General features: G+C 31.5%; 14 protein-coding genes across 16 annotated transcripts in view; 6 read left to right on the top strand and 8 right to left on the bottom strand.

Moving 5' to 3' along the window:
- The window catches only part of LOC11439989 (mitochondrial adenine nucleotide transporter ADNT1), a 3,494-nt gene extending 223 nt beyond the window's left edge, over nucleotides 1-3,271 (bottom strand). Inside the window, exons 1-7 of the mRNA XM_003610965.4 lie at nucleotides 2,925-3,271; nucleotides 2,030-2,078; nucleotides 1,581-1,744; nucleotides 1,444-1,481; nucleotides 1,021-1,133; nucleotides 790-903; nucleotides 358-696 (exon numbers count right to left, since the gene is read on the bottom strand). Of these exons, the coding sequence (XP_003611013.2) occupies nucleotides 358-696; nucleotides 790-903; nucleotides 1,021-1,133; nucleotides 1,444-1,481; nucleotides 1,581-1,744; nucleotides 2,030-2,078; nucleotides 2,925-3,064 (957 nt within the window). The 5' untranslated portion in view covers nucleotides 3,065-3,271. The remainder of the gene's footprint in view (nucleotides 1-357; nucleotides 697-789; nucleotides 904-1,020; nucleotides 1,134-1,443; nucleotides 1,482-1,580; nucleotides 1,745-2,029; nucleotides 2,079-2,924) is intronic.
- Nucleotides 3,272-6,599: 3,328 nt separating this feature from the next.
- LOC11435577 (uncharacterized) lies at nucleotides 6,600-7,698 on the top strand. The gene has a single exon (XM_003610964.4). It carries the CDS (start codon nucleotides 6,865-6,867, stop codon nucleotides 7,438-7,440), a length of 576 nt encoding a protein of 191 aa, XP_003611012.1. The 5' UTR covers nucleotides 6,600-6,864; the 3' UTR covers nucleotides 7,441-7,698.
- A 6,872-nt stretch (nucleotides 7,699-14,570) lies between these two features.
- LOC11432217 (transcription factor TRY) lies at nucleotides 14,571-15,893 on the top strand. Its single transcript, XM_003610961.4, has 3 exons — nucleotides 14,571-14,728; nucleotides 14,920-15,016; nucleotides 15,564-15,893. Exons 1-3 carry the CDS (start codon nucleotides 14,656-14,658, stop codon nucleotides 15,667-15,669), a joined length of 276 nt encoding a protein of 91 aa, XP_003611009.1. The 5' UTR covers nucleotides 14,571-14,655; the 3' UTR covers nucleotides 15,670-15,893.
- Nucleotides 15,894-27,198: 11,305 nt separating this feature from the next.
- Nucleotides 27,199-28,328, top strand: LOC11439988 (exosome complex component RRP40). Its single transcript, XM_039834906.1, has 5 exons — nucleotides 27,199-27,275; nucleotides 27,428-27,503; nucleotides 27,584-27,674; nucleotides 27,818-27,948; nucleotides 28,069-28,328. Exons 1-4 carry the CDS (start codon nucleotides 27,248-27,250, stop codon nucleotides 27,935-27,937), a joined length of 315 nt encoding a protein of 104 aa, XP_039690840.1. The 5' UTR covers nucleotides 27,199-27,247; the 3' UTR covers nucleotides 27,938-27,948; nucleotides 28,069-28,328.
- A 5,771-nt stretch (nucleotides 28,329-34,099) lies between these two features.
- On the bottom strand, nucleotides 34,100-35,499 carry LOC11439987 (ethylene-responsive transcription factor ERF061). Its single transcript, XM_003610956.4, has one exon. The coding sequence runs from the start codon at nucleotides 35,362-35,364 to the stop codon at nucleotides 34,402-34,404; it is 963 nt and encodes a 320-aa protein (XP_003611004.1). The 5' UTR covers nucleotides 35,365-35,499; the 3' UTR covers nucleotides 34,100-34,401.
- Nucleotides 35,500-56,287: 20,788 nt separating this feature from the next.
- LOC11436220 (probable protein phosphatase 2C 8) lies at nucleotides 56,288-58,082 on the bottom strand. Its single transcript, XM_003610952.4, has 3 exons — nucleotides 57,291-58,082; nucleotides 56,895-57,000; nucleotides 56,288-56,790 (listed from the first exon to the last, which is right to left on the bottom strand). Exons 1-3 carry the CDS (start codon nucleotides 57,936-57,938, stop codon nucleotides 56,480-56,482), a joined length of 1,065 nt encoding a protein of 354 aa, XP_003611000.3. The 5' UTR covers nucleotides 57,939-58,082; the 3' UTR covers nucleotides 56,288-56,479.
- A 2,253-nt stretch (nucleotides 58,083-60,335) lies between these two features.
- Nucleotides 60,336-82,670, bottom strand: LOC11437197 (long chain acyl-CoA synthetase 4). The gene is made up of 20 exons (XM_003610950.4): nucleotides 82,534-82,670; nucleotides 70,106-70,320; nucleotides 68,924-68,987; nucleotides 68,711-68,800; nucleotides 68,195-68,251; nucleotides 67,004-67,052; nucleotides 66,149-66,225; nucleotides 65,989-66,028; nucleotides 65,812-65,906; nucleotides 65,198-65,365; nucleotides 64,863-64,973; nucleotides 64,631-64,718; nucleotides 64,418-64,484; nucleotides 64,147-64,222; nucleotides 63,934-64,051; nucleotides 63,337-63,582; nucleotides 62,721-62,860; nucleotides 61,863-62,045; nucleotides 61,335-61,454; nucleotides 60,336-60,625 (listed from the first exon to the last, which is right to left on the bottom strand). Exons 2-20 carry the CDS (start codon nucleotides 70,255-70,257, stop codon nucleotides 60,578-60,580), a joined length of 1,989 nt encoding a protein of 662 aa, XP_003610998.1. The 5' UTR covers nucleotides 70,258-70,320; nucleotides 82,534-82,670; the 3' UTR covers nucleotides 60,336-60,577.
- On the bottom strand, nucleotides 73,286-82,572 carry LOC11426097 (long chain acyl-CoA synthetase 4). 2 transcript variants are annotated; one of them, XR_003012037.2, is made up of 20 exons: nucleotides 82,319-82,527; nucleotides 81,585-81,648; nucleotides 81,377-81,466; nucleotides 80,854-80,910; nucleotides 79,678-79,726; nucleotides 78,742-78,818; nucleotides 78,582-78,621; nucleotides 78,405-78,499; nucleotides 77,793-77,960; nucleotides 77,478-77,588; nucleotides 77,239-77,326; nucleotides 77,009-77,075; nucleotides 76,739-76,814; nucleotides 76,527-76,644; nucleotides 75,980-76,225; nucleotides 75,734-75,873; nucleotides 74,908-75,090; nucleotides 74,350-74,469; nucleotides 73,856-73,921; nucleotides 73,286-73,667 (listed from the first exon to the last, which is right to left on the bottom strand). XR_003012037.2 is itself a non-coding variant. In XM_003610949.4 (19 exons), the coding sequence occupies exons 1-19, from the start codon at nucleotides 82,468-82,470 to the stop codon at nucleotides 73,620-73,622; spliced, it is 1,989 nt and encodes a 662-aa protein (XP_003610997.1). In that variant the 5' UTR covers nucleotides 82,471-82,572; the 3' UTR covers nucleotides 73,328-73,619. The 2 variants fall into 2 exon arrangements, 1 of the variants encoding a protein (XP_003610997.1); XM_003610949.4 differs by lacking the exon at nucleotides 73,856-73,921 and having other exon boundaries at nucleotides 73,328-73,667; nucleotides 82,319-82,572.
- Nucleotides 82,671-94,064: 11,394 nt separating the features above from the next.
- On the bottom strand, nucleotides 94,065-97,293 carry LOC11432215 (uncharacterized). 2 transcript variants are annotated; one of them, XM_024784488.2, is made up of 7 exons: nucleotides 97,158-97,293; nucleotides 96,201-96,491; nucleotides 96,030-96,112; nucleotides 95,622-95,685; nucleotides 95,404-95,521; nucleotides 94,523-94,677; nucleotides 94,065-94,367 (listed from the first exon to the last, which is right to left on the bottom strand). In XM_024784488.2, exons 2-7 carry the CDS (start codon nucleotides 96,261-96,263, stop codon nucleotides 94,290-94,292), a joined length of 561 nt encoding a protein of 186 aa, XP_024640256.1. In that variant the 5' UTR covers nucleotides 96,264-96,491; nucleotides 97,158-97,293; the 3' UTR covers nucleotides 94,065-94,289. The 2 variants fall into 2 exon arrangements, with proteins under 2 accessions (XP_024640256.1, XP_003610993.2); XM_003610945.4 differs by having other exon boundaries at nucleotides 96,201-96,537; nucleotides 97,158-97,287.
- Nucleotides 97,294-103,416: 6,123 nt separating this feature from the next.
- LOC11432213 (uncharacterized) lies at nucleotides 103,417-104,227 on the top strand. Its single transcript, XM_003610943.4, has one exon. It carries the CDS (start codon nucleotides 103,580-103,582, stop codon nucleotides 104,006-104,008), a length of 429 nt encoding a protein of 142 aa, XP_003610991.1. The 5' UTR covers nucleotides 103,417-103,579; the 3' UTR covers nucleotides 104,009-104,227.
- A 4,227-nt stretch (nucleotides 104,228-108,454) lies between these two features.
- On the bottom strand, nucleotides 108,455-108,745 carry LOC11427484 (uncharacterized). Its single transcript, XM_024784120.1, has one exon. It carries the CDS (start codon nucleotides 108,743-108,745, stop codon nucleotides 108,455-108,457), a length of 291 nt encoding a protein of 96 aa, XP_024639888.1.
- A 6,265-nt stretch (nucleotides 108,746-115,010) lies between these two features.
- LOC11427483 (putative E3 ubiquitin-protein ligase UBR7) lies at nucleotides 115,011-119,872 on the bottom strand. The gene is made up of 6 exons (XM_003610938.4): nucleotides 119,718-119,872; nucleotides 119,372-119,498; nucleotides 117,782-117,940; nucleotides 117,022-117,282; nucleotides 115,477-116,136; nucleotides 115,011-115,286 (listed from the first exon to the last, which is right to left on the bottom strand). Exons 2-6 carry the CDS (start codon nucleotides 119,453-119,455, stop codon nucleotides 115,197-115,199), a joined length of 1,254 nt encoding a protein of 417 aa, XP_003610986.1. The 5' UTR covers nucleotides 119,456-119,498; nucleotides 119,718-119,872; the 3' UTR covers nucleotides 115,011-115,196.
- An 8,975-nt stretch (nucleotides 119,873-128,847) lies between these two features.
- On the top strand, nucleotides 128,848-130,961 carry LOC11436219 (putative RING-H2 finger protein ATL21A). Its single transcript, XM_003610937.3, has 2 exons — nucleotides 128,848-129,514; nucleotides 130,543-130,961. Exons 1-2 carry the CDS (start codon nucleotides 128,848-128,850, stop codon nucleotides 130,959-130,961), a joined length of 1,086 nt encoding a protein of 361 aa, XP_003610985.3.
- A 3,511-nt stretch (nucleotides 130,962-134,472) lies between these two features.
- On the top strand, nucleotides 134,473-135,435 carry LOC11436218 (putative RING-H2 finger protein ATL21A). The gene is made up of 2 exons (XM_003610936.3): nucleotides 134,473-134,923; nucleotides 135,017-135,435. The coding sequence occupies exons 1-2, from the start codon at nucleotides 134,473-134,475 to the stop codon at nucleotides 135,433-135,435; spliced, it is 870 nt and encodes a 289-aa protein (XP_003610984.2).
- The last annotated feature ends 8,744 nt before the right edge of the window (nucleotides 135,436-144,179 follow it).

The raw sequence follows: 144,179 nt of genomic DNA, 5'->3' as shown, positions 1-144,179 counted from the left end.
GAGAAGAATTGCAATTGAAACGCTGATCTTACATTTAAACCACTTATTAATTATTACTATTTGATCCTATAAATTGAATTTTGTGTTCAATGACTAAGACAATGATCCTATAAATTGAATTTTGTGTTCAATGACTAAGACAAAATTGGTGCTAAAGTTGTACTCCCCGTGTTTTTGTTTCCTTGCAGTTTCATATTCCATGGTGCAACTAAAATTCTAAATTCCTCTTGAAAAGATAAAACTGTCCAACTGAGAAGTTTACTCCTACCCACCCAGATAAATGATTTAAATCATTAAACATTAAAACATGACAAGCAATTAATTTATGCAAATGGGCTAAAAGTTTAATCAGCTAACCTTGACTGAATTGGGTACTAAGCCCTTGTATAAAGCTCCAAATCCCTCATACTTAACAGTTTTACGGAATGCATCAACCATGCCAGTATACTCAAGATTACCCTTCCCATCACCAGTGACAACGGAAGCAGCGCCTTTCCAGCCCCCCATCTGCATTCTTCTGCGAATAACATCAAGGGGGTATGCCACTGTCTGGCCAATAGTTCCAGCAGCAGCCCCACATGCAAGCCTTGTGGTCACACTTAGCTCTGAGTCTTGAGCAATTCCAAGTGGTTTTGTTTGAATCAACCAGTCTTTTAGAGATTCATATACAGAAAAATTTAGACCCACGTACGGTATCTGCAGACAACATATATGGTAACAGAAACATGAAATTAAAAGCTTGGTTGGTACTAATCTATCGATTTCAAGAATCAGTAGGTATTTACTTACAACTCCTATGACTGAAGGCAACCATCCTTTATACAATGCTCTAGCGCCCTCTTCCCGGAAGACAGTTGAAAGAGCATTAAAAATTCCTCTGTATTGATGAGGAGATGCTTCTGTCTGCAGAATTAACCATTGAAAATGAATTAAACTTAATGGCCAACAAAGATAACAAGTCAATGAGTAATCCTCAAATTCTACAAACAATAGTTCAGAAAGAATTTTCTTTAACAGTACCTGTACAGTTAGGCGTCCTCGCACCAGGTCCATTGGGTAAGTTGCAGACATTGCAATGATTCCTGCACATGCCCCAGCTCCAAGGCGCAGAAGAGGAGTGAGGTGAGCTTCTTCTGCAAAAAAAGAAAAGAAAGCGTGAACAATGGACATAGCCTTGAAGTTTGAAAGGTTGGTAAAACCCCTCACAATAATATGAGTAAAAATGCAGATTGAAGGATACACCGAGCTAACAACTCGAATATGGATAGAAAACCATATTCAGATAAAAAAAATTGTTGCGAAAATTTAAATGTGTCATCAAATCGACAGAATAAAATAATCAGATCACCACACCATGATAAAGAAAATATTCTATCTGCTTTATTAGATTTGGAGCATCTAGTAGATGTATAAAAGATTATTAAGGGAGAAGGATTTCGGTACCATTTCCAGTTTGCAACCGATAGAGACTTAGAATACCACTGCATTAGTATAAAACAGTTGATCAGAAGGACATGGAAATAAAAAATTTACCAAAGATTAATGGAAAAAAAAAAAAACAGATGTTGTGCAGAGCATACTTAGATGCTTGCTCATAGCTAAAGAACTTCACTGCTGAATTTGGGATAATACGAGCACAATTGGTTCCGTTTCCTTTAAACATTCCCCTAAAACCCTCAGTTTTCCATATATATTTTAATCCCTGAACAGTTCCGTTGTATTTTACATTGTGACGATTTTGAACCTGCAATTTCAAAATGATCTTAGTCACTGAACAACAAGTAATATAAGGAATAAATTGAAATTCATACTCCCTGGCCCCTGCCATCCATCCACACATTTTATTTTCTTAAATGCATTTCTTTATGAATAAAAGATAACATCATATGTGTCTATATAGACATCTGACCACGAGTTGAGTAATAAGCAATAAAGCTTAAACATTGGAGAAAATAATGCTTGCCGCACTCCTATGTTAATACATTAAATAACATCTAACATATTATTATAAACTTAAAGGGAATTCTACCTGCAGCAGAATCTTCAATCTCTCTAGAGGAGCCACAGCTGTCCGTGAACTATAAAAGAAGTATAAGAAAGTAGATATTATTTTAAGTATATAAAAATGCTTGAACCTATCAAAATACAAAAATCAAAAGCCAAAAACACATAGTGCATCTTTGAAAATCAATTGGAAGTACGTTTGAGTCAATCTATCTCCATTGATGAACTGGTTTAGACGTGCTTTTGGAATTTTCAAACGAAACATAATTCACAAAAAAGATATTCATCTCAAGGATACTGATCTAGTAAATCAGTAAATGCCAAAACTACTTATATTGATTGTATTGAATATATCTATGCACATATTGCTTTGGCATTTAATTATTGAAAATAATAATAATTGTATAAAAAAGAGTAAATTGCAACATGCATATATGAAGAAAGTTGACTAGACGACTACATATTTGAGACCAAAGTTGTTATTTGGAAGCCAGCCAGTTTCCCTATACAAATCACTTTTGCTCTTCAACCTTGGTAATCAAGAGTTGTTATTTGGACACAAAAAGTTGACATCATATTCCAGACACCGAACTAGTGTTTTTTTCTCATCAACATCCAAATAGAGAGGAAATATTAACAAAAAAAGTTCAAAACCGTATGTTTATACGGTGTTTAATGTCAACATTTGTGTCCAAGTTAGATAGAGATTTGTTTGGTAATAAAAAAAGATCACAAAATTATTAAACAATAAATTGAGTAGCTTATGAAATCAAAATTTGTTTACATTCACACGTGGAAATACAGAAAACAATCACAATATAGAAGAAGATTAGATTCAATGATTTAGAACGAACGAACGAACGAACAATCAAAATAATGAAACTAAAAGAAAAAAGAAAACACAGTGAAGTGAAACTCACACTCCACCAGCGACTCCACCTGCGACAAGAGATTTGCAGATAGTAAGAAAAGCATGATTAGGAGGTTTGGCACCTTCACCGGAGATTGCGGAGACTTTAGACTGATCATTTGTCTTTCCAGCCGAATCTTGAGACGCCATTGAAGCTTGAATGGAATGGAATGGAACCTCGCAAATTCAACGGTTTATAAGAGAAGAGGGAAGTAAACAATATGATATAACAGAAATTAATAGGAAGGAAAGTATTCCTGTTTCAGGAATAATTCATTTCCTTTCAAACCAAATCAAAAAGGAACTATTATATACGCCCGCCCGCGTATATATGCTTTGTCATAAACGTGTAATCTCTCAATTCCTATTTCCTGCTATTTCTATTCAATATCTATGCTAATTGAGCTAAGTTCACATGGACTCATTCAAACGCATCTTACTGTTATCATTATCATTTTTATTTTCATTATTATTTTTTGTTTGTGTTAATCCGGAATTCAATATAGATGTGAATAAAGTCTTTTCTTTATATTGTTATTTTTATTCCATTAATCAATATAAATAACTCTAAAGTATATGAAACCACTGAATTGATGCGTTTCATTTACTTTAGATCATATTTTAAATACAAAATAATTATTTTATTGAAAATTTGTTATAAATTATTTAAAAAAAATGAGAATATAAAGAAAAAAATCTATAATAGTTTGAAATGCTTATCAAAAAATTATTTCTTATAATTAATTTGTAGTTTTGATATAGTTTTTTTTTAGAGAAATCATAAAAAGTGTTGAACAATTTTGATAGTTAAACTATGACTTATAAACCTTATAAATGAGTTTTTTTTTGTTGAAAAAATTTATTGTAAACAAACAAAAGACTAACTTTTGTGTTCTTTAAAAATTATAAAAATTAATTTGTAAATTATTAAATATGAATTTTATAATTTTTATATTTATAACAAACGATTTTAGAGATTAAATTAAAGAATAGGTTATGAATTAAAATGATTGATAATTTTTTATTTTCATTATTTTTTTGTTTTAGTTGGCGGAGTTGTCAAGCAAAGAACAACCCAGGATTTGCAATTTGCTTTAGGCCGTAGCGCGTTAAGGAGGGTAAATTATCGATTTAATAAAATGGGGTCAATATTCTTGTTTTTAGATTACGTGGTTTGGAATTTGGATAAGTTAACTCAACTATATTGGATTGGTCCCATTTTATAGGACCAACAGGCTACCAGAAATTACTCAAGTGGGACCTACAATATCCTTTTTATTTTAATATTGAAGAAGTATAAAGTAAGAATCAAGTTTAATTTTTGGTATTGGCAAAACTAAAGAAGTTTTCATGTAGGTGATAATCATTTTTAATAAAATTTAAACATGATAATGTAATCGATGTCACACTCAATTGGTTAAACACTTTACCCACCAAATATATATCTATCATTTCTTTGGATTATGATTATTGACTCTAACTTGAATATATTTTTTTTTAGACGAGTAATAAACACTACTTGAAAATTATACACACAAAAATAAACTGTATTGAATTGAGAATTCAAGGGATTTTAAAAGTCTTTTTTATAATAAAAAAATTTAGTGGTATTCAATCAAGACTTTTATAAAATGTAAATAAATCTTGTGGTATTCAATTAAAACAATCATGATTTTTTTTTTAAGGCAACAAAATTCGTTGGTATTCAATTAAAATTTCTCATGACTTATGAATTGTCTATTGATATTCAAAAGTCTATAGATTTTAATGGATTCTTTTGTATAATGGATTTTGTGAGATTTTTTAGTTAAAAATACACATGACATGCTCATTCAACAATCTCACAAAAAAAACCTTGAAACTTTTTTGAGACATCTATATTTTTGTTTTCTCTTTCCACACTCATAGCCTATTCTTATTATTCCTTCATCGTAATTACTTCTTATTCACAATGCAGTTGCTTCTCATTGTTGTTCATTGTTTTCTCTTTCCAGCCCATTAAGTTTTTATATTATTGCTTCTCATTGTTGTTCATCTTCCAGTCAAGAAAATATGTTGTTGTGCATGTTACTTACTAATACTAATTGTATTTCATACTAATTATATTTCATTTCACTATTAATATTACAGATTCATAAGTGTAAAGTTTTTTCAAGTCAATTTGCTATTCTAATTTATTATGATTATTTGAGTTTTTTTAGCATATATTTTTTGTAAAGTTTATTGTTTAAGTATACATTAATAAGGAAGGCAACATTATGTTATTTTGTTGTTAACCATATTACAATTTGATAATTGTTCTCATTCGTACTCTTGTAATATTTAATTTTTCTTAAGAATTATACAATCCTTTCAATTTTAAAATCTCATAAAATCCTTTAAAATCTTAAAAGTTTATATTATAAATTCATTAAAATCCTGATTAAAAATCTTGACTGTAAAAAGTCCTTTGAATAAAGTCTTTTAGAATCCATCAAAATCAATACAATCACACAAAGTCTTTTAAAATCTTTAAGATTCTTTTTTCCAAATAATCTTTTAAAATCCCAATCCAATACACCCCCTTAGATTTGAATCCGAGTTATCACAAAAAAAATATCATGACTAGTAATTTGATATTGCTGGGTGAGCAAGATCTTTTGGATTGAATAATCATTTTTATTCTTGCAAACAAACACATATAGATTAGATACAACATCATAACCAAAAAATTGAAGACATATGTATGAGTTTTCTCACTTTGACACACTAACACTCAAGGCCCGTCCCTGAGAATTCGGAGGCTCGGTTCTGGGAATGAAAAGAGGCCAGTGATAAAATCAAAACGTATTTTTTTTTAAAAGAGCGATGTTCTATTTATATTTTTTAAAAGATAAATACAAGGTATCGTATATATGCAGTACACCCAGAGGTGAAAATGACTACCGTATACACGAGGAACCCCCACCTAACACCAAAATCAATCATCTTGAGGTCCATCCTTGAGGGAGGCCCAACTCATTTGAGCTGTTTGCACCCCCTCAGGAACGCCCCTGCGTAACACTAGCAAATCTTTCTTCCAAAAAAAATGGCAAATCTTCATTTTAGACCTACACATTTGTTGGATTGATTGGAGCAAATATTCATGTCTAATTGAAACTAGCAAGACAAATTACACAGTGAAATGAATTTGAAAGTCAGATAAGGACTAATTGTAACCACTAATGAGATGAATAATCTATTTAATTATTCAAGTGTTATTATAAAGGGAACAATATTGCTATATCTTGCGAAAGAAGTATCACGAATAACAACTAACCAATGAAAAGTAAGTGTTTGACGGAATTCATGGAAGGTTAGGCGGAATTAATACATGTAAAGTCAATAAATAATTGAGCAATGAAAACATGTCATTTGTTTCCTTACCTTACAAGGCATGTACTCCTTCAAATTTTCTTTGCTGCCCCCGCCGCAAGGCATTAGGAATGGTTTATAATGTAATTTTTTAAGCAATTAAGCTAATCTCAACTTTAAATGTCTTAATACACTAGGGCAATCACATCTTATTCCGATCACTTTCATATGTTTTGTATTATATCTTTTTTTTACATTTGTTTTATTGTTTATTTGGATAACCATGGAAGAATACATTAAAACCTAAAGAACTAAAGGTGAAATATAACTAAACTGAAATATCTCTATTTGACCAATGTTGATGTAACAACTATGAGCAACATAGATAGATAGATACAAAAAAAAAGTTATAAATGAAAGGGATTTTACGGTCCATATATGTTAGGACGTGATAATAAAACCTTTCTGGTACAGAAGTCATAACTAACCTGCTTGATTCTTCACCAACCATAAGAAAAAGCATCCATCAAAAATGTCACTCTCTCTATTTAGTATTTTCTACTTATTGCAGAAAACACAGTCCCTTAGTATTCTACTCAAACAAAGCAACATTATATATGGAGAAACAGAAACTCTCACAAGAAGAAAAGGAAAATAAATTTTCAGTGTCGTCAAATTACAGTAACAATACTGTGTGGGATTGTGGAAGTACACTTTATGATTCCTTTGAACTCAACTCCTTCAAAAACCAACTTGACTCAGCCATAGCTAGTTCAAACATTTTAAATAGAACACTTTCCATGTCTCATTTACCGGAGCGTCAAGTCACAGTACTTCAGAAATCTTCGTCTTCTTCTTCTTCTTATTCTTCTTCGGTTATGTCAAAGAAGTCGTACAAGATTTCTCGTTCTTTTCAGAATTTTATTCGTTCAGTTTTCAAGTCGGGCAATAAGAAATCCGACCTTTCAAGCAGTATCACTGGCACTAGCAGTAGCAATAGTTTCAAAATGCAAGAAAAATACTCCAAAGAGTGTTTGTATATGGTTTATGATAAGTCTGGACCAGTTCTTTCTACTATACCTGAAGTTCCTGAATTTGAGATTGGTGTTCTTTCACCTGAGGTCTTTTCCTTGGTTAAAAGGTCAGCTTCTGATCGGTTCACGACCACCACAATTGGTATTGCGTGCGTCTAAATTGAGGTTTTACAATGGAATTTACTCATAACTTGTCAACTTCGTAACAACATTCTATGCCAACCTGATGATCGTCCCCTTAATTTTTAAGTTTTAGATCCATGTTGTTATTTAATTAGAGTTGATTAAATTATTATTGTACGTTAGTTAATCTTATTGGGGTCTTGTAAACTCATCAATTGGCATATTATATAAGAATTAGAGTGTGTGTGCAAGATTTCTGTTTTGAATATAATAAATCTAGCTGATCTCATGCCATGGTTCATCTTTGAATTTTTTATTTGTAGTATAGGAATCTGCAACTTCAAGTAATATTTGACATTTAATACAAATCATGTGAAGTTCGTGACTCTAATAATTATGAAGGACCACAATATTTAAGAGCTCCAAAATTGAAAAATCATAGGTGCATGGACCACATTGATCAATTAACACAGTGAAGCAAAATATGGGAAGCAATACATGGAACAAAAAAACAATGTCCATTTGGAGGAAATAAATAATGTTGCAGTGAAGCACACAGAACCAATTGAAAAGCTAGACAATTCAAATTAATAAACTGATATGAACATCAACATATATTCACTTTGTCTTGGACACGAACATTAAGTCTGTCCTTAAGCATTATTCATTCTTCTGCTATTTATGAAAAAGAATGGTAAAATTAGACACCGAGCCAAATCTCGTAAATTATTCTACATTCCTAGAGCGAGGATAAAGATGAATCAATTTCCACCGTCAATTCAATAATTATAAACTAGTCAGATGAATTAAACAGATAGATTCCTCTTGGATTTGTGTGAATCCTTGAGCAAAACTTTCTGATGGATCATGAATCATGATCTGTAAAATAGCCAAACCAGAGAAGTCTCAATTCCAATCCTTTCTGATTATTCACTTGACAATACATATTAAATGCACAAGAAGACTCAAACCATTACAAGAACCATATCCCAATGTAGTACAATTTGATAAACTACAAGCATAGTCAACAGCACCAGCCAAATCAGGATGCAAAATACACCACTGTATTTGAAAACAGTTGACATAAATACAATGTTAGTGTTATAACTGTGAGAATTTAAGAAGCATATATAGTCTACATTTTTAGCCAAATCAGTACAAAGAAACATAGTAATAACAACCTCCTAATACTCAAATATTAATCTCCCCAACCCTCCCCCCACCCCCAGAATTGCAGGACAATTGGCTTCAGGGAGCAAAAATAAGCCCAAAACTAGTTTGCAAAAAATCATAGACGACCGAGAACACCAGGAAGCAGCCCTCATCCCATAAAATCAAACCAGAAACGCAGGAAGCCAGTAAATACAAAAGCATTACATACCACATTATTTTTGCACCGATTCTAAACTTGAGATAATAAGTCATTACTTACCACATTACACCAACATTGTAACTACTTTAATTATGAACATTTTAGTTGGTGTAAAATCCCCTCTGTAGAAGAACAATATTCATCTTAAATTTCAGCATTGAATTCATTTCACGTACTCATGAAATTTATTAACATCAAACTTGAGCTTTCCTCTTTACAATACTCGCATCACCATTACTATCCACCAAAATACTAACCAATGGACCACTTCGTCACTGCATATTCATCATCATAATTAATGACTTTCAAAACAAGGATTTAATCAGTACAATACATTTGTTTTATAGCTAAATTTTGATTTTTCTTTTCTATCATCTATCTGATAAAAGTAATAAAATTTTGTTTTCTGTACTAATGAGGTGGTAGGATTTCTTCTGCGATACTTGGAGTTGCTTTCAAGGATTTCAGTTGTTTTTCTTCATCTCCCTTTTGTTAAAGTAAGGGAAGTATTTTTTAAGAGACAACTCATAGTTCCTCTCGTTTCAAAATGACAAGTACAAAAGATTTTTTTTGAAGCACAAGTACAGGAGATATTAATAGGTACAAAGTAGAAAACTCTATACATACTTGTAGAAGCTTCTTAATTAATACACACTTTTATTTAGATAATTTCTACACTTTTCTATTATCATAGCAATTTTAATTTTGTAATAGATAATTTCTATCTTGACTCTAAAATGAAAACCTATTAGGATTAATTTTTTTTAAAAGCTATTTATTTTAAGGCAAATTCTACGGATACACCCAACATAACTTGAGTGTACCGGTACACTAACCCTTTAATTTTATAGGTAAATATGAGTTGTTTTTTGAAGAAAAATATTATTTTTTATAATTTATAATTATAATGATTAAATCTTATCCATCAAAATTGTAAACGAAATATTTTTTTTTAATTTTTATCGCTCATAATAGAGAACTTTGATTATTTTATACGATAATATGTAAAAAAATTACTATGATTCTTATAAACAGTGAATGATGCGTTTTTCTTCTGAAATCATATTTTCTAAAATATAAATGCCGACAAATAATTATTTATTTCATAAAATTGATCGTTAATTTATAGATTTATGAAGCAAGAGTACCGGTACACCTCAATTTAAGACATGAACTAGTTGAAAATCAATTTTTTTTTAAAAGTGATTTTTTTTTATTGTAAACAAATATAAATAGCTTCAAATTTTTTTCCAAACAATATCTAGATTTTCCTAACACAAAATATATTTTCTTTAAAGCTAAAACAAATGCACCCATTATGTCACCTCTAAATACTTCTAGAAGATGATAAATGTCAAATCACTAATAATATAGTTCTCTTAATTTGAAATTTTCATCTTCACACAAGGTCCTGCTCTTATTATGTGCAAAGTTGCCTTCAATGTTAAAATTTTATCTTTTTTTGTCTTTTAACAACATAGTCTAATGGACAGTAAAAATAAAGTCTAATGTTAGCTCAAAATGTAGGCCTCTTCTTTATAATAATCAATAGAAAAATGTTAACGTTTTTTTTTCCCGAGAGACTCTTTAAAACCATAAATGGAAAGTATTTATAAAAATACATGTATTTAATATATTGGAATTTAAAATATATAATTTTTTTTAAAAAAATGATTGTTAATTTTAAAATGTTTAAAGAGTGTCTCAGAACACTCATCTACAAGATCCTAATCAATATGTAGCTTTGGCTTTCACATGTAGTTGATAAATAATCCAATATAAACTTACTATTTTAATTTTTTTGACATGTATACATTTTCACATGATAGAAGAACCATGAATCCAAATAAGCACTTATATTGTATGAGTCATGCTAACCGGTGCATGGGAACTAGTTCAACAACTAAAAATTGAAAGAAAAGACAAAGTTAACATTAGTTTGGATTGATAGGATGAGGTGGAATGGAATGGAATAGTAAATAATTAGATTCTATTGTTTAGATTTGCATAAAATGAATGAAATAGAATGGAACACAAAGAGTAAAATACACAAGTGAGATTGATATCATATCTTCGTCCAAAACCATTAGGCATATTTATAGGGATTAAAAATATATTTAACTCTTAGCTATATCACTTAATACTTTTTAAATATTGTGCAACTTGTGCCCATACGTAGTATATCTATTTTTAGTTAACAAAATCTTTACAAACATGATTGACAACAAGTCTAAGACATGGGCGGGCCCATGGCTTTCTAGAACTTATGAACTTTTAAGAAGGGATTATCGACTATCGAGAAGCAAAGGAGCTCACTTTCTTTTACAGTCATCTATCCTTATTCTATTCCTTTTAAAAAAGCAAGCTCTAGAATTGGATAATGTAACCAACCAGTCAACTAAATTTTAAAAAATGAATCTATCACCACCAAGAAGCAACGTGATTATTTTTTTATGGACGTAGTAATGTGATTGCGTCTAGCGAAATGAATTAAACTTTTATAATATGATAAATAAATATTTAAATTTTAATTAAAATTAAAAGATATGTCTACTTGATTATTATAAGAATAGTTGTCTAATTTCCCAAATTCAACCATTATTTCGTTATGAACTGAAAGCACCATTAGTAATAATATTATATATATCGTAACACGAACCCACTTAGGTTGATTTAGTGGTATTGATTTGGAAGTTGGGATTGGGAGTATGGCAGGATGTTCCTCCTCAAGGTCTCAAATTCGATTATCTCTGATAACAATTTGAGGGGGTTATTTTAGCTTCTTCAAAAAATATATATCGTAATACATTGAAATATCTCAACTGACATAGACTTTACAAAATATAAAGGTCGGAGTTTGAACTCCGGATTTTGGTTCACATTAATAATTGAATTTATAGCCAATAGATTATTAGACAAAAAAATAAAAAATTGTTAATCACATAATCTTATTTTAAAAAACAACAATTAGTTCATCAGAAACAAAATTAAAGTTAAATTAAAGAAAGTCCACTTTGAAAATAATAATATATACGGGTACATGATGTTAACTTTGAAAATAGAATAAAAAAGAACATAAGTTCTATATATATATATATATTTGGGTGGCGGTTATTATTATATAAAGAGAGAGTTGTGTCATTTTTGTTTTTCTGAAATGCATATAATTGCATTCTAAAAAGGTAAAAATATATGGAGAAAACTTAGGTATAATTTCTTAGATGCTTTTTGTATGGTTCTTAACTAAATTCACTGTGATTTCCTCAAAGTTTGTTATATTCAAAAAATATGTATTTTTAATTAGGTTTAAATATGTCTTTAGTCCTTGCACTTTCATCAGATTTTGGTATTGGTCCCTACACTTTTTTTTGTTTGGAATTGATCCTTGCACTTTGTAAAAATATTGATATTGGTCCCTCTATTAACTTTCTGTTAAAAAAAAACACAAAACTATTGTTATTGGTCCCTGCACTTTGTAAAAATATTGGTATTGGTCTCTGCACTTTGTAAAAATATTGATATTGGTGCCACGTGGCGTGAAATGATTGGGCCACGTGGCACTCCGTTGGTTTTGTGTTTTTTTTAACAGAAAGTTAACAAATGGACCAATACCAATATTTTTACAAAGTGCAGGGACCAATGCCAAACAAAAAAAAGTGCAGGGACCAATGCCAAACAAAAAAAAGTGCAGGGACCAATGCCAAAATCTGATGAAAGTGCAGGGACTAATGACACATTTAAACCTTTTAATTAAGAACCATACAAAAAACACTTAAGGAATTGTACCTAATTTTTCTCCAAAATATATAACTAACAATCAAGTTCATTCATATACTTATAGCATTATGAAGTTACATCGATCGGTTTGTACCAGTTCCTTACATGTGATATATACCCATGCACCAAGCAGTTAGCTATATATATAACTACATTATTTTGACAGCAATTTGTTTTTGTTGAACTCACAGCAGAAATTATATATATTACGCTTAAATGTAATTTTAGTTCTTTATGTTGTCAAAACCATAATTTGTTTGGCCCGTTTTAAAAATTACGAGTAATTCATGATTTTGATCATCTAATTTGATGACATGACAATATATTAGGTGACCTGACATGAAAATAATAAATGATCTGATTGTTGATACTCTTAAAAATTAAGGTGTTAAATTGAGTAAAGATCAACTATATAGTGTCAAAAGAAGATCAGCCAAAATGATACAAAAGGTTTAGGAGCAACTAGTTTATTATTATCATGTCATCAAATTAGATGGTTAAAATAATGAATTAGTCAAAAAAATTAAAACAAGGGATCAAAATTGCACAACCAGAGATAGGAAACCCAAAATTGCGGTTTTGGCAAAATAGGAGGTACAAACTCTATTTAAGTCGATATATGTTAATGGAGCGTAGTTTAACATATATATCTTCTCCGATAAAAGAATCAACAAATGATATCAAATTTCGTACTCCACGAGAACAACTTGGAAAGTTCACTCCATTTTTACAATTTACTTTACAATCAATTTTGTTTTTGTTTTATGTGTATGAAATATTATTTTCTAAAGAAATGTGTATGAAACAAATGAAAACTCAAATAACACATATTTAGAACATACTACACATGATGACAAATATTTTGTCCCATAAATAATCAATTAGTCCTTAATTTAGTTGTATCAATTTATGACACCGCTTCTATGTGAAAAAACTTACCGCTTGTAGTCATCTTTTTAATATTGATTTGATGTTCTTGAATGATTATATGATGTGAATCATATGATACTCCTTTCATTCTTTCTTAAGCCTTAACCAATATGCATGCAATGACATTAAGTCTCTTACAATAGTTAAAAGTTCTTAGAGTTAAGTCATATATTGCTCATATCCGAAGACATATATCCATTGAGAAAGTACACAATTCTTTCATGTAGGATTGCAATGGTTTTGTCAATTATTTTATGAATAGTCGTAAGATGTTAAATCATATTTTTTCATGAAGAGTTGAATAGTTCCACCATCATAAATTTATTCAATTATCGACTATTACTCAAACACACTAACCATGTGATATTCTATATTCATTGATTACAATATGAATATTCAAAGACTTGTGAAGATATAATTATTCAACCTTAGTATTTAATAAATCAATGAAATACCAACACATAGAAATAAAATTTATAAAACTATGATGTTATTATTATTCGTCTCTATATCTTTTTTCTTTGAAAGATGTAACTCTATATCTTATATCTTTTTTTTTTTGGTACAACTCTATATCTTATATCTTATTCTTAAGTTTTTATTTATTTACTTGAGATAATTATTATTTGAAGAGTACAAGCTAGAAACATTATTTTTTCAATACTCTATTTACCACTCGCTTATTTATTATGTCAAATTCACAAGAGTTACATCATTTTATATGAGACTCACTTTTTTAAAATGTAGGATTCATATTAATTTCATCTAATAAAAAATGAATGTTAAAAAGAGTGTTAACAAAATAATGACCCTAAACACTTCTCTTATTATTTGAAATTTGGAATTATAAATCTAATTACAAAAAAAATGAGGAATTTAAAAAGTTTTATCTACATATACATATGGTGGAAATGGCGTTGAATATTAAACAACGTTAATTGTTAATTAGAACGTACCCTAGTTGTTGTGCATATTTCATTCATACTACCATGGCATCTAGAAGGTAAAGTAAAGTTATTAATTAACATTAACATTAGTTTGACTGACCGTGGGGGCAGAGCTATATACGTACTATAAATTTCCCCATGTTTCAGCTTCACCTTTATTAAACCGCAGCCTCTGCCCCTTCTTGTTTCTACATCATCCAGTAACCACCAGCAGGTAGATAAAATATGGAAGAAAAACGACGTTCCCATTCCCAAAATAAGGCAAATATCTCCCCAAACACAAGTCAAACCTCTGAAGGTGGTTTCTAATCTACCCCCCCCAATACACACACACACATGCCATTATTTTCTTTATTTCTTTTTCCAATTTGTCTTTTAATTTTCAAGTCTGAGACAATTATGGTTTTAATTATTTATACGTGTAGCAATTAACTGAACACATGCCTTGTATGAATGTATATTGAATGTTTGTTATTTGTTAAATGTTAGCTGGTGGAGAAGTGAGCAGCACTGAGTGGGAGTTCATAGAGATGAGCGAGCAAGAGGAGGATCTCATTCGCAGGATGTACGACCTAGTTGGAGATAGGTAATATTTATTCCTTTAATTTCTCTATATTCCTTTGACGTTTTGAGGTTTTTTTTTTTTTTTTTTTTTTTTATTTTAAGAAGCTTTGACGTTTTAAGGTTAATAGATAAGAACAAATAATTCTGCAAGAACTACAATTATAAAGAAGCCGAGGGTTTCTCAAAATCATGGTCGGTGATCCATTATGATTTCGCAAAAGCTATAGAGTATAGCTTTTATTAAATTATGATGACTCAACGTGATTTCGACAAATCCATCATGCTACCAAACATGCAAACAGTATCATATACTAAAAGATCAAGTTATTAGAACTAATTAGAAACCCGTGAAGGAAAAAGGTGTGTTTGATATACTAAAAAGTAAATACGGAACACAATAATATCATACAAAACAACATATGACAAACCTTTAAAGTATTGAGCAACTTTTTATGTTGTATGATCTATGTTTGGTGGACAAAATATTATTTTGACATTTTAGAGACATGTTATTTTGTCATATAAGCTTTATGAAAAGATTGATTTATAGAAACTATACAATGCAACAGGTGGAATTTGATAGCAGGTCGCATTCCAGGTCGTAAAGCAGAAGAAATAGAGAGATTCTGGATTATGAGACACACTGATGCTTTTTCTGCCAAAAGAAAGAAGTGAACATAAAGCAAATTAAATTAAGACTCTTTATTTTGTTTGTTCAATTATATCTCTCTCCTAGGCATAATTATTCTAGCATATAAAGAATTATTTGTATTGCTTCTCGTTGAAGGTTTGACACTTCCATTCCATGTCTCAAGCAAGCTTTATATGAAAGGAGATTTTGTATTTTGCATAGTTTAAGTTAATTTAATTAATTAGTTTGACTGTTTGATTTTCCTTTAGTTATCTGGTATTACAAAGAAAGATACAACAATTTGACTCTGCACTAATAATATTCTATTGATAAATTGAGTGAGAAACATGTAACTAACTTAGTTATTAGTGGTCAACTGTTTATTGCTACCCCTCGCAAGGCAGAAAAAAAAAACGTATTGGTTTTTTGTTAACTTTATGTGGTTAGAGGCGTAAGTCAACAACTCAATGCCATGTAATAGAGACTAATTTGTCCGGATTTTGAAAGAAATTGGAAATCAAATTTTCATTTCCACATAACTTTTTGTCTCATTTTCTCCTTTCAACAATTGATCTGATCTTCTTCATCACTTCATTTCTGATCGTCCCCCATACAATCAATTTGGATCGGTTTTTCAGAAAAATAAATCCAAACCAACCACTAAAAATGATTTGTTTTGGTTCGGTTTCTAAAATCTTCTTGAGTCTACTTGTTATACTTATATGTAAGCTTTGTGTTCAAGGTATTTGCCTCAAAATTGAATATGAAGGTCTCCATATCCTTCACAGTACTTGATTATTTTACAGAATTTTAATACAAAGGGTCTAATACACCACCTAAAAAGTGGCGTAAGAAACGACCAAAGAGACAATGAGAATAACGATTGGTGCCAATTTGGTTGGATTTATTATCACGGCGGATCTAACATTGTTTTTCACATCGTACGAATTCTTGCCTTTATCAATTTGGTTGGAATTATTATCATGAAGACTCGTCTTCTTCATTTTGGCACCAATCGTTATTTCAAGGGACTTGATTTCGTACATATGAAGACAGTCAAATCAAGTCGTAGAAAAATATTATCAATATATAAAATTTATTTTATACATTTTTTTTCTTCAAATTGGACTAAATAAGTATTTGGTCTCTATAAATATTTTAAATTTTGCTTTTAGTCTTTTTCAAATTCTTCCATTTGCGGTCCTCCTAATATTTTTCAATACCACTTATAACTGTGCTCACGTGGATTCATTCAAAATTTGAATTTTTATCTTGCAATCATGTTTTTTTTTGTCAAGTAGTCTAGTAACTTAAAGTTCACCTCTTATTGTGAATAATTAGGGTGTCAAGGGTTCAAACTCCGATCTCTGTGTATATTATGCAATGTTCTTACCAATTAAGTTAAGCTCACGCATACACAATCATGTTTAACACACTGTAGAATTCTTCTTTGTAAAATTTTAGATTTTTTAACAATGGATGGATTAAATATAAATTTATATTTTATAATCTTAAAAATTTGTATTTAATTAATGTTTTGTTAAAAAAAATAAAATTTGTATTTTAAATATTCATGAAAAAACTCATTAAATATGACTTAAAAATAGGGATCAAAAGCAGCGTCGAAAAATATTTGAAGGACAAAAATTATAAAAAAAATTATAGAGGAATTAAAAATGGAATTTTAAAAATTTATTTATCTTTTTAAAATTGGGTTAATTATGTTTAAGGTCCCTTCAAATAAGCAAACTTCCAACATTGGTCCCTATTTAAATTTTATTAAATTTCTCATCCCCGACGTTTTTATCCGTTAGTAAGTTTGGTCCTTGCCGTCAAACTGTGCTGACTAGGCTAACATAATGCTGACTCAGACATGCCACATGGACATTTCTAGTGACATGGCTGCCATGAGGTAAATGACATCATATGTTTTTGGTCCCTATAAAATTGGGATCTCTTAAGTTTAGTCTTTACTTAATTTTAATAGTGTTTTTAGTCCATATAAAAATTACGCACTCAGTTTTAGTCCCTACTAAATCTAAATTTGTTTAATTATGCTTAAACTTTTAAAATTTTGAACAATTTTTTGCACAAGTGTTAAGAACATTACAAAAAGTTCATCTGCAAAAAATTATCTCAAAATTTTATTTATGCGTACAGATTTTTGTTACTTTTATTTTGAACTTTTGTCTTTTAAAAAAATTTATATTTAATTTATTTCATATTAAAAAATTCTAAATTTTAGTAAACGAAGTTTTTATAATGTTCTAAACTTGTTGATCAAATGAAAATTTCCGTTACAAATTTTGTAGATAAGTTAGTGGTTGTTTGTTGTTATCTGTTAATAATAAAATTCATTCATGACTTCTATCTACCATCACCAACCACACAATTAAGCTTGGAGGCGGTCTGCGACTGCGTCAGGACCATGATGCCATTTCAGTAATGAAGGCTGGCAGGCTTAGGTTCTCTTCTAAGCCCAATAAATACTGGGTCGGGTCGGGTCAGTATTACTGCTTCAATTCCATTCTGTTTTATAACATATGTTTCTCTACTATTTGAATAATTGTTGACTCCAGATAAGTTTATATATCTGTTGTTCATTTTTTCAGTTCATACCAGTCTTTTAGTTCAACTAGTATAGTGACCCGTGCCAGCATGGGGAAATAAAAAATTGATTTGATCAAATGTATAGATTTTATATTATGTTATCTTAAAGTTATAAGTATGGTTATAATTTAAATTTGATATGGAAAAAATATCATCTTAATTTTGTTAATTTTATATATATTTTGAAATATCTAAACATTGCAGATAACGATTAAAGTATTTGAATTTATACTTAACTAAATTATTTGTAGTATAAGATGTACTCATTGTTAAACTTAACATATGTAATATTTTTGCAAAAATACTCCGACGTCGTACTGTATATTATTATTTGTTGACATAATGTATTTTATTAATCATAAAAACTAAAAAAATTGTATTTTTTAATATAATAGTTAGTGTCAGATGTATACACCTAGTCTGTGAATGCAAACGTTAAATTTTTTACGGGTGTGTATAAATATAGTTTGGGCTACAGAAATGCCGATTGTTATTTGTTTTTATTTTTTACAAAATCAATGGTCTAATATAAATATTATATTTTAGGGTAACAACGATGTAAAAAAAAAAAAAAAAGTTCCACGTATTGTTATACCTGAAAAATGCATCAATTAAAAGTCAATGGCAGGACGACATGCTTATATAGAAATTGCATGTCTTGTAATGACCAATACGCCTTACAAAGAAATAAAAAAAACGACTTCCAAACAATACGCAACTTTTGTTTTCTAAATTATAGCAACAACAATTCTAAAACATAACCAATGATCATACTTTTTGAAAAACTTCACGATACACAACATTCGTGGTCTCCTTGCAAACATTATTATCTCCATCCAATATGAGCAACTTCAAACCTTTTCTAGAAGTAACTCGAGAGACAGCGACATAAAGTTGTTCATACGTGAACACGGGCTTAGGAAGATAAACTCCCACTTGAGATAAAGATTGACCCTGACTTTTATTTATTGTCGTTGCAAAACAAAGCATCAATGGAAATTGCATGCGCCTGCATAATAAGATTCATCCTGGGAATGAATACCCTGGTACCAGCCCTTTTTCCCGTAATTACGGTTGCAACTATCGTGCTCTTCCCTAGATGTGTAACTGTCAGCCTCGTACCATTACACAGACCATTGACCTCATCAATGTTTCTCATCAGCCTAACTGGACATCCCACCCTTAGTTTCAACCTGTGATTTGGAATGCCAAAGCTCTTAATACCATTAAGAAATTCCGTACCAAGCACGGGCTAGAATTTTGTCATACTTGATGAAGAAAGTTGGTATTGTTAAAGTTCAACATTGAATAAAAGAGTGTAAGTTGAACGACTTATAAGTAAAATAATAACTCATATACTTAAGGCTTAAAATTTTGGATGAAGATGATATCATTCTAACTTATGTGGTTACTCTTTTTAAAATGTGTGGATCCACACCAGTGTTGCTCCCTTAGAAGGCCCAACAGTGGCAAGATATCCCAGTTCAACATTTTGGGGGGAACGGAGTGGTTCTTGGTGGTCGATCATGGGCACAGAGAGTTTGACACTATCCACACCAGTGTTGGCTCCCTTAGAAGGCCCAACAGTGGCATGATATCCTAGTTCAACATTTTAGGGGGAACGAAGTGATGTTAATGTGTCAAGTGTGAGTTAAAGTTTCAAATTTTATGTAAGAGTATATGTTCAGCAACATATAAGGACATGAAAATGTGATATCAATCTCGCTTGTGTTGTTTCTATTAGCCTAATGTGATTATACAATCCAATGTAGTTTGTAGGTGTCATTTGTTTAATGTTTTTAATATTAAATTTTAGTTTTTAAACATCATTCGCTTTCATGTAAAAACAATTATCCAACATCTATTATTTCAAATTCTTTTCTTCTTGGTCTTTGGTGGGATCCGACAATGGAAAAATATAGATGTGTTCTGGTGAGTTGATAAAATACATGCTTATTAGACATTTTAAATTGATGTGACATTTTTTTTAATGAATCTAATAGTTTGGTGACATAATTACCCAGTAATCTCCAACACCTTCAACAAACGTGTAAATTACCATCAACTAACTTTATTCTCTATAATCTCACTATCAAAAAGCATAAACCCCTTTATTCCTTATCATTTCTCTCATTTCAAATTCTTTTTATCTTCGCATGAAAGGAACACAAAATTTCCTCCATTAAATCAACTCAACACCAACCCTTTTTTTTTACCATGTTACACCTTCCATGGTCTTATTTAGTTATGTTACGATATCATAGATGCAGAGAGTATAAAACTTAAGCGATGAAACATATAAATGAGATGACCCAAATACCTAGTACCTTAACAATTTGGATGTGGTATTAACCTCACTTTTGTGATTGCTCTTAACCTAATGTAATTATCCAACCCTCTTATGCCCCTCTGGAAGTCCCAACGTTACGATGAACTTTTTTTATGTCATTTGCTTAAATTTTTTATCTTAAAATCTAGTTTTTGGATGTCATTCGCTTTGATTCTAGTTTTTAATCCAACCTCCATTATTTCATTTTCCTTCTTATATGGTTTTTAGTGACATATGAAAATATAGATGTGATATGTGGAGTTAACAAAATGCATGCTTATTAGACATTTTAAGTGAAGATGTGGCATCAATCTCACCGTGTGGTTGATTTTAGACTAATTTGATGATCAAACCCAATATATGCTCCTCTCTGAACTATTAACGACCTATTTTGTTACTTTTTGGATGTCATTTTTTATTTATTTATCTTAAAATTTAGTTCAAGTGCTATCCAAGAAACAACAACAAATGTTACGCAAGCATCAATTTGATGGAAAAGCTCTATATAAAACCCGCTCCAAGGGTGGCACTTCACCTCCTGCTCAATGAATATATTCTTCTGGAATGTTCGAGATGTGGTCTTCCTAACTACAGATTTCCTTAGTCTGTGGTAGCTTTTTTTGTTTTTTATTTTTCTTTTGTTTTTTCTTAGAGTTTTGGCCTAATCCCCCTCGTTATATTTTTCCCCCCTTTTTTAATAAAATTTGAGTTTGGCTGCATAGGATGGAGGTTTCCCGGGATGCCAACCTAGTTGGGATGTCGGTGTTTCCTCTTGATGCATGTCCACTCTCCCGATTTATCCAAAAAAAAAAAAAAGTTTTTGGATGCTATTCGCTTTGATGTCCTTTTAAGTCAACCTATATCATTTCAAATTCCTACATATATGGTCATTGGTTGAAATGCAGATGTGTTTTTCTAAGTTGACAAAATATATCCTTATGAGACATTTTAAAAATATTGGTTTTTAATTGAGTCTATTTTTTGGTAAAATAATTACCAAAAAAACTCTATCTCTTTCAACAAAATCATGAAATTACGAACAACTAACTTTATTGTCATGGTAAATTAATTATCCAAAATTTTCTATTCCTTCAACAAACCCATTAAATTACCAACAAATGTGTTTGACTAAGCAATCTCAATCAGTAAGAACAATTAAACCAACCAATAACTGCTTTTAATAAAAAAAAATTAAGATGAAATATGATTTGGGTATAAGAAGTATGTCATTTGTCGTGATTATAATTTGAAATAAAAATTCATTTTCTTGTTCTTTGCAATTCTCTAACTCAAAGGGTTTAGTCTAGTAGTAAAAATACATAATATAGATTTAGAGGTTTCAGATTGTGAGCCATTCAAGTATCCTTGGGGATGGGTAATGAAAATACACCGAGTGTTCTTTTATCTCAAAGATTTTTTCTACGTGGTGCAAAATTAACATTCAATCATCGTAACTTTTTTTTACCAAAAAGAAATTATTGGGACTTTTATTTTTTTTAATATAATGACATTAAATGTCATACCTCAAGAATGATTATGGTTCAATGATCATTAATTTATTTTTGTATTAAAATACATTTAAGTGCATTATTATGTTATTAAAAGACATAATATACATAAAAGACATCTACTTTCATTATGATGTGAAGCGTGTGAGAATTTTCTTCTTTTTAATTATTTTTTATTTGTCTTTTTTAATTATTGAATGAAATGTTTTTTTTTGAAAATAATGCTTGGTAATTTGTGGAGTTGTCATTCAATTTGGTAATCTATGAGAAGAAAAAGACTCATCATGTGATCAGATTAATTATCCATGTATGTTCAATTTTGTTTCACCAAAATAAATGTATTTATGAAGGGAAAAAAGTAAAAATTATAGAGGTGAATGATAATGTTAAAATAACCTTGTGGGGATAGTATGCTTTGATGGAGGATAAAAAAAACAGTTATATTTTCAAAAAAGGGGATGAGTTACGTCGTATAATATGAATTAGAGTACCTGTGGTATCTAATTATATATTATTTTACTTATTAAAATTTAAACATTTAAATAAAAATAATCTAATTTTCATTTCTTTTTGATAAATTATCTTCATTAATTTTGATTTAATGCACATGGTGATTATAGAAATCGATTATTTTTTTAGAAGATTTCCTCAATAAAAAAAAACCCATAATAAAAACACCAAAATAACAATTCTTGTAAATAAAATTATATCATAATCACTTATAATTATACACTGAAAACGGAAATTCTTGTAAATAAAAATATATAATAATCATTTATTATTATAATAGAAATTTCCACATTAATTCCTTGAAAAAAAATCCATGACTAATTAATTAGATTGTCTTTAATTTCTATTTAAAATATGAGGTTGACCATAAATTTTATTTATTTTTCTATTTAATTTTAAATTAGTAACTTGATAACATCAAAGAAGTTATTTGTCCCAAATTTTCTATCAAGATGAAGTCCATACTTTGATTGATTCTTTTGTAAAAGATTTTGGTTGGCATAATTCGTTGCAGCTTTTCTTAATAAATATGAAAAATGCTAAGGGTGCTTACATACACGGACGGAGGGAGTAAATATGACACAAATATTATAGTTGTCAATGTGAGTTTTGTTTTTTAAGACTATTTAAATTTAGAATTGTTTCCTTTTTTAAGAACACATTTATTACAATTTTTGATATTTTTTAATGAGTCATAAATTTTGATTAATGTAGTTTTTTTATGTTATTTTTATATGTAATTTTTTTTGTTGAACTTATAAAGTTAGTACATTTGATGTACGATTAATTTAAAACTATTACAATGAACAAACGAAAATATATAAATTTGATCTATATTTTTTTTAGAGAGATTTTAAATTATATTTATATCAATAATGTTAATAGAATATATATTTTTTTTAACGTTTTTATATATGCTTAAAATTATGTTATTAAAAATTTATTTAATATATACGAACTTCTCAAATAAGATGACTATCTGGAATAATAAAAAATAATTTACATATCATTAATGCATTAAAATCATGTGATTCTCCTTATTTTCTCCATTAAATGTATAAGATAATTTATCAATGGTTTTAAATTATTTTAATCAAAATAGTGTGATACTCGTTACCTTGAAAACTAATAATAGTCCTATGCAATTAATTTTTTTTTCTTTTAATTGCATAAAAAGATGAATAACATTTATAAAATAGAATATATGAGGATCATATGTGTTAATTCTCTCACCTTAGAATTAAAGAAAATAAAAAAAAAGTATATATTCATCCTTAAAAAAAAGTGTATAATCAAATATGTTACGTTAATAAAATCCTTTATATAATTAAGTTTGTTAATATTGAATATGCCAACTAAATAAAAATGTGCTAGAAATGGATGTATATGCCTATTGAATAATTAAGTTTGTTAATATCTCATCAAACCAATATCTGTATAGACCAATTCTCATTTTATATATTTATAATTTATGCAAAGAAAAGAGCAAGATCATTGTGTTAGGAAGGATGAAGACAATAGGAAGAAAGAAAGAAAAAAGTAGATAAGATACATCAATAATTGAAGAAAATAAATCAATAATAATGAGCAATGTCCAACTCGAATTTTCTATTCAACCCTATAAACAAATTTCTATAATATTCAATAACATCTTATCAATATTAGAATCTTAAGAAAAAATCATAATACACATATGACAGTTCTTACGGCCGTTTTTTTGTATATGCACATCAAAGTTTAAAATACAAAAGAAATACCACTATTTAGAATGTGAAATATCATTTACAACACAAATTGTATCTCTAAACTGATTAACTAATTACATGAATAACTAATAAAATACATTTATTATAATTAAAGTGATTAATCCAATTTCTTCAGAGTTCATGCCATGCGCCGATTCTTTCATCATATTCATCGTTTGAGATCCACTTCTGCAACAACTAAAGAGAAGCTGAATATAGATCAAGGTGAATTGAAAGGAAGAAAAACATTTGTTTAATTGTTCTACCAATGGAAAAAAATCAGAAATTGAATCAGTTTAAGAATTAGATCTATACAAAAAACATGAGAATAAGAAGAAAAAATGAATAAAATAAAATAGTGATCTTGAGAAAATTTTCAAAACTTTTATTATGATTCTCAAAATTGTGTAAAAATGTTAAAACTAAAAAGCACAATTTATAGCAAAATTATGAGTTGTAACTCAAATCAAAATGGTGTGAAAAGTGTGAGCCTCAAACACAATATTTATAGCCAACATGTATGAAGCAATCAAAAAACTTGTTCCCTTAATTTATGGATATAGTAATTGAAAATAAAATTGTACATTAATTTTCAAAAATTTATATGATTAAAATTAGAAAGAAAAATAAAACAAATACTCATGATACATAGATATAGAAAGAAAAAATGATACATAGATATAGATTAATCCATTAATTTCGAAAATATTTAGATTTTTTTATTATAATTCTTAACTCGGTTCTTAAAAAAAAGAGGTCTATGTTTTTTTTTAGTTATAATTTTTGAAGAAAACTTAGGTACAATTCTTTAGGTGCTTTTCGTGTGGTTCTTAACTAAAAACACGTAATGTTTAACCCGATTTTTAAATAAAAAAATAAAAAGAGGTCATGTAAAAAAAAATCGTATCATATTAAGATTGTTTCGATGCATATTTCTTTGACCAAATCATATCAATAATATTCTTAATCAATTTGGAATAACTATTACCATTTTCAGTTCCTATCATATTAATAATATTATTATTTTAGAAAATCAATTTAGAATAGTTTCATAAAATAAAAGAATAAACATAAAACAAAAAATCTTCTTTGTTTTAATGAAAAACTCTTTCACCAAATCATATCAATAAATTACTCTTTCACATTTTTTACTTTGTGATAAATTATAAATCTGATAATTTTTTAATAGGTTAAAAATATATGCAATTTACTCTGCATATTTAAATATGTTATAATTGAAATATTATATTATATAAAACAATCTCGTTAAAATTTCATTCTTTACTATCAACTATAAAATATATGATAATAAACCATTACAATACACGATTATCAAATAATATAATAATACAATATAATTGATACACATGGTTATTATGTGTTATTATTAATAAAAAATAAATTTGAATAATTCAATCAATTGTTTTATTTTAATATTTGAATTCAAACTATCTTTTTTGAAAGAATTTTAATTTAAAATATTTGATTATTAAAAAGAAATTATTTGATTCAAATTTATACTTTTTAAATTCAAAATGTTTGATTTCTAATATAAATTCAAATAATAGAATTTGATATTGTAAACGAAAATAAAAAGTAAGAAATGTCTAACATTATTTGATGTTTTTTTTTTGAATAAACATTATTATGTGTTATTATTAATAAAAAAAAATTGAATAACTCAATCAATTGTTTTATTTTAATCTATGAATTCAAATATTTTAATTCAAACTATCTTTTTTGAAATAATTTTAATTTAAACTATTTGATTATTAAAAAAAAAATTATTTGATTCAAATTTGTACTTTTTGAATTCGAAATGTTTGATTTCTAATATAAATTCAAGTAATAGAATTTGATATTGTAAAACTTCATTTTATACATGAACATTAAATACAAATATGTGAGGATGATTGTGGTGAGAGCATTTTGTGAGGATCAATATGGTGAGAGCATTTGTAAAAAAGAAAGGGACATGTGGCAACACCAAAACAATAGTAATTCATTTCCATAAAATCTATGAAATGGATCCTAAATTTATATTATATAGATTAGTACATTCTCCTAGAGGAGTACTCTAGGCTTATAGTTCTACATCAGTATTTATCAACTTTATTAATTAAGTCCTTAATGTTGACTAAGAAAATAGAATTAGTCATTGCATGGTGATATTTCCCTTACTCAAAACTATTGTTTTTGCCTATACAAACACAACCTCATGACTGTCATGTGTAGGATAATACTTTCAACATTAAGTCATGACAACATCTAGTTACTCTGCTTTATGAATTATGACATTAACAATTATCATGACTGTCGAGGGATCTGCGAAAGCATCAGTGAATTTGGAGTCCCTTGAGTTGTTATGCGACTACCTTGTTAGTTGTTAACTGATCTTTAAGTCAAGTCGGTAGCCTGCTTGAAAAATCATCTTGCCTCTTGTCTATGTTAGAGCTTGTAGAACAGAATTAAGAATGCCTCTGAATTATAATTCTCTTATTGATGTATAGCAAAGAACACAAACAGTAAACAGATAAGTGAACACCAGGCAATTTTTTCTGTTTTGATTATGACTCATGCCTTTCCAAGTTTATTGTCTAATTAGTACTTCTCTTCGCAAGTTAAAATCTTTCATTGTATAATTTTTTACTAGGACTGTCAATCATATAAATAAGATTATGACAAGGATGATTGAGAAAATGCTATATCAATCAAGAAAAACAAAATGAAAAGAGTGCATTCAGAATGCAAAAATAATTCACATGTTTCTTTTTCCCTCTTTTGTTCTGTCATGCTAACTAACACTTGACCTGTCAATATCATGTTGCTGTCATATAATGTTCATGTTTCTTTTGTCTAATTCTTCACCTTGCAGGTAGGTGCTTTGCTTTATGTTCGGGTTGCTAAAGCAAACCCTGGAATGAATCCTGAGCTGTCATGCACTGATGGTTGGTGTCTTATTCTTTGACTTCATCTTTAAATTCCTTTTTTGTGGATACCTTTAAATCATGGTGCTTTTCTCCGGTTGATTTTATGTTTTTTTCCATTTTAATTTTGCAAACACAATTCTGTCTTTGATTTTGTTATGGTGTTTGTTTAGCCAGTGGGAAAGCTGGAGAGTTTGGTGCCCTAAAAGAAGGCTATATGTTTGAGTGTTCAACTGGTCTCTCAAGAATGTATGTAATTTAATTTTTTTCTTTCTGTTCATGTATACTTTCAACAGATCATGATATGAGAAATTGTATGTTATTTGTAGGGTTCTCAGCACACCCACATGTCCGGTACTTGATACTTTTGGGAAGAAACTCTCGTTCGAGATAGCAGTTGGCTTAAATGGACGTGTTTCGGTATGCAGACACCTTGTAGTTTCAGCGTGCCATATTTTATTTCTTGTCTCATTTGAAGCATTGGCCATTATTTATGACCTGGAGTTGGAAAATTTTCATTCTATTAATTTCAGTTTTCTGCTTGAAATTGTTGTTTCATCTAGGTCAATGCCTCATCTCCATCTACAACTATCATCATAGCTAATGCACTTATAAACTCAGAGGCATTGAGTGGTGTCCAACAGAAAATAATGGCCGAAAAACTGGTGGAGAGGGTCCAGTGATCAAGTTAGTTGTACGTGTATAACTTCGAATTGCAGTTCCTTGTGATTTTATTTGTAAATGCCATCTTATGCCATTTCCAATTCAAGAAATGCATATCTTATTGTCTTACCAAATACCAATGCGTCTGCAGGGCGATCGCCGATCACTGTCTATGAGACTACAACAACTAGCTAAGTGCACACATAATTTCAACACCTCTATGTTTGATGCAAGTTACATGGAATTTAGATAAAATGATGAGATGTTTTTTGTAACTAGGAGTACAAATTTCTGGTTATATCATTATCTCCAGAAGATAGTTGATAGGAAATCAGTCCTTATCTTTGTTATTTATGTTGTTCATTTATAGAAATACCGTACTTGCAATATTCGTCTAATTTATAAAGCTGATTGCACCAAATTCTGTTAGGGAAACTGTTCCAACTTGTTTTTATGATAAACTGGCTAGCCAGACACAGTATATGTGATTTTTTTTTTTTTTTTTTGACAATACAGTATATGTGAATTTGTGAAGTGAAGAAGCATCAACAATATTTATAGAGTTATGATACATAAACATCCTTAGGTGGCAATACACCCCTTGACACCCACACAAAAATCTGACATGTGGCCATATGGACCCCGCACAAGTACACTTTCTCTTTCTTCTTCTCTTCTCTCTTCCTAATATATGGGGTGTACAAGGGTGTATGCAATTAAAAGGTGTCTATGTAACATTTTCCTATTTATATTAGGTAGCACACTTTTTTTTTTTATCAAATGTGGTATTTTATACCGTATAATTAAATTTAACAGACCCGAAATTATCCTTATAGAGTATATGATTCATCCTTCCAAGTTTATTATCCTTTTCCATATAGACATTTTTAAGGGGCTGCTTTATTTATTTTTGAAATAATTTATTTTAATATCATATGTTTGAACCAAAACAAATCAACCTATTTTTCATTGATTTAATTTAAATCTCATAAGATAATTACAAAAATCGAATCAAAACAATTATTTTTAATTGTTGATGTTTTCTTTTTAAATCAAACCAAACCGAGACGAAGAGTATTTTTAATTTTTTTTGTTTGGTTTAAGCATTTTGAGGGTTGTTTGGTTTATATATGAAAAGTATTTTATTCCTAATTTTGAAGCTTGTGAAACACAATAGAAATAGAAAAGACCAAGTCACATAAAACATTGGTTTTTGGCTCCAATCACGTGGTCAGTTACCCCTTGTTTGATTCTATTTCTCCATCCATCTTTCCGTTCTTTGCTGCTCAACCTCCCAAATAGAACTCTTCTCTATTTAGTACTTCTCTATATCCACATTATAACTCACCACAACTCCTTATATATCAATTCAATTTCTAAATTCGTTACTTGATCAACAATTAATCACACCATGGCCAAAAACATTATAGCTTCCCCCAATATCATTGTAACATTTTTCCTTTTATTTTTATGTACATTTTCATCCTCTACCCGTACTTCCTTCGACTCATCCGAGATTAATAATGTCAATGTCGACGACATTGACCAAACCAACCATGATTCATCATTTCCTATGTCTGTTAAGAATCCTCTTGATCAAAACTCTATTTTCCTCCCTAGTGAGAATCTACCCGAACCTGATTCCAAACATGCAACTCTAGTCCAATATGATGAACCTATTGAAGAAACCATTGAATATCATGAACCAAAAATTGTTGCACCAACAAAAACAATAACAACAGCAGAATCATCAAAAGAATCTAAACCTCTTCCTTTAACAGTTTTCCGTTTTGGTCCCATTGACCGTACACGTATTCCTCGACGTCCATCTCAATTATCCCGTCGTCCCATCCACCACCGCTGCCACCATACTCATCAACATTACAAGCCATGGAACAATCGCCACCTCCCTCGCCGCCCTAACAACGTGGTAATCACGAAAATCAACAATGATGTTGAGGGTAGGGAGTTTGAAACGGTGGCGCGACGTTGGACTCCGGTTGATTGGATGAGATATGACAACAATATTAATGATCCAATAATGTTTTCACGTGAACGTAGCAAAGCAATGGAAAATAGTGAGTTACTGAAGAAGATTTATGAACGTTATAACCAACGCCGTCAAGAGCAAGCTGAAGCTAAGACTAAGGAAAATGGGTCAACGTTTGTTAAAAGGATCCGCAAGTTTTTGAACGGTGTCTAAATTTCATGTGACATATAGTGTTAGACAAGACAAGAGCATATATATACCGGTCTTGAAGCACTTCACTTTGATTTTGTATTTTTGTTTTGTTTTGTTGTTATAATCACGTAGTATGTTACATGCAATACGTGGTATAGTATAGATAATGAGCTATGTTATTTGTATATCTAAAATTGGATAACCAATGCAATAATTTTTAATTTTGTGAGGAGTACGGAAATCAAAATCATGCAAAATATCATTAAAAATAATAAATAAATTGTTGATTGTACAATTTGATTCTTCACATATCATTCCTCATAGATAATAGATCTGTGTATAATAAATAATGCATTTGATGTATAATTTAAACATGAATGCATGTATATGATTAATAACCTTGCAGATTTTAGGGTTGGATAAATATTTATGGGTGTCTACTCTCTGCGGACATTAATGTACATTGTATTATCTTGTTTTCCCTTTGCTGATAAATATTTATTTTTGAGAGATGTAGTTTAAATAGTTGCAGAACTACAATTAACGTCACCATTATTAATAATAATTTTCTTGTTTTCATAGTTTAAATAGTTCCTTTGGTGGCTAAAAGCTAATAATGTTGTTTTTGTTTTTGGTTCCCAATTGTGGTGGTCGAGTCCTCTTACCTGTTTGGGACTGACCTAATTTTGTTTGACTCTGTATATTTGTAAATACTTTGGATTTTCTTGGTACATCTTGTACTTGGAAGAGTTCGTAATTTGTTAATACAAGTTCCATTTTTGTTTGTTCAATTTTTTTTTTTTTATTGTTTTAGGAAATGCATGTCACTCATTTTGTGAGATGGAGATAATATATATTTTTTTTAATAACAAACTACTATTAAGTGCATTTATGTTTTTATAAAATATAAGTAGTGTATTATTAAATTTGACCTTGATGAAATTTTGTTTATGAGAATAAGAATCATTGAAAAATAAAATTTAATTAATCTAGAGTTGTTTTAGAAACAACATTTAAAATCATTGAAAAATAAAATTTAATTAATCTAGTGGTGTTTAGAAACAACTTCAAAGGATATAGTTAAAGTAATTAAATTTAAACATTTTTGAGACTTTTAAGTATAAACAAAAACAATTGTATATTTTTGTATATTTGTAGGACTGTCCTCGTGAGCTTAACTCAGTTAGTAAGGACAATACATAATATATGTAAGGTCCGAGGTTTAAGCACTGACCACTAAAAAAAAAGAATATTGTAGGATCCCTCATTATTGAAAAATGAAGAAATAAAACGTGAAGGGTTATGCTAACAAGTGCCCTTAGGGCATTAGTCAAAGATTCAAAAAGGAAACAATTGCTAAATTTTATGTTGAAGAAGTTACTTTTTAGTATTTCAATAAATCAAATACACAATTTTTAAGATAAAATTTCTACTTTTAGTTTTTAAATAAATATCTCAAGGACATTTGTTAGCATTTCTTTAATGAAAAGGCGAGTTGTATATTAGCAACCTATTTAATAGGCACATTGAATGCCGAAAAGAAACCTGGTCCTGGTGTTATCCCTTATTTGATCCAGTCACAAGGAAGATTGATGCCAATTGCCAACATTCAGTTGTTATATAATGAGCTTATTCCTTTCCAAGAAATATATAATGAGCTAAATTTTTTTTTGTTTGTGAATATACAATGAGCTTAAGGTGACTCAATATTTCACCCCAGTTAAATCCAGTTACAATTAATAGGCAGAAACTGTCCCACAATAACGATAAGATTTGACTATTTTAGAATGATTGAAAAAAAAAAAAAAAGATAGAAAATAACAAGTTTAGTAAATTCTTTAAAAAAAAAAAAAATTAGTAATTTTTGGTTTAGTTTTATTATCATAAATAGATTTGACTATTTTAGAATGATTGAAAAAAAATAAAAGATAGAGAATAACAAGTTTAGTAAATTCTTCAAAAAAAAACAATTTTAGTAAATTATTTTTATTAATTTTTGGTTTAGTTTTATTTCCATAAATATAAATGTAAAGTGAAAATACTAATAATTTGTGAGTGACTCACATATTATCGGTTAAAGTTCAACCGACAATGTTGATATTGTTAGTCTAAAAACATTCACCGAAGTTTGAAATTGGAACTTCGTCGTTGCACATATGAGTTTTATGTGGTATTTATCACTTACGACGATAAACTAAGTGATAATTAAAACTACACTAAAAAATGAAAGTGTAAATAATTTGTTAAGTGTCTTTATTAGATGCTTGAACATGACCAAATGTGTACTAACACTTAAGTTGTGTTTTTTCTTTCTTTAATTCCTTTTTCCTTTTAGAAGTGGAAATCAGACAGGTGCCTTCCCTTATTAAAGATAAGTAAATGTGCAAACAATTTTTTTCTTTCCATTCAATATGCATACAGTAAAGTGTCCTTGTTCTGGGCTGCATCTGTGTCCCAAATGATTCCAATCTATTTAAAGAATTTGATCCTACTACAATGTCAACCCTTTCACACGCAAGTTAGGGTATTCTTAAACCATAAGAGGGAGAGGGACTTCAGTAAGTGACAATTAGAGTAGTTGGCTAATTGTTTCCATAATTAATAGGAGGATGCAATGCAATAGAAGAGGATTGTTATGATTTGTGAAATTTGAGTGCACACAATTGTGGCTTTGTTGTAAAAAAGGGAAAGACTTGTAATAGAAATTTCTATCTTATTCTCAACATTGGGCAAAATTAATTGTTTTTTTTTTTTGCTTTTTTCTATCAATCTTCCATCTCAGTATCTTAGGTAGCTAACAATTATTCCAAACTATAGTATCTACTATTATATGGGAACAAATAGAGAATTTTGGGATTTTCTCAAAGAAAGAACATTATCAGAAGATGTTCATTCTATGAGAAGAGTGTTGACAGAATTATGCACATGTCATGAGAGTTGCTCTAGTAGAAAAATGATATATGAATGAGTAGGAATAGGTTAGACCGTTCGATATGTTCTATGAGTTAATCTATTTAACAAAAAAGTGGGACTAAAACTTTTAAAGGTTGAATTACTTAAAAATGTAAGATTTAGGCTAATAAAAAGACCTATTAGACCTTTTGATCTTGGTGATCTTTCTAATAGCAGGTCTATTAGCCTAATTGAGATTTTTAATGTTAAATAAGCTTTCAAGCTTAGTTAGAACTTAAAAAAACTATTATGTCATACCTTGAATGATAGTTTATGACAGGTAATAGATTCATACGGCCCGACGAGTCATCTATTTAAAAGAACCCTCCCTGCAGTGCGCCCCTCCTTGAATTATTCGGTCAAGCAATACTTTTTTTTGTAGAAAGAACCAAATGCAAACCTATGTTTAGTGGGACAGTGATTCAGTCTCTGATGGTTTGGAACAGGTGTCTATAGGTGCAAGATTCAGTCTTGCACCTAACATAATTTTTTCATTGACTTATCATAATTTTTTCATGGTGGATCACTGTGATCCAGTCTCTGATGGTTTGGAACAGGTGTCTATAGGTGCAAGATTGTCTTGCCTACACAACACAGTAGTAGTACAATTCATCTTAACAAATTGGTATCGTGTAGAGTTGACACACTGTATAGGGACCAGAGTATGACCTGGTGTTGTCTTTGTTCATCTTAACAAGTAAAAAGAACATCTTAACAAGTACCAAAACTTATTTCTAAAACACCCAAAGAAACAAAAGAAAAAAAATAATCTAAAACTTCATGTTGTGATGGTGATTGATTAAGTACTGTTTATTTTATACAAATTATTACTAAATAAGTCATAACGAATACTTCCACTGGCAACTAGAGTACCAAATTAATAGACTAAATTTATTACTAATTAGACCCAAACCAAAATTAAGATTGTACTATAAAAAATATAAGTATCTGCAGTTGTCAATTCCTTAAATTGATCTCATCATTCGAGAGCGATTAATTTCTTCAATTGTGCGCGAAGATACTTCGATTTATCAAAAAAAGATAAAAATTACTGCTCTCAATAGGTAAAATTTTATAACCAAGATAGATAGTATAACATTTTTTTCATCACAACAACTGCCATAGGAAAAATATCCTGAAGCTTTTGAGTAAAAAGACAAAGCCGAAATGACAGCCAAAACAATCCTACATTCAAAATGCTAAAGAACCCCCTCACTTACTAAATCTACACCTAAATAAAATACATAACACAATCACTTAGAAAAATAAAAACCATAGAATAAAAACTAATCTTCATTTACACTACCTAGATAATGCAAGGAAAACGTTATAATTTTGTTATTATTTTCCCTAAACAGCAAGAACTTCCCAAATCAATTCAGGATCAAAAGATGGCATTCTTGCTAAGGAGCAATCTTCAAACTCTGTTTCCTCTGTCACCATTGTCGAAACCGAATTCGGAGAATTCTCCCCTTTCCAAATTCCATCCTCAGAAACAGTTGGTGAAAACAATTCATTCACCCAATCATCACAAAAAACAAGTGGTGAAAGCGGTAACGAAGACGAAGAAGAAGAACAAGAAGATGAGTTAATAATCTTGTCTGAATTTTTATCACTCTTTGTATCATGATTATTACTACCTGAATTCTTCTTCATCTTCTTTGCAGCAATCTTTTTAGCTTTTTCCCTTTTCACTTTTTGACAAATAGCTTGAATTTTAGCATCAACAGAATTCTTCAAAGCATTCAATCTAGTAGAATCTCCAAAACCCAACTTAGTTGGATCTTTCAAATTTGGAAAATTTAAACGCGCGTATTCGCCTCGAAGCTTATAAGCTGCACGATCATAAGCATAAGCTGCAGCTTCAGCAGTTTCATAAGTTCCAAGCCAAACTCTCATTCTATTCTGAGGAAGTCTAATCTCAGCCACCCATTTTCCCCAGTGTCTCTGTCTCACTCCTCTGTATAGCTTCTTCTTACAAGGGTTCACCAAAGAAGTGAACGAACTTGAAATTGAAGTTGAATTTGTTGTGTATAATGAAGGGGTTAGTAGAGATTGATTTGAAAATGAAGAAGGAACGAATGAGCCGTTTAATCGGCTTTCTTCGTAGAATTTTTGTAAAATATCTCTCTGGCGAAGGTAAACAGAGGAACCTAAAGGTTCAAAATTTGAACAGCCCAAGAAGGTTGTGCTGTCTGTGGTGGTGTTTGTTGAAGGAATATCTGAGAAAATAGAGTCAAGTGTGTTTGTTGAACTTGATAATATGAGATTTGATAAACATGATCCAATATCTCTGTTTTGAATTCCATCCATGACTATGGTATTAGGAAGAAGGTTACTGAAAAAAAGTGGTGCCTTCTTTATGAGTTAGTGAAGGTTAGAAGAAGAAGAAGAAGTTGAGAGAGAAAGAGAAAATGTGTGAATGTATGGGTTGCAGCAAGTGATAGGATAGGTGGGGTGCATTTATAGTTAGCAACAAAGAAGAGCATAGTTGCTTATCAGACAACGAATCCCACTCCCTATTCACACGCACAACTGGGAAAACGTCTCGATTGTCTTTGTGGATTGACTTAAATGACTAAAGGGTCCTCGACCACGAGACGGTTAATATACTTAGGGGAAGAAGGTATATGTAAATACTATATTTTTTTGTAACTTGTTTAATTTGTTCGGTTAAACAACTTGATTAGCTTCTCACAATAAATCCTTGATTAAAACTAGAAAGAATATAAGTAGATGATATTATTAGTGAGAAAGAATTAATTTATTAAAATGAAAAAGGCAGCAAGAACCTTTTACTTTGTTTAGGGTTAAGATTTGACTTTTACGCGTAGGCCATAAAGGGTCGACGTCCTTGCAGTGGTACATCATGAAAAAAGGAAAAAGCTACTTTTAATATTTATTGTAGTGATATGGTACAACTGATGGGAAAGCGAGGAGTGGTGTTACGGATCATAACGTATCATGGAAAGTTTTTGTGTGTCCTCTTTTGTCGACGCGTCTTTTACTTGCTAACTTTGTCCTTTTTACTCTTCTTTTATTGTCAGAGAAAAAAATACACCAAAAAAGAATTTTGTCTTTTAAAAAGGACTAAAAACATGTGCAAACATAAGTTATCAAAATTGAGATTTTGCTTTATAATGAAAGGGATAATAAAATGGAATGTCGTAAAATCGTAATTAAGATATTTTAATTAATTACTTTTGTAGGATCGATAGAGGATAGTAAAATCGCAATCGAAATCAAAATATTTTACTCAATTGATTTAGTTAATTAATTCTTATGTATACACACTCACACATACATATACATACACAAAATTGCAACTTCACATATATATATATACACAAACATGAAAATTACAATTCGAGAAAAAAATAACTTCTAAATCATAAATACATTAAACTAAATTAATAAGTCATAATCATCATTCTTCAAATACATAGCAACCAAGTAATTAGTTCATAAAGTGACCCAAAATCCAAAAGACTAAGTTCATAAATATTCAGAAGTTCTAAAAAAAACTACCAAGTTCAAAATAAGTTTCTCATAGCTACTAGCTCCCTCTCTATTAGTTCCAGCCAAGTTTATTGACATCTGGAGGAACCACTCGACATGGCTGGACATCTCTACTAGTTCCATCCAAATCATGCTTCACTACGTAAGCACTTCTTGTAAATGGAAGCTTGCATAATTTACATGTCACCCTTCTTGATTCTGTATCAAGTGAAACAATGTATTGGCATATTAAATCAGTCTTATTTTCAGCTACGTTGAAGCCATTGGAAAAGGGTTATGTGAAAAACAGAGTTGAAGCCAACGACGGCAAACGACTTCGCCAGATGAGGGTCGAGTTAGGGTCACCATTTGGTTATGGTTTGTTTTGGTAAGGCTGGGTGAAAATGAGAAGCACGAGTTTCAATTTTATATAGGAAATCCGATTTTAATTTTAACCAGACCTAGTTCGCAAATGCCCAACCCAAATTAACATGTTCCAAAAATGCACATAATGGCCCAAAATCGTCCACTTTGCTATGATTTTAGGTTCTTGTGTGATTGTATTGCAATCTTACCATGATTTTGCACATTTTCGATTATACAATCGATTTTACGATTTTGAAAACTATGGGGTGGAGGAAATGCATAAGAGAGGCTCTTGAACAACGATTAAAGGCTTCTTCTATATGATGTAAGGTAACATTCATATTTTTTTGCCAAAAAGTTACGAATATCCACCGGTTTTTTCTACATAACCCCTTGATGATTGGGGGTAATGTAGGCCTCACCTATAGAGTTGTTTTTTCTTCTTACAATTAGTTACCATTTTCATCTCAAGAACATCAAACTTCTTCATATCCTTCATTCAACATGTGATCTCCATCTTCTTCGTTCTAGAATCGAATTTTACTTGTCATTAGAGGTAAATTACCCCAATTCATCAAGGGTAATATAAGTCTAACCACGCCAACCATAGGGTTGGCATCAAGTTATAATCATGGTAGTAGTGATATCTTTTGTAAAAGTTGCAAGGTATGGTTGTTTCTTGGATCAATCACACTTGTTACCCTGCAATTGCATGAAGTGTTGTTTACATTGATAACACAAAAACACTTTGAGATAACTTGAAAGAACATTTCACCAAGGGTGATTTTTTTTATTTTCTTTAAGAAATTCATTTCATTAAGCAAGGTGAAAGATCTCTTTCTGACTTTTATACTCCTTTTAAGTCACTATGGGATGCTTTAGAAGATTTACTGCTTATTGAAGCTTTTTCTTGCACCATCAAATGTTCTTGTGACTTCATTTCAAAGGTTAAGAAACTTTGTGAAGAAGAACATGTCATCTATTTTTATTTTTTTTTGAAGGGTTTAACTGATTCTTTTACTACTTCGAAGTCCCAAATCTTATTTATATGGAACCTTTACCATCTATTGGCAAAGTTTATTCTTTAGTTTTGCAACAAGAAAGTTAGGTTCATGGTGTTGCATAAGGTATCTCTAGGATTCTTTTCAACTCATGATTCTTCCAAGAATTATAATCTTCACAATGGTAAAAATTGTTATGGTCCGTGTGATGATGTTAATAGTTGCTGGAGTGGCTATGATAGAGGAAAAGAGTCGTCTCACATTAGATGAGGGAAATTCTGAACATGAGTTTATAAGTAGGTCAATCACAAACCTTATAACTTAGTTTTGCATGGTTGAGTTAAACTCAATCTAAATTCTAAAATCACATTAGAGTTTATTAAAAGATTCATTTGATCGCCTTCTATCATGTCGTCACTATTGCACCACTCGGGGTCACGCTCCATATGCTCGATTTTGGAGATGAATGTGTTAAGAATTTCACATTGAATGAGAGAGCGTTTGAAGATAAGTTTATAAGTGGAGGTAATACTCAACATTGAAGCTGATTCTATAAGGTTGAGTTAGAATTAGCTAAAGCTAACATTTCTTTGTTAAGAGCTAAAATTCCCAATACGCTAATATTGTAACTCTCAACAACGTCTTTTATTTTTTTTAATGATAAAGAGACGTATAGAAGAGAAAACGAAGTACATATGGTATTTTATTTCTAATCAATGTGTATTGTTTTTTATTATTTTGTACTTGAAGTTATCAGCCAAAACCCAAGGAAAAAGAAATTAACTAAAGCTCAATGCTACAATTAAGTTTATAACTAAATTCATGAGGTGATCGATAATTAAAATTATATTTAATTTTTCATTTTGTCATGCTCCCCTTTTATGTGATTAGAAACATTTCATTGGAGGATAAGCATTGATAAAGGATAAATATAAGCTTTTTGTGTTGACTTTCCAAGCTGCCAGCAATGACAACTATACGTGTCTATGCCAACTATCTTGAGATAGAAACATCTATATCATTCAATGTGATTGAGATACTTTTGAACTATTTGCTGTCTTAGACAATTAGAAGTGAGAATTGGTCAATATTCACAAAATATTTTCCCGCAAAAAGAAACAAATCCTATATTTGTGCAGTGATATATAGTGGCACTATGAAGAAAACCACATGGGGGAGCTAGGTATTTACACTAATGGTTGCCAACTATAAAGTAACTTTTCAATTACTCTTTGTACTTGATAGTTGATACAGTAATACATATTTGACTCTTTCAAAATTATATTTTTCAATTGTTAACCATTTTATCAAGAAGAAGTATATTTTACATGCAAGGGCAAAAAGTGTTTTTTTTTTTTTTCTTTTCAAAAATATATATTTGAAGTGCAGGTATAGGGGGTGAGAAAAATAAGCTCTCAAATCATACTATTAAGTTAATTACTATATCATATAGATGCCAGTATGGGAGCACATGCCGAATACCAAACCCTATTTCTCTTCATAGAGTACTTACTGTAAAGGTTTGAATTTTGAATGTTTAGGCGTGGAGCCTGTTTTATTTTATATTTTTCAAAAATTTAGGGGTAGAGCTTATAGACGTGAGACTGAAATTCAGAGTTGTATGTAGGGCATTAGACAGTTTTCCCCTTACTTTGAATGAATTAAAGCCATACATAATTTTAATGATTATTTTATACATAAGTCAACGCATAGGAGTGGCAAAAATAGAGTTTACAAGTTTTTTTTATTAACACCGGTATTTTGAACACATAAATGTGACAAATACTTGACACGAGGGTACTTTCGATATTTCAACTTTAAAAGTGGGGGTAGAAGTGTACAAACCTTTGCCTTCTTCTCTCTCTCTATCCTTACTGTTCTTTCACCCTCTGTCTCCTCCCATTGTTGTCGCTAACCATCATTGCAATTTGTCTCGTCGTCACCAACAACCTTGATTGTCGTTGATGTATCTTGAGTTTGATAGATATACAAGGAGAGTAAGGGTGAGGAGGAGGAGAGAGTGGGTCGATAGTGAGGCGGTCATATCCAAGACGGAGGAGGGAGCAGTGGAGCAAGGGGATGAAAAAATAGGGGACACAAAGCAGAGGGAGAGAGACGAGGATAATGGGTTTGGGTTGAGGCCGACGAAGATGGGGGTAGCAGAGAGTGTGTTGGTGCAGAAGGGGGGAGAGGAGGGAATGAAGAAAAAAAATCGTATAAACACAGTGGTGTCATATTTTTGTTCAAAAGTCTAAGTGCAAATAACATAATTGTTTTGTTCGTAAGGTTTTTTTTTTTTTTTTTTTGTGAAAATGACTTTAGATAGGTATTTTTGAATTGTTGGTCGTGGAGACTCAGGTCATGGTTATCCATGATTCGAATCATGTTAAGAAAATTAGTATGTTTGTTCTTCTTCCTTTATCTTTGTTTATGATTGTGGATTTTTTATACATATATGTTACCAGATTTAATATTGGTTGATTATTGTTGCTTGGACCATTTGATTGTTGTTTATCATTATTATTTACAACAAATTTTGTTTTTGTTGGTTTAAACAAGAAGTTCGAATCCACAACAAGTGGGGGAATGAGTAAATTTATTATAGTGAGCATTGTGTCTACCAAATGGGACATCGAGAAATTATCCAATGACAATGATATCGAGTTATAGACAGTGAAGATATAAGCAATTTTAATTCAACAAAAATGTTTATAAGTTTTGAATGATGAGGCGTTGATGGCGACAATCTAACACAATCATAAAATATCGAGATGAGTGATAAGGCAACGACTGCCACTATCTTGTGCCTCAGAGATAAGGTGTTTAGGAAGGGCCCATAGGAAAAGACCACAACAACTATGTCGACCATATTAAATTCTTTGTATATGAACAAATAATTGGCTCATATACAACTCCTAAAACAACAACTCTGTTTATTTAGGATGCTGGAGTCAAAGAACATTGTGGAGCAAATGAAGAATTTAATAAAACCATAGATGATTTCATGAACATTAAAGTGAACCTTGAGGATAAGGATACAACTTTACTCTTATTATGTGCATTACCTACATATTTGGATCACTTTAAGGATACTATGTTTTATGGAAAGGAATACATTATCACCATGGATGAGGTCCAATTGACTCATAAGATGAAAATGAGATATCCAATGTCAAAACTCTAAGGTGGAGAGTTTTGTAGAAGACTTGGGTGTGTCTAGAGGAAGGGATAAGAGTACACGAGATTGGGCTACATCAAAATCAACTAGCAGTGACAAGTTGAAGTGCTTTTATTTTGTTAGAAGACTAATCACTTTAAGAAGAATTATCCTGAAGTAGGGGCAATGATGATTTCATGGAAGTTGCATTTCATTCAAAGGATGATTATGACAATGCGGGTGCATTAGTGGTACCAAGTTGGGAACTTGGGGAGAATTGAGTCATGGAATCGAGATGCTCCTTTCACGTGTGCTCAAGGAAGGAATACTTGAGACACTAAACCTAGAAGAAAGTGTGATAGTTCATCTTGGAAATGGAAAGGCTTGTAAAGTTCAAGGTATGGGCTTGGTTCGCTTATGATGTATAACAATTGTGAATTCCTATTGCAAGATGTGAGGTGTGTTCTTGAACTTAGGTGGAATTTATTATCAATATGCATATGTTTGATGAGTTAGGCTATAACACTAGTATTGATAATGGAAATTTCGCATGATGCAAATATAATAGGTAGAGGTACTGTGTGTGGATTATATATGTTAGATGATTCTATTATTATCGGTAATGCATTAATATCTAATCAAAACTCACATGGTAATCTTGAGATATGAGACTTTAGTTGGACTAGCTGAACATGGTTTTCCAGGTGATGAAGCTAAATTGGAAATGTTGGAAACTAACATCAGTCTTGAGAGACAGTACTAAGAATACTCAACATCAATCCAAACGGACGTTAAACATTCAATGTTAGCCTGCAGGAGTGGATGGACTAGAGGGGCCTTTAGAGGCCATGGTTCCCCCCACTTATTCAATAATTTATTCAAAAAACAATTAGTTGGGTTCCCCCAACTAACTAATTATATTAAAAAAAAACTAAATTGTAAACTTCTTTACTATGTTGCTACGTTAATCGGTTTTATACTTTATATCATTTTAAATTATCTCATATTTTGTAAAAATATTGATGTGGTCCTCTCCATAACACATTGTAAATGAAATGAATCATAGTGATATAGCTTTGTAAAATAAAAAACATTTTTAAACCCCAAAAAAAAAAATAGAGCAAATTAAGACCTAAAATAAAAATAGGGATACAAATATAATGTAGTCCTTGATGTATTATCCCTTATATTCTCTTGTGAAAAAAATCTCATGTCTTTCCACTCATACCTAAGTTTTTGTATTTAGTCAATTCTCTCTTCTTCTTCTTTTTTTGTTAACCCACCAGTTCTTGGGGTAATGAGACCATTGTGATCCGGGGCTCGACCGGGAGGAAGGTAAAGTCAAAGCTACATAAATAATATAGGGTTACATATGTTTTCAGTCTCTACAAAATCATGAGTCCTAGTTCATTCGGCAAAAAATGTCGAAATTGTTAGATCAGACGTCATTAATGAGGTTTGAACCCCGACACCTCTGCTTATGTGTATAAGTTTATATTGACTTTGTCATTTCGTCTATCTTACAAATAAATAAAATAGTTATAATTTTCTTTGACAAACAAAAAAACTAGTTTCTTCACCAAAAAAAAAAAACAAAAAAACTAGTTTAATGTTCTTATATAACTTTTTTATATAAACAATTATTTTTTTTAACCAAAATATGTTCCTTATATTCGGTCTCCTTAGCTTTAAGTTTCTGGCTCTGCCCTGTTCATTTTACTGACATGGGTGTTTAGTTGAACTAGTTGAACATGGTTTGCCAGATAATAAAACAAAATTCGAAATGTTGAAAACTAACATCAACCTTGAGAGGTGGTACCAAGAATAGTCAACATCGGTCTTGAGAGACGATAAACACTCATTGTCGGCTTGAAAAGGCGGTGGTAATAGCTCTCGGTTCAAATAACTTTAAAAACTCTTTTTTTTCCACCTTAATTTTTTAGTCCATTCTTCTCTCCATATACCAAAGAAACCAAACCTAGACTAGAAGAGAAGAGGTTAGGTCACAATTATCCACCGCAATCAAATCATGAAAAGAGTGATATATAATTGAACGGAGAGGAGGAGTTTAGAGATTATTGTCTTCAAATGTACCATGATATTATGAAGAAGTTAGTGACTAAAACAAGAATGAATGAATAGTTCCTTTACCCATGAAAGTGGGGATAATAGTCATCAATCAATCAGTATGGTATATTAAATGGAAAAAGATAGGTAGACACCCTTTTTCATACACTTCTTATGTACACCCCCAAGTATTAGGGGTATTTGAGTAATTTTACATCATATCATCACCCTTTTTCATCTCTTCTTTCAATGTTTTTGCCACGTGTCACAAATATGTGTGGGTGTAAAAGGGTGTATGTCACCTAAGGTGGTTCATGTATAAAAGCTCATATTAAATACATAAAGGTAGATGTGAAAAGGTATGGGAAAATGGTAGGCCTTTTTTTCTGAAATGTGGAGGACATTACTCGTGTCTTGAAAACAACCCTTCCTCACTCAAGTCTCAGTATTTCCAAGGCTCAAAAGCTTTCTCTTTATTTTCCTTTTCTGTAAACCCATGTGACCCACTCTACCTAATAACACCAAGAGATGAGAATTAGATACATGCACTGTTTACACACTCAGTCAACGGGGTATCCTAATCCTTCTAAGATTTTTTTATGTAAACATATACGTATTATTTTAACTGATATAGAATTTCCGTACACGAGTGGTAGTGCTTATATATAGTTATAGCATTAGGTTTCACAACTTAATTTTGTATGAAGTCGTTAGTTTGAAGCACGGATACAGACGCTGATACAGATACGATACGGACACTGACACGCTAATAATTTAAGAAAATTATATAATTTAATGTAATTTTATGCATCGGTGTCGTGTCCGTGTCGGATAAGACATATATTCAACACCGAAACACGTCTAATCCGAACAACGCATGTGCTTCATAGCTAGTCCGTTATTTTCTAACTAAATTGGGTCTGTTTGGGAAACCCAAAAAAAGAGCTTTTAGCTTTTAGCTTATAGCTTATAAGCTCGTTTGACAAAAAAAACTCTGTTTGGTAACACTTTTTCACCATGAGCTTATAGCTTATTTCACGAGCTTATAAGCTATTTTTCAGAAGCTATTCCAAGTAGCGTTTGAGCTTATAGCTTATAGCTTCTCACTTTTTCTTTCAATTTTACCCTTATTATTTCATTTAAATTGTATTTTTATCCATTATAATTTTTATAATAAGCTACGTAATAAAGACTATTATCCCTTTATTCCAATTTTTGTATATATATCAGCTGGCCTTTTTTTTAAAAAAAATAAATAAATATATACCTTCGTTTTTTTTTACGGAACAAAATACTATTATTCTATTAGTGTTGCTTTTTATTTTTTATTTTTTGAGGTAAGTGTTATTTTCTTTATTCTCTGTTATTAGTATTACTCTATTAGTGCTACCTTTTTTTTGTTTTTGAGGTAAATGTTATTTTCTTTATAAAGTAGAAACACTTAAATGATAATAAATATAAGATAAAATTTTAGTGAATAAAATTTAATTTAATTTATAATACATAGGATATATTAAATTAATAAATTTAAAGTATTTTTTTAAAGAAAAATTAGTTTACAAAATTACAAATACTTAAATTAATGATACAATTTTTATTATGAATTAAGAATACCCTTTATGTCATTTTACATTTATCAGCTAGTTGAACCGCTATTTTTACCAAACATTTCAGTTAACTTATCAGTTAAAAGCTATCAGCTAACTTATCAGGTAAAAGTTATCAGCTAACTTATCAGCTATCCGCTATTTTTATCAAACAGAGCCTATGTCTTATACTTATACCTTAGTAACAAAAATGGAATTATTGACATGGAGTACTCCACGAGAGAAGGACAATTATGTAAAAGTGTGAATAGGTGGAGAAGAAGGGTACATACATAGCAATAATTGAGAGCAAATAAAGTGATAACGCGTGTAGTATCTCTAGAACGTGGTTATAATAATGATGATTCTGAAAAAGGTGTATTTTGGCAGTATATGATAATTACGAACAATATCTTAATGGAGTAATAAATGAATAAATGCCAGATGGCTTATACGGCGGATAGTAAATCGCGGCGGGTCACTACCCTTTATATCCCCACATCTAGGATGTTAGGCTCTCCACCTTTGACGCGTGTCACCTTATCTTTAGCCTACCTTAGAAAAAAAGCTCAATTTCTTGTGAACATTTCACTTTTCCTTATGGGGCTGATAATTTTTTTACTCATGGGCCGGTATTTAAAAAGAAGATACAATTAGATTGGATTTTTGCATAAAAAAGTGTTCAAAAGTTACGACCTAATCAATTAAGGGGAGCGATTCAAAGGATCTATTGAGTAACCATTTGTAACCTATATTCTTTGACTTTGTTTTGATCTGATTAGATTAAGCTAATGTTTAGTTTAGCGTTAAAATTGGCATTCTCGCGTCCTAATGCCCTTTTGACCGCAATTTTGTGAAGTTAAGAAGTCAAGCTTTTCCAAAAACACACGGCAGCGTCAAGTTAGCTGCTATGCCAAACACACACTAAGAAAGTTGGTTGGACCGGTAAACATCCTCCAGTTATAGCAAAAATAAGGGTGTCACATGCAACCATTCCAACATGTATGGGTAGAAAGTGGTGTGCATTTTTGTGTCGTGATTGACATGCATATATGCATTGAGGAGATAGGAGGAGTAATGACGAACCACTACATGCGGTAATTTTCTGATAGGTCTGAGTCGTTAGCTATTATGACCATCGATGGATAAAAAGATGTTATGATAAGGGCATTTCTTGTGCTGGGTTGAATTGTTGTTGGTTACACCAGCACGGGAAACTTTTTTGTTTTTTACACAAATTATTCTTCTCATTTGAACGAAGTAAAGGCATGAGATAAAAGCATATTGACTAGTCAATGTCAGGTCCTAATCTTTGACTGGAGAGGACACCAAAGGCCTCTGCCCTTCCTAGCTATTCAAGGGATGGGGGACAGAGGTTTTGGTTTTTTCATGTTGTCAAAGAGTTGAACAATCAAAATAGATGGCGATTGTCTGATCGAATTGATCAGGTCTCTCATGATATCTTTTATTAACAATTAAATAAGTGGTTGTATTCAAGTGGCTAATAAACATTTGTTTAGCGAACTAGATCAAAAATACTCGAGTTTGATCTATGATTGAAGCACTCATCGATCGAACAACTTGGCATCTTTTTCCTAAAAACCGAAAGGTATAGACCAAAAGTCTTTCATTATCATTTTTTTTTTTACAATCTTAATCAAAACTTCCACACCTATATATCTTCATTAATAAGTGAAACAATAATCAAAATACAATTTTTTTTGAAAGAATCAAAATACAACTTTTTTTGACTCAATCAAAATGCAATCTAACACAATCTTTATTAAATAATTTATTGAATTAAAAAACGAATACTCTAGAAAGACAATAATTTATTAAATAAAATAACCTTATCAATTATTAAGAGATCAATTATTTTTTAATAAAATAATATAATTATTGATAGATTTGATACTGTTTTCAATTGAAGGAGTGATTGTCTCATGAGAACAGAAATGAAAGGTGCATCAATCATCATCGTCCTATTTAGTTGGGGAAAGGAATTTCAAAATGTTGGTGCCGATAGAAGAGTGAAAGCATGGCACGTCGAAATTGAAGGATAAGAAAAAGAAATGGCGTTGTAATGATAAGGGACCTTAGAAAAAGATTAAAAAATAATATAAGAGACGTGAGTGAGCCCCTCACATGGACATTAATTGGATAGATAGGACCCATTTTATAAGACATTTGGGGACAGAGTAGGTGACTTGGTCACAAGCTTTCGACCACAAAAACTTCTGTTGTTGCCACTCTGCTTGATGGGTATTACGTTAGCAAATACATCACTGTTTCAATTATACATGATACATACATGCATGCCTTTCAAAAATCTGTATAACATTGATTTCGTCTCTCAATATTTTGAAATATTTTTCTAAGATTATACACCTACAAAATTTCCATGAGACTGATCTGTGTATATCTGTATTGATTATGTTTGCTGGAATCACATTGTACTACGTTTGTTTTGAGGAAATTCCCATTTTATATTTTCAATATAATCAAGGTGTCACAATTATTTTGTCAAATCCAACTTAATTTTGATGTTTACTAATTAGAGTCTCACATCGGGTAACTAAAAGTGCATGATGTGATACTTAAGTTATGAGGTTCTCTCATTTAATGAATTAGTCTTTTAGGTTGAGTACTCCTCATAAGCTTAAGTTCTAACAATACCTTTTTTTATTATAAAATGTTTAGATGAATTTAATCGAGAGATTCATGAGAATCATAACATAACTTAATTGCAAATTATCTATCAACAAAGTCTTCGGCTGATTGTGGAAGTTGAACTCATTTTTTGGTCAAATAATTTATTGGTTAAAAATTCAACTCTTAAAATGAATAAATGAAGTGTCCAAATTCAAACTTTGATAGCTATTTATATAATGTAATGTCCTGCTAACGGAGATAAACTCAAGGACAAACTCGTTGTTTTTTTACCAACTAAACCGGTATCGGTCGGCATTTCATATACTTTCATGGTTTACTATAATTGAATAGAGTTAATGCAGCTTTATTTTTCCTTCTTTTTGATATGACTCATTACCCAAACCTTAACAAAATAAGAAAACACAGTGTACAATACATGCATTACTATATATTTACGTTGCATTTCACATATTGCTTATTTCTATAAATGTTTAAGTTGAAGGCGTATGCCGTAACATTTGCAAATCAAAATCATCACTTAAGCACACAAATGTACCATTGTTTAATTATTTCAATAATAATAATAAATTGATTATTTTTTCTAAATTTTTCATTTGTGTGTCAAAATAAATTTAAACCCGTCTTTATGATCCAGAAGAATTCCTCATATTTAAAATTAAAACAATTTTAGTTCAACATCCATCTGGTTTGCTTAAACACTATACATTATCACTACAAAAAAAAACTATACATTACGTATACATTTCACATTTTCATTTGAATTCTGATTTGAATGAATACACATATAAATAAGTTTTACATTGTCGGTATAAATTGATGCGTATAAATTATTTAAATATGACATGATATTGTAAAGATCACATCTAAAGATCAACCAAAATCAAATCGTTAACCTTCATATACCACTTTGTTCCTTAACACTCACCCGAACCACGAAGTCATCTTTATACCTTCACTTTGAAAACCACCAAGTAATGACAAATCAACCAAAATTGCATTGTTATCCCTAACTTAAAATTCTCTAATACCTAGTTTGAAATACTACATACTCCCTCGTCTCACAATTATTGTCTCTTTAACATTTTTTCTTTATCTCTAAATAATTGTCATTTTACAATACCAATGTAGCATTTATTATTATTTTTTTCTACTATTATACCCTTATTTATTGAATTTCATCCAACTTAACTACTCCACTAAAATTAATAAGAGTTTTTTAATAAATGCTACTAATTTTACCATTGAAATCAACACAATTATTCATTTTCTTAATAATCGTGCACAAACCTTAAACGACTAGTAAAATTTCATCGTACTTGCTTGATCGCTGACTAAAATCGCATTTAATTTGGTACGTTAGGAAGTAGGGCAAAAACTAAGACTCTTTCAAGATAGCCGATATAATATGTGGGATTAATTAAGTTGACCATGCAAACCATAATGGCTTAATTCTAATCTATTCTCTCAACTAAATACTATAATTTGACTCATTCCTTTGAAACAGAAAATTTAACGATAGTAACATATATCGTCAAAGTTGATATATAACTAACGTGTGGCCCTTGGCGGTTTGACCTATGTCTCACGAGGTTCATCATGAGCTGTGTTTCTACACTTTGGTCTCCTTACCGAATTTCTTTAACATTTTTTCTCAGATGCTATGTTTCTAAATTTAGTCCAAAGTCGGTTTGACAATTTGGGTTGTTTAATTATTCTCATTCTTTCTGTTCATATAACTTATGAATATTATTGCTATCAAATGATCATTTTAATTTGATGAGGTCTAGGCTTACCCCTTAAACAACAATGAACATGACTGGTTCATTTTTATTAGTTGTTTGGTAAATTACTCACAATTTATAATGAGATAACCTAGAAAAAAACCTTTTTATTTTTATCCTATTTATGATTTTGTAAATAACAGAAAATGCTACTATGAAATAATTTTTCAGAAGTATTTATTTTCATTATTTGATGTATAAATTTTGAAAATAAAAATAGAGTATAAAACTCTTAATTTATGTTTGGTATAATTTTAACTTCCGGTTATTATAAAATTATCACATTATTTGTTTTTAATTGTAATTTTTTCATATAAAGATGTTTTCTCTGAACTAATGTAATAAAGGCCAAACTACTCAAGAAATATTTTACCTCGATTTTAAATTTCACAGAGTTCCTTTATATTTATCTCGTGTCAAATTAGTAATTATGGCTTGTCAAATTAGTTCTTTATGTTTAGAACATCAAATGTTGGATCAAACTTCAATTTTTATCTATGTTCTGGTTTTTTTAGGGGTTTTATCTAAGCAATGAAAAATAGTCACAAAAATAAATTTATAAGTGACATCTACAAACTAATTTTAATTTTTACTTCACTTACAAAATTACTCATGTGGTTAAATTTCGTTGGTTAATGGATAAATTATCTATAATTCTTCAAATGCAACCTAAAAAAACCTTGTAACTATATATCCATACCAATTAAATCTATTTAGGAATTATCAAAAGTCTCTATACTAATGTAAAATTTCAAATTATTGATTCCTCTTAATTGTATTATGTGTCTTATTTGAAATATTTAATTACCTTCAATTATTTATTAATTTATAAGATCAATACATCATTCATTATTTTCACCCTTTTCTACCACCATCACGACAACACCAAGTCACAAAACTCCATTAATCCAACCGAGTTAATCAAGTCGTTGTTGTGTGACTCGCCCTCACTTTTTCTTTCTCAAATTTGTTGAAGATGAAAGAGGTTTATATTTTGTTTCTTTTATCCTTTGTTTCTTTTGTTCATTTGTTTCAGATATATGCAGAGTGGAAAGTGAAGGGAATTTTCGGGCTAGAGGATGGCATCGATGAATTTGTACGAGAACCGAGTGAAGAAGGACCAAAAATATGGAGATCAATTTTATTTTTTTTTTTAAAATAGAGAAATCAAGTGTACTTTTGAGCCTATTTTTAATTTTGAGAATACTTTCTAATTGAGAAACAATGATGCCATACCATAAATGACGGTTAGATCTAGAAAATAGTTAGACTCTCACTTCATAACAAACATATATTTGAATTCCAATTACAAATGTTATAAATATTTAATATTTGACATGTCTCAAATTGAATTACTTTCCGTAAAAAAGTTATATAAAAAATCAATAATAAATATACTTTGAAACATTCATTTTTTTTTTTTTAAACATAATGCACGTAAGCATAAGAATAATGATTTGATGGATATCAAATCAACTTTCATTGTTGTCTACTTTTTTTTTTTATCAAGTAGTCAAACATCTTTATGAAAAAATAAATATATAATCTTTCTAGTGGTTAGAGGCAAATCACCTTAATTTTGCGTTTAATACATGGTGGTTTAACTCTCTTTATAGTTAGAATATAACTATCTAGTCTTCTTTTGTGTTTCTTTTCTTCTAAAGAGCCTACTTTTTAAGTTTTATTTATTTTTTTTATTTCGTGCACCGTTAGATCTATTTTTTTATTTCGTGCACCGTTAGATCTTTGATGTGATTGTTTATTTTTCTTCTTAACATTCCTTGCGCGGGTTCGATTAAAAAGTTCAATTAACATATTTTATTTTAGCTTCTTTAAAAATATAATTTTTGTCAAATTTTATACGGTGTTTTGTGCAGTAATAATTATATTTATTTTTTCTTTCAATGAAATGCAATTCAAATTGAAATCATAAATTATTATTTGAGTATAGAATTAAATAATCATTGCTGGAGATATACTAACAACCACAGAAGAATTTATTTGTATATCAAAATTTGGATTTTGCGTTGAAAGATTTTATAAATTATTAACTAATTTAATATTATATGTTGTGACCTTATTGCATCCCCATATGGGGGCAAGCTGACTTTTTAGTATGAACAAGTCATATTGGCCAACGCCGACGTCACGTGGGTTGTTACTTGTTCTTGTGAACGATTACTTCCTAACTGCAGTTTCCGCAAAGATAATATGTTCGTTTTTTAAGGGAAAAAAAAAATATTTTTTTTAGAGCAAAACAAGATAATATGTTGTTTATAAAAATTATCATTTAAAAGCTTTAAATATTATTTCAGAATTTAGTGGTGGAGTCGGAAATTTTATAGAATTTGGTCAAAAAAATTATCACAAATTCACATGTGCATAATATAGATATATATATATATATATAGTCAAAAACCAAAATAAATTAGGTTCGTCATTTTTTCAACAAAAGTATAATTTGAAATAAGAGAGATGAAATATAACCTACCAATAGCGTGCTAAATAAAATTAGGAGGTAAATGCCCTTCCTAGAACCTCTTTGCGATGAATGTTCAAATAATATCAACATCATCAAATGACTTAAATATCTTCCGCTCAGTGTAATGTATCATAAGTCATAAAACCACATTCTATTCTAGTCTTGAAGGTTCTATTCTGGTCTTGAAAGTTAACTCCATTGAACAATGGAGTTGATTGTTAACTCCATTGTTAACAATCTCAATAACATCTTGAAACCTAAAGATTAACTTCATCTGTTTCACCAGTCTGTCCAAATTCTTACTGGTAAGTGCGCAACAATATTTTTATTGGAATTCATGATTGATCTTCTTGTTGGATCAAAGTAATGTTAGGCTCTGAATACCAATTGTTAGGGGAAACAATTGATTCTAGGGTTTATGATTTTATGTGCTTGAAGATTAAGAAACAGTTTAGGAAGAATGATTAAGAGATTATGAAAGAATAAACAAGTGAATGCATTAGCTATTATTCAATGAGGAATCATAATTTATACACAAATGTTCCTCTTATGATTTGCACACCCAAGTAACAGCTATAGATGTAACAGACTTAGCTAAAAACAAAAAAAAAAAGTTAGTTAATTACTTATAAAACAAGTAACTAACTTTAAAACAAACTAACAAAACTAAAGAGATTTGAATTACATTTTAACAACCTCGCATATGCATCCCACCCCAACGAAATGACATTGTTCAAACAACAGATTGATTGTCTAACTCCATAAAGGATGCCTATTACTTATGATCATGTTTTCAATTTTTCAGTCATTTGTTCTTATGAGATTTCAAGCCATATTCTCCTTTTTTTCGATCACACAATTGAATTGTTTGTCTTTTACTTCTTCCTATTCTATTTTGACATATATATCAAAATAAGTTTTTTCCTAATCAGTCGTCAAATATAGTTTTTCTTTGAAGAAACGTCACAAAGACAACATCAAAAAATCAAAACAATTGTTTTCACCCTTACAAGTAATGTCAAATTTTAGCAGCACTCGAGATCAAAACAATTGTTTTCACCTTTAAAAGTAATGTCAAATTTTAGCAGCACTCGATGAGTGTAATATAGTCTTCAAAATATTGCATATCATAGTAATAACTCTTAAAAGTAAATATAGATGATTAAATCTACTTGATGCATATCCTAAATAAAAGTACATAGTCGATATGATAACAATAAAAATGTTGCATATAAGGGTGATGACCTTAGTGACGTTGCAAGGAGCCCGGGCTAGAGGTTCAAATATTTTAAGAAAATTACATTCCAATTTTATAATTGCTCTCTACACGGTTTTATGTTATCAAATTATTGAAAAAATTATTATCAATGAAGTCGTAATTATCTCTTTTAGTATAAGATATATTACAAATTTTTAAATACATTTATTATTATTTTTCTTTCAAAAATATAATTTATTATTAATACTACTAATTTGTTTTCTTAATACGTGTAAAATATGTCGTAAGATCTTATAAATAGAGACGGATGAAGTGTATACATTATAGTTCAAAATTATAAATTATTGCATTATATATTATTATTTGGATTGATTTACCAACAACCCTTTGGTGGTAATGGCATGCTCAAATGGACATCTAAAATATGTTTTTGATATTTGCGTAGTTTTTTTTTTTTTTTTTTTTTTTTTGCATTTTTAGAATTTCTAAGTTCTTCAAGTAATAATAATAGTACTGTATAAAATATAATTTAATAATAAGAAAGTGAAGAAAGAAAAAAATTGAGTTATTTCATCGAAAAGTAAATATAATGATACAAATGCAGTGTCAATAGTTGGTCATCCTTAGTGCAGATCTCTCAAAAACACAAAGGTGCGTAAGTGAGGTGCAATTCTATAAATTCAGGAAGTTCAAATAGTAAGTAAATAAGATTATTAGGGGCAATAGTGTCAATGTTGGTCATCCTTTGTGCAGATCTCTCAAAAACACAGAGGTGCGTAAGTGAGGTGCAATTCTATAAACTCGGGAGGTTTAAATAGTAAGTAAATAAGATTATTAGTAGTGGTGTTCGCGGAGTGGTTTGGTTCGGTTTTGAGCATAAAAAACATCCAAACCGCGAGATAAAAAAGAACGTGGTTTGGTTTGGTTCGGTTGATTTTTAAAAACTCATCCAAACCAAACCAATCTAATGCGGTTTGGATTGGTTCGGTTTGTGCGGTTTATCGCGAGATAAAAAAAATATTACATTAACTCTAATATTGCCAACTTGTTACAAAATAAACATAGGACATTTTATTTTGATGTTTATATGATAAAATATTAGATAAAATTTCTATCAAAATAGGTAAAATTAAGAAGAAACTTAATCATGAAACAAATTATTGGGAAGTAAAGGAAACATATTCATCACAGGAAATGAATTGAAAGAGATGGAAAGGAATTAGAATCGAACCTGATGGTGCAACAATGGAAAAATCGAATCAAAAGAGATTATTCATGAGCTATGTAATTGGGCTAATACATGTTTAAGTAATATTCATTATTCTGGCGGTTTGGTTTGGTTTGGTTCGGTTGCTGAGATGCAAACCGCAAACCGAACTGAACCGCGCGGTTAAGTGCAAAAGTCATCCGAATTCATCCGAACCAAGTGCGGTTTTTTGCGGTTTCGATTTGAATTAATTTGATTTACGATTTTTCTATTGGATTTGTTCGGTTTTGAACACCTCTAATTATTCGGTGTAATTCTTGAAACTCAAGGGTTCATATGTACCCCTCACTCTTTACTGGCTCCGCCCCTAAGAAGACTCCAAATTGAATTGTTAATCTCTACATGCCTCATTGAGGATAATGTTCGAAAGAATAGTAACGATTAACATTTTCTTATAAAATAGAAAGAAAGAATAATGGCGACTTGAATAGTTTTAGATATATGAAATTGAATTGATTTAGCTTTACAATATTCTAAAAAAAATAACTATTATTCAAACCTTATTATTAGTTTTTGTCGACTCTTATAACTTTACATTTTTTTTTTGACGGATTATAACTTTACATTATTTCTAACACTCTCTTTTATCCGATCAAAGTACGTTATATACTAGTTAATATATAGTTCATTAAATCGAGTCACACACTTCTCTCTCAAAAAAAAATTAAAAATCGAGTCATACTATTTAAGCATTTCTACCTTATACAACATGCTAGGAGAGTTGTGCATAGTTGTTAATAATAAATATAGTCCATTAAATCGAGTCACACCATTTAAGCATTTCTACCTGATACCTCCGGTCTTTATTATAAAAAAAAAAACCAAAAAACATCAAAACTAATACAATTATTAATTAGTGTAACTTTTGAAATATTTTTACAAATATACCTTCATAAAAAGTTGTGAAACATTAAATACAACCACTAATATTAAAAACAAAAACATTAAATAAATGGTAGAAAAGTCTTTTAAACAATCATGTCACCTTAAATGTTGTGATGTTTTCTTATGTTTAAGATCAATTCTTTTAATTTTTTTCTTCTTATATTGGACCAGAGGTAGTATACATCATGCTAGGAGAGCTGTGCATAGTAGTTAAATATTCTTTATGATTTGGAATAAAAGCCCAAGAGAGTAATCTTCAATGGGCCAAGCTATGATTACTAGAAAGACTAGGGCCTAGCTACCTAATTACTTGATTCAATCTCCGAAGACTCTAATAAGTGACTTTTAGCAGCATAAGCCGGGGAAGGACTCAAGTACTAAGAGGTTAAAAAACGGATGGGGATTCTCTGTAGTGAAAATTTCATTGGATATAGTTGAGTGCCAATCTTCACCATTTAATGGTTATTTAATAATTTTGACATGGTCGATTGCGCGAAAATGTGTGGTTGTGATTCCACTCCACTCTCCTGTCACCGTAAAGGATCTTCTCTCTCAAAAAATGTTAGTTGACGAACCTAAAATACTCGACTAGTATAATTAAAGGGTATGGGAACCAAAGAGAAAATCGTCAAACAATTTTTAAACCTATAAAAACCATAGACACCTAACCTTAGGTACCACTAATTGTCACTTGAGATCCTAATATTCTATCACGACACAAATATCCAATACATATAAAAAGTGTTATTTGAACAACCAATTTGATGACAACTTATTTGACAACCATAATTTACAAAGAAAAAGTAGTATTGGCACGGAAAACATAGTAATAAAGAGATAAAGTACGAAAAATAATGTAAGTATGAGAGATAAAATTGTCACCAAATAGATGTTCAAATATCATTTCTCTTGTTATATCCAGCAAATCCACTCTATCGCGAACATCCCAAACAAACACATGTTTGGGTTTTTATAGGCTTATCAAACTTTCAAGTGGTTGGATAGCTAAAATCAGGGAGAAAGTGTTGAAATTGGGCCAATTAATATTAGTTTGTTGTGTTTCACAAAGCTATTGATCGAGATAACAAGCATTTCCCAACACATAAATATCACAATTGAAATAAGTTAATTTCTAATAATCACGAATCATGCAAGCAATGATATTATTACGAATGAAAATCATATGGTGTCAGAGATGGAAATCGATTGTATGTTGCAATGGAGACGGTTGATGTTTTGAAGTGCCAAGATCAATTTGTTGAATATATGATGTGAATATTAATTGTAAACAATATTAGTCTACTTAATAACCCACTATAAATATTGAAAGGAAAAAAAGCACCATGACTTTTTTGAGAAATTTCAAAAACGTATATATCGATCCCAACTATCTATCCAATACAAAAACTTTAGCAGAAAAAAACCAAACAATTATATTGGATTGGATCACATGTTAGTGTTGAGCTGGATGACTATAACACTTATGTTGTCTTTGCTTCCCTTAGCCATAGCCAATTCAGCTAAGATTGCAGCAGCCTCTGCTGCATAACTTTTAATAGTGTGATTGTGATCTTCTTTCATATTATGCCTCCTCATATGACCTTGAAGGCAACTTCTAACAACTTCACAAACAAAATTATTTGATACTACATCCCAAAGACCATCACTTGCCACCACTACAAACTCATCTGATTTTGTTCGTCCGTATACATTGATCTCTGGTTGAGATATCACAAATGGCTTCATGCAGTGATCCCCTGCATATGCATATGCATGCAGTTCTCATAGTGAGATAAGAACTATTGATCATGATATCGTAGGATCGTGCATGCATGTATATCATTTTATTATAAGTACGTACCTATTGATCTGGAAGTTGCGAGTACTCCTAAAACACGATTCCCATTCCAATCAATCACTCTTCCACCTGCTGCTTCAATCCTTTCTCTTTCATCCGGAAGATCTGGCTGATCGATCATCATTAAATAATAATAATTAATTGTTGGATATGGTACCAAAAGCAGTTCAAATACCATAAATGTATTTTGCTTCTTAATTAAAAAAAAAACAAACCATTATTCTATTTAATTACTTGTTAGATAAGCAATATGCATATATACATGTATGATATATGACTAACTAAACTAATTAACCAATTCGGTGTACATATTTTCTTTATGAGAATTAAGTGTACATGTTTAGTTGCTTAATTGTAAGTTTCTTTATATCTCATGAGTCACCATTAATTAACCATCACCTTATGATCTCGTGAAAGTGGCACCGCTACACCGCCACTACAAAGCACCGCCCTTGAGTCACCACAATTCGCCACTACAATCTCCTCCTTCCCCACCACCACCACAGCCGCCGTCGAACCCACGGTATTCCCATCAACCTCATCACCACAACTTCCACCGACTCCAATTTCACTATCCATCTTCATAAAACAAGAACACATAGCTTCACACCAATCCAATCCATGATTCCTCCTACCCTCCTTCACTTCCTCCGCCAACAACAAGTGCAACCTATCACGGCAAGCATTCGCCACCGTCATACCACCATGACCGTCATAAACCGCAAAGAAATCATAACCGCACGGTTGCTGCTCCGCCGCCACAAAACGTGGAATCACCTTAATAGCATCTTCCATCACCCTCCTCCGCCCAATCACCGATATAAAACCATGTGACGCGGTGGCGGTTTCTCCGGTGGTTGATTCCATCGTAGGAACCACTGCCACTTTGCATGGACGCTTTCTCTTCCTTCTATAATCATCGTAACGCCGCTCAATTTCTTTAGATTTATTAATATTGTCGGCAACAATATTATTAGGATCATCCATAATATTTGACAACTTCCTCTTATTGTTTTTACTACCAGAATCCGATGTTACATGTGACATATATAGTGTATATATATTGGTGTACTAAAACACATATCTAAGCAAATTTATGAAATGTTTGATTTATCTTCTTGAAGGAGGAAACTATCGATGGCATGGTTGCTTTTTGTATACGTATATGAGACATGAGATTGGGATGACACGAAGCATGTAAATAGTTGAGGCAGCACACGTTTGGAAATGAAAGTGAAATCTTAAGCGTACATATGTCTAAGGATGTTGGGTAATTCGAGGTAAACGTGGATGGTTTGGATTTGTGTTGTTAATACGTGGCGTCCTATTCAGAATATCATGCTTTTGACATGCTGGGAGGGGTAGGGATATTTCTTTATTTTATCAGTGTTTCATTTTCTAATTATTTTTTATTAGTAGTAAATCGGCGTTTTGGTTCTCCAAGTTATATATGAGTCGAGAAATTTATTTATTTTTAGTCACCTTTCGAAAGAAAAAAAAAAAGAAAAAAGTAATCACCCAAATGTACGTAATAGAATTCAATGTTTTAGCTTCTTGTTTTTTTAATGAATACTAGTAGTATTAATCAAATTAGTAGAGGTAAATCTCAATTAATAGAAGGAGTTCATGATATTTGGACCTGAAAACATTTTCTTTATGACACTTATTGGAGTTGGATTTGGCGACTTAAATTCTATACGAATGTTGTTTTTCTGCCAAATGTGCAATGCTTCTATATTCCCTGCTTGAGCTGTGTTGAAAGGGTGAGGAATTTCAGTCTCTTGTATTTGTCTCACTAGTGAGAAACACAATAAAACTCATTGTGTTGAAATGTCCCATGGAATTATGAAATAGTTGAGTCAAATTACGTTTGCGTTTCTTTATGTTTGACTAGTTTTCTAGTTTGGTCCTTCAAGTTTTTTATTTTTCTTTCCAAATTGGTCCTTTGTATTTGTTATATGTCAATTTATTATATCATTCGAAAATTCAAATTGCATAACTTTCTATAAAAAAAACTTTCTATAAACAAATAGTCAATGCAAGGAGTGTGCATAAGAAGTTTTTAAAGAACAATTAAGTGAACTTCAGTGCCAAAAATTCTAGAAGACATGTGACATTCATAAATTTTAGAAGTTAGTTTATTTTCCCTTCTATAAACAATAGAATCAAATTCCATGTAAATAAGTTTATTTCCATTCCTCTTAGTTAAAAACAAAAATAAAAAAATTATTTGCGTTCCTATAACTTGCCTACTAGATAATGCAATGTATGTAACACACTTTTATTTATAATAATACCATTTTTTATCTTTATTATTTCTTGCCATATAGCATTTTTTACGTTTGTATTTTCATTTTCCATTATTTTTACTTAATCACATGTTTCTTTACTTAATAATCACATTGAACACTTGTAGCCTTAAACAATTAAACATATCAATTAAGAACCTCTTAAGAATCTAACTTGAATCTTAGATTGATTTTTCGAGTTCATTTGTTGGAAGGTAAGATTTCCACCCCAACAATTTTTATTCAGTTTGCACCATTAGCCTTTGAGTTATATTAAATTATACGCGCGGTCTTTTAAATTAAATTATTGTCATGAAATATCAATTAATTAATTAGACCAAGTGCAATATTTTTTTGTCATGGCGTGGAGCATTTGGAAGAAGTGAAATCTAAGTTCAAGTAAGGACATATGTGATACATCAGATCGGGTAGTGTCTGTTGGCCGAGTGGAGGGCAGCTCAATCCTATTGGTGACTATGTGAAATGAAACCTTGATGGAGCAGATTTTGATGACGTTGGTTGTGTTTGAATTGATTTCTTCATGCCTATTAATGACAAGTGTTGGTAGCTGCAACTGAGTAGCGAATATAGAATATGAAACACATGGAATGGAAGGAAGGAGAGGCTTAATTGGAGTCTTCTTCGAGCTATAAAGTGGATAGTAGTTGATGTTGACATGCTCAAAATTAAATCTTATACTAATGTGTAACAAGTGTCCTTGATGCATTTGTTTAGAAGTTTAAAGAATGTGTATTCAACACATTGAAACTATAAAAAGAAACTTTTTCTACATATAATTTCCTCTTTGAGATCCTTAACAAGTGCCCTTAGCATACATAGGGAAGGCGGTGGATGTTGAACAAGTGATTCATTAGTGAATTAGCAAATGAAGGTGCTGTAGTTCTCAATTTATTCCTTAATAGATGATTTGTCTAGTACCCTGTTTGATACGTCACCGTGTTAACACAAATGAGTAATGTGAGAAAAATCATCACTGCACTGCCATTATATATGAATGGTGAGATTTAGAACTGCTTTCAAAAGAATTAACTAACAAGAAAGAGTAAGGAGTGTCCAACTAATCAATTATAAACATTAAAACAAACAGATATAATTCATATTCACAGCTTATTGTATAAATCTTTGAAAACATCACTAAGTAAAAAACAAGAACTACACCATTGTTAATTTTGATAATGTTAATATTTATTTTCCTAACAAAAGTTTGCAACGCGGAGGTGATGAAAACAATTTGTTTAAACTTTGTATTATCGTATCTTTCACGGTTGAGGGAGGCAGATCATCTGCCATCTCTTCATAATCATATGTACAGACAGTACAATCACATGCAGAAAATAAATTATCTACATGACATGCCACCAACTCCAAATGCATTTCTCAGGCAAGCGGTTTATTTCCACTTTTGTACATGTCATCGATCACATTCTGAGCACACAAATAGAATTGCAGTCAGTACTTTCAGAATACAGAAATTATTAAGTCCTTAAAACAGGCTTTGAAACGTTAAAAGTGCAATGGAAAATTGCAGTTGAAAGTGAAGTGGAAAAAGAATTGTATGCTCGCAACTATTAATTAGAGGATAATCACTTGATAACATTTTACACTTTTACTTACACATTCACGTTAGGTATTCCAAATTACTTAGGATTCAGCTACGATGTCGAGTGTTCATTTTCAAGTCTGTTTGGCACATAACTAGTTAACTACGCCTATAAATGAAATACAAGAAAATAAACTCTCTTATGGATCATATGAACAGGTACTTCAGTACATGTTAATATACATGCAAGCCAACAGTGTAAGTGAAGTGGCTACTTTAACTGAACTGTAATGTAACTAATTCATAACTAATATGATATTAAAGCAGTGAAACAGGGCGCATCAGTTGCACTATGATTCACATCTAATCTAATAACATGGGTGCAGATGACATCTAAAACCTGACACTTAGTCAACTCAATCAGATGAGATTTCTAAACCTGTGTTCAGTTATATGCTCAGTGGAACGAAAATATCCGGGAAGAAAAAAAAAGGTTGTTATACACAGACAGCTCATTTTATCCATTCCTATAATAAGAAAGCAGAAATAATTTCTGAAGCAGAAATGAAATCCTGAGAATTTGACAACTTTTACCTGATAGTATTTCAGCAACTGAGGCCTCTTCTTCTTATATGTTGGAGTGATAAGGTCACGTTCCATATCAAATGGAACTGGGTCAAGATGGACTGCTTTTATGAACTCAAATCCTTTCAACTGTCAAAAACATATCCATCATCGCATAAAATTTCAGGACATGTACTTATGCATGCAAACACGTGTACATGTAGAATAGAATCAATTGGTGCAAACATAAGACCATACACACACCACTTAAAAAATTCTCTGACCAAAATTATTTTGGGCAATCCAGTCATTGGATCTTAGTTAACTGTGTTAATATTTCGTGTTAAATATTAGTTTTGTTTTTACTAGTATTTGAAACTAAAAGTACATGATTAGATGGTTGGCATTTTATATTACGTTGAAAAGGCTACTTTCTAAAAAAGTATGTTGTGTGGGAATTATTAATAGTCGTGATAATTAATGTGAATATTTATCAGCATGATATAAGCATACACACTCCATAATATCAAATTAGAGCAAAAATAAGAAATTTAGAACCTTCTTTTCCTTTCCAATCTTTGAGAGCTCTTCAAGTATGTAACTTTTTGCCCTAGAATCTCCACAGAGAGAATTAAAGTCCATGGATATACCATTTTCTTCTGCCCAATGTTCAAGTGCTGGTTTGCTGGGGGTAACAACAGTAACAAGGAAGGCCTCAAAACTGTTTCCGTAAACCCATATCTGAGAGAGGAGGAATAAAAGTTCAAATCAGCACAGAACAGAACAATTTTAACTCATGAAATGAAGCTGAAAGTAGAGACTTTTTTTGTGTGTTTATGTGCTGATACATATGGATGTCTCAATGAATAATTGTACAGCTACTACATGCAACAAGAATAGTCCTATTTATTGGACAAATGATCATAATGAACTACAGAATGCGGACACTAATGTAATAGTATACCAATATGGACCAGAATCTGTGCACAGTTGCACATAGGACTATGGGCAACATAGTCTGCTGCTGGTGGAAATTTAAAGCTCAGTACAGTTACAGAACTATATGTCCAGCAAGAAATAAGAATGTAATTTAGATTATGTTAAGGCAAGAGAGAAATATATCCACGCCTAGAGATAGGCGTCTCTGCATTAACTATGCATCAGTCTATAGCCTGCTTATATTTTGAATTCCGTAATTAAAAATTATCAAACTGAGCTAAAAATATTAGCTGCTCAAGATTGGCCCCATTTGTCCCAGGCCCATCAAGGGCACAGTTTCTATAATTCTATAATGAACCAACGGGTTCATCAATTCATATAGTATGAGCAAAAAGATATATTTTTCAACTTTATATGGGGAATAATTTCACTACAAGCTCGGACACTAAAACCATTGGAAGGGCTCTCAAGACATACAGATTCAACAGAAGGAACTTGGCTATAAATATTCTCCAGGTTTTCAACGGCAACATATTCTCCTTGTGAAAGCTTGAATATATTCTTCTTCCGATCAATAATCTTCATACTTCCATTAGGTTGCCACTCTCCAATGTCCCCTGTTGAATAAATCACGCAATTTAAAAGAGGCTAAAATATGGTTTTAGTCCCTGCAAATATGCCTCGTTTTGGTTTTAGTCCCTATAAAAAAAAAATTGTTTTTGGTCCCTGTAAAATTTTGTTTTTGAAAATAGTCCCTGACCCCACTTTTGTGATGATTTGCATACGTGGCACATTATAACTGAACCAATTTTTTAGTTTTTGGTCCCTGCAAAATATTTTGTTTTTAAAAAAGGTCCCTGTAAAATTTTTTGTTTTTGAAAATAGTCCCTCCAGGGACTACTTTCAAAAACAAAAAATTTTGCAGGGACCAAAAACAATTTTTTTTTTTTACAGGGACTAAAACCAAAACGAGGCATATTTGCAGGGACTAAAACCATATTTTAGCCTTTAAAAGAATATAAACTTCAAAATGTGATCCAACAGCCAATTTAAATAGTATTTATATAGTTCAATTTTGGAAAACACCAATAACCTGTATGGAACCATCCTTCAACCAGAACCTCTTTTGTGAGATCTTCGCGTTTGTAGTACCCCGAAAACAAGGTATCTCCCTTTACACAAATTTCTCCTCTTGGCGTGCTTGCAAGGGCATCGTAACCCATTTCAGGAACAGATTCCAGGCATGCATCCACATTTGGTACAGGAGGACCCACTGTTCCAAGCATATCTAGTTCATTTGGTAATGAGACAAAGGTTCCCGCACAGGTTTCAGTCAGACCTGTTTTCATTTCAACAAAGACACATTAGTAACAAAGACACATTAGTGAAGTCCATAGTACATATGCTGATATCAACATTATTACATATGCTGCATTGGAGTGAAGAAACATCAGAATAATTTCCACATAGATTTCAGTTAGACTATTTATATTTCTAAAAACATACATTAAGACTAAAATTAATTTGCTAATTGTCACATCTCATCTCAAATTAATCAACAGTTATATCCATATATTCAGCAATTGAAATACAAAACCAGACTTGGCTAAACACAATTAAAGATTAAACTATATATCTATGTGCTTATTGCACGGGTGAATTTAAATTTTCAAATACAGAAAGAGCATACCATATCCTTGTAGGACATGAGCACAACTCACCACCCGTAAGTAACTTTCCACATGCAAGGATAGAGGTGCTGCTCCAGACAAAATAAGACGCACACTACCCCCTAAACCTTGCTTCACCTAATAAAATTGCAAAACCAAATCAGCCAAATTGAGAAAATACATTGCTGTCAAACTGCGGCTGGTAATTAATTAATATTTGTAGACTTTACTACCTTATCGAACACAATTTTGTCAAGAAGTGGAGATGCTACTGCATGGTTTTGTCCTTTCTTCATGTTATTCAACTTACTGCAATAAATTCTCAGAGCTTAAGTTATTTAGAACAGTGCAATGCTTACTGGGACGACCAATAGTTAAATATAACAACCTAATTAGGAAAATTAACACAAATCTAAAAGATAATTTCTGCAAGATTTGACAAAGGAACACTCATGGTTTCCTAATATCTTATAGAGGATTCATGGAAGTTCAATTAGTACTTACTATGAATAAGCAAAGTTGAATAATGCCTTCTTCAGGAAGCCTCCAGAAATAATTTTCTGTGTCAAACCTGCATACCGAAGTTGAGAATCTTAATATACTTTTTTTTCTAGCTGGGAAAAGGGGTGGCAGCTCAGAAAAATAGGTAAGAAGTGTGTGTGTGTGTGTGTGTGGGGGGGGGGGGGGGATGATTTACATGGTATCAGAAGAGCATACCTGAGTACACTCTATCAAGTACACGAGGTACCGCACAGAAAAAAGTTGGTTTTAGCTCCCCGAGATCTTCAATTAACAACTTAACATCCTGCAGCCATAGTACAAATGATGGACAAGGACATATTCAAATCCAAAAAAATTTCATTTTTTGTCTTCTTGGGGTGATAAAATTAAATCTGAAGTTCAATTATTATCACTATGAATTAACGACAAGTTTAGTACATATACTAACCCCGCACCAGAAGCCTATTGAACCACCATGCCATATAAATGTCTCCTCAATGACCCTATCAAAGGTATGTGCGAGAGGAAGGTATGATAAGTACACATCCTTCTCGGTCAACTGTAAACAAAGAAAAAAGAGGGGAGATTTTGTAAGTCAAAGAAAGGACACTTGAGCGTTTAGTATCTTAAACCTGAAAAGAAAAAGAAAAAAAACTACATCCAGAGCTTTGAAATTAGATATATAATATGCATAAATTAAATGAAAAGAAATTGTGCATACGAAGTGCTCAGTGCATTCAATTTCATGTAGTTACAAATGAAATATAAAAGATAAATATTTACTTTATCATTGACATTCTCCAATAGCCGCTTCACCCCAGCTAAGAGGGTAATAATACTCCTATTGGATATCAATACTCCCTTGGGGTCACCAGTAGTTCCGCTAGTATACATTATTGTACAAATATCGCTTCTTTTCTTTACAGGTAAATCAAAACTCTGACTTTCACCCTGTGGCAAGTATTAAAAGTCAAATTAGGAATGGAAACCACAATATGTTTATAGAAGTAGCAAAAGAGACATTAATTTCTGCTAGCCATACTTGTAATGAGGTTTAGAAAAATAACTTCTAATGCATATGTATCTACAAAAATTGACCCAAGTCAACTATTCAAACAATGCATTAGTTTCCATTGACCTGATATCATCCTTATTTTTCTTACTTGAATTGCGTAACAACTAACAATTATGTTAACTTATTTCTTTCCACACATTCCGCTATTACTTAGACTAACTGCCGGTGGACCAAGATAGTGATACAACTCAACCAACTATTTATGCTGCAAAGGGGCTCAGCAATTGCAGGCAATGCCAATTGATTATACATGGAGCAGCTTTCATGTCCAATTTTCAAGTAAGAGTAGAACGAGTAATAATACATGAAATGAATAACTCACCAATTGTAAAAATTCAGTCCATGAATATATTGCCCGTCCGAACTTTTCAACTTCTTGCTTTTGTTCAGGGGTAACCTTTCCGAAGCTCACAATTGCTGTATAGAAACATAAAAGTCATTGCTTCTCTCTAAAGCACATGTATTTTAGCAAAGAAAGAAGATAATAAAAAACACTTACTCTTGAGATATTTGGTTGCATTTGGAAATGTCTTCAATAGCTGAAAAGTTTTTAAAATAAAGATAGGGATCAGACAGACTGTTCAAAGAAAAGTGTATTCAACTCTCTGATCCTTCCCAAAAATAAACTACTAAGAAATAGATTATTTCAATAGATGAACCTCAGGTATCTTCTTTTCTTCTGCAAATGCAATTGAGACCTCTGCATGGCATATAATAAATTCTATGGCCCCAGAACCTAAGTCATATATGTTTGAGAGTGTCAAAACCAGTGATAATTGGAAATTCAAAATTAGAAAACTGAATTTGAAAATATTAGAATGGCATTTATTTTCGGCGAAGTGGAAAAATAACCTACCAAAATACTGATTAATATCTAGACTATGGGACATTCAACCAGTATTAAATGCTAAAAACACTCTTTTAACACCCACATTTTATCGGGTCAAATCCACATGGGTCCCACCACTTTATTTATAACTCATTTCCAAAGTGTGAGTCCCACTAATTTCCTGCATAGTACTGTAATAAATTTCAAACAAGTTATTATTGCTGTGAGATAGTTTATCACAATTTTAGGCAACTGACAAATTTCGGTGAAGGTTTAGTAATTTTTCAGCAATAAAAAAAAAAAACTTTGCTCATAAAGTAGGTAAGATTTTCAAAGAATTGATCAATGAAATCACTTTTTTTTTTTATAAAATCACAAGGGATAAAAACAAAAATATGCCAGATAGACATCAAAGTTCTTAATAATGTGTGAATTTAGAACTTGCATATTTTTTTTATCAAAATATAAGGAACTTTGTTAATAGTACAGGTAAGTTTTTCGCATAAATTGGTGAGCTTGGGTGAAAGTCAGCAAAAAATGCCATATTGACAAAAACGTTGCAACTTTTCTAATAACATCAAAGTGTAAAATCTCATGTACAACAGGTTTGGAAACCAAAATTCAATTGCTAATTGCGGACAAAGCACCATCACTGTGTACAAACATGCTAAACGTTTACACATACCTAAGGTATCATATAAAGGAACACAATGAAGTCCATGAGCATTGCAAGCCTGCAATTATTTGAATATTTAAAACTTTATAACAATCGAGTGGAAGAAGCTAGTAAAAGGAATACTATAACAAGGCGACCAGGGATGTCCACTAACAGCACTGCGAAAGCACAAGAGCAATAAATAATAGAAGCAGAACACTGTAGAAAGTAGACATTCAAAAGATGAAACAGAGTTTCAATCAAGAAACAACTTATTGCCCTTTATATTCAACAAGGACTACTGACAGACAATAAAAACCAAAAGAAAACATAGGAGACAAAGAAATAAATAAGAACGGGTATAAAACCAAAAAAAAAAAAAACAAATATTACCATAATCTGCAACAGAGTGAATGTATTGTATTAAGGAGAGAGGGCATTAAAAGTGTATTCTAGGAGAGGTAAGGGAAGGACAGTTGAAAAACAGATGTATTGTGTTGGAATGGGTTAATAGGATAGGTAAATGAAAAGGAGGTTAGAAGAGTACAAATCGGATCCGGGAAGGTGTGGACAAAGTTGGAGCCTTGGAGAAGGAAAGTTGATTGCAGAGTTGGAGAAAATCTTTGAGGTGCAAAGTTTGGCAGCGAAACTGCAGTTGCCTTACAAATTAATATCTAGAAAATGGGAAGCGCGACAACAATCAATTTCAGTTTTTGCTCAATTAAAGCCTATAACTGGTTGCAAAGCCTCTACAATGACTTTGATTAGAAGGTTTAGGGAGAAACAAGAGGGAAAAAGTTGGACACATTGGATCGGACGGACTCAGTGGAGGAGCATGTGTAGAACTTCGAAGTGCAAGATGGAGTCGTTCAAGATGAACAACTCTTAGGATACATTTTGGGGGATTTAAATCGGAAATAAGGTTCCAAATGAGAGTGCATAACATGGATGACGTCTCGACTCTTGGGGTCCGTTGAACTGACTCAATATTTGGAAGAAAAAATCACAATGCCTCACAGATGGGCTGGGCTGGATCACACAATAAGGAACTTTTCCCTAATTTCGTGCTGCCATGTAAGGGATTGAAACCACAAAATAAGACCTTCAATGGGAGGCATCAGTCAATCAGGCGGCAAGAGAAAGATTGGGGAAAAAAAACGGTTTAGAATTGGAAAAATTTAAAAGAAAACCAAGACGAAAGAAATTCAAAATAAAATGTACCTCCATGCTCATAATCCACTCTGCAGAATTGGCACCATAAATACCACATTTTACACCCTGCAAACCAGAAATATACGAATTAAGCTCAAAAAAACTAATCAATATAAATAATTAGTATATGCAAAAGTGAAATGTCAAAATCATATTAGGCAAATTTGTCAGCTTAAGTTCATCAGAAAAATCTGTGACAATGAGTTAAGCAATTGAACTCACATGAACATGTTCTTGGTAAGTGAATAACTATTGAACTATTTATGATGCAGATAGTAACATTATCAATAATAAATGTTCAAAGAAATAAAATAAGAGGTATCTGAAGCTACCAATTGCATGAAACCACACAATTTTAACATTGCACGTCAATGCTGATTGTAGATATTAAATAATGAACAACCCAACATGTACAGAGAATCCAAGAATTTGAAAAACATACAAAGAAGAAAATGCTATTAAAATAACCAAAAACAAAACAAGGTTTCATTTTCTGGTAATCAAGAGAAGAGACAGAAGACTTACTTCTCCATAACCACAGCTGCGGATAGAATTTCCGACTTTGATCACCATGTCATATACTTCTTTGTATGTTTGCCACTTGTACTTGCCATGCTGTTAAGTGTAATAATAACATGCGAGCATTTAAATAAGTCAAAATCCATGACCAGTCAAGCTATGGCATGAAAATTTCCAAAAATAAAAAATTAAAGATTTATACAGTAACCAATACTTTACCTTCCCGTCCACAATCTCTCGGCTACCAAGCATAGGATTATTTGGATATTTCTCAACAGACAATCTGTAAAAGCACTGATACAATTAGAACTGAAACGACTAATTTCTTATCAATACAGGTCCAAATTTTTGCTAGTGTTGTTAAAAAGCAAAACTATAGTATAGCAGAATTTGAAGAAATAGGTATTGTTCCATGATAAGCTATTTATTATTACAAAATCTTGTCAAACAGCGGCTATACGACGTTATAACAGAACCTCTATTTGTCGCGATCTGCACATACAACACTTATTTTCTTTTAACATTAACTTAAACTGAAGTAATACATGACTTATACTTAGTCCAAAATCGAGCCAAAATTAAAGGCTGGTTTGTTACGGATTAAAATAAAAGTGATTTTGACATAAAATAATTTAGAGATTATATTTTAGAGATTTTATGAAAAATCAGAATCTATTTTACGTTTGTTTGTTTACCGTATAAACAAATAATTTAGTTTGTTTGGATACAAACTTATAAAAGAGATTTTTTGTTACAAAATTAATTTAATATTTTAAACCATATTTTCTCTCTCCACTAAAAAAAATCTATTTTTTCTAGAAACTGCTCTTAACAGTTTCTTATTAAGAAACTGTTTTTAGATTCTGATTTTATTAAAAAGTGGTAACAAACGATGCAACACCTTAAAAGTGATTTTTTTTTCTTAAAAAAACTATAACAATCGAACTTTAAATCAAATATTCAAGTCCTCTATGCGCGCGCACACACATAAAAGATTAGTAAACACTATTTCTCCAATGTTAGAAAGAAAATTTGAGAAACCAAATATAACAAAATATGATTTACTCACTCTGAATGTTACAACTAGTTATGATATTATGATGATTCAGATCAGAGAGCTATGATTTGCAAATTAGCATAAAAATTCAACGAAAATTAAAATAATTTAAATAAACAGAATATGATCTAGTTCAATTTTCAAAGTGTAGACTCACACAATAGTATTAAAGAGAGAGTGTAGCTAGTCTTACTCAATCTACTAATTATGTACATAGAAAGAAAAATGAAATGAAGATTAAATAAGGAACGAATAACTTCAACTCAAGTCATCACACTATCAAATTCACATAAAATTGATGAAATGAATATAGATTTGCATCGAAATAAAGATGAAAAACTAACCGAAAAACATCCCAGCAACTATCAAGACCAAGAATAGGAGGAGGAAAACCATCTTTAGCGAAGATGCTACGATACGCAGGTCCTCTTGAAGGTTTATCTTCCGTTGCTTCCTTCGCTTTTTCAACCTCAATGATGAATCTTTTCTGCGCCATGGCTCAACGATGATCGCGATGAGAAAAATGGTTAAGTTAAGCGGAGAATGAGAAATTTTAAATGTTATTTCTTAGTGTTCTTAGAATACAAGAACATGTGCTTATGTTGTATGCATTGGAGATCAATAAGGTGGATGACACTGTAGAGAACAGTTCTCCCACTAGAACACGTTTTAGCGGTGGATGCATGCATAGGAAAAAGTAAGAAAAGGAGAGAGAAAGGTATTATTATGGAAAATGAGAGAAGAAATATGAGCGCTCAGCGTAATTGCTGGTTAAAATTGAGTCTTAATCAAAGTTGACATATTGATTTTTTTAAATTGTGTCTATCACAGTCTATGCCATGTATTCTCAACTCTCGATCTAAGTCACTTTGAAAAAAGACTCATGCAAGTGAGTAAAACTAAAATGTTGTCCTCTTCTTTTTGGTAAATTGAAAAATGTTTAATACAACACAAACAAACAAACAAATGTCCTGAGGGATGAAAAAAAAATCCGCACCCGTAAATATTCATGGATAAAATCCGTCACGGATATGGAGTGGATACTTTAACGGATATCCATGGATAAACTACCCACTAATTAATGGATACGGATGCAGATTTAATGGTACCCGCATCCGGGGATATCTATCCCGCTATTAAATCGAGTAAATTTTATAAATAACTTTAATATCATTCAAATTCCTAAGCAACAAACTTCGTTAGTGAGTTGTTATTAGTTATTGCACGACTGTTCAAGTATGTATTACGCTCCTTTAAAATGAAGGGAAAGTGGTCGGGATTGTTGAAGCAAGAAGCTTTGTTTTTGTTGAATATGATAAGCTTTATTTAATTTTTCAGATCAAAGAACTTTATTTTTATTAAATATAAGGAACGTTAATTATGTTTTTGTTGAGTCAATGATCTTTGTGTTATTATGATGTACGGATATTATGTTTTGCTAAAAAGAAAAGAAAATGCATGTGATGAACTTTTGTTTTTAAATTCTAGCTAAAAAAAATTAACAAGTTTTTTTTTTTTAATAAATGTTATCCATGGATATCTGTATAAACCCGCATATACCTCAAAATCCATGGATTACCCGCTAAACGGATATTTGCGTGGGTATGGATAGGGCGCGGATTTTATATTTGTCCAACAGAACGTACACGGATATCACACTATCTACACATCTATGGATATTCATTTACATCCCTAAATATATCTAATGGATTTTTCTTTTCTCTTGAGAGAATATATCTGATTGGTTGTCTTTTTATCCAAATTATTGTGTATTGTCACTGCCTTTTCGATTGGTCGGTCGGTCATAGGTTTTGTTTTGACTTAAAATTGATTGTACTATAAATAACAATGTAGATATTTGTTTTAGTTTAAGTGTACTTTTGGCCTCTTAACATTTTAAATGTTGTAATTTTGACTCTTATTAAAAAAAAAAAAAACTAACAAATTTAGTCCTCTATGAATTAGCATCATTTACCATATTAGCCTTTTTGGTCAATTTGACCAAGTTAACACTTGCATGGCAAGCCATATGTGTAATTATTGAATTAAAATAAAATAAAATAGTCATGTAATTATTTTCTAAATTAAATAAATGAAAAAAATAAAAAATAAACTTTCATTTCTTCATCTTCATCCTTCATATCAATCATTATATCTTCATCTCTTCCGATCCAACCAAAAAAAAAAAAAAAAAAAAACTAAACCTTCATCTATTCATGATTAATTGTTATGGGTTTAAAAAATGATGAATATGTATATGTATTCTTCATTTCTTCTAGTAGATCTATCCTCATTTTACACTTTGACCTTCATTAAGAACTAGACGAAACCATCCCTTCCCGATTCCGCTCATAAGAAACAAAACACAAACCAATTTTGTGAATTTCACACTAATTATACCTTTGTGAAGAATACGAAATTGTTGGAAGCTTGTGTTTATGAAACGAACGGTTCAACAACAAAATCTCACTCGCGCTTCCAAGAAGGTTCTTTTTCTGTTGATTTTCATTCTTCCCCCTTTTCTTTTTTCCAATTTTTGAATTTCAAATTTTGATTTTTGGGTATATGGGGTTGTATTTAAATTCATGTTTTTTTTTTTTTTTTTTTTTTTTGGCTGTCTTGGTAATGTTTAATTTCATGTTTTTTTATGTGTCCTAGCTGTGTAACTGTTGGAGTTCAGAGTCAGGTTGTGTTTTTGGGTTAACTTGTTCCTCGAAACTTTTTTCATCGCATTCATGATTGTATTTACTCCATTGTCACCTTAAGCTTGTCGGGGTAAAAGAAAAATAACAGTTAAAAAATGTAAATTAACTCTTTCTCCATTTGTCTCCAAAATCCAACTCTGGAACATAGCCACACTACCACAGGGTTCACATTTCGTAATAAACGCAAAAACCTTAAATTTTCGATCCTTTATTGGTGTATCCCGATCTTGTTTTCTTATATTCTTCTTAGCAACGTTAAAGTGATACAAAATCTCAATCTAAGCTCGTGTACGATGGATAATGAATGATGATTCCATCAACACAGCTACACGTGAAGGTGCCAGCTTTAAAAATCTGCTTTTTGAGTGTTTGCTTCCAGCTCTCGAGTTGTAGATTTCTTTATTTTCTTATTAACGTCCCTTATTATCTCTTTTTACATCCACCAAACTCTCATGTATCAAAAGAAGCTACAATACCATTTATGTAATTGTAAAATATCAAATGAAGGTGTTGTAGTTCCCAATTTATTCCCTAATAGATGATTTGTCCTGTGCCCTGTTTAATACGTCACCATGGTCCGTGAGGCACTTCGTGTTACCACAAAAGAGAAAATCCCACAAATGAGTAACATGAGAAAAATTATCACTGCACTGAATACAACTCCACAGCCATTATAAGATGATTGAGATACTCTAGCTTTAAAAACACATTCTCCATTATATGAATGGTGGATTCTGGAACTGCTTTCAGAAGAACTAACAAGAAAGAGTAAGGAGTGTCCAACCAATCAATTATAAACATTAAAACAAACAGTTATAATTCACATTCACTGCTTATTGTATAAATCTTTGAAAACATCACTAAGTAAAAAACAAGAACTACACCACTGTTAATTTTGATAAGGAATGGAATAATATTTTATTTTCCTAACAAAAGTTTGCAACGAATATTGCTAGAGGTGAAGAAAACAATTTGTTTAAACTTTGTATTATCGTATCTTTCACGGTTGAGTGAGGCAGATCATCTGCCGTCTCTTCATAATCATATGTACAGACAATAACCAAAAGGAAATAATAAATGAACAAAGGCAAGCACAATCACATGCAGAAAATGAATTATCTACATGGCATGGCACCAACTCCAAAAGCATCTCTCAGGCACGGGGTTTATTTCCACTTTTGTACATGTCATCAATAACATTCTGTGCCACAAATAAAATAGCAGTCAGTGCTTTCAGAATACAGAAATTATTAAGTCCTTAAAACAGGCTTTGAAACGTTAAAAGTGCAATGGAAAATTGCAATTGAAAGTGAAGTGGAAATAGAATTGTATGCTAACAACTATTAATTAGAGGATAATCACTTGTAAACATTTTACTCGTTTACTTACACATTCACGTTAGGTATTCCAAATTACTTAGGATTCAGCTACCATGTCGAGTGTTCAGTTTCAAGTCTGTTTGGCACATAACTAGTTAACTACACCTATACATGAAATACGAGAAGAAACAAACTTTCTTATGTGAACAGGTACTTGTACAAGCCAAGTGTAAGTGAAGTGACTACTTTAACTGAACTGTAATGTAACTGATTCATAACTAATATGATATTAATAGTGAAACAGGGCACATCAGTTGCACTATGATTCACATCTAATCTAATAACATGGGTGCAGATGACATCTAAAAACTGACTCTTGGTCAACTCAATCAGATGAGATTTCTACACCTGTGTTCAGTTATATATGCTCAGTCGAACGAAAATATCCGGAAGAAAAAAAAGGTTATATACACAAAGACAGCTCATTCTATCCATTCCAATAATAATAAAGCAGAAATAATTTTTGAAGCAGAAATGAAATCCTGAGAATTTGACAACTTTTACCTGATAGTATTTAAGCAACTGGGGCCTCTTCTTCTTATATGTTGGAGTGATAAGGTCACGTTCCATATCAAATGGAACTGGGTCAAGATGGACTGCTTTTATGAACTCAAATCCTTTCAACTGTCAAAAACATATCCATCATCGCATAAAATTTCAGGACATGTACTTATGCATGCAAACAGGTATGCATGTAGAATAGAATCAATTGGTGCAAACATAAGACCATACACACACCACTTAAAAAATCCTCTGAAAAAATATTTTGGGCCATCCAATCATTGAATCTTAGTTAACTATGCAAATATTGTGTTAAATATTAGTACAAATTTTTTTACTAGCATTTGAAACTAAAAATATAAGATTAGATGGTTGGCATTTAATATTACGTTGAAAAGGCTACTTTCTAAAAAAGTATGTTGTGTGGAAATTATTAATAGTTCTGATATTTGTAGAAAACCCCCTTTAAAAATGTGAAATTTTATCGTCATGATATATGCATACACACACTCCATACATAACAAATTAGAACAAAAATAAGAAATTTAAATTAGATAGAACCTTCTTTTCCTTTCCAATCTTTGAGAGCTCATCAAGTATGTAACCTTTTGCCCTAGAATCTCCACAGAGAGAATTGAAGTCCACGGATATACCATTTTCTTCTGCCCAATGTTCAAGTGCTGGTTTGCTGGGGTTAACAACAGCAACAAGGAAGGCCTCAAAACTGTTTCCGTAAACCCATATCTGAGACAGGAGGAATAAAAGTTCAAATCAGCATGGAACAGAACGATTTTAACTCATGAAATGAAGCTAATAGTAGACTATTTTTGTGTTTATGAGCTGATACATATGGATGTCACAATGAATAATTGTACAGCTACTAATGCAACAAGAACAGTCCTATCTATTAGACAAACGATCATAATGAACTATAGAATGCGGATACTAATGTAAAGTATACCAATATGGACCAGAATCTGTGCACAACAACGCATAGGACTATGGGCAACGTACACATGCTGCTGGTGAAAATTTAAAGCTCAGTACAGTTATAGAACTATATGTCCAGCAAGAAATAAGAATGCAATTTGGATTATAGGCAAGAGAGATTGGTGTCTCTGCATTAACTGATGATCGGTCTAAAGCTTGCTTATATTTTGAATTCCGTAATTAAAAATTATCAAACTGAGCTAAAAATATTAGCTGCTCAAGATTGGCCCCATTTGTCCCAAGCCCATCAAGGGCACGGTTTCTATAATTCTATAATGAACCAATAAATTTAATTCAAGTAGAAAGAGTAAAAAGATATTTTTTTCAACTTTATATGGGGAATAATTTCACTACAAGCTAGGACACTAAAACCATATGAAGGGCTCTCAAGACATACAGATTCAACAGAAGGAACTTGGCTATAAATATTCTCCAGGTTTTCAACGGCAACATATTCTCCTTGGGAAAGCTTGAATATATTCTTCTTCCGATCAATAATCTTCATACTTCCATTAGGTTGCCACTCTCCAATGTCCCCTGTTGAATAAATCACACAATTTAAAAGAATATAAACTTCAAAATGTGATCCAACAGCCAATTTAAATAGTATCTATATAGTTCAATTTTGGAAAACACCAATAACCTGTATGGAACCATCCATCAACCAGAACCTCTTTTGTGAGATCTTCGCGTTTGTAGTACCCCGAAAACAAGGTATCTCCCTTTACACAAATTTCTCCTCTTGGCGTGCTTGCAAGGGCATCGTAACCCATTTCAGGAACAGATTCCAGGCACGCATCCACATTTGGTACAGGAGGACCCACTGTTCCAAGCATATCTAGTTCATTTGGTAATGAGACAAAGGTTCCCGCACAGGTTTCAGTCAGACCTGTTTTCATTTCAACAAAGACACATTAGTGAAGTCCATGGTACATGTGCTGATACCTACATTATTACATATGCTGCATTGGAGTGAAGAAACATCAGAATAATTTCCACATAGATTTCAGTTAGACTATTTATTTTTCTATAAACATGCATTAAAACTAAAATTAATTCGCTAATTGTCACAGCTCATCTCAAATTAATCAACAGTCTATATCCATATATTTAGCAATTGAAATACGAATCTAGACTTGGCTAAACACATATAAAATATTCAGCTATATATCTATGTGCTTTTTGCATACCATATCCTTGTAGGACATGAGCACAAGTCACCACACGTAGGTAACTTTCCACATGCAAGGATAGAGGTGCTGCTCCAGACAGAATAAGACGTACACTACCCCCTAAACCTTGCTTCACCTAATAAAATTGCAAAACCAGATCAGCCAAAAGAGAAAATACATTGCTGTCAAACTGCGGCTGGTAATTAATTAATATTTGTAAACTTTACTACCTTATCGAACACAATTTTGTCAAGAAGTGGAGATGCTACTGCATGGTTTTGTCCTTTCTTCATGTTATTCAACTTACTGCGATAAATTCTCAGAGCTTATGTTATTTAGAATATTGCAATGCTTACTGGGAAGAACAATAGTTAAATTTAACAACCTAATTAAGAAAATTAACACCAATCTAAAAGATAATTTCTGCGTGATTTGACAAAGGAACGCTCACAGTTTCCTAATATCTTATAGAGGACCCATGACAGTTCATTAGTACTTACTATGAATAAGCAAAGTTGAATAATGTCTTCTTCAGGAAGCCTCCAGAAGAAATTTTCTGTGTCAAACCTGCATATCGAAGTTGAGAATCTTAATATACTTATTTTCTTGCTGGGAAAAGGGGTGGCAGCTCAGAAAAATCGGTAAGAAATGTGGGGGAAAAATCCCACTCCAATTATCAAGAAATGATTTACAAAGGTAAAACAGTCATACAACAATCAGAAGAGCATACCAGAGTACACTCTATCAAGTACACGGGGTACCGCACAGAAAATAGTTGGTTTTAGCTCCCCGAGATCTTCAATTAATAGTTTAACATCCTGCAGCCATTGTGCAAATGATGGACAAGGTCATATTCAAATCCAAAAAAGTTCCAATTTTTGACTTGTTGGGGTGATAAAATTAAATTTAAAGTTCAATTATCACTATGAATTATAATTCAGTAACAAAAAGTTTGGTACATATACTCACCCCGCGCCAGAAGCCTATTGAACCACCATGCCATATAAATGTCTCTTCAATGACCCTATCAAAGATGTGTGCGAGAGGAAGGTATGATAAGTACACATCCTTCTCAGTCAACTGTAAAGAAAGAAAAAAGAGGGGAGATTTTGTAAGTCAAAGAAAGGACACTTAAGCATATAGTATCTTAAACCCCGGAAAAAAAAAACTATATCCAGAGCTTTGAAATTAGAAATATAATATGCAAAAATTAAATGAAAAGAAATTGTGCATAGGGAGTGTTCAGTGCATAAATTAAGTGAAATATAAAAGATAAATACTTACTTTTTCATTGACACTCTCCAATAGTCGCTTCACCCCAGCTAAGAGGGTAATAATACTCTCATTGGATATCAATACCCCCTTGGGGTCACCAGTAGTTCCGCTAGTATACATTATTGTACAGATATCGCTTCTTTTCTTTACAGGTAAATCAAAACTATGACTTTTACCCTGTGGCAAGTATTAAAAATCAAATAAGGAATAGAAACCACAATATGTCTACAGAAGTAGCAAAAGAGACATTAATTTCTGCAAGCCATACTTGTAATGAGGTTTAGAAAAATAACTTTTAATGCATATGTATCTATAAAAATTGACCCAAGTCAACTAACCAATCAATGCATAAGTTTCCATTGACCTGATATCATCCTTATTTTTCTTACTTGAATTGCATAACAAGTATGTTAACTTATTTCTTTCCACACATTCCACTAGTACTTAGGCTAACTGCCAGAGGACCGAGATAGTGATACAACTCAACCAACTATTTATGCTGCATAGGGGACTCAGAGAAATTGCAGGCAATGCCAATTAATTATACAAGGAGCAGCTTTCATGTCCAATTTACAAGTAAGAGTAGAAAGAGTAATATAACACATGAAATGAATAACTCACCAATTGTAAAAATTCAGTCCATGAATATATTGCCAATCCAAACTTTTCAACTTCTTGCTTTTGTTCAGGGGTAACCTTTCCGAAGCTCACAATTGCTGTATAGAAACATAAAAGTCATTGCTTCTCTCTAAAGCACATGTATTTTAGCAAAGAAAGAAGAGAATAAAAAACACTTACTCTTGAGATATTTTGTTGCATTTGGAAATGTCTTCAATAGCTGAAAAGTTTTTAAAATAAAGATAGGGATCAGACAGACTGTTCAAAGAAAACGGTACCTAACTCTCTGATCCTTCCCAAAAATAAATTTCTATGAAATAGATAATTTCAATATATGAACCTCAGGTATCTTCTTTTCTTCTGCAAATGCAATTGAGACCTCTGCATGGGATATGATAAATTCTATGGCCCCAGAACCTAAGTCATATATGTATGAGAGTGTCAAAGCCAATGATAATTGGAAATTCAAAATTAGAAAACTAAATATGAAAGTATTAGAATGGCATTTTTTTCAGCGAAGTGGAAAAATAACCTAACAAAATACTGATTATCAATATATACACTATGGGACATTCAACCAGTATTAAATGCTAAAAACACTCTCTTTCACACCCACATTTTTATTGGGTGAAATCAATGTGGGTCCCACCACTTTAAGTATAACCCATTGCCAAAGTGTGAGCCCCACAATGATTTTACCCAATAAGAGAGTGGGTGCTAAAGAGAGTGTTGAAAAGAGAGTGTTCCTAGCACTCATACAAAATTTGAATTTCCTGCATGTTAATAAATTTCAAACAAGTTGTTATTGCTGTGAGATAGTTTATCACAATTTTAGGCAACTGACAAATTTCAGTGAAGGTTTGGTAATTTTTCAGCAATAAAGAAGAAAAAAAAAAACTTTGCTCATAAAGTAGGTAAGATTTTCAAAGAACTGAACAATGAAATCACTTTTTTCTTTTACAAAATCACAAGGGATAAAAACAAAAATATACCAGATAGACATCAAAGTTCTTAATAAAGTGTGAATTGAGAGCCTGCATTTTTTTTTTTATCAAATATAAGGAACTTTGTTAATAAAACAGGTAAGTTTTTCGCATAAATTAGTGAACTTGGGTGAAAGTTAGCAAAAAATGCCATATTGACAAAAATGTTGCAACTTTTCTAACAACATCAAAGTGTAAAATCTCATGTACAGTAGGTTTGGAAACCAAAACTCAATTGCAGTTAAGTTAAAGCACCATCACTGTGTACAAACATGCTAAACGTTTACACATACCTAAGGTATCGTATAAAGGAACACAATGAAGTCCATGAGCATTGCAAGCCTGCAATTATTTGAATATATTTTAAAACTTAATAACAACCAAGTGGAAGAAGCTAGTAAAGGAATATTATAACAAGGTGAAACAGAGCAATAAATCATAGAAGCAGAACACCGTAGAAAGTAGACATTCAAAAGATGAAACAGAGTTTCAATCCAGAAAGAACACAACTTATTGCCCTTTATATTCAACAAGGACTACTGACAGACAAGAACAACCAAAGGAAAACACAGAAGACATAGAAATAAATAAGAACGGGTATAAAACCAAAAAAAAAAACAAATATTACCATAATCCGCAACAAACAGAGTGAGTGTATTGTATTAAGGAGAGAGGGCATTAAAAGTATATTCTAGGAGAGGTAAGAGAAGGACAGTTGGAAAACAGATGTAGTGTAGGAACCAGTTAATAGGATAGGTAAATGAAAAGGAGGTTAGAAGAGTACAAATCAGATCCTGGAAGGTGTAGACAAAGTTGGAGCCTTGGAGAAGGAAAAATTACATTGAGTTGATTGCAGAGTTGGAGAAGTTCGGCAAAGAATCTGCACTTGCCTTGCAAATTAATATCGTGAAAATGAGAAGCGCGGCAACAATCAATTTCAGTTTTGGCTCCATCAAAGCCTATAACTCGTTGCAAAGCCTCTACAATGACATTGACTAGAATGTTAAGGGAGACAAGAGGGAAAAAGTTGGACATATTGGATTGGACGGACACATTGCATCGGACGGACTCAGTGGAGGAGCATGTGTAGAACTTCGAAACTTTGGTGTTGCAAGCTGGAGTCGTTCAAGAGGAACAACTCTTAGGATCCTTTTTGGGGGACTTAAATCGGAAATAAGGTTCCAAATGAGAGTGCATAACATGGTTGACATCTCGACTCTCGAGGTCCATTGAACTGACTCAATATTTGGAAGAAAAAAATACAATGCCTCACAGATGGGCTGGATCGCACAATAAGGAACTTTTCCCAATTTCATGCTGCCTGTAAGGGATTGAAACCACAGAACAAGACCTTCAATGGGAGGCATGAGTCAATCAGGCAGCAAGAGAAAGATTGGGGAACAAAACAGGGATTAGAATTGGAAAAATTTAAAAGAAAACAGACGAAATGAATTCAAAATAAAATGTACCTCCATGCTCATAATCCACTCTGCAGAATTGGCACCATAAATACCACATTTTACACCCTGCAAACCAGAAATATACGAATTAAGCTCAAAAAAACTAATCAATATAAATCATTATAACATGCAAAACTGAAATGTCAAAATCATATGAGACAAGTTTTGACAGCTTAAGTTCAACAGGAAAATATGTGAAAAAGAGTTAAGCAATTGAACTTACATGACCATGTTCTTGGTAAGCGAATAGCTATTGAACTATTTATGTTGCAGATAGTAACATTATCAATAATATATTTTCAAAGAAATTAACTGAAACAGAAAGGCATCTCAAGCTGCCAATTGCATGAAACCACACAAATTTGGCATTGCACGTCAATGCTGATTGTAAATATTAAATAATGATCAACCCAACATGTACAGAGAATCCAAGAATTTGAATATCATACAAAGAAGAAAATGCTATTAAAATAACCAAAAACAAAACAAGGTTTCATTTTCTGGTAATCAAGAGAAGAAACGTAAGACTTACTTCTCCATAACCACAGCTGCGGATAGAATTTCCGACTTTGATCACCATGTCATATACTTCTTTGTAAGTTTGCCACTTGTACTTGCCATGCTGTTAAGTGTAATAATAACATGTGAGCATTTAAATAAAGTCAAATCCATGACCGGTTAAGCTATGGCAAGGAAATTTCCAAAAAGACAAGAGATTTATACAGTAACCAAGACTTTACCTTCCCATCCACAATCTCTCGGCTACCAAGCATAGGATTATTTGGATATTTCTCAACAGACAATCTGTAAAAGCACTGATACAATCAGAACTGAAACGGCTAATGTCTTATTAATACATGTCCAAATTTTTGCTAGTGTTGTTAAAAAGCGGAACAACAGTATAACAGAATTCGAAGAAATAGTTATTGTTTCATAATAAGCTATTTATTACAAAATCTTGTCAAATAGCGGCTATACTATGTTATAACAGAATTTAAACAAACCTTTATTTGTGGCGAACTGTGATAAAACAACACATATTTTCTTTTAACATAACTAAAAATGAAGTAACACATGACTCATATTTAGTCCAAAATCGATCCAAAAATTAAATTAAATATTGAAGTCCTCCATGCACTAAAAAAAAGGAAAGTAAACAATATTTCTTTCTCCAATGTTAGAAAGAAAATTCGAGAAACCAAATAGAAAAATCTGATTTATTTACTCTGAATGTTACAACTAATTATGATATTGTGATTCAGATCAGAGAGCTCTGATTTGAAAATTAGCATAAAAATTAAACGAAAATTAAATTAAATTAAAATAACATGAACATAATCTGATCTAGTGTAATTAAATCTACTAATTACGAACATAAAAAACAATGAAATGAAGATTAAATTCAACTCAAGTCATGACACTATGAAATCGACATGGAAAATTGAAATGAACATTGATTTGCATCGAAACTAACCGAAAAACATCCCAGCAACTATCAAGACCAGGAATAGGAGGAGGAAATCCATCCTTAGCGAAGATACTGCGATACGCAGGTCCTCTTGAAGGTTTATCCTCCGTTGCTGCCTTCGCTTTTTCAACCTCAATGATGAATCTTTCCTGCGCCATGGCTCAATAACGATAGCGAAGAGAAAAATGGTTAAGTTAAGCGGAGAATGAGAAATTTTAAATGGAGAGAGTAGATGAGACTTTAAATGCAGTTAAGTAACGGTGGTTTAAGGGAATATTGGTTTTGACTTTGAAGAGTCGATAGAGTAGGGTATGGTGTTATTGAAACGTGCTCAGCGTAATTGCTGGCTAAGATACTGTTGTTTTACTAAATTAGGTTTGGTTGGTCAGCAAATAATAGTACTTTTCATCCATCCGATTCATTACGCAACTAACTACTATTTGATCTTTTTTTTTTTTTCATTTTTCTTCCTAAAATAAAACAAAAGGAAAAGCTACTTTTGATTTTTTTTTCAAACTCATTTTACGCGGAAAAAAAATAAATAGAGTATCCATACCAGAAAGCGTGTAATTTTTACTCTTATTCTTGTGTAATTTTTCTTTTTGATTGTATTCTCGTGTTATTTATGTAAAATTTTAATTTGTTGTTGTAAGAGTGTTGATAATTTTTTCCACATTTAAAAAATATGAGTTTAGTCGGTAGACTTATTGACTAATGAGATATTGTTCCTCGAGATTCAATGTCTTCACCGTGGCAAAACTTTCAAAGAAACTATATATATTAGTAGACCATTAACACTTTAAACAATAAATTCAAAACTGCAACTCGGCAAGAGTTGAACACAAATCATACGAATCATCCATCAAGTATAAACCGCTAGACCAAGAGAGAAACATGTGATATGTCAGCGACTTATGTTATATATATCATTATATAAGTCAAGTATATGAAAAAAAAAAATGGAAAATAATCTGGTGTGGCGGCAACTGCCACACCATGTTTCACGGTGGATCCGCCTCTGTTTTTACAATATAGATTTTTGCAATATTCGTGAAGAGGTGAATCAAGAGGTTCACTAAGATCAATTTGCAATTTTATCATGTATTGATTTTGTTTAGATTGAAGTCGACTTGTGTTTCTGCAGTTGTGACATTTGTTTATTGACAATTACCATTTGTTTCATGACGTCAACCATTTTAAAAAAACAATAATAATGTCTTACATCTTTTTTCCGTTATGAAAAAGATTAATAAAACCAATGAACAATAATACCATTGGAGGAATTCCTAAGTGTTGCATCGTAGATTTTTTTTTTCCTTCTATTGGGTGAATCCTATCGTAGTTTATTTTTTTCGACTGAAAATTTCATTGTAGATGCAAAAGTTTCCCTGTTTGTTTGACGTCTGATTCTGAATCACATTCAGACAATTTGATTAGGAGAGGAGTTATCAATAACAATGGTAACCTTTGTATAAGAGGATGCATAATGGTTGAAGATAATGTTATTGAAAGGTCGTGGTCTTTGACTCTTTGGTGGCAAATCGGTTAGGCTTTGAATTTGTGAGTCACGATTCATTTTATAAGTATCGGATGGAATTTGGTGCTTTAGGTGGTTTTCAAAAAGATATTTCCTTTTATTGAACATTGTGTAGACTTCTACGGTATGAACAATATAGACATAACACTATGGTTGTATTTTTAATGACAAGGATGAAAATTTGCAAACTTTAAGTGAGAAGATTGAGCTTCAAATTCTTCTAAAAAAAAAGGATGAGCTTCAATTTTTTTTTTTGTTGAAATCAAAACACCCTACTTTTAATCTTGTGGTGTTAACTTGAAACATTGGAGTTTGCTCCTAAAAAGGATGAGCTTCAATTTTATTTTTTTGTTGAAATCAAAACACCCTACTTTTAATCTTGTGGTGTTAACTTGAAATATTGGAGTTTGCTCCTAGTTTGGTGTCAGTTTTTTTTAGGGGATTATAAATTAACAATGTTGTAAAAAAAAAAGATACTAACAATATATTGTTGCTCTTTCAAGGAAAAAATAAAAACATTTTATTATCCGGCCAAAAAACTTTTTTTTTGGCACAAGCATTTTATTGTAGTATTTTTTAAAACAAAATTTTTATTATAGTATATGTGAATTATGTTTTATAAACTTTTTTATCATCATCACTAATTAAAAGGATTTAAAGTAACTTGAACAAAAAAAATAGGATTTAAAGTAAATCTGTTTTGAACGAAAAAAAATAAAGCTATGTGTGTCTATTGAATAATTCAAAAGTTATTTTCCTTAAAAAAACTCAAAAGTTAATTCGTCTCTATCTAAGTTGCTTGAGACAACTTTATATAAATAAATTAGTTATAAACCCGTGCTTCGCACGGGTTCAATAACGTATTCGATAAAAAAAATCTTTGAAAGAAGAGATGTTAAAACGACAGAACATTGTGATTCATCATAAAATATGTATGGGCTGATTAAGAGAGCATATAATCAGTTTATGAGATTAGGAATTGACATAATATTTAGGATGAAAACTATTGGAACCAATAAAGGAATCAATGATGTGTGAATTTACATATTATCCAAAATTATAAAAAAGTTTGTTGTAATACCCATATTACATCAAATGAAATCAAGCAAACAAGTAGCATCAATGAGTGAAGATAATCTAGTCTAGGATTAAAGTTAAGGTGATATGTTGAAAGTGCGGATCATGAACACCAAATCTTTATTTGGAAACGACTTGAACGTGCATATTTTTAGGTGGCTTCTCTAGATAAAAAATTAACTTATCACCTACCTATAACATATGTTCTTGGCAAAATTTGAACCATTGGCCACCTAAGTATTTTTTGTAACTTGCTCTCTTTGCCGTTATCAAGCGACACTTATACCTTTTTTGAGCTTGTTTGTCGATGAGTGTGATTGTTTTCCATGTTCCTTTTAGAAATGTCATTGATATCTCATTTGAGAAGTGCTAGGTACAAAACAAATTGCAGTGATAATTTGAAGTTATATATATGTACATTTCTAAAACATTTACCAAAGCATTGTAAAGATTTACTGTAGGAAAATAGCATGTTTTATTTTTCTCAAGAGATTAGGAAAACAACATTACAATTAACATGATACTAATTGGAACCAATGAAGGAACCAACAATGTACAGATTAACGTTACATAATAGTTAGGTTTATAAAAGAGATTGCAAGTTTCATAGACTAACCAAAAAGGAATTTTTGTCAATACTTACATCAGACAAAATGAAAAGAACAAATGACATCCCAAAGTCAAGATAGTTTACGATTACAGTCCAAAGCGATACATCAAAATAGTAGAAGTTAAAATAGTTCAACAATAAAGATCTACTTCGGAACAACTCGAATTTGCAAGTTCTTCTGTGACTTTTCGAGATCCAAGATGAGCTTACCACCTTCTTCCATCACTCGTTATCTGCAGAAATTGAACCACTACCCACCCAAGTAATTTTCATAGCTTGCTCCATCGGCGATAATGAGATGACAGTTATACTGTCTCTGTGTCTGGTCATCAATGAGAGTGATTGTTTTGCGCTTTCCTTTCAGAATTGTTCTTGACACTTCGTTTGGGAAATGCTAAACAGGAAAATAACTGCAATATTAGTCTAATGCATATTTACATGGATAAGATGTATGTGAATATAGTTATATATAATTTATAAAATAAAGGTAGCATAACTGATTTTAAGCTAAAGAAAATGTAACATGACTTCTAATTTATCATCCTATTATCTTCCTATAAAGTCTAGATAAATGCATGCATGTACATTATATGCACCCCGTTGACCAATTAACATTGTTGAAACAAATGAAAATTAAGCATTACTTCCGCATGTGCATATATAGCCAGCACCATTTGACATTGATGTCTTCGAACATTTGGTGCAACTCTCATAATACAATCCAAACTGGTTATGATTGAATTTAGTTGTTTTCCAAATAGTGATGCAATATGTTTCCTAACACAAATTATGCACATAAAATAAAGAATAATGCAATATGTATTTTTAATTTGTGCGTAAAAAAACTCAAAGCATGTTTGTGCATAAGAAAAACAGACATTGACTAAGTTTATAAATTCAGCAATTGGCCTAACATGTGATAGTTTGGAAAAATCGTTGTACGAAGTACGTTGAGAAGAAGTCGAACTTTGACTTAAGTTTTAACTGAAGTTTGACTCTGAGCTTGAGAAGTGTTAAAGTCATGACAACAATTTAAGAAACATGGTAAAAAAACAATCAAATCGGATTGTGAAATAATAAGTTACTCTAACACTGTATTGTGAAATTGTAACATCCCAGACTGCTTTCAGCATTGTCGACTGACCCCACAAACCAACACGGGTCTTTTCAGCGTGTTTTGTCCTCACTCGCACACTTACCGGTAGGTCACCCATCCCAAAATTGCTCCAAGTCAAGCACGCTTAACTGTGGAGTTCTTATGGAATGAGCTACCGAAAAGAAGATGCATCTTGTTGATATAGGTAGTACCCAACAATTCTTATAAGCCTTCCTTCAACCATGTAGTCCCATACCTACAAGGCCTCATGATCCCTCTCATTCCGGCGTGATTCGGTTCCTCTAGAAGCTGTCGGGAGCCGCTCATTGTCGTGCCTTGTGCACCGGCGACCACTCCCCGCCCTCGTCAGCCTTGGGTGTTACAGAAATCATAATGCAAACTTACTAAGTCTTAAACTTCTCAACAACCGGATGATGTAGGTTGATGAGCAACCTCGAACCTGACCAATTGTTACATATATTTGGGTTGCCATTGACTACAAAATGGAAGGAAGGAACTTAAGGTAAATAGATGGTAAACGATAAAGCTACGGAGTATTTTTCCCATAGTGTTACATCAGCTATATTCCCACTACATAAGAAAAGACATTTTTTGGGTCATTATCAAACTTATACAAAATTCTATCATCTGATGTTGACAAAATAGAAAATAATACCTTTTCTATTTAGCAATATTTAGTTTTTTTGAATAAGAAAAAGATATGCATAGTTTGTTACGATATAAAGGTGCAATATATATTTAAAAGATAAGTATAATTTTTTTAGGCATCTATACCTTTTTTGAAGAAAAGACATCTACAATTTTACTTTTAATTAAAATCAAAATTTTATAAAAATTATACGCATCAGCGTAATAAAAAAACAGACACACATAAAGTATTACTCTAAACGCTAATATGTGTGTCTGTATATTTGCGAGGTTGAAGAAAGAAAATAAAAATATTATGTATCATTAAATGATAGCGTAAATAAAAATATTTGTGAGGTTGTTATAATTAAACGATATTTAAATTAAATATATAAGTGATAAAAAGATAATAAAATTTCTTTGAAAAAAAGGTAATAAAATTAAATGGAACCTCCTTTAAAAAATTAAATGGAACGGCTAAAAAAAAATTAAATGGAAGAAAAAAACATATTGAAATATAATATTTGAAAATAAAAGAAAAGGTTCCCAACGTGAATTGAAGAGAGATGATTGTGAAATAAATTATCGAGAAATAGTTTTTTGAAGTAGCATTCAACAACTTTTGGCCAAAGCTCATTCCATTCAATTTTATGCATTAAAAAAAGTACCGTTTTTAGTAAGTACTTAATTGATATTGTACTTGGCCTAACTTCTTCTTAAAAATGTAGAGAAGTTGAAGAAAAAAAAACGGGTCAAACGGTATCTTAATCTCCCACAACTGCAGTGTAGAAGCAACTGAATTTGTGAGAAAAAAATTAGAAAATAGTTAACAATAAAAAAATTGGAAAATAGTGAGAAGTTTTTAAAAATATGAAAATTGGAAAATAGTTAATAAAATTCGGTGAGGTAGCACTCAACCAAGCAATACTAAAATATATTTGAAATTAAATATATAAGTGATAAAACGATAATAAAAATCTTTTGAAAAAAAGATAATAAAATTAAATGGAACTGTTCAAAAAAATAAAATAAAATAAAGTTAAATGAAAAGAAAATATATTGAAATATAATATTAAAAAATAAAAGAAAAGGTTCCCAGCGTGAGTTGAAAATAGGTGCTTGTTAAATATATTGTCGAGAAATAGTTTTTTAAAGTAGCATTCAACAACTTTTGGCCAAAGCTCATTCCATTCAATTCTATGCATTAAAAAATGTTCCCTTTCTAGTAAGTACTTAATTGATATTGTGTTTGACCTAACTTCTTTTTAAAAATGTAGAGAAGTAAAAAAAAGAACCGGGTCAAACGGTATCTTAATCTCCCACAATGGCAGTGTAGAAGCAACTGAATTTGGGAAAAAAAATTGGACAATAGTTAAAAGTATTTAAAAATATAAAAATTGGAAAATAGTTAAAAACAATCGGTGAGGTAGCACTCAACCAAGCAACTCTAAAAAAAATTATATGCATCAGCGTAACAAAAACACAGACAGACGGACATAAAATATTACTCTAAACGTTAATGTGTGTGTGTAAATATTTGCAGGTTGAAGAAAGGAAATAATAGTATCATTAAATGACAGTGTGAATAAAAATATTTGTGAGGTTGTGATGATAAAACAATATTGAAATTAAAATAATTGATAGTGTGTTTGACCTAACTTCTCCTTAAAAATGTAGAGAAGTTGGAAAAAAGCCGGATCAAGCGATACCTTACTCTCCCACAACGGCAATTTAGAAGCAACTGAATTTGGGTGAAAAAATTAAAAAATAGTTAAAAAATAAAAATTAAAAGTTATTAAAAATATAAAAATTATAAAATAATTAAAAAAATGGTGAAGGGCAAAATGGGAAATGCACCCTAAAATGATGAGGTGGCATTAACCACACCCCATCAATAGGAAATTACTAAAATACCCTTCCAAAGGGCAAAATGGTAAAATCCTAGGAATTTACTTTTATAATATAGTAAGTAGATGAGCCAAACAATGTTGTGCCCACGATGTACTTGTCAAAAGAAAAGGTGTACTGGTATTTTAACGTTGAACAATAAATAGTCTCACGGGGTAGTATTTATTTGCCAGTACATGTTCTTTCTTCTTGTTGTTGTTTTAAGGCACTTGGTGGTAGTTACTAGCTGGTATGGTACGTATTGAATGACGTCCATTTTTTGTATTTTTTAAGGCAAATTGGATAGTTTAGGAAAGTTTCTTATATTTTGTATTGCGATGGGATTGTTTAACAGACATGTTCTTAATGTGGATTTGACATTTTTCTTCTATCTTTTTTGATGTTCTTTCTTAATGTATGGATTTGACATTTTCGTTGACGTATAAAAATATCTTCATAAAATAAGATCATGGACTTCACTAAAAAAATAGATCATGGAAATACAAATGTTGATAGTTCTAGAAAATTACACTATACAAATTGCCAAGACATGTGCTGAGAGAATTTCAAAATAAGAAACTCCATAAAGCTATATACGGATGATCCCTACAAAAAACGAGTAACTTGGATTAAACGTCAACAAAAAAAAACTCGGATTTGGTCACTTATGTGAACCAAGTCGTACCACAAGAGTTGTAACAAAAAAAAAGTCTAAATACATTTTGGTCTTTTTATTTTTATTTTCAAAAGTGACGAAAGGCAACGAGCGGAAATAGTGGAAAGAGTAAAACATGGGAGAGAGAATTCAATTGGTTACAGGAAGGAATAAAAATCCAAGGGTTGTGAATGGTTCGTCGCTTCTCGTGCGTGTATATTGTCGTACTAAAGAGCATTTTTCATTTATTTTTTTGAAGTTTTGGTCCTTTGATGACTAATCTTTTTTTCTTTAATTTGTAGACATGTTAGATGGTAGATCACATGTAGACATATCACATCTCTCAAAAAAAAAAAATGTAGACATATCAAAGCTCTAAAAAATGGATCGGTTTATTAGTCTACATTTTGGACCGGGTTTTAAATAGTTAGTCCAAAATGCACTTGAATTATGCTATTCTCGCAACATATTTTGCTCGCGCCCAACTGTACTTTTCAAAATACCCTTGCGTGAGTTAACTCATGTAAGTGTTAATTTCCAGCGTGAGTTAACTTACACAAGCGTTAATTCCAGCGTGAGTTAAGTTGTGCAGCGCATGTTAAGATGCACAGATTTTAAAACTTGAGTTGTTTAACTAACACATTGGTATTTTTAATATTTCAGTTGGGCGCGAGCAAAATGTATTTGGAGAAGGGCGGTAATTAATACACTTGAGTTTTTTTTTTTTTTTTTCCCAATTGGGTTTAGCTAATCCATAGGGTTTCAGGTCGGCCACTATCAAAAATTTCATTTGATTATTGTTAAAAAACTATTTTTTAAAGATTATCAACAAATTTAAAATTTATTAATAAACAATATTTAAATAAGTATGCTTAATAAAAATGGATAAATTAAGCTCAAAGTTTTAAAATTTTAAAGTTCATAAATTATTAATTCGATTCAATTGAAGGAATAAATCTAGAGTTTAATGCTAATGTAAATATTATTTACATTTTATATGTTCATTCAATCATATTTTAGCAAAAAGATGGTTGTGGGTAACTAAAATATCAAAAATACATTAAAAAATAATGAATAAATAAAAAAAAACTAAACGAATCGAGCCTGACTGGCCCATGACCCACACAGATCGGACCGGACACTAGAATTCGTGGTCAAATTACAAATGGACTGGGGCGGTCTGACTCATTTTTGTAGTTGGGCCAACCCATTTGACACCTCTCCATATAACATGTTGACATATTGAATATCCACGTCATTTAGATTTATTTTAATTCAATACATAAATTTTAATAAGTATAATAATTAATAAAATTCACATATCTATAAACCCGCTTGGGTTGACGTTGTGATGTTGGCTTGGAACTTCAAAATGTGTTTCTCTCAAAGTCTTAGGTTCGATTTGTCTTATGCCAATTTCAATGAACTAGTCTATTGTCCTACAAGTAAAGGGTTGGGATTGGACCCTTAAGATTAGTCGGTCCTTAGACCGAATACCAAATTTTTAAAAAATATATATAGCTATATGATATTAAAATATCAACAATAATCCTCAAATAATATTTTTCCCCAAATTAACTAAATCTAATTTAGAAACCCATAAACCCTAATCTGGTAGCAATGTTTATATATATGAGAAATGTCATATATACTTTTTTGACACTCTTTAATACTCACTTTTTTATTAGCTACTATCAATGTGAATCATATCATTCACGTCAGTCTCATTCTCAAAATGAGAGATCCATATTAATTTTACGCAATAAAAAAAGTGTTAGATAGAATATTGAAAAGATTTCCTAAAAAAATATTGAAAATATAGCGTTTTTAGCACTCCTCGTATTCATACAAAGGTATGTATACAATCATCAAACTAGCAATATTTATATGGCTAAAGCGCACTTTTCCTCTCTTAAGTTTCAAAAAGTTGCGATTTTAGCCCCTATGTACAAAAACTATTTAACCCATTTGCATCTCTAGTCCTTCTGACCAATTTTGACTCAGTCAACACTGAGTGGCATGCCACGCGTGCAATTTTTTAATTTTAAAATAAAAAGAATTCCACCTCACCAATAAAAATAAAAAAATTAGAATTTTTGAAGAAAAAAAATAGAAAAGGAAAAGAAAAAAGAGCACAAAAACGCGATTCATCTTCTTTCCAGAATTCTTTCTCCATGATTCTTTATGCATGATCCAACCCGGTTGCAGCACAACAACAAAAACATCACCTCATTTTCTTTTTCTTCTCTTCGAAATAAAAAGCATCTCGTAATTGAAAGGGGTGTGGAAAAGCAGATCCAAATAAAAGGGGTTTAAATCAGATGACAATGAACCAAAAGCATGTGAATTGGAAGATGAAGAATCGAATCTAGGAGCGAGAAGCATGTTTCCTCGACCACCACCAGCAGCGGCGCCCGAATCGATTCAAAGAGAAGAAGAAAAAGGTAGAAAATTGAAGAAGGATTGGATTGAATTTTGAGGTTAGGTTATGGTATCAGATATTTCTCTCATCTTCATTCCATGAATCACTTTTTTTTTCCTTCTTTTTTCTTTTTCTTTTCTATTTCTTTCGTTTTCTTTCTCCATGATTCTTTCTTCTTTCCATGAATCACATTTTTCTTCACATTCAACTATTTGATGATGGTGGAATGAAAGAATTCCTTGGAGCAATTTTTGGATGCACTGGTGCTTGTGTTATCTTAGGCTATGTTTGGTTCTATGGAAAGATTGAAAGATGGAAAGAAAGTGAGTGGATAGATCTTGTTTCCATTGTTTGGCACCACCATAAAAAGGGAGAGGATAAAATGTTTTAACTGGGACCCACATGCAAAACCTTTCTCTCTAGATTGGATAGAAAGGTGAAGAAGGGATCAGTTTTTTTGGAATGACAAAAGTAACCCTTAGAATAATATGCACTCTTGAGTGTTGGGTGGTTCAAACTTGAAACAAAAATAAAAAATTGTACTAAGCTCCTACACATTACTAATATGAAGCTCATACTCTATTCCATTTTTATTTGGCTGGACGTACTCCCTTTTTTTTCCTGTCAAAAAGTGATTGATTTTTGCTTTTTTTATTATACTAGTTAGTAAATTACAAAACCATTAGCCTCTTCTATCAACGGTATTATATGACAACATATCTATGTTTTTTTACTCAAACATATCCATGTTTTAAAATTAAAAAATACAACAATATTAATAAATGTTTTAACCGTAGTTATCAAAATTTATAGTTATTGATACAAAATTGAGTTTTAAAATTTTTATTTTTTTATTAAAAAATTTGTAATTAAAGTTGGAAAATAGTTAATTTTGTTTAACTGAAATATTTATTCTCATGTATACTTTAACATATCAATTTTTATTTATTAATATGTAAATATCAACTTATTATATTAAATAAATATCATAAGGATATTTATGTCATTTATCAAATATACATCTTTCTTTCCTTTCACTTTTTCACTTATTCCAAACAACCCAAAAATCATCATAATTTCCTTTCACTTTCATTTCTTAATCATTCTTTCCTTTTACTTTCTTTCCTCTCACCATCCAAACATAGCTTTATACTTCCGTGCCATACTTTGTGGTACAAGAAAATGTGCAGGTTGGAATAGTTAGTCGGGCACCCTACTTATGTTTCAAATAAATTTGTACAAGTTTCGTATTACTATAGAGTATAGACTTTGATTGTTTGGGGTTCTGGATAAATAAAAGGAGGATTTACCTTTTGAGATTTAAGTTTGTTGTTGTTGCTATGTTCAAGATTTGTTGTTGATATGAATTTTGTTTGGGTTTTTGTTAAAGAAAATTTTGAGTTTTTTTTTTAATGACTGTTGTTGTTGTAGAAGATGAAGATCGTTGTTCTTCACGTGCTAAGCCTTTTTATTTGTCTTTTTATTTTTTTTAATTTAACTAATTACACACATGGCTTTTAGTTTTTTTTTTTAAATATCAATATACAAATGTGGCATGCCACCTCCTTTAATGAATTGACAAATCAGTTTTGACCTGGTCAAAATTGACCAAAAGGACCAAAGATGTAAAATGGCTAAATCTTAGGGGATTAAAATTGTAGTTTTTGTACATAGAAGACCAAAATTGCAACTTTTTGAAACTTAGGGGGAAAAAATGCACTTTACCTTATAGGCGTAAACAAAAATGATCCCATCAAGATCACTCAGTATAACTAACTTAACTGTTCAGGAAGAACTCAATTTTATATAGACGTAGACAATCACCAAACTAGCAAAGTTTATTAGTTCCTCTAGTTCAAAATTTAATTGGTCAATCAATCCTGGAATAAGCCAGAAGTGACCAAATAATCATCAATCTCTATTCAGTTACTTTATGTTGTATGTACAAGAAATAATAGTCCTGGCATCAGTTTCATATTTACACACGTAGTTTATCTTTCATGCCATCTCAAATTCCCCAAAACAAGGAGTAAAACATGTTATATCTATATTGAACCATTGGGAGTTGATGCATCAGATTCCAGTTTGCAGTCAGATTGCAGAGCTGTTAACCACGAATCCACCTTAAAAAGGAATAAAAGAGCGAATTACATAATTTAATATCATGAAAACACATACAACATGCAATTAGAAATTGATCATCAATAGTGTTAACTTCTAAAAAACAAATATTCTCAACTTTTTTTTGACTAATCGAATATTCTTAAGTTAGGCATACCTGTATCTTAGAACTGCTCGAGCATTCATATCGTAATCCATGTCGTGTTAAAATACGAAAGGCGTATCTTATCTCACCATCTTCACGCTTAAAACTTGGTAATTGGTTTACTTCAACAATGTCAGATAGAAGCGTTGAGTCGTGAGGACTTAAATCTGAAATTTCCCCATTGATCAGCAATTGTAAATGAAAGCCAATCATCCGAAAAATATTGGTACAAAGAGGTGAAACTTTAGAAAAATATTTTTAAAAGTGAGTTTATCTCCGAGGCAAATAAATATATATACATCTCAAGTTTTAGTAAGTTAAGATTCAAATGTACTTAAAATTAAATCTAAGAGCACGTATGCCCTTACTTGCTAATTTTAGACATACGTTCATTGTAAAGGAATCTAATTCAATTTGGTTGAGCCTGTGATTTGTCTAGGCTTTCACAAGAGGAAGTGTTCTAATATACCAAGAAAAAATAGTATTAAATAAAAATTATACCAAAGGAAAAGCATAAGTCTAGATGTTCTGGTAGGTAGTGTCATGCATTTAACTAGAAATGAAGATAAGGTACTCATTAGCACTTAGCAGACATATTTAAAGAAATAAGACAATCCACAAAGTTCTTTATACTAAAACTGTTGGGAGGCCACATGTTAGCAAAACTTGCATGCAATTCTTGCAATAACAAATAAAGTTTCTTAATACTACGTTTTGAAATTGACTTTCTTACATGCATTCCAGGATTATCATCCAAGATTTGGCACGAATACAAACACATATTTATATGAAAAATGCGAACCCAACGAGAGAATATAAGAGAGATTCATCTGGTAAAGGCATTACAGTGAGAAATACAGCTTTGCATATAAAATAGAAGTTAGTAGCACAACCTGTACTCAACAAATATATGAATAGACATTCACCCTGAAGAACAACAAAGCGAGGAAGCCAATCATCTACATTGGTATCATCAATAGGTGGAGATTCTCCTGGAAGCTCTGTCCATCTCTGTAGAGAAAAAGAGAAAGCCAGTCAGTACTAAGCCCGTTAGGTAATGACAAGCAGATGGATGCAAAATGAACTAATGAAGGTTTGGACAGTTAAGTACAGTTCGGATGTATAAATATCCGGATAGACGAGCTGACCGTAAAATTTCATCAATATTTTCCAACCTGTGTCATATAAAAAGATCAAGGTTATGTATAGAAAACACAAAAAGTATTCCCCAGATAGGGGAGGGCTGGATAAAGATTAAACACTGAATTTCAACTCCAACGTCAAGTAGCTGCCTTTAACAGCTTTAACAGCAAAAAGAATCATGTGTGTATAGACTCTAAATCTATGGCCAGAACCTGAATTCCCATCTTTGTCATATTCAATGTTTTCATAAATTTGATCAAAAATAAATACAAAATCCCAAGAATGGTAACCGAAAGCTAACTTCTATTTGATGATAACTAGTAATGCATTGTAAGACAGAAAATGATGTAACAGTAAAAAGTTATGGATCACTCACTGAGCTTTTAACTGAGCCTCCTTCTCCTCCAAATCAACAAGTTCTGATCGAAGAGACTCTACTTCTGCAGCTGTTAGTTCAACCTACAAAATATAATTTACTTCAGTACGATATAACAGAACCTTCATCAATGACAAAAGAAACGCAGCGCAAAAGCTGATCAAAGCAAACCTTTTCCCGACTACCACTACCAGGGCTCCATGGCAGCCCCCGAAGTGTAAACAATTTCAACATGAAAGCAGCCCTTGGTGTTCTTCAAGTCCACGGATGGCCCCAAACTAAGCTAGATTGATGACCTTCAGAGTGTTGATCTTTATTCCCTTTCCCACCAGTAAACAATGCCTCAAAGATTTACGAGTTCCAGATTCAGTAATAGGTGCCTTGTTCTCAAGATATTCTACACCAGATGTTAAAACTTGAAAGTGATTACAGATGAACTTTAGTTCTCAAGGAAGTGCCAACCTATCCAGAGGAAGACAATGGCGATAAGTGCAACCGATAAATAATCCTGAAACATCAACAACGCAAGAAGTTGGACATGAATCAAGTCTCCTCTAGTGATAATACTATTGACAACTTGGCATCAGTTCCCTTAGCTAAGTACTACCATATTGCAAACCAATCTCGCAAAATTTAAAGTCCAAAAATCCTTTTAGGGTGTGTTTGGATGGAGGGTTTAAGAGGGGAAGATAGAAGAGGGCTTATTTTTCCTCTTTAAATTACGGACATTATAAAATGTTATTTAAAAAATTGAAATAACAACATGATAAGTTAGACCGACCAAAACTAGCGGTCCCAAAACTAGCAGTCCCGAAAAACTATTTAAAATGAAGATAACGCTTGTTCATCAAGTTAATCAAAATCAATAGTACTGGAGGATAACATTAACACTTGCTCATCAAGTAATTACTCTTTAACGAAACTCAAATAAAGCACATTTACAGAGACAATCAATCACCTCTACGAAACAGTGGATCAGTTATTAATTGGTTAGGTTAAAATCCAATTAAATATCCATTGATCAGCCCTAAACTTCATTAATCAACTTAAAAATTGAAATAGCAATGAAAAAGTAATAAAGAGAGGAAAAAGAAAGAGTTTATGGAAGTTGTAGTTAGTTAGTTGTACCTGGCCTGGCCGTGTTAAGAAGAGAGGACGAAAACGAAGGTAAGTAGGTCCTGATGCAGCTTACGCTAATGGATTTATTTTATTCCAAGGAATCAATCCTACCTACGAGTGGGAGTACGACACGCCTTTAGTCTTTTGTTTGGTTTAAGTAGCTTTGCTAACCCTTGTTTTGTTTTGGCTTAATTACCTTTTTTTTTTTTTTTTTTTTTGCGCTCTAACTATTTAATTGGTATCGGATTGATCCTTTAACTAAAAATTGATTTATTTCGGTTCTGTAAGTTTCTCACCGTTACTACATTTAGTCCTTTCTATTAGTTTTATTCAAATAAACATTAAGGTTTGTCTTATGTGGGTGTCTGACCTCCTGTTTCACACATACATATAAACCATAACAGTTACCAATAATATTAGTCACTATTTAATCATAATACTTTAACAAGATATATGACCAAAATGATACTAATAAATAAAGTTAGAGGACCCACATAACACAAACCCTAACGTTTATTTGAATAAAGCTAACATAAAGGACTAAATGTAGTAACGGTGAGAAACTTAGACGACATAAATAAATCAATTTTTAGTTAGAGGACCAATCCGATACCAATTAAATAGTTAGAGGACCAAAAAATTAATTTAGCCTTTTGTTTTTTATGTTTATCTTATCCAACGGAAATTAAGTGTGTTTCTATTTTATTATTACTAGTTACAAACATGTGCTTCGCGATATTTTTTTAAAATTTAGCTCCGAAGGAGAAATATTATAAATTACGGAAAATTGTTGTCCTTTATAATTGTGAAAATTAAAGTTACGTAAACTAAAATTTTGCAACACAAGAGCCTAAAGCACTACAGAAAAAAATAACATAACAACTATTGTAATCTCTTATTCCTTAAAGTTAATATGAACGCAAAATTTTGCCCTAGATTTAACCTAACTTCTTTGCTTAATTTTCCTGTATTAACCCTATTTAATTAACTCTATTTAATTTAATCAAAATGTTAACGTTAATTGTTAGGAAAATCAAAATAAACAAATCGCTCCTAATTTTTCTCCTTAATTTTACTAAACAAATTATATTAATCTAGATTTAATTATGTAAAATGTCATCTCTTATTTGTAAACGTTAACCCGTGACACAATATTAACCCTAGATTTAACCTAATTTTTTCGTGTGACTTTACTACATTAACCCTAGATTTAATTTATGCAAAATGTCATCTCTTATTTTTAAATGTTAACCCGTGACGCAATATTAACCCTAGATTTAACCTAATTTTTTCGTGTGACTTTACTATATTAACCTTATATTTAATTTATACAAAATGTCATCTCTTATTTCTAAATGTTAACCCGTGACGCAATATTAACCATATATTTAACTTATTTTTCGCGTGACTTTACTATATTACCCTAAATTTAATTTATGCAAAATGTCATCTCTAATTTTAACTTAATTTTTCCCTCCTCACTTTTGCATTTAATGTTTATCTAAAGTAAAATAAAATTACGTTCCCAATTATATGTGTTTCTTTGGAAAGGAATAACTGTTAACCCGTCTCGCTACACTTAACCTAATCTCTTACTTATAAATGTTAACTCATCTTGCTATACTTAACCTATTTTATTTCTTAAAGTTAACCCGAACGTAAAATTTTGCCCTAGATTTAACCTAACTTATTTGCTTAATTTTAATGTATTAATCCTATTTAATTAATCCTGTTTAATTTAATCAAAATGTTAACGTTAATTGTTAGGGAAATCAAAATAAACAAATCACTCCTAATTTTTCTCTTTAATTTTACTAAACAAATTATATTAGTCCTGGATTTAATTTATACAAAATGTCATCTCTTATTTCTAAATGTTAACCTGTGACCCAATATTAACCCTAGATTTAACATATTTTTTCGCGTGACTTGAGTATATTAACCCTAGATTTAATTTATGCAAAATGTCATCTCTTGAAAAAAGAATTAGATTTAATTCACTGCAGGGACCAAATTGATTAATTTACAGAAAATTGCCAAGGACCAAATTGATGGATTTTCAGAAAATTGCCAACGACTCTTTCTCCTCTTTCTCATTAACGGCTCTTTCTCCTCTTTCTCATTAACGACTCTTTCTACCCCAAATATATAAATTTAGAACCCCTAATGTTATAATTTTTTACCTAGAGTTCAAAATCCCCCAAATTTCTTACATGAATTGATGTCAATGTTCTTCCCCAATTCAAAAAACTTAAAACCCTAATTTTTTTTATTCAATTCGAAATTCAAAAACCAGTGGTCATTGGGCGTATGCGCAAAAACAACTACAACAGTCGGTCTTCATCTTCAAGATCTATGTACAATGATGAGGTGAGAGAGCTTCAATGTTGGTGTCCTAGAATTTGTGTTGTAAGAAAAGCCAACACTGTCAATAACGCAGGAAGGCCTTTCTATGCCTGCCCTCTGCCAAAGGTTTGTTTAACAATGGTTATGTGATGTCCGAATGGTTTATTTAAATAGTACTGATTTTGTCTTTTGATTGCATAAGATGATGGTGAAAATTGTAAATTTTTTATGTGGGTTGATGAAGTTGAAGAACTAGGTTATTTTAAAAACAATGGTGCTGGTCATGAAAGAAATGCAAGGTTAATGGAGAAGTCAAAGGACAGGGGCAAAGAAGAGGTTTGGAGGACAAGGTTGATCGATAAAGTTGATTGTGTAGGAAGTGAGCTTAGGTTGATTAAGATATTGATAGGAGTATTTTGTTTGATTGAGTTTTAAAATGTTATTGATTGTGCCAAGTCCATGTAATGTTGTAATGAAAAGAGGTTGTCAATGAATGAATCAAACCCTTGTGTCAAAAAATTTCAATCAAATTGGTCCTTGAATTATATGCATATCCATCATATCGATCCTCAAATTAGTGAAAATACCATCAAATAGGTCCTTGAATTTTCACAACAGATATCACTGTGATCCTTGATGCATACATTTGCTGAACAAAGTAAAAACTAAAAGACAGACACTTTGATTATAAAAAGACAGACTTTGCATACCATCATAAATCATATCTTTGATGTTCATAAGTCATAACATAGCCATAAAAATAACATTACATAGCCATCAAGTCATCAAATCATTTGATGTTCTTAAGTGATTACATATCAAAAAAAGCATAAACTAAACAAGTTCAAAAAGCATAATTTAAACAAGCATAAATGCTTTGGAAATCCTAGAGTTGGGATAAACTCCATGTATTGGGGTTGAGTAGAAGCGGATGACCCGTAATTTGGATTTGAAACTCTAATAACTCTAGGAGCAGTTGAATTTTGTGGAGTAGGACCCTTAGTGATGTTTGTTTATGCATGTCATTTGAAATCACAGGTCCTCTCATGTCATATCTCCTTGTACTCATTCTCTGCAAATAAAATCAATCATATCAACCCTTAAATTATAACAAAATCCATCAAATTAGTCCTCAAATTATGCCAGTAAGTCTCAAATCGATCCTTATGTAATAGCGGGGTATAATTGGAACACAGAAAAAATTACATTGAAAAGTCAAATCTCAAATTTTTTACCATTTTCATCAAATTAGTCCTTGTACATGTGGCTGCCTTGTTGACACGTGTACATGACAACACAACATGCAAGAGGACATGTCATCACCACTAATGGAGCTTTTGGACGGAGGGACCATTTTGATGGATGTCTGTAAAATTCAGGGATTAAATAGATATTTCACAAAATTCAGGGACGAATTTGACCGATTTTTTAAAATTCAAGGACAAATTTGAGGTATTAGTCTTTACTCACGTGACTATTTCTCGTTGGTTGTTGTATAATTTATCCATAATTTTTTTATGTGTAACATATGCCTTACCTTAGAAGAGTCTTTTTGTCCTCTAAAAAAGAGAGTCATTTTGTGTTAAAAAAACAGATTTTTTTAATTAGTTTTGTGAGGAGACAATACTTTCACAACAAGAACAAAAAGGAGACAAGTGAATGTGTTTGTCTTTTTGTGGCTATCAAGTTGTACTTCGATTCTATTTTTAGGCTCTGTTTGGTAAAAATAGCGGATAGTTGATAAGCTAGCTGATAGCTTTTAGCTGATAAGCTAACTGAAATATTTGGTAAAAATAGCGGTTCAACTAGCTGATAAATGTAAAATGACATAAAGGGTATTCTTAATTCATAATAAAAATTATATCATTAATTTAAGTATTTGTAATTTTGTAAACTAATTTTTCTTTAAAAAAATACTTTAAATTTAATATATCCTATGTATTATAAATTAAATTAAATTTTATTCACTAAAATTTTATCTTATATTTATTATCATTTAAGTGTTTCCACTTTATAAAGAAAATAACATTTACCTCAAAAACAAAAAAAAAGGTAGCACTAAGAGAGTAATACTAATAACAGAGAATAAAGAAAATAACACTTACCTCAAAAAAAAAAAAAGTAACACTAATAGAATAATAGTATTTTGTTTCGTAAAAAAAAAACCGAAGGTATATATTTTTTCAAAAAAAAAAAAAAAAGGCCAGCTGATATATATACAAAAATTGGAATAAAGGGATAGTAGTCTTTATTACGTAGTTTATTATAAAAATTATAATGGATAAAAATACAATTTAAATGAAATAATAAGGGTAAAATTGGAAGAAAAAGTGAGAAGCTATAAGCTATAAGCTCAAACGCTACTTGGAATAGCTTCTGAAAAATAGCTTATAAACTCGTGAAATAAGCTATAAGCTCATGGTGAAAAAGTGTTACCAAACAGAGTTTTTTTTGTCAAACGAGCTTATAAACTAAAAGTTCTTTTTTGGGGTTTCCCAAACAAACAGACCCTTAGTGATATGTTATGCATTCTGTGCAGCTGTGCAATAATATATGAATATCTAGTCGTCTTGGGTGCACTTTCAATCTATCATTGCATACCTTCTAATCTTCTAGAATTTCAAGAAGATACATTTCTTAAATAATTACTACATGGTTTATTTATTTACTTGCGATCAAATACATATCTAATGTCCGACACTAACACGACATGACACATGAGTTTATATTCGATTAATAGACGTGTGCATGATAGTTGTGTGAGATAGCCTCAAAGTAGCTATGCCATCACACTAGACTTAATTGCATGGCGAATGAATTAAGTTGAACGGGTCCTTCACGATAACTATATCTTAAGTTAACTGCAAGTGGTGACAGAAGAATTTAGTGCTTGAAAACAACACACGCTGTAAGATTTACGTGTAATGCAGGATTACTGCACTAATTAGATCTAATTATAATGTGTGGTTAGCTCTTACGGATATGTCAATTCAATCTCTTCAATACTGGCCAAAATATTAAAGACTAATAAATAAAAGTCAAGGTATAAGGTGTTCCATTTACCTGATGAAGTATTGACCCTTTCAACCCTACAAGTGAGATAGATAGCAGAAGTGTTTAATCCACCCTCACAATTGGATGATTATTAAAGGCCCTAACCACCTTTTATGTACGGCATTGATTTGTTTATTGACTCTTTCAACAACGAGTATTTAGGGTCGACCCCATCGGTCTTAACATTTTTTCTATGCCCTAGGCGAATTAATAAGTTTTGTCTTTTTAATTATTCGAGTGTCATTTTTTCTTATATTTTTGTTGTAATTGATTAATTTATAATTAAGGTTCTTTAAAAATATATTTTTAATAGAATTATTCAAATCAAATTAAAAATAGATATATCTTTTTTTTTAAAGAAAATAAATATATCTATATAGTGCTAACTATACTAATTAGATGCGAAATTGTTGATGACCCCGAACTTTTACTTAAAGATAACAAAATTTACAAGGAAAATGTAAATGATTTTTAAGCATTGGTCTATCATAAACAACATAGATACATACATGTGACACTTCTAGCGATATTCCATGAATATATAAGCAGACAAAATTGACTCAAGTTTTCTTGTAATAGGACAATGGGGGGAGGGACCATGCAATGTGACCATCAATAATAGCTTAAGCTTGACTAACATCGGCAAGGAAAATGTTACAGAGACACATTTTATTCTCATACACCCTTGTACATCCAATGCACTAGGAAGAGAGAAGAGGAGAGGAAAGAGAAAATGTGCTTGTGTGGGATCCACGTGTCTATGTATCATAGCAAAGACATGTATGACTTTTCTCTTCCTTGACCCCTAGGTCACTTCATTGATATTGAGCAGAAAAAAATTCAGGTAATTAGTCCATGACCCTTTGTGCCCCGCCACCCTAGACATATCGATCATATGCTTATCCTTATATCATATCATATACTTCATAATCAACTACTATAAATTCACTCTTCTATGTCCATATTTTTCCTCACCCTTCTTTTCCTTCCCACTTCTTTTCTTCTAGTACCAATTTTTCAAACATAAAACCATGATCACTACCATATTGTTTGATTGTCTTGAATTTCTTAGTAGAAAAATATCATATGAAAAATTAGCAGCAAAATTCAAAGACACAAAGGCAATAACCTACAAAGATGAGGTAGGCAATAAAAAGATCATATCTCCCCTAACAAGAAAGGCAGTTAGGAAAAGTGTTCGGTTTGCGGATTCAGAACAAGATGAAAAGGATGAGTTGATGAAAGGAAGAAGAAGCTGTGGTAGTAATTATATTGATGAATTATTAGGAGAAAGAGAAAGGATGAATGTTACTAGAGTGAAGGTAAAGATGACAAAGGAAGAAGCAGCTAAGTTACTGTCAAAATTTAAATGCAAAGAAGGAGGAGTTCTTCCATTCAAGGATGTTGCTTCTGAACTTATAGCACTCCCAATGGACCGAGTTACCATTCTGTCAACTTGAACCAACATATAACCTCTCTAGAATGAAATATAAGAAAAAATATTCAAAAAGTCAAATGTATTTGGTTCGAGACACCGTAGAACACGGTATCCAGTGTTAGTGTGTTTCATTGTGAGTCTTGGGAGTTCCAAAAGTACTTGGACTACACTATTGTATATATTGTCTACACATTTTGCAAGAACAGAGAAATGCTAATTTGATATCTTATCAATTTCAATATGAAAGTAGTTTTAGCAACATAAAAAAATGACTGATAATTTGTCTTTTCAACATCTAACTAATTTTTAATTTTACCCTTTAATTTGTTTGTATGTTTATTCATAATTTTGAAACTATCAATTTTGTTTTACTTCTAAGAACAATTTATTCGAGTCAATCAGTTAATTATTGATTTTCTTGACATTGGAACTGGGCAATGGAATTGGCCAACTTTCTATTTATGATGATCTGAATGATTTGGTTTGACAAAAGCCTGTTATTTTTTAGGGAAGGCTTCCCTTCTTGAGCGTTTTATACATAGATAATTTTCAGTTATGTGGTAGAAAGTTTTTATCAGAGGTTCGCAAGGCTTTTTTTTTAATGGCAAGGTAAGAAGATATATATCAACTATGAAGCACGAACACCAGACACGACACTGACATGGACATGTCGATATGGATAAAATTTTAAGAAAATGAGTGTCGGTGTCGCACACGACATATGTTGAACATCAGGGCATATCTTCAATGAGGCGTGTCGGTGCCATATATATGAGAAAGCAAAAGTACAAACTAAACATATGACATATAGGTCAAGTATTACATGATATTGAGTTTCATAGACATATCACATTAAGATCGAACCTTTTGGGGTTTAGAACCTTCTAGACTTCTAATATGAGACATATCACCTTTTGGGGACTTCTAATATTTCATAAATATCGGTAAATATTAATTTCTTTTAGTAACATTTTTTTATAGAAAGCAAATCCAATATAACGAGATAGGATTCTAAATACCTCGATCAATCATAAGTTCAATTCAATTTGAACCGCTCATTTTCAAATGATATCTACGGTGATCACAAATATTCATTTTATTTTAGGGAACAAATACTCTTTTTTTTTTTTTTTTGATGGTAACAAATACTCATTTTTTATTTCAATATTTTTATAATTTAATCCATAACAATTTTCGCATTCAACCCACAAATGCTTATATTTTTTAGTCTCATCAAGATCATTAGAACTTTCTGTTTTAGTAAAATCACTATCATTTGTGATAGTTATTATACGTACTAGTACTAGTACAAATGAAGATAAGGACATGTTTAAGTAGAGTTTGACTCAGTACAAATGGGCTGTTTGTTTACCTTACCTTGTCTCTGCCTTAAGCTGATCAATGTTTCTCCATGTTGTGAATTCGATCAAAAAAGTCACACCAATAACAACTTGATGTGTGGAGCAAGGGATAATCAAGCAACCAAAACAAAGTGTATGAAACAATTAAATACAAGCCAAAAGTAGAAAACAACGGCGAGAAGAACACAAAAGAATTTGTTGACCCAGTTCGGTCCAAATTGACCTAGTCTGGGGGAGAGAGCAGCCCTCCGATCCACTATATGATAAGTAACGTTACAAAGAGAAATCAATGGGTTACAAGAATAAGTCTCCCGCCTAATTCTACCCAAAGTCCCAGCCTCTTCCCGTAACCAAGAGACTCAATCATAATAGTGTTTCCCAAGGTGAATCAACCCACAAACCCTAGTGTTTGTTCCGAAGAGACAAACTCTATACAAACCCTAGTTTTGTTGTTGCCTTTCTAAACCCTTGTTTCAGCCCCCTCTATCTCCAAGTTTGCTCTGATACAAGGCCTGTATTTATAGTAAAAGCATCGCTTAAAATTTGGAACAAATCTGCACTCAAAAATATGTTTCTGTTTTTCGCTGCCAGTGCACCATCGTGCCACGATTTTTCCAGTGCCTTGCCTAAAAAACTGAAACCTCCATCGTGCCACGTTGCCTTGCCATCGTGCCACGATTCTGCAGAAACCTGATTTTAAGTTAACTCTCACACTCCAGTATGAGTGAGGAACACCTTGGTTTCGATAGCGGTCACCAATGATTCAAAATCTTTTCAACTCAAACTTCCTATACTTTAGTGTTTTAATAGCAAGATAGATTTTATTAGAAAAGGAGAAATAAAAGTGATACTTGACCAATACAAGTAGTACCTTTGTCCAAAAGGCTCCCATCCCATCCCATACAGACAAAACCCTAAAATACAATCAAGTTACCTAATCATAACAATCTATTGAAAATCGGAGCCATTCGTAAAAAATGCACGGGGTAGTGTTACTACTCAAAAACCATTCCTGTGAATCGCCTTCTTCAACAAAAAAAAAAAAAAAAAACGTTTGTGTCACCTCTTCCACTTTTTATACCATTGAATTAAAAAATCTAATCATTTCTTACCTTCCATACGAGTCAAAACTTTGTATGTCATACCAACAACACCCTTTCCCCTTCTGAACCATAGATGTACTGAATTGGAGGTATATAGGTTCCTACACCACTTGAATAACGCATACCAAATATTACTCACAAATGAACACTTTGCAAATAAAACTCTTTCACCTTATGTATATCCACACACCAAATACAATTTTCTAGCCCATCCTTTCGAAAGACCCCTCGCCTCGCCAAGTTCAATCAATCTTGTTGGTAAGGAATCCAACAATTATTTCAATTACTACCTTTGATGGGGCATGGCTTCCCGCAATTGAGCCAAGAGCTCCCTACCCCCCCCACCAAAGAAGGAGAGAAGAAGTTCCTACAAAGATGAATGTAGATTGATTTTACCAAACGAAGAGACCAACTCCACCAGCTTCTTGCAAAACTCTTCCTCCCAAACAAAGAATGGCAGCCTCCATTTACTCCGCCACAACCACTTACCATCTGCCCCACTCCCCAAAATCGGAAACCAACCCGTTCTTGTGCTCCAACAACTAATAAAATCTTGGGAAGCCTTGCTTAAGATGTAAATTTCCACAGCACACATTATATACCAATACCAATTTTCTTTTTCATACCTCATTGTACCAATCCATCTTTGAGCCTTTTAGTATTCCTAATGCATAACATCTTCAAAACCATGCATCGGATTACATAGCTACGAATTTTAAATTTGTTTAAAACTTTGTGTTTCATCATAATATGATAATAATAAACGGTTGAATTGCTAAAAATTCAATGTTTATATCGATTTATTAGACAAAGTAACTTGATTTCTCATGTGTGTGTAACAATAATACGATGAACTAAAAATTGATGCATAACATCACTTTCTTTTTAAAAGTATGGTTGTTATAAAATAAAAATAGTATTGGGACCCTGGCTATAGCTGTTGGCGGTTCTCCAAACTATTTTTTTCTGCTTTTTCATTTTGTTATTTTTTTTTAATATTGTAATATTTGTCAAATTAGTATTTATATTGTCGTGAGAGGTCATTGGTGACATTGTTGAGTATTAAGATCAGACCTTGGATTCTCAGTATTTAAAATCACACAAAGAAAATACGTATACCAAGAATTCAAAAGGAAAAAAAAAAATCAATTTCTTTTGTACATGCCCTCGTGATGAGCCATACAATGACACCACTCACTAGCTTTACTTAATAAAATGTATAATAGATGAAAAATTCAATTATTCTGGGATAAATGTAAGAGCTAGATGCTGGAAAATAAAACGTATGATATAACATGTGAAAAAGAAAGGGATAAATATGTTTTTGATCCCTATAAATATGTCAACTTTTCGTTTTAGTCCCTCTAAAATTTTTCTTCAACTTTTAATCCCTATAAAACTTTCAATCACTACTTTTGGTCCCTATTTTAAATTTAATTTTTGTATTTTTTAATTAAATTGTGCAGAAATGTGTAAAATATTCTAAAAGAATTTCCTAAAAAAAATTATAATTTTTTAACAAAACACAAATTAAATATGAATTTTTAACCGTAAAAAATATAAAAATTCATATTAAATTCATGTTTTGTTAAAAAATTCTAAATTTTTTTTGGAGTGATTCTTATAATATTTTGAATTTATCTGGAAAATTTTATTAAAAAATATGAATTCTACATATGAGTTTACTTTAAAAGAGAAACCAAAAGTGAAGATTGAAAATTTTATAGGGACTAAAAGTTGAAGGAAAATTTTAAAGGGACTAAAAAGAAAAGTTAACATATTTATAGGGACCAAAAACATATTTAACCAAAAAAAAAATACTGAATTTCTATGTCAAAAAGCAGAAAACAACACATGTATATATCCTCGATCGAACTTAAACAATTTCTTCATCCTAATTAAGATTTACAAAAGTGGGTGATCTAATCTAACCACTCATGACAAAAAGGCTCTATATATTAGAGACAAAAAAAAGGAGAAGAAAAATTGAAGGGGGTGTGAAAATCAATTGATCTCAAGCATTTCAGGGGCTTCTAAAATGCTCTCTAATGAAGGTTTCCATCCCTCAACTTTTTGTCTACGTTTCTCTATCTCTTCAAGAACTTGTTCCACTTTCATTCCTCCTTTCTTGTTGAGTTGAAATATTAACCATTTAAGCTCCTCTTTTGTTAGTACAACTTTCATACTAACACTATTTTTCCCTTTAGTATCATTAATTGATGATTTTGTTTCTTCTTTTTGTTGTTGCTCCATCTCCACTGGCCTCATTGTGTATGTCTCCATGCAATTTCCCATGATTACTGTGTGCGTGACCCTTAATCCTAATGTGGAAGGATATGAATAGAGAGAGGGAGTATTTATTTATATTCATAAAGTTCAATACTATAGGCTACTATTTAACTAATAATAACTTTAGAGAAAAAAATGCATGTGGGCTCATAGATTCTGAACGAAGGACTCACGGGAATACCTGTATCTTGGACCTAGAAAATATATTAAATTTTCTAACTTTTTTTAGCTTAATGAATGACGCATATTGATTTATTTGTGTATACACCTATCAATTAAACATAAACAATGGATTATTGGCACCGTCTCTCTTACTGTACCATTCGTCCTTGTTTCGTTTCATTTTATTTTATTTTATTAAAAGCGTAGGACTGATTGAAAAATTTAATAAACAATGACAATAATTGGAGTTGCAAGCAATTGAGTTGCCGGTGATAAAGACATTTAACTCATCCTTTGTCTCATCTTGAACTTGTCGGAAGGTTTAAATTTCAACATTAATTAATTACACAGGTCACATAGAGAGTATAGGTATCATTAAGTTTAATTGATGAAAAAAAATTAAATTCGTTTGTAGTACTACACAGCTGAAATTAGAATAGCTTTTAAATTCATATTATGTTTATAAAATTATACATATCGAAAATAAAAGTAAGTTTAATCATGTTTAATATATAACCAAATCACCATTAGTATTATGAAGAGTTTTTTTGTTAAACTGTTAAAGTATTATGAAGAGTTTAACAAAGTAAGCGTAATGTTTTTTATTTGATAGTAGTAACAATTAAATGTTTGATTTGGTTTTTTAGGAGGATAATCGATAAGCAATGCATCTATGGTTCTCTTGTGTTTGGGTCCTTTTGGAATGAAAGAAATAATGTTTGTTTTTTTGTCAACAAAAATTATATGTTTGTTTGATCATCATAAGAAATATTTTGATTCTTTTTTTTTTAGGGAAAATACTTTGATATTGTAACCAAATAATAACAATAATAATAATAGTCCTTAAAAAAAATAGTTTGATCCCCTAAAAAAACATGTAATAATAGTTTGATATTATAATTAACTTACTGTTTTTACACTCTGGAGTTTTGAAAAAGTAAAAAGTTTATTTTAATCAAAATCTAGAGAGTACGCAACATATAATATATGAAGATTCACATATCACAATCTCCTTATTATATTTGCATGAAGAGTGGTATAGTATGGTCACGCGTATAACAATGTGTACAATTTCAGTAGCTAGCCTATATTTTTACCTGCGTCTTTCGTTTTCGTACAGCTTTTAGCTATGCCCTCATTATATGAAAATTGTTGTATACATATTTGCTAAGGTTTGAAAAATACAAGTAAATTATTCAAATATCCTTCGACAGTTAACTATCGAAATTTTAAAGAACCGGCTGCAGTTAACTGCCGAGGAAAATTTTGGCAGTTTTAAATCTGAAATTGAATAAGGAAATACACCTAAAAATTCTTTGATTAAATTTAATTCTTTAATCCTTTTAAGAAATTAAACATAATTATTTTTATGATTTCATTCATATGATTTTGTTGTCATAAATGAAAAAATATGAGAGATGAATAATATCTGTAATCGGTAGTTAATGAACCTAAAATGATGATTCAATAAAAAAAAATGCAACAACAAAAACGTTACAAACGATAGAATAATTATATTTGTAATTATTAGTAATTAATTTTATTTATTCATAGGTTTGACTAACCTATTATTACTTTATACTAATATTTCAGATATTATTACTTTAATTAACATGAAAAACGCAACAACAAAGAAAAATGTTTGCCATCGGTAATTAATGGACCTAAAATGGTGATTCAATAAAAAAAATATAACAACAAAAAACATTATAAATGATAGAATAATTATATTTGTAAATTAATTTCATTGATGTTTGTCATTATTCATAGGTTTGACTAACTTATTATTACTTTATAATATTTTAGATATTATTCATCTCTCTTTCAAATAATTATATTTGTAATTATTCTATTAATAAAACCTCTTTTTCTTTTTGTACAAATAAAACCTCTTTTTTATTACTAGTAAGAAATGTGATCGAATATGTAATTCTAAGATCTCATATTTCTTCATTTATGGCAACAAAATTATATGAATGAAATCAACAACGTTATAAAAAGGATTATGTATTAAAGAATTAAATTATTAAGGGAAAATTTAGGTGTATTTTCTTATTTAATTTTAGGTTTGAAATTCTTCGGTAGTTAACTGCCGAAGTTTTCCTCGACAGTTAATGCAGCCGATTTCTTCAAAATTCGGCAATTAACTGCAAAAGAATATTTGAGTAAATTAATAGTGTTTCTCAGCCAAACAAAATATGTCAACAACAATTTTCTCATTATATTTAATAAACCATGATGAATATTAATCTTACTAACCACAGTTTTATAATCTAATTCAAAAATAACATATTGTGATTCTAGGCTTCAAATCCACCAGATAAACACAGGATTTGTTGGCAACTTGGCATAGTTCTTTATAAGCTAAAACTCATGGGCAATAACATATAACATAATCGCACATAATTCACAGTATATATATATATATATATATATATATATGTATCGATGTATCTGTATCTTATAAATGAGTATTCATATCGTTCATGCACATAGCCTGCTTACATCAAACAGAAGTCACTGTGACATCAGACGAAGCTGAACAAAGAGAAATCAAATTATAATCCAAAACACAACGTGGCAGATGACAAAAACATCAAGGAGTATATTTATTTTGTATTTGCATGATGAAATTTTGAAAAACGTCAAGTAAAAAAATAATAAAAAATAAAATAAAAAACTATATGCTTAGCATTTTTAAACCTCTAAATAATGAATTAATGATAGATGACAGACAGGTTTGTAGTTTATGTAGGACATGACTTGTTTATTATTTAACAGGTTTAATGAACTGTTGATACACATGCTCAAAATCTATCCCTGACGCGAATTCAATCCACCAAACCTACTACTCTTGTCCTTGTCTGAGTCTCTACCTTAAGTTTAAAATGTTCGTTGACATTTTTAACCTTTGTGTTGGGTTTGGGAACAGTCCGAGAATACATAGTCAATAGACAGATCGTAATCATAGATTTGTTAAATGTTACCCCACGTTAAAATAATATAAATCATTTTTGGACATCAAAACTTTGACAAACACTGTTTTTCATTTTTATCGATATTTTGATTACAGAAGACATCATTCCAATTTTTAGAGTAAAGTTGAGTATAAGATACGTATAGTTGGGTTTAGCTCAAGATCACGTTGTAAGAATTAGTTCACTTTGAAGTTCAACTTCGAGTTCAAGAATAGTAATCCAAAAGAAATAATAGTTTAACTGATTGAACCAATTTAACCATATCTAGAGGTCTCATTGATGTATCTTCAGTCTAATTTTAAATCATCAACTCTAATTATGGGAAATGAGTAACTTTGAGGCTGGTTGGGACTTCGGAGATAAATAAAAAAATTTAACCAAACATTATTTTCATCGGTAACCAAAATCAATACTCCCAAACTCAAATTTTAGTTTGATATTCACTTCATTTTTAATATATCAAATAATTCAACAAGTTAATTATCTAAGCAAGATTCGAACTAATTTTGAGTTAAATAGATCATAATAATCTTGGTTATATATGCATATGTATTTATTTTGTGATATGCACGTTTTCTTTTCAGAACCCAAAAAAATCTTCTAATATTCCAAATACTTATTTTTATCCATTTAGATTAGAATTTTCAAAATTTACCAAACTTCTTCAAAGTAGTCTCATAAAAATCCAAAGCAAAATTAATAAAAGTATAAACAAATCCCTTATTTTAAATAGAGAAATGCTATGATCACACCCTCTAACACACTCTTTTAACACACACCAATAAAACCGACCCACCTCCTCCACTTTTTTTAATTGATACCGGTTCCACTTTGTAACCATTTATTTTATATTTTATTATTTTTATTTATTTTAACTTTTCAATTCTCAACACCTAAACCTCACGAAGAATGTTCATGTTTCTTATCTGTCAAAAAAAGTTGCTACACAGATAATCAAACCTTTCTTTCCAGTAAAATCTTTAAAGTTAAAATATCGTATAAAATCTAGATCTGGAAAATCCTGGACAGAAAAGGAACCCAAATCAAATATAAAATCCAACTCATTGACAGTCACAGAAGAACGCGACCAAGACATCAATAGCCACCGAAACTTTCAACGACAATGAGAAATCCAACTTTGATGGAATGGTGTTTCGTTTTACCGTTGGCGGTTAACATAGATTGGATTGGGAATATTGAACCTTGAGAGACGATGAACTTACGATAGGTACACGAGCATATGCGATACAAATCAGGAGCCATGAGAAAATCGGAAGGAAATGATATTAAGTGTTTCAATTTGGTCCCATAAATCTTCTGCCGTTTATTATTTTGGTCTCTCTGTTAGTTTTTAACCTTAAATGTCTAAGGTGAACCAACTTTATAGATGGTCCACCATAGACCTTATTAAATCTTTTATTATTAACCGTTTGATTTTTTTTTTTAAATGGAGACCATTGGATCAATGAGAGATCTATTGTAGTTTATAATGAACCACAAACACCTAATTTTTTCCTCCATCTTCTTCTTCCCCAAATAAAACTCTCATCTTTATTCATCTTCATCATTAAAATTCAAAATCCAACTTTTCTTTTCAATTGCTTATTTTTTTTCTTTTCAATTTAATTAACAACTAATTATTACTTTTATTCATCTTCCTCCCTATTCTTATTCATCACTATCATCATATATTGATCCAACATTCAAAGAAATCCGGAAGAAAAAAAAAACATAAACAATTTCCATCAATCCAAAGAGTTAATTTATAATAGTTCAAAAAAAAAATAGTTAATTCATAATCTGCAAAATCCAAATCATCAACAACAACCCAAACTTCTCCTAAGTTGAATCCAAACGTTGAACCAATCATGAACACAAAAGATGAAGAATCCAACTCAAAAGAGGATTCATCACCTCCATCATTCAGGGTTGTGTGTTTTCATACCTCTAGTTTTACATTTGAAAATCGTGAGAAGAAATTTGGACCAAATTTGAGAAGTGGATGCCAAAGTAGAACATGGATATCACAGAATCTACCACTCCAAAAGTAACACCACAAGGTTCAACAATCAATTTCCTCGGTTCTAATAATGATGGAAGTAAAAATATTAGTTAAGTTTTATTAGAAAAAAAAAGGTAAGATAGATCAAAGATTTCATGAACTAAGGTTCTATCTATAATATATGAAGCTACGAGTATGTGAAGCCTGTGACAACAGGATCTTTCTTTGCGTGATATACTGGAAAGAAATATGTGAAGCTTTTATGGATTTCGATTTTGAAAGGGAACATTTTGAATCTTAGATCTGAACTTGTATGGATTTCGATTGTTCGTTGTTGGTTCTGTGTTGGTTGTTGCTCATGACTTTCACTGGAAATTGCAGCGGGTATGAAAGGGAAAGCTTTTATGTGTGTTTTGTAATTACTAATTTATGGATTTTGATAAGTTTATGTTTTAGGATTTCTGGGTTTAGAGCTGAAGATGATATGATGATGAAGATGATGAGGGAGGAAGGGAAGGAGAAGATAAGAGGAAGAATAGGGAAGTAGAAGAAGGAAAGGAAAACAATTTAGATAGGGATGATTCACTCTAGTATATTATGGACCTGCAATCAAACGATTATAACGCAAAGGAACTGCGAAGACGAAAATAGATAACGGCAGAATACATAAGGGACCAGTTTGAGACGTTTTTTAGTTAAGGGAATAAACTGAAAAATTAAAAGAAATTAAGGGACCGGAAAATGTATTAAGCTTAATAATAATTGTTAAGCAACTTTTCTGTGTGAAAGAACTGAATCGTTCAACAACTTTTTTTGTTTGTTTCTGACAGAGAATTTTTAGAAGCTGGTTAACCCGGTGAATAGGTAAAGGAAGGTTGAGGTGGTTAATTTTTATTGGTGTGTGTTAGAGGGTGTGACCCTAGCATTCCTCTTTTAAATATATCAAACGAAGTATAAACAAATACCTAATTTATAATCAACGTTTATCCTATAATTTGAAAACGGTATATGTTTGTGTCAATCAATTGTCTCGTTAAAAAGTGCCAGTTAATTTTTTGAATCGTCTTTGACATTTTTATAAATTTGATCTATGTCAATTTTTGGAAGACAGCATTAAGAATACGCAATATTGAGAAGTCATCAAGGGTGTCTGTCGAAACCAAGTTAACTTAAAGGAGCCAAGTAAAAAAGTTCATACAAGTAGGGCACTGTGATATAAATATCATAACTTGTGAATGCCAGATATGACAAATAAACTCGACAGTTTGCAAGTTAGGACCACACCGCGCCTTGAAACCACCAAGACAGCAGAAACTCACCCTACACGGCGCCGCTTATTCTTAATGTCATCAAAAAACTGATGGATATCAGCAGCAGAAATTGGCTTGGACGAGTCGGCCGACTCCTGTCGTGAAACATAACATATAATCAAACAACCAATTAGAGTGATTAAACAAAGCGATGAAGAATGTATCTATCCATCTGTTTTTTTCTTATAACTGACTTCACTAAAGATCTAGCAGTGACAAAACTCAAAAGTAGTGAAGAAATACATACATACAATTCAATAAATTAATGCAATAAAGAGAACATACCAGGAAAGTGCGAAGCCCGTCCTTCATATCTTCAATGCCCTTCAAGATCTCGACTTTCTCTACATGTCCAAGTTTATTAAAAAGACTTAACTCAGCACCCTCCTGTTGCTGTAACTTTTCTTCTCTTTTTTGCTTTGCCATTTTCTCATACTCCACAATTGAGTCCTCCTTGTCAAGTAGAAAAGCAATCCGCTTCTGATGATAATATTCCAAACAATTCTTGCATTTGCATAGAGCATCTCTCCAATTTTTGGAAAGGAACATTGCTTTACCATGTATAACTGGGGAAGCAGCAACAATGTTCACACCAAGGAGACAATTAACATGCAAACTGGCACCTTCAGTGCATGTACTGCTATTACAACTTCCACCAGGAGGAAGACCCGCCCTATTAGATATAGATTCAGAACCAACAGAAGCTTGTGCCACATCAATTTTAGGAGAATTATATGAAGTATCACCCAGTGGCTTTTCAAACCCACAAGTTGAAGGCGTGTCTTCCAAAATACCTTTGTCCTTGCTAACTTGAGCAGTAGCATTTGGCTGCTTGCCAGCCACCAATATTACCTCGGGGTATAATTTCAGAAAGAAACATACTTCAGAGCATGCCTTACACATGAAATCCTCGTAAAGTGGCTCACCTTCTTCATCTCTGGGAATCTGAAGTATAGCAAGAATGATAGAAAATCACAATGGCAAAAATAAGGAGTGATAAATATGTAACAGCTGGAAAATATAATATTCTCAGACCATCATACCAGAAATGCAAATTGAGTATATTGTTATCAAGCTTTGCTAGGGATTGTTATCTATTACAGATACATGATTGGAAAAGTTAAAAACAAAAGGCATGAAACAAACAACCATCATTTTTGGAGAACTCTTTTCGAAGGGAGAAATGACAATTGAAGATCATGGGGCAAGACCACAATAAAAGGTCAAAACCGTTTTGTACCAATGGCACCAAATTAATTAGTTAAACTAGTTTTAAAACAAATGTTTGGGAGTTTTGAGGGGAGGGGAGGGCTTGTAAAAAAAGGAAGTGGAAAGAAAATAGATCTTTGGGAGGGAAAGGCTTTAGGGGGTTCAGTTTTCTTCATGGTACAAAATCCCCCTAATTTGGGGAACTAAAAAATTGTATATGAGGAGGAGTTTGGAGGGTTTTGCGGGGTTGGGTAAATTTTCCAAATCTAATCTGATCTATGTTGTTATAATACTTTCAAAATTAAAAATACTTTAATGATAAGTACTAATTTATCATTCTCTACAAAATCAATTTTGAAAGATTTCTCTATTTTTTCCTCTAATCTCAACCCTCCCCTCCCTTACCCTCCAAACTCCCAAACATAGCCTTAGTAACTTTCAGAGATTTGCTGATTGTAGTCAACATGAAATGACAGTATATTAAACACAATCTGGCAACTCAAAAAAATGCAATGTTTTTTATTTTCGGAAATGTATATAAACTCACTCAAGACTAAAATATTAATGCAAGATATAAAATAGATTAGAGAAGACTGGACACTATTAAAAAATAATACCAACCTCATCAGAAGACTCGAGACCAAGATGCTCTTCATGAAACCAGTCCTCACACAAACAACACTGTATCATCTCTATTTGTTCTTCAGCATCTGGATCTGGATAAGGGCGCGCACAGGTGCAATACAAACCTTTAAAGTTGTGATTGTACGAATTCTCAACATTCTCAATATCTTTACTTGGGAAAATCTTGCAGTAGAATTCACCAAACTTTGAATTCCCACAGTCACATCTGAAGTTTCTTTTTGTCCATAGTTCCACAATCTGCACAACATAGCAATATAATGATATATCTAAGGTTATTAGAATCGAATTTGAATAAGCCATCAAAATCAAACTGGATTTATAATCAGGTAATAATATTTAGGCAAACTACTCAAGCTATTCCAGACAAAGTCAATCAGTCCTATCACTATAATATGTCGAATAAAATCAGGGACCAGACACAGATTGCATGTCATATATTGAGTGCAAGGCAAATCTACAACGGAATACAATAGGAAAAGACCCAAGATACACTATAGAAAGTTAAAAGACCAGTTAATAGTTAAAAAGTGACATCAAAATCTAACACCGCTTTTTATAAAGAAATAACCTAAATTCTTTTCAGAACAGCCACTCCACTACTGACTCTGTCCTCACAAATAAAATATATGATTTAACTGGGGCTATGTGTTTTACTCTCACATTCACAGTAAAAAAGAAAACACTGATACACCGGTAATTCAATCCCAAAGTTCTAGAGTCAAAGGAAAAGAACTACCTGATGACCATCATGGCAAGACAACGAGCAAGCAGTGCAAACTCCAGCATTCCCATCCGGGGTGCACGTGATGCAAGAGAAAATTGCCTGCCTTTTCATGTACCCTTTGTTGTAGGTACACTCCCTGCCTTCATCGCCCCCCAAAACTAAATCAGCTTCCTGCAAATTGAATAAAAAAAGGAAAAAGGAAATCATTGAAGTGTAAACATTCTCAACTCACAACAATCCGAGTGAAATAGAAAAAAACATAATGGCAATATTAACCAACTAAGTAATGCAGCTTATGCCAGATTACAATTGTTCCTTATAAAGCTAAGATCTCGACATGCAGACTCTTTTCAATAAAGCAAAGTGCAGATGACGAAGGGGATACGTTCAATTTAAATGTGAATCATATAGCAGATTGTAGTAAACTTCACAAGCACAATTTAATGTAATAATTGAAGACTATACAGGCAAAAGAAAATGAATAAATGACATTTCAGATGATTATAAAGAACTGCTTTTGTTGCAATTGAGAAGATAAAGGAAAACAACCCACCATTTTACAGTAATGTAATAAAATGTCTAACAACATTTGTAGTCCATAACAGCAATAAAAATGGTTAAATAATCTAATATAATATCAAATGCACCTATTCTTTCTTCATCTTTAACATCAGTTTTCTGTTCAATTTATTTTTTCTCTAAATTAATGGGTTATCAGCACAAATGACAAGCAAAAATTCAGCACAAAATATATTCGAAATGCACTTGCGGGATTTACATTTTTGCAAGTAATTTGGCAGTTAATATGAAACACACGCATATCAGAGTGGCTTATTGTGTTTTCTCAAATATATAAGCTTCATACTGGATTTTCCATGTTTTCTTCAAATTAAAAAGCTGAACTCCCAAATTTTCAAAATTTTACACGGAAGGTATGAAACCAATCTAGGACCACGTCAAATTGTTGTTTTTGTATCGATTTAAATGAGTTAGGTGGTGTATGGTACCTCAGCATCAGTACTCTGGCTATGGAAGCCAGGCCCAGGGAGCCAGGCCCAGGGATGGGAGTCTCTCAGAATGAGGTCAAGCAGGCCGACTAGGGTAAAGATCCCTTGGTGAAATGGCCGAACCTAGACCAGGGGGACCCAACAAACCAGACCAGTGCACAACACCCTCACCCAACACATGGTACTTACCCGTAGCTTACCCAATCATCGCCAGCTCAAAGGAGTATTCTCAGGGACATGCGCCTCGTATGGATTTGGGCCTGGCAATGGTTGGAGGGCCCAGAAACTCAAGCAACCCAGAGAACGATATAAAAGGGAAACTTAGCTTCTAGGACAATGATCAAATTTTCTACATACACTCACCTGACAAGGGAAAAACCCTAGGACTGTGTTCTAGACCGAAACGGGTCATATCACGCAAAGCCAACTCCCAACCCCAAATAGTAAATATTGTTAAGCAAACTCACAACTGATCAATTGAAACGCAGATATCCAATTTACGGAATCTACGAGGTTCAGATTATAGACTAATAAAGGAACACAAGTAATGATACAGTTCTATGTGATAACAATGTCAAAATCAAATCAATAATACCAGCTCCCGTTCCTCAACTTCTTCAAGGTACTCGCCGAGCGTAACGGATGGTCCACCTTCTTCATCATCAAACGTAGTATCCATTTCTCCTTATGAAATTCCGATTTCAAAGTTTCACGATCCGTTCCTAAAATACAACACAACGCATTGAAAGATATTAACGAAGTGAAGACAAAAACACATGCAAATGAATAAAAAATTAACTCGTTTTGCAAAGGATCTTACGAAGGTTGTGTGAAATGAGAAACCCTAGATTCGACGAAAATATTGATGAAATTGAAAATAAATAGAGAAAGGAAAAATCAACGTTGGGGAAATTGTTGAGAGAGAGAGAGAGATGCGTTACCTGAGAGAATGGCTTAATCATGGAGCTTCGAATCAGTCTAGCAGTAACGGAAGAGAGGGTTTGGAATAAAAAATAGTGCAGAAAACAAAACACTGCGTTTTGTGAATTGAGAGGGTGTGGTTAAGGCTTTATAGGGGGTGAGGTGGAGTAAGGACCATACGGACATTTTCCCGCCATATAAGTATTTATTGTAAGATTATTAATCATACGAATGAATATTCGCAGTTTGCAAAAGTATCAAAAATCCTTATATACCATTAAAAAATAAGCTTATAAGAAAATTCCATGTAATAGTTTATTAAATTTTTTATAAAATGAATGATTTAGATTTAAAGTTGAATATAAAATTCAACTCAAAATTTTTATAGGGTGTCCCACATTAAAATCTATTTGAATCACATAAAAGATTTTCAAAAATATTTTATTGAGTTAATTTTTTTTCATTGTACTTCTTTTTTTTTTTTTTAAAGGTTAAATATGAGATTTTTTTTTTACAAGAGGCTAAATATGAGATGTTTTGTTCGATTTTTTAACATTTTACGGCTGCACTTGGGTATCAATTATTTTGCAACAATAAAAGCTCTAATTTTGTGAAGGATTAAAATTACCATTAAAATTTTATATCGACTAAACTTAAAAACTTGTGATTTGTATAATTAAAAACTATTTAATCCGTTTTATGGTGTATGATCCGTATTATGTTTATTGTTATTTTGAACGAACACAAGGCTTTGTTGGTGAAAAGACGATTTTCATCTTATCCATGATAAATGTGTTAACATGAATTTTGTTCATAAAATCCTTTGGGAAAAATTCACAGATCATTAATATGGTTGATAGTATTGTCATAAAGAAGAAATTGAGTACGAGTGTTATACTAATTTTTAATGCTGGTTAGTAACCTTTAAATCTTTATGTCGATATCATTTTTTTAGTGTAATGTAATTTGTAATCATGAGTTGTTTGTCATTTGTTTAATATCTATTGCATATTGTATGTTTATCTACTTTGTTGTTTTAATCATTATATAAACTTGAATTTTGGTGTCATTATTTATTTTGTTTTATTTAAATTACATTATTCAATAATAGATACATTAACCCGTGCGTACGCACGGGTATCACACTAGTATAACGTCAAATTAAGACATTCCCTCCAAATTAAACACGTCAAGTAAATTTATAGATGATAAAAATAAGTTGTGCATTCTATTTCTTCATCACTTTGCATATGAAGTATATTGGTGACCTGAATCCCAAATATCAAAAAGTATTGCAAATGAAGTTGAAATTCTTGGTGTTGTTCATTTTCATGTATTTTTGCAGTTCAAGTATATATATTCAAGAAGATTGGAAATATTTGGTGGATTAAGAGTTATGCTTTCAGATAGGAAAATCAAGTTGTTAATTTGTTTGTGAAATCTAGTCTCACCTTAATAAGCGGTGTGTTGCGATAAAGATCCTCTTTTGTGTTTGTCCTTGGCCATGATGACGGTCAAATGCTGCTTCACATATGAGTTCGATAGTTTTTCATTCCCCTAGCATTTCTCAAAACACATGTTTTGTCTTAATTACACAATCTGAGCTTATAAAAAAGTGTTTCTTGTACGTATTTTTTAATTCCAACAAAATACTTGTTTTGATAAATATTAGGGGAGGAGAGTGTTGGATTTATGGATTAGCTTTAATCAACAATTAAATAACAAATTTGAGTCCTTAAAAAAATAACAAATTAGCATATCAACTATTAATGAACCAGAGTCTCTTGTGACCCGTATCTTTAAAGCACGTTATTTCCCCTCGGGTTCCTATCACACGGCTCAGATTGGTCACAACCCGAGCTATGTTTGGCGGAGTATTATGCGCGCTAGATTTCTCGTTCGTGGTGGCGCAAGGTGGAGTATAGGTTCAGGTGCGTCTATTTCTATTCTTAATGAACCTTGGTGACATGATGGAGAATGCATCCGTAGTGATATTCCTGGGGCTCATTTTGTCCAAAATTTCTCCATTAGTAGTTTAATGAATTTATATGATAAAAGCTGGAATGAACAGGTGATTAGACAGGTTTTTAGCGGTGATATCGCTGACAAGATTTTACACACACCCCTCATCCCACAGGTTGACACTGATAGACTTATTTGGAAAGCAAAACGTCACGGACGTTACTCTGTTCGTAGTGCCTACAAACTTTGTGTTTCTGAACTTGTCGATTCTTCTTATCTTTGGTGGCCAGGGTACTGGACTGGTATTTGGAACCTTAAAGTCCCGCCAAAGGTTAAGAATTTAATCTGGCGTATCTGTAGGGGCTGCCTCCCTACGCGGATTCGACTTTTAGACAAAGGTGTCACCTGTCCCACTAATTGTGCTAGTTGTGCATCTGATTATGAAGATTTCACGCATGTCTTTTTCTCTTGTCCTTTTGCCATCCAGGTTTGGCAGAGAACTGGTCTTTGGAGCTCTATTCAACATGCACTTTCGACTTCCTCATCATCTACAGTTGCAATTTTTTCTTTGCTTGAAACCTTGTCGATTGAACTTTCACAACGACTGACAACCGTAATATGGAGCATTTGGAAACACCGGAATCTTCGCGTCTGGGACAATGTTTCAAAAACGAGCGCTACGGTGGTTGACCGGGCCCGAAGCATGGTTGTTGATTGGCAGTTAGCCAATGATCCAGCGGCCCTAGCATCTAACAGTCAACACCAGTCGCCAATACCCTTTGAGGGGGGATAGTCCACTTCGGGGCCCCAAATTACACATTCTTGGCGACCTCCTCTTCCGGGTTGATATAAATGTAACATTGATGTTGTGTTCTCTTCCTCCCTCAACCGCACTGGTATTGGTATTTGTGTCCGTGATTCTTCAGGTACCTTTGTTTTGGCTAAAGCTGTGTCATTACCGTGTACTGTTTCGACTGATGTAGGTGAAGCGTTTGGGTTGCACGCTGCTCTCCAATGGTTGAGCGACATGCAGTTTGATAGTGTGGATTTCGAAACAGATTCTAAATTGTCTGCTGATGCTTTTCTCTCCGACAGGAATGACACATCCGAATTTGGCTGCATTATTTCTTCTTGTCGTTCGTTGTTCCCTCCTTTATTTTCCAACTCTCGGGTGGAGTTTGTTAGGCGACAAGCCAACGAGATTGCTTATGCTCTTGCAAGAGAAGCCACGTTACTAGCTAGTCCCGTTGTTTATTTTGAGATACCCAATTGTATTGAAACTATTATTATCAATGAAATGCTATAAGCATGTTTTCTTCAAAAAAAAACTATTAAAGTGTAATTTTTTTTTTGGCTACAAATATTAAAGTGTAATTATAATGTTGCACTATATTTTAAATAAAAAGATATTGATTATTCAGCTGTAATTAAAAGCGGGTTGTGATGGGTTGGGTTATTTTTTAAACCCGCCGATAAGTGGGACTAACTTGATTCATGTTTTGAAAAATCAAGGATGATTCAGTAATATCATATACGTTAGAGCCTAATTGCTAATTTCACAAAATTTAGAGACAGAATTGGTCGATTACTCTGACAAATAGATAAAAAATACTACAAAAAAAAATAGATAAAAAATACTTGTCTCTAAAATGTTTCTATAATTTCAAAAAACATATGTTTCTTCAAAAGAAATTAAAAAAATCATTTAAAATCAAATAAATAAATAGTAACTACTATAAAATTTGAAAAAAAATAAAATCATAGTTGGGTATCATTTACAAAACTATTTTAAAAAAATATTATATAGGACCATTCAGATTTTTTATATCAAAATTGGGTATCATTTGCGCGTTAATGTAGAGATTAATTGAAGGTGAGAAAAACACAAGAAGGGAGGTTGAATTGTGTTTTCTTTTTCTTCTCCTAAAACTGAAGTCATTGATCAGAAGCTGATAGAGTTCAGGTTTTGATGTAATGTTCAGAGTCTAAATGCAGCGGATAAGTAAAGAGAGAGATAGAGAGAAGAAAGACACAAAACAATTCATAGTGGTTCCTTCTACAGTCCTGAAGTAGTCCACTTCTCCTTGCACTTCAAAGGAGAGTTCACTAAAATCAATATCTGATTACAATTACTCAAGCTCAAAAGCAAGAGACTTCAAACTACTCAAGCACAACTGCAAGAGGTTTCATATGCTCATGAACAAAATCAAGAGACTTCATATGCTCAAGCACAACTGCAAGAGACTTCTATTCAAACAAAATTACAAATAAAATTGTTTGAGGTTGAACACTTGATATACAATCAGTGGTGTTCACAATACAAATCATATAAGACTCTTAAGACTCTAGAATTTCTAAGATATGAAAGTTGTTAAGAAATTCTAAATGAACTTTGACGTGAAACAATTTTAGCAGAGGTTTAACTCTTGAAAAATTGTGCGAGTCTCTTAGAAATCTTCAAGTCTTCACTCCTTTATATAGAGGTGTGAGAGGAACATTGTAGATTGCCAGCACATAAAAAAGATTCGTTGTTGAAGCTTGATTAAATCAACAATTATCTGTTGCTTGATTTGGTTATTGTCTTGTGAAGGAACAATTTCAAATCCATTCCTTGTATAGAGAATTACCAGCGTAGTTACAACTATTGTCTTGTACTATGGTAGACATGATGTAGTATTTTTGCATCAAACAATTGTAAGTATTTATATCGTCTCCTCAGGGACTAGTGTGATATCGCGGACCGTTCGACACCAAATATCATTCTAAGTTTAAAAGATAATTTGTTTGTTTTAGTAACCAAGTGTAAAAGTGAAAGTTGAGAGTAATAAGGCGTAAAAACGTTGGAATTAGAGTTCCTTGATTAAGCGTCAAACATAACCTAATAATCACATATATGGATTCTAGTGTTTTACCGATATTATCACGTATCGCTCAACAAGATTATTCGTGTCCAAATAATTGTGTGAGATCAATTGTATTGTTCAATAGTTGATTTCCCAAACTATTAAACAATCCCATTGTCGATCGGATCGTTTAATCGACAATTTCTCAATCTATTCAACGATCTGAAAGCTTTATGTACCGATACCTTGTGTGATTATCAAAACATCAATCCTATGTCTAGAATTATTGTTTTGATAGATAAATTATCCTAAACCTAGATTCAAAAGTACTTTTCAATAACAATTAAATCAAAGATAAAAATGAATTGCAAGAATAACTTTAATATCATGTAAATTGCTAGAATCATATATTACAAGATTAAAATATTACATTCTAAGCTCAATCAAGTACCTCTAATCCCAACTAAGGAGATTTAGTTCATCATTGTCATGAGAACATTACAAAAGTGGAAGGAAAATTGAGAATCCATGCAAGGACTTGATTTCTCCAAGAATCTTGATGAATCCACACTCAATCACTATTGCCCAATATATGTAACACCCCGTTTTCCCAACATAAAAATTTCGCATAAATAATCAGAGTTTTTCAACGTAAACGGAATGTCACATTCTTTTCTTAAAATCATAAACTGAATAAATAACTATTTATCCTTTAAAATTCAAATACAAGATCTTTAATACTTCGCAGCGGAATTTATTCAATAACTAAAACAGTCTTTGGCACGAAGGCCTCTTCTTAAATGTCTCATAAAAATCCAATCTAAAAACATAGTCTTAAATCTTATAAAACAATACGTAAGGAATAGAAAAGCAATAACAACGTTCCCATCCCGTTACGTATCAGAGCACCTAAGACACACGAGAGAGAAAGCTCACACGACATCAACTATTTTTGGTTACCTGCAAGTTACTCATACGAAAAGCAACATTTCCAAGCAGAAGGGGTGAGATTTCACAAAACAGTAATATTAAGCATATAATTCAACAATTATATTTAACAACCTAAAGTCATCATAATATTCATCATAGATAATAATATATCATAATTCACTTCTTTAATAGTTCATATAAAGAATCACAACTTTAAACAATTTCATGATTTAACAACTTAACAACTCGACAACTTGACAACTTGACTATGCAACTTAATCTTCTAATCATGCATGTGGTACCAATCCAGGGCATCAAGCCCCCAACGTATTTGAGCATAAATAGGCTCCCAGGGCATCAAGCCCTCAACTTATTTGAGCGTAAAAAGGCTCCCAGGGCATCAAGCCCTCAACTTAATTGAGCAAAGGCTCCAGGGCATCAAGCCCCCAACAATGAAATGCTAATGCATGGACTCGACCTCTTAACATCTTAAATCGACAACCTCTTATATAATCCAATAATTTGGAACTTCATCATCTTAATCAACTTAGACCGACTCATGCAGCTTAGTTAAATAACAATAGCAACACAACAGTATACAAAAACAGCATGACATAATAATATCAACTGCAAGTCAACAACGTCTCAATTATTTCACATATAATTCAAATAATGCATATACAATTATATCACAATATAACAACATCAAATCATCATATATACATATAACACTTCATCAATCATGGACAGTATCGTATTCACAAACATATACATACATATACTAATTCATCAATCATATTCAATTATTCACTGTGACCTACGTGCAGTAATTTGACCATAACTCAAGTTCTATAAATCCTTTTGAAGTCAAACCAACGGCATTAGAAAGCTAATATTCATACCTACAACTTTAGTGTTTACACCTAAGACCAATTCTGTACCAATCAATACCAGTTTTCATTTCAAATTCGGACAAAGTTGTGCTGAAATTCATAAAAATTCACCGTGACATACGTGCAGTAATTTGACTATAACTTAAGTTCTATAAATCGTTTTGACGTCAGACCAACGACATTAAAAAGCTAACATCCATACCTACAACTTTCGTGTTTACACCTAAGACCAATTCTGGACCTATCAATACCAGATTTCATTTCAAATTTGGGGCAGAGATGAAAAGAAAAATCAGAAAAAGCAACCTATATTATTCAACTTCACTTTCATTCAAAATCATCACAATCATCACTCTTAACCCTAATTCTCAAATTCTCAAAAACTAAACCTACAACATGTTAAATACAATTTTCAGAATCATAGACTCAAGATTATTGAATGTTAGTCCCACCCTTACCTTAACAATGAAAATCGCAGCTCTCTAGGTGTTTCTCCCTTCTCTTGGCTTTTTCTCCCTTTTCTCCAAAAACGATCGTACGTGCGTAATGTTTTCTAAACCTAGGTCTCTCCTATTTAAATAACTCCATCTATCTTATCTTATTTATCTTTCTCCCCCCAAACTCTCTAAAATCTCATAACAACCCCTAAACTCAATATTATTTTATTTTCAAATATTATTCTATTAAATAATATAATAAGTCACTTAATAAATCACATAATCATATAAATATATTCTAAACCTATTAAAACAATCAAATAAATCAAATAATTTCAAGAGGGCGTTACAGTATACACAGTGTATTTTCGCCCTATTCTCCCTCTAAATATGTTACAAGATATGTCTCGATTGAGAGAAATGAGCTTTTATACTTGTGCTGAGAAAATATACTTTCGCCAGGCGGACTCTGGCTCGCCATGGCGAACTAAGCTTTTTTTGCCAGTGGGTTTCTGCCATGTCACCAGATCAGATGAAACCGCCTTATTTCGCCAGGCGAGAATATTTCTCGCCATGGCAAATTCTTCTTGCCCTGTTTTTCTATCTCCCTGGAACTACTCGCCTTTCAGCTCGCCATTGCTTCGCCAGGCGAAATAATTCGCCATGGCCATCTCTGTGGCGAAGGACCCTAGAGCTCCCTGGAGTTGCTCGCCAGGCATGATGACTTTTTTACCTTTTTGTTGTTTTTGACTCTTGCCTGATGTTTTGGCACTCGATTCCTGCACAAATGGGTAGAGTAAGATGACTAAAGCGTAATAGGTCAAAATTCCCTTTTCTCTCGGCTTTTCCCTAGATAACTTGTAAAACAAGTAACAAACGTGTCGTAAATAAACATTTAAAACACTACTTCCTGACACTTATCAAGACACAAAACAGAGTAGTGGAGATAGTGGTTGTACAACTATACTATTGTCCTTTTCTAACGTTCTTCTGTGAATAAGCATTCAATGTCTTCCAATTCTTCTGAAATAGTTGTTGCTCCAGGCTTCTATTCCTTCTGCTATGATGCACAATTAGAATGACAACATTTAACTAACTTCAGCTTCTGATGACGTCGGTTTCTGGTAGACAGTTTCTGATGAGAGTGCTTCTGATGATCTTCATAACCTCTTCTCTTCAGAACCTCTTTTCTTCAGACGCTTTCTTGCAACTCAAGCTTCCTTTGTAGATTCAATTGCTTTCATTTGTTCTTCCATAACCTATGCTTGATTTAAAGACACTTAAATTTGTCTATGGTCCTACACACTTGAACAAATATTAGCATATCCAATTATCATTTTTAATACTTTGTTATCATCAAAACTCAAAATGGTATTGTCAAAACACATTTTGTTCCAACATTAATCTCTCAAGTTAAGTGGAATCATAAAATCTTTCAAAAGGAAAAGTATTTTTTTGACAATAAATAATAGGTATCATATAAGTGAAAGTAAATCAGGTCTATAGGTATCAAAATTCAGAAATACTATATTTAAGACTAAATGAATAATATTTTTTACACAATAAATATTATACCTTTTCCAAAAATAAATAATTTTTGAGCGGAATCCGAACCTCTACATATTGCAATGTTCTTATTAACCGACTTATGTTCCCATGATTAAATATATTTTTTTCTACTCAATAAATAAATATGTAACATACCCCTAAAAAAAGTAACACTTGCTGATCCCGTTTTTTATTTTTAACTTTTGCTCAATTCTCCCCCAAGCTGCCACAGAACGGCATGTCCCAATAAAACCACAGCCTTTAGAATATTTTGTCAAAGAACTTAATTGTAGAAATCAAAGGGACCACATATATATATAATCCAAATTAACACATTAGGGACGAGTAACACTATGATTAGAGTAGGCATTGCTTTACACAAAGATTTTGTTTTATCTCACATAGTTGACAATCAATATTTCAATTTAGTGATTCACACCTCAAGCACCACTCTCATATCTAATGGCTACCTTGAAAATTTATTTCTCATTTCCCATATTGATCTTGCTTTTTCACTCAACAAAAAGCACAGCTCCAATGTGTGACAAGAGACATTGTGGAAACTCGTCGGATCTTTTTTTTGAGTTCCCATTCCAATTAAGAAAAGAAAATCAAATTAACAATGCTCAAAGTGATCGATGTGTGTACCCAGGATTTGAAGTTGTTTGCAAGAATAAGCAACCTTTGATTACACTCTCAAATGGAAGAGAATTTGTTGTCAAACATATTTACCGTGAGAGACAAAGAATTTTGGTCAAGGATCTCAATGATTGTCCACCAAGAAGGTTCATTCAAAACATAGACATAGACATCGACGATGATTCACCTTTCCAATTGGACAAGTCTTATGAAAATGACCATTATGAAAACGTAATATTTCTCAATTGTACCAACAATGTTGAAAAGGAACCATTTGATGATCTTCCTAATATACCTTGTCTAAGCAGTGGCAGTTATACGATTGTGTATACCATAGAATCACCTCTTACTAATTTGTGGAATTCATCGTGTAGTAAAATTGGGTTTGCTAAGGTTCCAGTCACAAATAATTCTGGTGAACCAATGGTAATACTAAACTCTGATATATTATTGCGATGGAATACACCTCTTTGTAAGTGTGAAGCAGATCAATCTTGTGGCTTTCTAGCCGATACGGGTCTTTCTGTTACTTGTTACGATACAAACGGTTATTTTGGTCCCCCAGGTATAATTTTATATAATACATTTATTTTTATTTTTCATCATCCCTATAGCATAATATAATACTTGGAGTGTTAGGGCTTAAGCCCTACCCAAATGGTTAATTATTTAGGTGTTGGGAACCTCGTGGCTTAAGTATCACATTGATTTTATCTATTCAATATGAAATTCATAACATTCTTATATTTTTGAAGAGTCGGAAGTTATTCTTCATGCTTTCGAAATTTCTCCAATTCACTCTAAAATTATCCATTTTCGTCCAATTATTAGGACTTGAGCTCATGAGTAGAGTTCAATCCAAAAGACTAATTCATTAGGTTGAGAACATTTCATGACTTGAGAATTTCATTGAAAACTTTTATCTATTTGTATGAGATTCCTAACATATAACCTAGATTGACACAAATAATTACTTATAGCATAATGCATAACACCGACAAATACTAAGGGTGTGTGTTTTGAGGTATGAAATTGCATTCCTTCCTTGTAATGATGTTCCCAATAATATTATTTTCAAGAATAACATTCTTACTCATATGATTGGTTAAAATTTAGACATGCTTTTAAAATTATTTAATATAAAATTGCAAATAAATCTGAGTGGTAATGGAAAGTTATAGTAAGTTGAATTTTATTCTAACTTGAATGTTAGATTCCCACCTTATATTAGCATGAGAATAAAAGTGTAGAAATCATGTGTAGTTAACATTTTTGAAAATAAAAAATTGCTATAACAAATTTTTAAAAACTGAAATAAACATACATTACATTCCTAATCTCGTATTTCCGTGAATAACATTACAAATCTTGCAACAAACACGCCCAAACATGTTAATAAAGCCATTTTAAAATTATCTATTGTTTGTTTAATATGATTTAAATTTAATGTTTAAAAAAAAAATGGACATGATGAACACAAATTTGAATTACTATTTGTATGACATACCACATTCTTCTTTCATCTATGACAAACATAAATGTTTAATTATTTTATTTTAATTTTGTTCATTATATAAATAAATTGCAATGTAGGTGGGAATGCTACAGCTCCAAAGGCTAAAAATATATACTTTTTTCCAGTGGTATGGGGAATATCTGGACTTTTGTTCTTCATGTGGGTAACTTTATCTGTATGTAAAGATAGACAGCAAAACCATACCCAACAAACACAAACAATTACGAACATAGAACCAAGTAATCAGGAACCTCATTGGTTTGTGTTTGGACTTGATCATTCAAGGATAGAACAATATCCAAAGATTCAACTTGCAGAGAATGGACAATTGCCAAAATTCATTGACAATGTTTGTTCCATATGTCTTAGTGAGTACAAACCAATGGAGACATTAAGAAGTATACCTCAATGTAATCATCATTTCCATGCAGATTGTATAGATGTTTGGCTCAAGATGAATGCTACTTGCCCTTTATGTAGAAATTTGCCTGAGTGATGCATGTGCTTTGGTTAACCTCTTTGTGCATCTTTCTACAATTTTATATCAATCTTCATTATATTGTTCATATACCTCTCTCATCTCATTAGTCATTTTCTTACCTTCATTCGATTTTATTTTATGTTAATTCAATGTATCAAATTGTATAAAATGAGACTAAACATCAAACACGAACAACTCTATACGAACCTTTTTTCCCCATAGGTTATCTCTTTTGGAGCTAGTTTATGGAGCACTGTGAGACACCATTGTTAAGAGTCCTCACACCATTTTTACGGATTCCAGTACTGCCTGATAGGCTTTGCGCATGGAGCCATACGGAAGGCGTACAACTGTCTCATGTACAAGGAAACTTAGAGACCAAGCTGAGTGACTTTTGATGAGATTTATGAGTTGGGAAACATCGTAAACCCATTGATAAAGTGAATCCTTTCGGTCACTTGTTCTCATGGAAAGAAATTGAAAAACAGGTAGAAATTGTGTTGTTCATCGAGAAATTGTTGAAGTTAATTTCTTGTAACCTCTTTTATATCTTTTTGTAAGAAATTTATTGATAGTGGATCAACAAGTTCTCTCCCGCATAGGTAGGTCATTGTTGTGTCCAACTAAGTAACCAAATTAACTAATTGATTAGTGACAAACAATTGACTTGTGTAAGAATTGTACGCTCTAACGACATTCATTGGTGGTTCATGTAGAGGAAAACAACGTGAAAACAATAATGTGTGTAAAAAATATAATTTGTGCATTATAATCGTTCTATTTTATATCATAAATATTAAAAAAAAAACACTTATTGTAAATAATTATTTAGTAATACACATTTGTTTTGTGTAAGATTTCTATAATAGCAATGCATACTATAATTACTCTCGTTATTATTTAGAAGAAATAAAAAAAATTACCTAATTAATTAATGACAAACAATTGTCCTGCGTATAAATTTTACGCTTCAACAACACTTTTTAGTGACTTATATTCAAGAAATCGGTGTGAAAACAATGAACTGGCGTATAAAAAGAAGGCAAAGTTGACAAAAGACAATTTATCATGTTTTTAAAATGAACGAAAATATGTAAGAGATTTTTTTTTTTTGTCAAGTAGTTTAGTGACTAGAGCTCGCACATTTTAAATGTGAAGAAATAAGTGTCTTGAGTTCGAACCTCGACCCCTGCATATAATATGCAATATCTCTCAGCTCACGAGGATAGAGTTTTGTTTTTATAATTGGTATATTATAAGGCAAATTCTTTGGTACACCCAATAAATTTGGGTGTATCGGTACACCAAGTCATAAAATTAATAATAAATGAGTTGTTTTTTTGAAGAAAAATAATTATTTTCTATCATTGACAACTAAGATAATTAAATTTTATTTACCAAAAACTTCGACGAAATAAAATTTAATTTTTAAGAATTTTTATTACTCATAACAATGAATATTGATTATTTTTTATGATAAAATGTAAATTTTTTAATTTGATCCTTATAAACAATGAAATGATGGTTTTTCTTATGAAATGATGTTTTTTAAAATATAAATATTAACAAATACCTTTTTATTTCATTAAAGTGATCGTTAATTTTAAATTTTGTGAAACAAGAGTACCATTACACTTAAAATTGTGAGTGTACCATAGAAGTTCCCATATTATAATTTATTCTTATTTTTATTTAAAAGATATAAAAAAAATTATTGATAAACAATTATCTCGTTTATGAATTGTATCTTTCAACGATTGTTTGTTTGTTTGTTGGGCGGCAGGCTATAAAAAAACTTGTGTGTTACTCTGACTCTCTTCATGTGATGCAATTGGTGTCGAAGGACACTCCACGTTTCCATCACTATGCAAATATGTTGAAACTCATCCAAGCAAATATCTTGAAACTCATCCATAACTATCTTGCTAAGGATTGGGTAGTTACTAATTACTATTCACCATATCCTTCGAGAAGGAATTTCATGTGCAGACGTTCTCTTTAAGTTGGTAGTTAATAGTTCAGACCATCCTATCACGGTCAATGAGTCTCCCCCTTATTTATCAGCTCTTTTAATGGGTGATGTCTTAGGTGTGTCATTTCTAAGGACCTGGTTTTTTTCTTCCTCTTTTTTGTTTTCTTTTCCTTATCTATTTTTTTCATATGCAACCCCAAAAAAATAAAAATACAATAACATGAAATTGTCTCGTTTATGAGGTGTATCTTTCAACGATACTTTTTTAGTGACTCATTTACATACAATAAGGCAAAAGTGACAACTTGTTACTTTTTAGAATAAATAAAAACGTGTAAAATTTTGTCTACGTAAGCACATCTTAGTTGGCAAAGATATTACAATATGCAAGGTCGGTTAAGGTTCAAACTCAAAATTTCTTACTTATTCACTTTAAATAATGAAATTCTTACTTACTAGACAACATGATTAAAAAAACGTATAAATATTTATTTTTTAAAATACTTGTCAAATAATTAAATGGAGGCAACATTGTAATTTTGGTTGTAATCGAGTTTAGTGAATTTTAATTTATTCATAGGAAATGTTAAAGAGTGTCCTTAAGACATCGATTAAGAAAATTAAAATAGAAAAATTATGAGAAATTTATATTCAACTTTTTGAATGTTTAAAATTGTTGTTTTAAATGTAAAACTTTTACCTTTTGTTTTCTTAGCAACACCCTAAGGGCGGGAGGGGATTGTTTCCAATTTTCCCCCTTCATTAAATTGATGAGAAAATGTGTTTGCAATATTAAAAATGAGAGATAGTGCAATTATAGGTTGGAATTTACTAACAAGACTCACCGCATATAATTGTAGAGTTATTCATTCGAGGGAATCCACTCCTCCTAAATGAACTTATTATTAACAAAACTCTTATTTTATTTTATTTTTAGAGATAGCAAGACTCTTGTTATATACTACTACATTCTCAAAGAACAATAGACCTAAGAATATTTGGACTTCTTGCTATCATTGAACTTATATATCGCATGCTCCTTTGCAGTAGTCCATCAAAGAACTAGATTCGTTGAGATAAAAGGGACAGTATACATAATCCAAATGGACACATAAGGAAAATAATATTGGACGAGTAATGCTAGGATTAAGTAGGCATTGATTGGAATATACAAACTTTTATGTCTCGTCCCATTATAGTGACTCACACACACCACATGTACTCTCATTACTAATGGCTACCTTGAGAATTTCATTCATATTTTCCATAGTTCTCTTGCTTTTTCACTCAACAAAAAGCACAACTCCCCCCCAAAAAAAATTCAAACCTCCAATTTGTGACAAGAGACAATACTGCGGAACCCCAGAATTAGGACTTCTTTTTAACTTCCCTTTCCAATTAAGAGAAGAAAATCAAATTAGCAATAATCAAAGTGATCGATGTGTGTACCCAGGCTTTGAAGTTGTTTGCAAAAATAAGCAACCTTTGATTACACTCTCAAATGGAAAAGAATATGTTATCAAAAATATATCCTATGAGAGCCAAAGAATATGGATGGATGATCCCAATGATTGTCCACCAAGAAGGTTCCTTCAAAACATAGACCTCAACGATGATTCACTTTTCCAACGGGACAGACTTTATCATAGTACTCATTATGAAAACGTAACATTTCTCAATTGTACTAAAAATGCAAAGGAACCAATGTTTGATCATCTTCCTAATAATATACCTTGTCTAAGCAATGACAACTATTTGATCATGTATGCGTTACAATCACTTCTTGGTAATTTGTGGAGTCCATCGTGTCATGAGATTGGATCTGCTAAGGTTCCAGTTAAAGATAAATCCGGTCAACCAATGGTTATCATGGAAGGACTTTACTCTAATTTAATGTTGCGATGGAATACACCTCTTTGTGGTTGCAAAGCACCACAATATTGTGGCTTTGCATCGGATAGGGGTCTTGATGTTACTTGTTACGGTTACTTTGATAATATGCCAGGTAACTTTCTATAACACATTTATATATGTTTTTGTTGATAATATACATATATAAATAAATTGCAAAAACTTATACTAAGTTCTAATTCTATAGGCGTAAATCCTCCAAGTCCAAAGCATGAAAATATCTACTTTTTTGAAGTAGTATGGGGAGTAACTGGAATTTTGCTCCTCATGGGGGTAACTCTATCCCTATGTAAAGATAGACAGCAAAACCATATCCAGCAAACACAAACAATTATCATCATAGAACCAAGTGATCGGGAACCCTCTTGGTTTGTGTTTGGACTTGATCATTCAAGGATAGAACAATATCCAAAGATTCAACTAGTAGAGAGTGGACAATTGCCTAAGTCCATTGACAATGTTTGTTCCATATGTCTTGGTGAGTACAAACCCATGGAGACATTAAGGAGTATACCTCAATGTAATCATCATTTCCATGCAGATTGTATAGATGTTTGGCTCAAGATGAATGCTACTTGCCCTTTATGTAGAAATTTGCCTGAGTGATGCATGTGCTTTGGTTATCTCTTTGTGCATCTCTCTACAATTTTATATCAATCTTCATTATAATGTTAACATACTTCTTCCATCTCATTAGTCATTTTCTTACCTTCATTCGATTTTATGTTATGTTAATTCAATGTATCAAATTGTATAAAATGAAACTGTTGTTGTTGAAGTGACTCAAAATTGGAGTTTTGAAGTGCCAAAATTGGGGCCCGATTTGGACAATTCGGTGGCCGATTTTGAGTGTGTTTCCAGCCTTTCCATTCGTGAATTTTCGACGTCCGATTTGGTAAAATCGGTGGCCGATTTCTCGAAACAGCATAAAACATAAACGTATTTTCTGGGCCGAGATTTGTTCCAATTATTTGAGGGATACTTTTACTATAAATATAGACCTTGTATCAGATGTAAACCTTGAGAGAGAGAGAGAGAGAGAGAGAGAGAGAGAGAGAGAAGGGGCAAAAACAAGGGTTTAGAAGCCAACACTAAAACTAGGGTTTGTAGAGTTTGCTCTTGGCAACAACACACTAGGGTTGGGATTGATTCACCTTGGAGAAACACTATTAGGATGGAGTCTCTTGGTCGCGGGAAGAGATTCAGGACTTTGGGTGGAATTAGGTTTGAAGACTAATTCTTGTAACCTTTTTTATATCTCTTTGTAAAGTTACTCATCATTATAGTGGAACGGAGGGCTGCTCTCTCCCTCAAACTAAACCAGTATTGGACCGAACTGAAATTTTGTGTGTTCTCTCTTTCTTTCTCTCGCTGTTTTCTACTTTTGCTTGTGTTTATAATTGTTACCCACATTGTTTTAGTTGCTTGATTATTTTACTCCACACATAAAGTATTTTATTGGTGTGATTTTTGACGAATTGACAACATAGACTAAACATCAAATACGAACAACTATATACAAACTTTTTCTCCATATAGGTCATCTCTTTTGGAGCTAGTTCTATCTAGAGCACTGTGAGACACCATTGTTAAGAGTCTCACCATTTTTACAGATTTCGGTACTGCCTGATAGGCTTTGCGCATGGAGCCATAAGGAAGACGCACAAGTGTCTCGGGTGCAAGGAAACTTTTAAGAAACTTAGAGATTAAGATTTGAGTGACTTTTGATGAGATTTATGGATTAAGAAACATTGTAAACACCTTTAAAAAGTGAAATCATTGAGTCTCTTGTTCATGAGAAAAAAATTGTAAAACATGTAGCAATTATGTTGCTCATAGATAACTTGTTGAAGTTAATTTCTTATAACCTCTTTTCTATCTTTTTGTAAGAATCTATTGATAGTGGATCAACAAGCTCTCTCTCTCTCCCCTCATGTCATTGTTGTGCCTAACTAGGTAATCAAATTAACTAATTGATTAGTAACGAACAACTTGTTACCTTTTAGAATAAATAAAAATGCGTTAAAGTTTGTCCCAATGAACATATTTAAGTTGGTAAAGACATTACAATATGCAGGGTCGGTCAAGGTTTGAACTCAAGATTTTTCTCTTATTCACTTTAAATAGTGAAATTCTTACTACTAGACAACATGATTTAAAAAAAATAAAAAATAAAGTGCCAAAAAATTAAATGGAGACACTATTATAATTTTGGTTGTAATTGAGTTTAGTGGTTTTTTTTATTTATTTATAGAAAATGTTAAAGAATGCCTTTATAACATTTGTTAAGAAAATAGAAATATTTTCTTGAAAAATTGTGAGAAATTTATATTCAACTTTTTGAATGTTTAAAAATTGTTGTTTTGAATGTAAAGGTTCTACTTTTTGTTTTCTTAGCAAACAACCAAAAACCCTAAGACCGAGAGAGGATTGTCTCCATTTTCCTCCCCTCATGTGTGATCTAAACCCTCCATTAAATAGGTCATTTTTAGGTCCTTTAAGTTAATTAATTGTAACAAGTTAGTCCTTTCAGTATTTTTCGTAACATTTAGGTTTTTTAAGTTATTTAATTGAAACTTTGAGGCCCCGAATAACTTACATGTTTAAGATATAAAATCCCCTAAATTGTTAGTTAAATAACTTAAAGGACCTAATTAGTACGGAAAAACTTAATGAATCAGTTTGTTATAATTTTTTTTTTTTGGTGGTGACCAGAGTTTGAACTTCGGACCTTGCATATATTATACATTGTTCCTACCACCTGAGCTAAGCTCAAAAGGACTTAAAATTTGTTACAATTAAATAACTTAAAAGACTTCTAGAAAGATAGTGCAATTATAGGTTGGGATTTAAGCAGCGGATATAATTGTAGAGTTATTCATTTGAGGGAATCCACTCTTCCTAAATGAACTTATTAGCTAGACTCTTGCTCATTTGAGGGAATCCACTCTCATATAAATGAACTTCTACCTTTTACTATCCTAACAAGTGCCTTAAGGGTGGGAGAGAAAGTGTTTTTGTTTGTCTCTTGTGTGATTTAAGCCCTCCATCAAATAGGTGGGAGAATGTGTTTGTAGTGTTAAAAAGGAGAAAAAAATGCAATTAAAAGTTGGGATTTAAGCACCGCAACGGTGGAGTTGTCCACCAGAGTTATTCAACAAAAAAAGATATATTTATTAGCAAGACCCTTATTTATACTACATTCTCCCCGAGTGGCAACGGTTTGTCGCCAATAAAACAATAGGCCTGAAAATGTTTGGACTTCTTGCTATCATTGAACTTATATCTGTTCTTCGTACTAGTCAATCAAGCAACTAAATTCGTTGAGATAAAAGGACAACATAGATAATCCAAATTGAGACATAACTGGACGAGTAATACTAGGATTAAGTAGGCATTAATTGGAATACACAAACTTTATGTCTCATCCCATTATAGTAGACAATCAATATTTCAAGATAGTGTGCACTCTCATATCATCATATCTAATGGCTACCATGAAAATTTCTTTCATATTTTCCATAGTCCTCTTGCTTTTTCACTCAACAAGAAGCAGAGCTCCAATTTGTACTGAGGGATACTGCGGAACCCTAGAGTCGGGATTTTTTTTTCAGTTCCCTTTCCAATTAAGAGAAAAAAAATCAAAGTGATCGATGTGGGTACCCAGGATTTGAAGTTTATTGCAACAATATGAACCAACCTTTGATTACACTCTCAAATGGAAGAGAATTTATTGTCAAAAAATTTTCCCATGCAAGTCAAAGAATTTGGTTGGATGATCCTAATGGTTGTTCACCAAGACGGTTCCTTGAACATAGACCTCAACAATGATTCACCTTTCCAATGGGACAGATTTGATCATAGTACTCATTATTATGAAAACGTAACATTTCTCAACTGTACTACCAATTTTGCAAACGGACCAATGTTTGATGATCTTCCTAATATACCTTGTCTAAGCAATGACAAGTATTCGATCATGTATACGTTACAATCACCTCTTAGTAATTTGTGGAGTCCATCGTGTCATGAGATTCGATCAGCTAAGGTTCCGGTCATAAATAAATCCGGTCTACCAACGGTAATCCACGATGGACTATACTCTGATATATTGTTGCGATGGAATACACCTCTTTGTAGTTGTAAAGAAGATCAATTTTGTGGCTTTGCAAAGGGTACAGGTTATGATGTTACTTGTTACAGTTACTTTGATAACCCAGGTATAACTTTTTATAATACAAATATATAGTTTTATTGATAGGGGACTTCTATGGTACACCCATAAATTACGGTGTACCGTTACTCTCGCTTACAATTTTTATAAATTAACTATCATTTTTTATGAAGAAAATAAGTGTTTGTTGATATATATATTTTAGAAAACATCATTTTATATGAAAAAAACATCATTTCATTTTTTATAAAAATCATACTAATTTTTTCACATTTTATTGTAAAAAATACTCAAAATTCTCTATTATGAGTAATAAGAATTCAAAAAAATTAAATTTTATTGCGTTGATGTTTTTGGTAAATAAGATTTAGTTATTATAATTATAGGTGATAGAAAATAATTTTTTCCTACAAAAAATAACTCATTTAACTATTAATTTAAGAATTTGGTGTACCAATACACTCAAATTATTGGGTCTACCATAAAACTTGCCTTATTGATAATGTATAAATAAATTGCAATAGCTTATACTACAGTTCTAATTATACAGGTGGAAATCCTACAACTCCAAAGAATAAAACTATCTGTTTTTTTCTAATATGGGGACTAACTGGAATTTTGCTCTTCATGTGGGTAACTCTATCCCTATGTAAAGATAGACAGCAAAATCATACCCAACAAACACAAACAATTACGAACATAGAACCAAGTAATCAGGAACCTCATTGGTTTGTGTTTGGACTTGATCATTCAAGGATAGAACAATATCCAAAGATTCAACTAGCAGAGAGTGGACAATTGCCTAAGTCCATTGACAATGTTTGTTCCATATGTCTTAGTGAGTACAAACCAATGGAGACATTAAGAAGTATACCTCAATGTAATCATCATTTCCATGCAGATTGTATAGATGTTTGGCTCAAGATGAATGCTACTTGCCCTTTATGTAAAAATTTGCCTGAGTGATGCACGTGCTTTGGTTATCTCTTTGTGCCTCTTTCTACAATTTATATCAATCTTCATCATAATGTTCACAGATTAACTTTTTTTCTTGTCAATACTCAATAGTAATTTTCTTACCTTCATCAAGTTTTATGAATGCATCTTCATGGAGACATCATCTTGTTTTTTCATAAGTTCCCTCTTTTTAAGAAAATCTTGTTTGGAGTTTGTGTCGGACACTAAATATTGACAACTTTTTTAGTTGGTATCCTTATAATATTTTATACCACTATTAGGTTCTTAAATTGAATGAGATATAGTCAAACATAATTTTATAAGTATGGACATTCTTCGTCTAACAAACAAGTTTTTTAAGAATTGAGATAGATTCGATCCAAATTCAAATAAGATAGTACAAAAGTTTATCTACGATTTGTTAAAACATATGCTATCAGACACTACTATAAGACCATTTAAATCATGTTCCAGAGGTCCAATCATTTAACATTTTTCTTTTATAAATTAAAATAGAATTTAGCACATTATATTTTTCTTACGATGCAACACTTATAACTCGGCTTTTGCCTGTATCATTTTTCTTTCTACACTTTGTTAGGACTTAAACACATGAAGACAAGAATCCAACCAAAAAGATTAGTATAATAAATGGAAAGGTCTTTAGATTTAAAAATGACATTGAGTATTTTTATTTATTTAACGTAAAACTTATAACATTGTCACACTTTTTAAGATTTCAAATTGGATGAGGTATAAAAAGTTCTTTTCTTTTTCAAAATTCATTCATCTATCAGTATTCAATGATATATTTTAGTCGAATCTATAAGTAACTTTTTATGCACTTCAACTCAGTAAAAACATCAATTATATTTTTAAGAGATAGCACCAATCGTTAAAGATTTAAGATTTAAGCACATAAATTGATAACGTGACACTCGTCCCGCACTTATCCACAAAATTGATAATGTTCTTGAATAAATTATCCACTGTTAATTTTTCATATATACTTGGAAATAGTTGTCCACTAAATTCCCAGCTAAATAAAGAGTTTCATGCTCGACTCCACCTAATTTAAGTGTTGATTTCTTTCTTTTTTAAGGACTTTTATAATTTTTGCTAACGAATGTTCTAAAGATATTTTTTAAATATTTTAAATTGAAAAATTATTTATTAAAAAATCAAATACTTTATTTCCAAAACTTTAAATACATAAACTTACATAAAACATTTTAGATCTTTAATATTATTTTTTTGAGATAAGATCTTTAATTTTTAAAGAGTGTCTTAATGACATTCCTTAGTATTTTCTTTACTTTATATCTATGTATATTATATGTATAATCATAAAAAAGGATCATGTGGCATATGGTCACTGAAAAATGAAATCAATGTCGGTCACAATTCACAACCCATTGTGTTGTTGTATTTATTTATTTTTAATAACAAAAAAAAAAAAAAAAAGAAACTGTGTTTTTCTATTGTGGATTTTTTTTCTCTCGCTGAGGTGTTGTATTGCGGGTTCTCGTTGCGTAAGCATTCTTGTCTTTAATTTAATGTTCAATTTTAACATGATGAGTTTGGTATATGCCCAATTCTTCTTATCCAAATCCTTGACCGACTTTGTTGGGTGAACTGCTAGAAAATAATTTATTGCAATTAATGGAAGGAGAATATGCTAACGGGTTCCGTAAGAATATTGGTTAAACATCCAAAACATATAAGATTTCATGAAAAAATTGTATAATTTTTTTTGATCAAAGTATGTTAATGTTTTTTTCCTAAAAAGAATTCAATCAACCTTGAACCTTTAATTTTTATAATTTTTAATCTCTTAACTCAACCAAATGAATTATCTATCTTCAATAAAACAAATACTTTAAAACGCTATAAGATATGTGTTACTTATGTAGTATTTTTTTATTTGCATGTTACTTGATCAAAAAAAAAATTGGCCTAACACCGCTAAAGTGCTACAGGAAATAAGTGTAAAAGTCTGCAAATAATTAAGTGTGTTTTCTATTTGTCAGGAATTTAGCTTGAGATTAATGTTCCTTAAGAGGTCTAGCAATGACACTATATATGTTGTTATCAGCTAGCAAGACAGAGGTCATAGGAGGAGGGAACCACCAAGGCACCAACTAACCATTATTTCTTCGATAAAAACTTAGTGTTATTAAGTGAATACGTTGCCAATTGTTATGACTTGTAGTGTGTGTTTTTTCCAATTACTCCATAAAAAACCAACTTTTGTATGTATATCCTTTCAAAACAAAAACAAAAAAACTAACTTTTGTATAATCTATTCCAGCAAATTAGGTCATTTACACCTAATCTATTCTTACGCATGTCACAATATGATATGAAGACTTGATTAAAGAGGTGGTTAGTTAATTAATTAATTAGTTAATCCAAGTGCAGTTCCAGAAGGGAATGGACGGTGGTGTAGTTGTTATTTTCTTTGAAGATCAAAGCCTGTTCCCTCACGCAAGCACAATCAGTTCATCTTAGTGAGGTAAGACAAGTTTGTGGATATTGATATTATCCTCTATATTACTACATCATATGCACAAATTAAAATCAAGGCTCTATGTCGGTTTAGTTTTCTATTTCGATCTCTTTTCCCTTTTCAAGTCATATATTATTTTTTAGGAGTATTAAGATATTAAGACAAGTCTCATTTCAATATTACTCTTTTATTAAATAAAATTTACATAAATGTAAGAATCATCTTGATTTTACATATAAAAAAGTTAATCGTCTTGGTTTTTCATATATAGTTTTTTGCTAATAATAATATTACTACAATATTTTTTAGAGGACCATTGTTGAACTAGGATTTATGGAGATCAGAGAGAACCCAAATTAAATCAAACAAAAAATTATTTGATCTTTTCTAAAAAGGATAAATACCAAATCAAAGAAAACTAAACTAAATTGGTTCGGTTATTTCAATTTTGAAATTCAATAAATTGACGAATCGAACTTGATAGAATTAATAAGTTTATTAAATCCACCTTGACTTAACTTTAACTCCAACATTTTACTAATATCATCCCCCAATATATATATATATATATATATATATAAAAGAAACAAAAACAAAAACTTCTCTTCACTTACTTTGAATAGATAGAAGAAAACAAAACTAAAAATAACAAATTTCTTTAAAAAAAAAATTAACAGATGGCAAGCTTATTCTCTGTAACAAAAATTTATATATTTAAGTAATTGATAACTTAAGCTACTCAATTGTGTTTTCACATTTTTTTTACTTTAGTTACGTTATTTCAACTTGAAATTTCATGAAATAACTACTACGAACGATAATCTTTACGCTCAATTAGATATTCTGTTTATTGCAACTTTATATATTTTTGTTTTGGTATTTATTTTTTTTTTTAATTGTATTTTTAGATGAACCAATCAACCAAACCATATATCATCAGTTTAATTTAATTTACAACGACGTTGAAAACCAAATTGATGTAGATTTGATTGGTTTTGATTTTTGATTTTTTTTTTTACGGAAAACCTAACAAAATTGAACCCCTACTGACTAGTCACCTAAATAGACATCAAGCAAACTGACAAGTGTTGAATTACAGTTAATTTTTCATAACACTTATCAACTTGTTCAACAAGTTATCTGACTTAAAAAGAACCCCAATGTTATGTAATATCATTTAAATCGCAAAACTATGCCAGAAAGCTATTACGTTTGTTTCCCGCACCTTTTTGTAGGTTTGGACACGACTACATCAATGTGGAACAAAGTGACGTAAGCATGCGTGCCAGATCACCGCAAAGATATTTGGCGACAACACCGATTCGCTAGGCGAGCTCAACAATGATGAAGTGAGCCAATACAATAAGTTCCAAGGAGAAATACCAAAGACAGTTTGTTAGACAAGAAATGGTCTGCTAAGCAAGTTATTGCGGTTTTGAGAAATATATGAAGACAATTTGACTTTTCCATCCAAAGAAGAAAGCTCGACTCGCTAGACGGACCTCATTGCGTCTAGCGAACGTACTAGAAATAGAGATATAGTTTTTCCTTTTATTTCGAATCACTTGTAACTCACACAAAATAGAGAGAGAGAGAGAGAGAGAGAGAGAGAGAGAGAGAGAGAGAGAGAGAGAGAGAGAGAGAGAGAGAGAGAGAGAGAGAGAGAGAGAGAGAGAGGAGAGAGAGAGAGAGAGAGAGAGAGAGAGAGAG

Source organism: Medicago truncatula, chromosome 5 (assembly GCF_003473485.1).
Source record: "Medicago truncatula cultivar Jemalong A17 chromosome 5, MtrunA17r5.0-ANR, whole genome shotgun sequence".
NCBI lineage: Eukaryota > Viridiplantae > Streptophyta > Magnoliopsida > Fabales > Fabaceae > Medicago > Medicago truncatula.
The sequence above is the reverse complement of the archived record's forward strand: the minus strand, read 5'-3'. Positions and strand labels throughout refer to the sequence as shown.

Bases quoted from the DNA above. Each gene is read 5' to 3' on its own strand.
- LOC11435577 (XM_003610964.4), top strand. From the start codon at position 6,865: ATGGAGAAACAGAAACTCTCACAAGAAGAAAAGGAAAATAAATTTTCA.
- LOC11432217 (XM_003610961.4), top strand. From the start codon at position 14,656: ATGGAAGAAAAACGACGTTCCCATTCCCAAAATAAGGCAAATATCTCC. The intron at 14,729-14,919 runs GTGGTTTCTAAT...GTTAAATGTTAG, and splicing joins CACAAGTCAAACCTCTGAAG to CTGGTGGAGAAGTGAGCAGC. The intron at 15,017-15,563 runs GTAATATTTATT...ACAATGCAACAG, and splicing joins TACGACCTAGTTGGAGATAG to GTGGAATTTGATAGCAGGTC.
- LOC11439988 (XM_039834906.1), top strand. From the start codon at position 27,248: ATGAATCCTGAGCTGTCATGCACTGATG. The intron at 27,276-27,427 runs GTTGGTGTCTTA...GTGTTTGTTTAG, and splicing joins TGAGCTGTCATGCACTGATG to CCAGTGGGAAAGCTGGAGAG. The intron at 27,504-27,583 runs GTATGTAATTTA...TGTTATTTGTAG, and splicing joins TCAACTGGTCTCTCAAGAAT to GGTTCTCAGCACACCCACAT.
- LOC11439987 (XM_003610956.4), bottom strand. From the start codon at position 35,364: ATGGATGGAATTCAAAACAGAGATATTGGATCATGTTTATCAAATCTC.
- LOC11436220 (XM_003610952.4), bottom strand. From the start codon at position 57,938: ATGTCACATGTAACATCGGATTCTGGTAGTAAAAACAATAAGAGGAAG. The intron at 57,001-57,290 runs GTGATGGTTAAT...ATGATCGATCAG, and splicing joins CACTTTCACGAGATCATAAG to CCAGATCTTCCGGATGAAAG. The intron at 56,791-56,894 runs GTACGTACTTAT...ATGCATATGCAG, and splicing joins CGCAACTTCCAGATCAATAG to GGGATCACTGCATGAAGCCA.
- LOC11437197 (XM_003610950.4), bottom strand. From the start codon at position 70,257: ATGGCGCAGAAAAGATTCATCATTGAGGTTGAAAAAGCGAAGGAAGCA. The intron at 65,366-65,811 runs GTGAGTTATTCA...TACTTGCCACAG, and splicing joins GGACTGAATTTTTACAATTG to GGTGAAAGTCAGAGTTTTGA. The intron at 64,485-64,630 runs GTATGCTCTTCT...TTCGGTATGCAG, and splicing joins ACTTGATAGAGTGTACTCAG to GTTTGACACAGAAAATTATT.
- LOC11426097 (XM_003610949.4), bottom strand. From the start codon at position 82,470: ATGGCGCAGGAAAGATTCATCATTGAGGTTGAAAAAGCGAAGGCAGCA. The intron at 76,815-77,008 runs GTAAGTACTAAT...AATTTATCGCAG, and splicing joins TTCAACTTTGCTTATTCATA to TAAGTTGAATAACATGAAGA. The intron at 74,470-74,907 runs GTTCTATCTAAT...TGTTTTTGACAG, and splicing joins AGATTGGAAAGGAAAAGAAG to TTGAAAGGATTTGAGTTCAT.
- LOC11432215 (XM_024784488.2), bottom strand. From the start codon at position 96,263: ATGTTGAAATTGTTTACACTTCGGGGGCTGCCATGGAGCCCTGGTAGT. The intron at 95,686-96,029 runs GTGAGTGATCCA...TATATGACACAG, and splicing joins GAGGCTCAGTTAAAAGCTCA to GTTGGAAAATATTGATGAAA. The intron at 94,368-94,522 runs GTATGCCTAACT...TTCCTTTTTAAG, and splicing joins CGAGCAGTTCTAAGATACAG to GTGGATTCGTGGTTAACAGC.
- LOC11432213 (XM_003610943.4), top strand. From the start codon at position 103,580: ATGATCACTACCATATTGTTTGATTGTCTTGAATTTCTTAGTAGAAAA.
- LOC11427484 (XM_024784120.1), bottom strand. From the start codon at position 108,745: ATGGGAAATTGCATGGAGACATACACAATGAGGCCAGTGGAGATGGAG.
- LOC11427483 (XM_003610938.4), bottom strand. From the start codon at position 119,455: ATGGATACTACGTTTGATGATGAAGAAGGTGGACCATCCGTTACGCTC. The intron at 117,941-119,371 runs GTATTATTGATT...TTCAATTTGCAG, and splicing joins AAGTTGAGGAACGGGAGCTG to GAAGCTGATTTAGTTTTGGG. The intron at 116,137-117,021 runs GTTGGTATTATT...GCTATACTTCAG, and splicing joins GTCTCGAGTCTTCTGATGAG to ATTCCCAGAGATGAAGAAGG.
- LOC11436219 (XM_003610937.3), top strand. From the start codon at position 128,848: ATGTGTGACAAGAGACATTGTGGAAACTCGTCGGATCTTTTTTTTGAG. The intron at 129,515-130,542 runs GTATAATTTTAT...ATTGCAATGTAG, and splicing joins CGGTTATTTTGGTCCCCCAG to GTGGGAATGCTACAGCTCCA.
- LOC11436218 (XM_003610936.3), top strand. From the start codon at position 134,473: ATGGATGATCCCAATGATTGTCCACCAAGAAGGTTCCTTCAAAACATA. The intron at 134,924-135,016 runs GTAACTTTCTAT...CTAATTCTATAG, and splicing joins TTACTTTGATAATATGCCAG to GCGTAAATCCTCCAAGTCCA.